Source organism: Rhinichthys klamathensis, unplaced genomic scaffold, assembly GCF_029890125.1.
Source record: "Rhinichthys klamathensis goyatoka isolate OS25496 unplaced genomic scaffold, OSU_Roscu_1.1 h1tg000787l_1, whole genome shotgun sequence".
NCBI lineage: Eukaryota > Metazoa > Chordata > Actinopteri > Cypriniformes > Leuciscidae > Rhinichthys > Rhinichthys klamathensis.
Window position 1 is genome coordinate 115,966 of NW_026607184.1, and position 144,179 is coordinate 260,144.

At 37.6% G+C, this 144,179-nt stretch overlaps 5 protein-coding genes and 3 long non-coding RNA genes across 9 annotated transcripts; 4 read left to right on the forward strand and 4 right to left on the reverse strand.

Annotated features, from left to right (window-relative positions):
• Positions 1-5,421: 5,421 nt before the first annotated feature.
• On the reverse strand, positions 5,422-7,492 carry insm1a (insulinoma-associated 1a). Its single transcript, XM_056243380.1, has one exon. It carries the CDS (start codon positions 6,689-6,691, stop codon positions 5,519-5,521), a length of 1,173 nt encoding a protein of 390 aa, XP_056099355.1. The 5' UTR covers positions 6,692-7,492; the 3' UTR covers positions 5,422-5,518.
• Positions 7,493-8,213: 721 nt separating this feature from the next.
• cfap61 (cilia and flagella associated protein 61) lies at positions 8,214-45,576 on the reverse strand. The gene is made up of 25 exons (XM_056243376.1): positions 45,429-45,576; positions 44,483-44,633; positions 44,316-44,392; positions 43,973-44,040; positions 43,754-43,871; positions 42,852-42,984; positions 41,842-42,051; positions 41,688-41,741; positions 41,427-41,536; positions 40,635-40,674; positions 39,606-39,745; positions 31,282-31,408; positions 31,119-31,196; positions 30,836-31,042; positions 30,062-30,190; positions 24,125-24,252; positions 20,394-20,486; positions 15,906-16,074; positions 14,784-14,958; positions 13,079-13,371; positions 11,909-12,236; positions 11,486-11,568; positions 10,753-10,958; positions 8,938-9,034; positions 8,214-8,501 (listed from the first exon to the last, which is right to left on the reverse strand). The coding sequence occupies exons 1-25, from the start codon at positions 45,569-45,571 to the stop codon at positions 8,304-8,306; spliced, it is 3,555 nt and encodes a 1,184-aa protein (XP_056099351.1). The 5' UTR covers positions 45,572-45,576; the 3' UTR covers positions 8,214-8,303.
• On the forward strand, positions 27,071-30,955 carry LOC130077941 (uncharacterized). The gene is made up of 3 exons (XR_008805855.1): positions 27,071-27,141; positions 27,275-27,517; positions 30,816-30,955. It is a non-coding gene; the product is annotated as an uncharacterized LOC130077941 (long non-coding RNA).
• A 400-nt stretch (positions 45,577-45,976) lies between the features above and the next one.
• Positions 45,977-57,456, forward strand: crnkl1 (crooked neck pre-mRNA splicing factor 1). The gene is made up of 14 exons (XM_056243377.1): positions 45,977-46,159; positions 46,318-46,470; positions 50,160-50,251; positions 50,333-50,491; positions 51,146-51,312; positions 52,355-52,533; positions 52,614-52,784; positions 53,096-53,287; positions 53,382-53,441; positions 55,057-55,137; positions 55,626-55,865; positions 56,477-56,578; positions 56,663-56,911; positions 56,994-57,456. Exons 1-14 carry the CDS (start codon positions 46,112-46,114, stop codon positions 57,375-57,377), a joined length of 2,277 nt encoding a protein of 758 aa, XP_056099352.1. The 5' UTR covers positions 45,977-46,111; the 3' UTR covers positions 57,378-57,456.
• Positions 57,457-58,553: 1,097 nt separating this feature from the next.
• Positions 58,554-61,992, reverse strand: naa20 (N-alpha-acetyltransferase 20, NatB catalytic subunit). Its single transcript, XM_056243375.1, has 6 exons — positions 61,891-61,992; positions 61,464-61,488; positions 61,245-61,335; positions 59,998-60,133; positions 59,694-59,839; positions 58,554-58,849 (listed from the first exon to the last, which is right to left on the reverse strand). Exons 1-6 carry the CDS (start codon positions 61,941-61,943, stop codon positions 58,764-58,766), a joined length of 537 nt encoding a protein of 178 aa, XP_056099350.1. The 5' UTR covers positions 61,944-61,992; the 3' UTR covers positions 58,554-58,763.
• A 594-nt stretch (positions 61,993-62,586) lies between these two features.
• On the forward strand, positions 62,587-95,092 carry cd109 (CD109 molecule). 2 transcript variants are annotated; one of them, XM_056243378.1, is made up of 33 exons: positions 62,587-62,715; positions 63,636-63,808; positions 64,028-64,056; positions 64,192-64,428; positions 68,602-68,727; positions 71,549-71,588; positions 71,666-71,747; positions 71,831-71,924; positions 72,002-72,137; positions 72,268-72,377; positions 75,952-76,227; positions 76,345-76,443; positions 76,509-76,571; positions 77,225-77,401; positions 78,308-78,460; positions 78,937-79,026; positions 79,131-79,200; positions 79,947-80,052; positions 80,476-80,590; positions 80,670-80,783; positions 81,445-81,663; positions 82,828-82,969; positions 83,082-83,258; positions 83,339-83,420; positions 84,327-84,555; positions 85,677-85,848; positions 86,094-86,284; positions 90,439-90,585; positions 91,210-91,275; positions 91,923-92,059; positions 92,992-93,148; positions 94,223-94,325; positions 94,438-95,092. In XM_056243378.1, exons 1-33 carry the CDS (start codon positions 62,645-62,647, stop codon positions 94,632-94,634), a joined length of 4,380 nt encoding a protein of 1,459 aa, XP_056099353.1. In that variant the 5' UTR covers positions 62,587-62,644; the 3' UTR covers positions 94,635-95,092. The 2 variants fall into 2 exon arrangements, with proteins under 2 accessions (XP_056099353.1, XP_056099354.1); XM_056243379.1 differs by having other exon boundaries at positions 79,950-80,052.
• An 8,164-nt stretch (positions 95,093-103,256) lies between these two features.
• LOC130077937 (uncharacterized) lies at positions 103,257-104,722 on the forward strand. The gene is made up of 3 exons (XR_008805854.1): positions 103,257-103,402; positions 104,344-104,367; positions 104,631-104,722. It is a non-coding gene; the product is annotated as an uncharacterized LOC130077937 (long non-coding RNA).
• A 29,954-nt stretch (positions 104,723-134,676) lies between these two features.
• LOC130077946 (uncharacterized) lies at positions 134,677-139,204 on the reverse strand. The gene is made up of 3 exons (XR_008805857.1): positions 139,055-139,204; positions 134,803-134,891; positions 134,677-134,727 (listed from the first exon to the last, which is right to left on the reverse strand). It is a non-coding gene; the product is annotated as an uncharacterized LOC130077946 (long non-coding RNA).
• Positions 139,205-144,179: the final 4,975 nt, after the last annotated feature.

Genomic DNA, 144,179 nt, shown 5'->3' on the forward strand with positions numbered 1-144,179 from the left:
CTTTTAGTCTGTTTATCCTTCTGTCCATCCTTCTGTCTATCTAGCTGTCCATCCATCCATCTGTTCATCCATCCATTCATCCATCCATCCTCTTTCTAGCCATCCGTTCATCCATCCATCCATCCATCCATCCATCCATCCATCCATCCATCCATCCATCCATCCATCCATCCATCCATCCATCCATCCATCCATCCATCCATCCATCCATCCATCCATCCATCCATCCTCTTTCTAGCCATCCGTTCATCCATCCATCCATCCATCCATCTGTCTATCTAGCTATCTATTCATCCATTTATCCATCCATTTATCCATCCATTTATCCCTCCATCCATCCATTTGTCTATCTAGCTATCTGTTCATCCATTTATCCCTCCATTTATCCCATTTATCTATCTATCCATCCATTCATCCTCTTTCTAGCCATCCGTTCGTCCATCCATCCATCCATCTGTCTATCTAGCTATCTATTCATCCATTTATCCATCCATTTATCCCTCCATCCATCCATCCATCCATCCATCCATCCATCCATTTGTCTATCTAGCTATCTGTTCATCCATTTATCCCTCCATTTATTCTTCCATTTATCCCATTTATCTATCTATCCATCCATCCATCCATCCTCTTTCTAGCCATCATCCATCCGTCCATCCCTCCGTCTATCTAGCTATCTGTTCATCCCTCCATCCATCCCTCCATCCATCCCTCCATCCATCCCTCCATCCACCCATCTATCCATCCGTCTGTCCGTCCGTCCGTCCGTCCATCCATCCATCCATCCATCCATCCATCCATCCATCCATCCATCCATCCTTTTTAAGAGTCTCTGAGCTACAGCACTGTGAATTAAACCTTTATCTGCATGTTGAATCGGATGGGAAGTTTAAATGCCATGCCTAAAAAAGCCTTCATTCTCTTTCACAGCCACACCATGCTGTGTATTTTCACCCTATACTGTAAGTTTTTGTTGCCTTTGTGTGTGTGTGTGTGTGTTAGTTCACGACAGCAACACCTGCCATACTGGAAAATGCCTTGAGGTTTGTGTGCTTTACTGTGAGCCTGAAAGTGCAAGTGTTTACTCTCCTCTCCGTGTCTTTGTGTGAGCGCAGGCCAGATAAGAGCCGCCACGCACCAGACACACGCTCAACCAGTGTTTACTTCTGAGGAGGACAAACAGACGAGTGTGACCTGCAGCAGGCAGGTGTGACCTCCACAAGACACGCTTACACACATGACACCGGCTCAGATGAACAGACACATTTCTTTTCATAATGACACATTGTTGTGACACACCAATCACAAACGCATGCATTAATGCTCTTTCATAGCTGAGGATGCTAATTGGTGATCTCAGTTATGTTTCAATGTCGAATCACTTCTGTACGCGTGGGAATAAAAAATAGAAGTTGAAGTTGACACACAATAACAGTATAGAGCTGTAAAGTGAATGTGGAAAGATATTTGCTCTTGTCACTGTTCACAGGTTTGGGGTTTTGGAAAGAAGTCTCTTCGGCTGCTTTTATTATATCACATATACAGTAAACAGTAATATTGTAAAATATTATTACAACCTAAATAGTTGTTTTCTATTGTTATATTTTGTAAAATGCAATTTATTCCTGTGATTAAAGCTGTATTTTCAGCATCATTACTCCCATCTTTAGTGTCACATGATCCTTCAGAAATCACTCTAATATGATGATTTGCTGCTCAAGAAACATTTTATTGATATTATTATTATTATTATTATAATCAATGTTGAAAAACATTGTGCTGCTGAATAGTTTTGTGGAAACAGTTTTTTCGGGGTTCTTTGATTAATAGAAAGTTCAAAAGAACAGCATTTATTTGAAATAGAAATATTTTGTAACATTATATTTACTATCACTTTTGATCAATTTAATGCATCCTTGCTGAATAAAATTAATTTATTTAAAAAAAATATTTAAAATGAATGACCCGAAACTTTTGAATTGTAGTGTAGCATATTCATATACCATAGAATCCATGTCCAATAATAAAAAACAAAAATAGTACCGGCATGCTAAATGTCCCCAAACAAACATGCTGGCACCACTGTAACATGTTCAAAACACCATCAGAACTACGGTACACATCCAAACGGAAAAAGAAAGATGGTACTACGCATGGTAGTTGTTGGTATTTTATTGTTAGTGAAGGAAGTGCAATTAATCGGTCTCATTCTCTCTCCCAGCATGCACCAGCTCGCTGGATCCGACCTCAGATGATGGAGACCAGCTGAAATGTGTCCAGTTAAATCATTAGGACACACACTACAGGCCAGTCATTCAGAGAGGCAAGTAAAGTCAACATCCAGCCCTCTCAATGATGCTGAACTAACGCTGATTGATCACTGCCGGTGTGTGTGTGCGTGTGTGTGATCGGTTTCAGCTGTAAATCATACCAGCTTGTTGTTTGCTGTATCTTCAGATGCCTTTACCTTGTTTTGTTCTGGTTTGTAAATGTCGGCCTCAGTGTGTGTGTGTGTGTGTGTGTGTGTGAAAAGGCTTTATCTGCTGTTATCTCCGCCGGCCCGCTCTGCAGCTGCTCTCCACCTGTCACTCACACAGGGAGTGGTGCTCGTGGTCTGAGCTGTGTGTGTGTGTGTGTGTGTGTGTGTGTGCGTGTGCGTGTGCATGCGCATACACGCGCGTTTGTGATTACAGGGTCGCAGAGGGTTGCATTCTGTAATAAAATACACTGATGGAATGCATGCAAACATTAATTAATACTGAAGATGAGTATCGCAGGTGAAATTTCAAGCAGTGATGTGATATATTTAATTTAAAGCAATTTTTACTGCATTTTTCTAATTCTTGTGATTAATATGATCATGCTACTAAAGAGACAGCATGGAATATTTGTACTTAACTTTTGTATAAATTTTTTTGTGCTGATTATATATATTCTGTATATATACTGTGTGTGTATATATATATATAAATAATATGTAATAATATAAACAATGCAATATAAAATGATATGTGGAGCAATTATATTTATTTGCAAAGATGATACTTATTTTACAGTATAAAAATAAATCCTTATCAGCTTTTTTTTGCTGTTTTCACTAACAGATTTTATACAAGATGTAAATGTAAACGAGATATAGGCCTACTATATAATTAACAGATTTTTGGTTGAATAGTGGACGAGAACATTTATCATAAATATCAGGCCGGGCCAAGCTGTCACTTGTGTGTTATGTGTACATTTTATACAGTTTATTAAGCAAATTCTTCTCCAATCTGTGTCAATTGACAGCATGTTCCTGTTGTGACAACTTGCCCCAGGATAAGGCTCAACATGTGATATCTGGAAAAGTCATTCATTGGAATACAAATGTGACAACTAGCCCCGGGCTCTCATATAACGTTATTTTTGTATGAATTGCTGTCAGATTTGTAAGGCTCTATTTCTCATCTGTGAGGTGAGGGGGTTTGTGTGTGTGTGTGTGAAGAGCTCATGACCTTTGGGAGGCGTCTGCATAACAGCAGTGTGTCTGAGTGCTGCATTGTGGGATTTGGTGTCTATGGTGAATTCTCTTTTCAGCATCTGCAGAAAGTCCCCTGCATGCCGACACCAAGCAAGGCTATTTTCTGTTTTCATTACAGTATTTTCAAAGAATTTCAACCATAATTTCCCTCCTTCCAACCAACCCAGAGACTCCCAGTCTAAATTATTTTAATATTTTCTCTGTATCACCATTTATTAACTTTCATTAGTACATTAACATTATTACTGTGCATTATACAGTGTTTAACTGATCATGAATTAAGTCAAATACTTACAAATCTATCATTTTAATGATTCAATTTACATTTTTTCTGATAAAAATATATGCTAGTATATTTTGGATAGTTTACAATTAACATAGAAATACTGTACCTGCTCACCATCGAGTTTTTCACCATTTTTATTCACCCTTTAGCTTTTTAAAGTATCATTTAAAAAGTTCCATTTAGTCTCCGTATGATGTCACGAATTCTATAGGAATTAGAAAAACGTTTCAAATAGTTTTAGATGAAGAATTGCATCAACAATATCTTTAATATAACTATTTCCTGTGGAAAAGTCCTTTAAAGTTTCTGTACAGACTTACTGCATTGATTTGAAGTAAAACATCTGACAATTTGAATCACCGTAGCTTTTTAACTGGCCATTTAAAAGTACAAATATTCCATTTGTTCTCCATATGATGTCATACATTCTACTGGAATTAGATTTGTTTTTGCTGATGATGGTTAATAATCAGTTGTGATGAGGATGTCATTAATCACGGACACAGAGTTGTTGTAGGTTGATGTGTTTTATTAAGTGCAGACGTATCTTGGTACAGAATCCAGTTGGACACATTTCATAAGATGATGATGATGATGATGTATTTCTCTGTGTTCACAGTGTCTGGGTTTCCACATGACAACACGCACGATTGCTGGAATGTCACATCAAAAGTGGATCCCATTTTGACTTTTTGGACTGTTTATTATTATTATTATTATTATTATTATTATTTTAAGCATTTTTTGGACAAATAGCAACTGCAGAAACACACAAGCGGCGAACATGAAAAACGCAAGAAATAAATTAATAAACGATTGTATCTAATGCAAGGTGAATTTCCGACTTTCAGCAGACGAGGATCGATCTTTAGATCAATAAATGAAACATTTGGCTGTCGAGACAAATTTAAAATCAATCACAAATGAATTAGGCGAGCAAATAATTTAAATAAAACATTTGAAATAAATAAATAATAATGATAAGATAAATAATCACACACATTTACACACACACAATAATAATAATAATAACAATATAAAAATTATTATCAGCAACTGCAATCACTCCAACATTTACATGATTAAGGCAGTTTTACAGCATGTCGAGATCTAACTCAAGGCATTTCTGGCTACACTAAAGGGAGAAACCCTTGCCTGTAGGTTGTTTTGAAAGCTACAGTCAAAGTCCACAGATTCACAAGCTCTATTAAAGCTAGAAACGATGGAGACGTATGTACAGCCTGTGAACTCAAGGCATGTTCTAGGATTCTTAGGTCTAAAAGCTAAAAGCACTTGTGCGGAGATCCTAGAAAAATAAGCACACAGTCTAACCTGTTGTACCTCCTCCAGATAAACTACCTTACACGGGTCAAAATCAAGGTTCTGCATTGACATCGATGCTTCCATGAGGAACTTTCAAATGTTCTTCACACTAGGAAAAAAAACAGGTTCCTTTTCTTTCTTTTTTTTTGTGGAACCAAAAATGGTGGTCGCTGCGAAAACCTCCTTTTGGAACCTTTGTTTTTAAGAGTGTAGATTTGAAGACAGCAGGATTGGCATCCAGGTGCTCATCCAGGGGGATTCTGTGGGTTAAGGCAGTGCTTCCCGACCCGTTTTGGACGTCTTCTTCCTCCTATAATCAAACAGTTGTGTCAGATCCTAAATGTGCGCTGTTGTGGGACTGGGAAGCACTGGTTTAAGGCACAGCTTCAGCAGGCTGGACGCACCGGCATCTGAAGCAGGATGACCTGCCTGTTCTCCGACGGGTGGCATTTGTTGATGTGTCTCGTAAGTCCCGGTGAGCTGTAAAACATGGCGGGACAGTATTTGCACGGGTACACCTGCGCCGAGTGCTGCAGACGGATGTGCCTCTCCTGGCTCAGTCTGCTCGGGAAGTTTTCCCCGCACACCGGGCACAGGTGGCACTCGGACGCGCTGAGATTCAGAGGCGCTTGGCTTTGGGGTTTATCGCACGCTTCGTGAAGCGCCGTCACGTGCTTTTTCAGGTACGCTTGCCGTTTGAACTTCTTCCCACAGTGCGGGCAATCATACAGACCGTCTTCCGATCCAGACTCGGAAAGTCCAGGACTAGGAGTGTCCCTGTCGCTGGAGGTCTCGTGCTCTTTTTCAGGCGCGGGCGTCTTATTGCTTTCCGGGTTCCCCGGTTTGGGTTTGTGCCACCGCCGGTGCGAGGCCAGGTTCGCCGGGCAGCTGAAGAGCTTGTCGCATTCGGGGCATCTGTACTCGATCCGGACGATCCTGGAGCACTTGTGTTGGGCCAGAGAGAAGGGATCAGCGTACGCCTCTCTACACAGCTGACACACGAACTCTCCGAGCGGCTTGTCTCCTCCTGCGCACTGGGATCTGGGCTTCTGCTCGAGTGGACCTTCTTTGATCTTCAAGCCCAGCACTGGAGAAGTGGTCATCTCGTCCTCAAACTGCAGTTTCCGCATAGCTTTGGCTTTCTTGGACGCGGCTTTGCCTTTGCGCTCTGTGTCTGGTGCGGGTCTTTTCGTGGTTGTTGTGGTGCCGGTTCGGTTGCTGTTGCTGGTGCCGATTTTAAGATCCACGGGCGCGAACGGTGCGAGATCGGAGCTGTTGGGCGCCGCCGGGAAGGACTCCGCTGAAATAGGCGAGCCGAGATTGAAGCGCCTTTCCAAACATGCCCTCTCGTGCTCTCTGCTCACGGGTCGGGTCGGGCTGTACATGGATCGGTAGACTGTCTCGGGGTTCCCGAACTGCACTGGTGATACCGGGCGGCGCGCGCACAGCGCGTCCTGCTGCGCGGCTGGAAACGCGCCTTGCTCATCCTCATCCGAGCGGACGCGGTAGGAAACAGGTGTCGCTTTCTTATTTCTCTTGACTAAAAATCCTCTGGGCATCTTCGTCAGCTGAAAGGCACTTCAGACGGGTTGAAATCAGAGGCACACCTGGTACTATATTTGGACGCGTGCGGTGATCTTTCCATCACGGAGGCATAGCAGCAGTCTTTTTAAGCAGGAATGATGACATTGTTCTCGCCCCTCGCTGCCTCGTCCAATCAGATGGAGCTGGAATCCCTATGGATTTGCAGATGGGAGGGTCTGCAGATTGCTCGGGCAGATGTACCTGAGGTTTATTATATTAGGATGCTTTAGGCACACGCTGGTTCCTCCTCTTTTCACGCTTTGATGCGTCCCGTCAATACGCACGTGCCCTGCCTTTGTCAGCATCCTTTAGGGCTCCTTCAATCTTAGAGCATCAGAATTTCAAATTAAAAAGGGGGGAAATGGCAACAAAGAAGTCGTGCAATGTCCAATTTTTAATAGGCCCATACTCGCGTTTGCAAAGCAGCGCGGTTTAACACAAATGTCTTGAAATCAGTTTGTGCGGCGAACGGGCTGCAAGGTGCATGCGTAATTTGTCTCGAAACTAATTAAATGTATAAATCAGACGCCTGCAGGCTTAGGACATGTGCGACAGTTGAATGCGGGACGTATTAATCACTCTTTGCGCGCATACATAATTCATAAAAGAGGCTCCTCTCGTTTGCATCACAAAAGACACGCTTGCGCGAGCTGCCGGGACAGACGCACATCATCCTTCTGTTCAAACGGACTCATTCCTGTCTCAGACTCACCCGTGCCATCATCAGCAGCAGCAGCAGCATCATTGTGCTCGTGCATGTGATGATGTCATTCCAATGCAACGGTCTCGTAACAGCGGAATTTCGCGTAATCTCCGGCGTTAGTGTATAGTTCCAGACTATAGCACATCTGTTGTATGTGATTTCATAACTCTTTGTGAGCGTTTAAGAGGAACATATTGCCTTTTTTAAATTTCCACATACAAGATTTTTTTGGGGGCCAGATGGTTTACTTGCCCAACTTAGACATGCACATTTGTTGCACCTGATATCTGATGTGCAAACCTTTTATTTTATGTTACTATTTCACTTGATTTAGAGAAACCTGTGTAGTTTTTTTTATTGCCTTTTAAAATTTGTATTTACTTCCACATTCAAGACCCAGCTTTTAGCTAAACACATTTGTTGCATCTGAAATAGTTTCATTTTATAATTTGTTTTTAACATCTGATCTGGTTGCATCACTACCCATACATGAACTATATGACGGTGAACTGTTGGATCATGCGCCTGTGATTTTCTGCCCCACATTCATTATCATACAGCTGCTGCTGCGCTCTCATTCTGCTGCTCTTATCTCTGCTGCCTTCAGATCTCCACTTCATATACAACCCAATACTGGATAGCACATACACCGAGTATTCAAACCAGCAAAGTCAGTTATTTTTAATGAATTGTCACTCAGTACACACCAAATATTTGCATTTGACAAAACCAGAAGCTTTATTTATTTGCTCAAGTTCTTTGACCCCAACCCCCCACAATGTGCTTCTCCCCCCCACCAACATATGGTGCAGCAAATGTAAAGAAATAAAGAAACAAAAGATAAAGTACTGAATAAATGCTCCTAAATGTAAAATGGATATTGATTAGAGCAGTCCCGGCCGGGCGTACATAGTCAGATGGTATCTGTTGTACCTCAGATAATCCAGAACACTCTTTCTCAGAGCAGAATAAGCCTCGCTTTTCTGAAACACCTCGCTGAGACCCGTCAGCTGATCGGACTCTGCTTTATCATCCACTATCTTCTGAAGAGCCTCTTGAATTGACACTGAACCACTCTCACCCTGTCAGGACAAAACACAATACAAGTCAATACATTGAAATATGCAAATCTTGTGTTCCTTCTAAAAAAACAACAACACATTTTTGGGTGACAAGTGAGATGTTCTTTCATTTTATCTTATAATCACGCTTTATGCACCTTTAGAAGATCCTGTGTAGTTTTCTCCCCACATTTATTTCCACATTCAAGACCCAACTTTTTGCAAGATGGTTTGCCAGACGTGGACAAACACATTTGTTATTCTGTAGTTTGTTTTATTTTTAACATCCGATCTGGTTGCCCACCAGAGCAGTGCATTAAAATGATTGGTGCATGACATGTACATGTGCCACCATGTTACGTAATTGCATTACCGTGTTTATCTGACATCAACAGATGTTTTGGAAAGAGGGTAAATGCTTTAAACATAGATGACATAGATGTACAGGGACACCGACCTCTAGTTTGGCCGAGTCCATGATTTGGCGCACCTCCTGTTCAAAGTCAGCAAAGCGGTCGTGATAAAGAGCCAAGCACCAGTTCTCTTTAAAATAACTGGGGAAAGAGGAAATAAAAAAGTCACTTTTGGATTTAAAGACTAGTTTGAGGTCAGTATGTTTTTTGATTTGAAAGAAATTAATACTTTTATTCAACAAGGATGAATTAAATGGATGAATTAAATTTAAAGTGACAGTAAAGACATTTATAATGTTAATAATATTAAATGCTGTTCTATGAAACTTTTTATTCATCAAAGAATACTAATAAAAAATAAGAAAATTTATATATGAAGCAGCACAGCTGTTTTCAACATTCATAATAATCAGAAATGTTTCTTGAGTAGCAAATCATCATATTAGAATGATTTCTGAAGGATCATGTGACACTGAAGACTGGAGTAATGATGCTGAAAATTCAGATTTGATCACAGAAATAAATTATGTTTTAAAATATATTCAGATATCAAACAGTTATTTTAAATTGTAATAATATCTCACAATATTTCTGTTTTTACTGTATTTTTAAATGCTGTAAATGCAGCCCTGGTGATCAGGAGACTGTTCAGAAACATAAAAAAATCTTAAACTTGTGAATGATAGTGTTGTTTACTCAAAAATTACTCGAAATTCTATCATTATGTCTGACTTGCTAGACATGGTGTTTTAATTATGCTTTTATGGGTTTTTGTCTTTTTAAAGCTTGACAGACATGGGCACTGTATAAATGAGATGGTCTGGAAAAGAGCTGCATAAAGATAATTGTTCCTTTTGCATTCAATGGAAAACAGCAGACAGGTGTGGAACGACATGAGGCTGAGTAAACAATTACAGAACTTTAATTTTTGGGTGAACTGTCGCTTTAACTCTGGATGTTCACAATGTTCATCTAATATCCTCCAAATAGCAGCACGGTTGATAAATGATGTTCATGATCGTCTTTAAGATCGGCCGTTCTCCGTAATGACATTGAGCGCCGACCACATTCAGTAACGACAAAAGACCAGTGAAGAATCCCATTTTAATAAGTGTGATCAGCACTGATGGGTGGGGGGCTTAACTATTGTCTTCTGGTGGTGTGGTGAAGCGGATTGCACACCTGCATAAACGGATTACTAATGCAGGACAAAGGCTCTGGTGGTGAAGGGTCAGTGGTGGGAACGTTTTGGAGCAGAGGTCACACTGTTGGAAATGAATCTTCATATAAAGTGTGACCAGATGAGGACAGATATGATCACGGGTTGGAGTGTCATAAATAATCCTGTGCATTAATTCAAGAGAATTAGTTGCTAGATTTGCTGTTTCGGTAATGAAATGAACAATCAAAACTGGTTCTAGGGTGAATCTAACAACATGTGTAGGTCAAATATCACCACAAAAAAGGGGGGAAACTATACACACACACACACACATATATATGTATAAATGAATATAATGCGCACTGAGAATAATATAAATTAACTTATCAGTAAAACATCCAGACCTATTACAAATTTGTAATTCAACTTTATACAAAATATTGTCCCCTTTTGTTTTTAGGGTGAAATTTGACTTTCTTGTTAGATTCCTTGTTTTTCCACCATGAATAAGATGAGTGTCATGTTAAATTGAAATTTTTAAGGGTTTTAAGAATGTTGTATTGGAGAATTTTCATTGGAGAATTTTGCTTCATTTGTAGATTTGAAATTAGTCTTTGATTTGAAAGCTGTACCTTGTCATTTAGGATCAGCCCTGATTTAGAATGTAACAGAAAAGATTTATGTGACAAGGCTGGACCTGTACATGTCATGGACCAAACCCTCGTGGTAGCGTGAGCAGAGGTGATTCAGCAGCAGCTGGTGTTTCCTGTAGAGACACAGGAGGTTGGAGACAGGAAGTGCATTCTTCGAGAGGCACGTGATGCTCTCCACAACATCATGCTGGCTGAGATGCAGATGAAAGTAGTTCCCCGTTTCAGTGCTGCCCGTCACCAAGTCACGACCCTGCAGGACAGATAATAAAGATCGATGTTTTTGCAACACATGTTCACACTTGTCATGTTTGGTGCGATTGCTCTGTTAGTGCGGTTCATTTGAAGAAGTATAAACACTGCCATCTGAACCCTGATGTACCAAACAAACAGACCGAGACGGTTCTAAACAAACGAACCGAGACCGCTGTAAAGATAGTGCGGTTTGACTGAAATATTAACACAACAGACCAAAGACATGTAAACAAACCAAAATCGGGACACGATGTCACAAGATGCGAGCCTAAAAAGGGTCATGGTTCAGTCCATCACAGTTCGGTACAGGATCAGAACCGTGTCTCCTCGCAGCAGATCTTCATTTGTGTGTGTGACGGAGGGATTCCTGCTGCTGTTTTGACTCCTTTACACATTTTATAAGCTCTTCATTTTTCGTTTTTGGTCTGGACCAAAGAGAACCGAACTACAAGTGTGAACACACGATTGTTCTCTGATATGAAGACAGACTAATATTTGATTTTGACCTGCAGAATTTAAACGTACTTTCTGAGCTGATGGAGTTTCGTGGCCTTTGGATGTCGGTTTTGCGACATGGAGATAATTGTAGCCGCCTGGTAATCTTCCCCCTGTGAATTTAGAGTATTTTTTACAAGTTATTCCTAATAACTCTTGTTTTTACAAACACAAAATTAATAGCATTTCCCCCCAGAACACCACAAATATGATTATAAAGCAGTTTATCTCATATCAGACACTGTGTTTCTGTGTAACAGATGGTCCATTATGCTATAATCACTTAGCCTGTGATTAGATTATGCAAATTAACTGTCAATAGTGTGGTGTCGGTCAGAATTAGATGAAGGGGGGGGGACGGGGACTGGGTGACACAACACATGCTAAACGTCTTAAACTCCTGCTTGAATGTACTGGGCTTGTGATTCAGAAATTCAGAAGGAGAATAGTGACCTTGGATCTTGGCCTGAGTGTAGAGAGCGATGAGCTGCTCCTCATCAGACGGGGGGTCGGCGGGACGCTCCAGGGTCGGGTCACATGAGGGCAGGAGAACAGATGCCAAACTCTGCCCCACCTCCTTGGAATTAAAGCAGGAATCGCTCCATTGGTCAGCATGGTAACGGCGGGAGTATTTGGTCAAAGGGCCAGCGGCGTATATGGAGGGGTCGTTGGTATGGAAGGTGGTATCTACCACCAAACGGCCATCGAACACTAAACACGCATCATTGATTGCCTTGAAGGCGTCGCAGTCGACAGTTTTACAAGAGAAGCTGAAGAACACCTGTAAAAAATTGAATGCAAGTGACAAACATGCAGCATTTAAAGTGTTTTCCACATCATGATGGACTAAACATCCCACAACCATTAAACGATGGACGCATGTCAACGGCTCATATCACGAAGAGCGCAAATGTCCTTGATCTTTTAAAATACTTTGAAGGTCTATGAAATAATTCTGTTCAAATCAAAATGTCCATTTTTGGGTGAAAGAATATTTTAAAGGCACAGCAGGAAGATAAAGGAAACGTTTAATAAAAATCAATTTAGTCTTAAAACTAAAATATGTACATATTTTGGGGTCAAGATTTTTTTTTTTTTTACTTTTATTCAGCAAGGATGCATTCAGTTGATCAAACGTGACAGTAAAAACATTTATAATGTTACAGATTTCTATTTCAAATAAATGCTGTTTTTAATTAACTTTTTATTCATCCCGGTTTCCTCAGAAATATGAAGCAGCAACATCAATAATAATCAGAAATGTTTCTTGAGCAGCAAATCAGCATATTATAATTATTTCTGGAGGATCGTGTGACACTGAAGACTGGAGTAATGATGCTGAAAATTCAGCTTTGATCACAGGAATAAATTACATTTTACAATATATTCAAATAGAAAACAATCACTTGAAATTGTGATAATCTCACACTCACAATATTACTGTTTTTACTGTATTTTTGATCAAATAAATGCTTTTTGGTGAGCAGAAGAGACTTCTTTTAAAAACATTTAAAAAAATCTTAAAAAAGCACCTCGCAGCTAAATTAATCATAAAAATAAAATGTGTGATACGACTCCTTTATACATGTGAACTGATGTTTAAGAATGTTTTCTGTTCCTAACCGCACACTCCAGTCGTAGGGTCGGACCATCAGTGGTGAAGGACGCCGATGTCACAGGATCTGTGTGTTGTCCATCGTTGAGTTGCTTCAACAGGCAGTCATGATGACCTTGGACTTCCTCCTTTTCCAGAGCCTGTTTCACTGCGTGATCCACTGAGCCATCATGGAAACAGGAAGATGTGTCGTCTTTGGGAGGATGGACTACATGAATCCGGCGGCCGCTGACACCGAGGCGCATGAGCATCTCCACACAGGTGAACACATCTATGGTGTTTCCATATACCACAGCATCGCCTGCGGACAGACACACGCAATTCCGTTTGGTGGTGCATCATTTACACACTTCACAGTTAAGAAAGCGGCCTTGATTTTACAACATAATTGTAAAAAGACACTAGACTTCCTCCACATCCACACCAAAGATAATTCATCAGGTTACATTCCCTCCAACAGAAAGATGGTTTACTTAACAGTAAAATAAACTTAAGGCCATTTACCCTCCACAAGGGGGAAGGGGAAGCAATTTATTACGGCCGTTTGGAGAGATAATATCAGTGGCAATGAAACAGAGAAGGGTCACTTAGCAACCTGGAGAAGGTCCCATTAGGTTTGAGGATAGGAAAGAAAGAAGGAAGAGAAGATGAAGGAAGTGATGTCCTTTCACTGCTGCATCTAAACAGTGTCAGAAACCCTCTTAGTGCTGGATTGATTTAATTGAGATCTTTTGTGAAGGAAGGCCTTTGATGTTAATATTAGAGTCCTCAAGTATGAAAACTAATCAGTCGGAGCTCACATAACAAAACGACACAGAGCGCACGTGCATGATCCTGTATAATGACAGATGATTGGTTTGTAAAATCATTTTATACACGAGTATTAGTTTGGCTGTGTTTAAACTAAAGCATCATATTGCTGTTACCATTATCAGAATAAAACATTCATGTAAATAATACTGAATGTGCATCAAAACATCCAATCACATTTGAGAGCCAGAATTGTCTGTTTTTTAAATGTGGCTTTGTCTTCTATACATCTCTTACACATGCAAGTCCTGTAGCTTCTGTCTGCAATGCCATATATATTGATGTAATGGTGGTCATTTACATATCATCTGTGTGGTGAATGAAGGCAGCGCTCAATGCCCTGTCCATGGTGCTGAACCACAGCCACATCGCACAACACTCAACCTCTGAGCACAGGGATGTTTTCAACCACACCAGGATTTCTGCCAAACCTATTATCAGCTCATTTCTGTTGACAACTTATTCGGAGCCAGACCCAGCGATGCCTCTCTGGTTGACCCAAATACAAATTCTCATGCCACTAAATTGATATCTTTCATATGCAGACGGTATAATTAGCATTCACTGATAATTGCGCTGCTTCCCGGATTATTAAAGGAGGCTGTAATTAGTAAATATAATAGGCTTAATCAGACAGATAGCGGTGGCTCATCTCGGCCCGTGCAGATTAATTCTTAGCTCACCCTGCTAATATTAATATTCCCCTGTAAATGGATGGAAGGAGATTAGATTTCACTCACGCTAATTAGCTACTTGTTATGCTCTGACAGTTGGATGCAGCTTTAGAATAACAGTGGCTTGGTAAATGAGATTATGCATGAGAGAGGTCTGCCATGTCACACTGATCTAGACTCGGCTCTAGAGCAGCTAATAAAAATCTTTTTAAATTTGCAATAAATGCACCTGTCAGTTCCACGAAGTTGTCCATGAGCCACTGGTGGAGGTTTGAGCAGTCGTGCTGGTCGTTGAGGGTGAAGAGGTTAGATGGAACGGGCCAAGTGGATCTGTGCCTGGGATGATGTGGGTTCAAACTGCTGGTGGTCTGGTCAATGACGTCGATACTGGTGAGATTGGGCATCTGAAGTGTCATTCGAAAAAATAAAGAAAATTTAAAAATCTCATATATATATATACACATCTATACAGGGCTTGACATGAACTTTTTTTTTACTCACCATCCACTATGGCTAGTGGTTTTCTAAAGTTACTAGCCGGTCAGCATTTGCACTGGCAACATTTTTGACATCGATACCATGGGGAAAAACTGCCATATAGATATTTTTAATATAATATGGTATCAGGTATATTAGGCTGCTGTCACTTTTAGACCTGGTGCAGGGATCCATTATACTGTTACATATGCGTTTCTTTCTCAATCTCAACTGTTTATGTTCACTTAAAACAATGACTGTGTTTGCGTGAATACTCACCAAGATCGGCATTTTGACATTATTTTGTGTGTGTTTGACTGATGAAGCGCAATAAGCAGTGAAAAAGAACTCAATTTAGTACTGAGAGGCGGCTTTATGTTCACGCACTTTGGGTGTGAGCACAAAGTCTGCGGGAATGAGTAAAATTATGCGCAATACGCGCAATCCCACGCTGAAATTCAAGCCCTGTAACACCAACAATATTCATCTGAAGCAAATGAAACGAGTGAGTGAGGGTATGTGTGTCAACTCGCTGTCCGAGAGATATAAACATAAATAATAAATAAATATTTATTGTATTTAAATGATCTACCTTTATTTAAAGTATTAAAAATGTATTTCAATTAATTGAATGTAATTAATTGATTATATATTTCCAGCTTCTCTCTGCAAATGTATTGTCAGACTCAAATACAGCCGCATCCACACAAGCTGATATTCTCATGTACTAATTATTGTGCTCGGCATGAATAACAAATTAGCATTGCATTAATTTGCAAACACTGAGCTAAGCTGGCACATAATACATATTTCATAATTCATAGTAACATCTTGGTTCATTTGAATTGTTAATGTTGTGTCGTGCGTCTCTGACCTGATACTGCAGGCCGGTGCAGAGGATCAGATAGTCATAGTTCACTCTACCATTTGCCATCAGCTCCACGTGTTTGTCCTCGCGGTCGATGGCCTTCATCTTACCCGTCACCACACTGATCCAGGAGCGCAAAGACAGCTGGGCTTGATCCTGATCGCTGTAGCAGTGACTGTAGAGGAACAGATCCTGCATCCGTGAAAAGAGCAGTCTTCAAGAGCGGCCAGAAGGACATCAGGAAACCTTTCAGTGTAACCGCTTTAGATTCTCAATGCTCAAGGCTAACTGACTCATTCACTGTTTCACGCTATAATTGAGATGCTGAGAATCAAGGTTTCATGTCTAAGCTCTTCCTCCAGAGCTCTGATACAGTGTGTCTTATCAGTTGTTTGGATCGGTGGATTGGATTAGATGTGCCAGTCATGCAGAACCACTAACAGAAGTGATGATAAACAGCCGCTCGCTGAAGCTCAGTTCCTGCTTTTCATCACGAGCACCAGGAAGTGAAGCCGCACTAATGCTGCAGATCTCAAAACAGTCAAATTTCAGGTAAGGCCTCTTGGTCAGAATCTCCTGAGAGACCAAAGCAGTTTTAAAGTAATACCTCACCCAATTTTATCTTGATTTATTCGTTCCAGCCAAGTAGTATTTGTTCCTCTTTGAAAGAAAAACATAAGATGTTCTGCCAAAAATGATGATAATGTTTCTAGTACAAATATCTAAACATTCTTTAGTCAAGATACACTTAAAGCTACACTGTGTAACTTTTTTAGTTTATTCTTAGCTAAAAACACTTAGTTCTTTAAAAAATATATGTGCTCATTAATGTATATTTACTTCGTTCAAGTAATAAAGTATTCTCGTGAGTGTATATGCCATTGAAAATACATACGGGTAAGGGGTTTTAATGTCGGTCGCATAGACAGTAAAAGAAATGGACACAGCGACCCCATAGACTTCAACGGAGAAAAGTGAAGTCAAATAGAAGCACTCACTTCCTGATTGCCAAGCGCACTGCGCATGCTCAAACTGAGCTTGAAGACGTAGATGTGACGTGAGCAACCTGACTGACAGTTGTACGTCTTCTAGTAGCGGTGCCAAGAGGAATCTGAATCATTCCCTTCTGAATCTTGCAGAGCCGGAGATGGTGAGTATTAGCTGTTCATGAGCTCGTAGCAGGAGCAACTTTATGACTCTCTATGGGCTTCTCCCTCGACTTTATGCCTCCACGTCCCCCGATTGCGCGTGAGCTTCTACATCTGTGTTTACGGTCATTTCTCTTCTATGCGACAGAGAGTCGCGTGTTATGACGCAATCGTTAGCCTATTTTTACAAAAACTGCTTCTATGGGGCCATAACGTAAGATACAAGGTAATGGAGCATTTTATACATTGTCGTGTTTCTTTAGGAATAAATAATGGACAAATGGAGTCTTTAAACGCCTTAGATGTAAAGTTATTCGCTGTCAAAGTGACGCAAAAATGAATGGGAGTCAATGGAATGCTAACAGCAGGTGAAGGCTTGTTAGCCAATGGCGGCGCCCGGGGAGACTTCAGTTTCCGGCTGGTGGATTACCCCGTTGGTCGGTCGCCATGTTGCCCCTCCATCTTGAAAGTACATTAGCCAAAGAGGGACATACCCGTTAATTCAAGCTTCGCCTACCTCTCCCTCGCACCTCCGTCACATCAACTGATCTCTACTCACGGAGAAAATGATATAGCCTACAATGTAAACTTTGTCTTACGCTAGTGATGTCGTACAACATACAGAATAACGATAGCACTGATAAAAGTTACTTTACTAAGATTAACTTGCATTCGTCTGGGAACCTGATAACTGATGTTAGCAATGAAATGGTAAAAAAATAACGAAAACATAAAACTATTATTCATTTTAAATAGATGTCATAACCTATATGTTACCTGACAAATTAAATTACTGCAAATTATAATAGTTTTCTAAAATAACCTCATCACTTGAAGGAACACTCATGGACGAGGTCGAACTGGAAGCCATGTTAATCTTGGACTACATTGGCCACCGTAGGAGTTAAAACGAAATCGGAATTGAGAGGAACAGAAACTAATATTCACTGGATGGTCATATACCTTTTCACCGCTAGATGGGGGTAAAAATCACACAGTGTAGCTTTAAGTAGTCCCATCCACACTACAGCGTTTTAGTTTAGAAACGGATAATTAAAACGAATACGATCTCCGTCCACACCAGCGTTTTAGCTGCGTATTAGAATTGATCTCCGTCCACATTAAAACGACTGAAAACGCGGATCACGTGACAATTCACCAACACTGGGCATGCGCGTGCCGGTGTAAACAGAACTTCATTGATAAAATTATCCCACCATGCTCTGGGTTAACCATAGACAGTATAAGAAATGGACAGAGCCATCTCATTGGAACTCAGTTGAGACAGTTGAAGCCCATTTTTAGCGATTTCTGAGCACTTCCGTTCCTGACGCGCAGACTCAAACCGACTCAAACCGACTCAAACTAAGCTTGATGACGTGAGCAACCTGTCTGACAGACGTTAATCTTCTAGTAGCTGTGCGTGAAAATTGCCAACGTTAATCTTGCAGAGACGGGGAACTTGAGCAAAGAGTTCTTTGGCGTGAGTGAGCAGGAGTAAGTATTCCGTTGCTTTTATGGACTCATTATCTATGGGCTTCTCCCTTGACGGGACGTCCCCCCGATTGCCTGCGAGCTTCTCCTCCTGTCTGTACGGTAATTTCTGTACAGCGCGACAGAGAGTCGAGTGGTTATGACGCAATCGTTAGCCTATTTTTACTAAATCTGTTTCTACGGGGCCATAATGTAACATAGAAGGAAATGGAGCCCTTTATACATTGTCGTGTTTCTTTAGAAATAAATAATGGACAAATGGAGTCTTTAAACGCCTCAGATGTAAAGTTATTCGCTGTCAAAGTGACGCCAAAATGAATGGGAGTCAATGGAAATGCTAACGCAAGTGAAGTTCTGCTACAACATGGCGGCACCCGGCCGGCTTCAACTTCCGGTCGATGGATTACCCCCTTGGGGTTAACCCCAAACCGACGTTCCATGTACGGTCAACGCCGCCGCTGCACACGGGAATTGTCACAGATCGCTCGAATAATAGCTTGACTCCGGCGCATGTAGGCAGTTATAGCGTTGTAAAATGGAGAATTTACTTGTACAACAGCTGCTAGCAAAGATAAACGCCATGACTGATGACACCCAATCATAGAGCCGAGCGTGAGCCTCTACTACGTCATCGTTTCTAAAGTCCTCCGTTTTGACACGTCTACACTAAAACGCCCTCCAGAGATTCAAAACGAAAAACGGATCGGCAGTGTTTCTAAACTCCTCCGTTTTGGGTCTCCGTTTTTGCCGTTTTAGTGTGGACGGGAGGTGCAAACGTAGCAAAAGGTCTCCGTTTTTAAACGAAAACGCAGTAGTGTGGACGGGGCCTTAGTCTTAAAGGTGTCATGAACTGGCTTTTTAAATTGTGTTATATTGTCGTCTGAGGTCAACTTATGACGTTCGCTTGGTTTTTACATTCAAAAACATCAAACTGAATAAGTAATAGGCTATTTTCTACCCTAGTTTCGAGTCAAGCTCAAAAACGCTCGGTTTTTATGGGCGTCTCGCATTGAAGACTTGGAAGTAAACGCCCACTGCTGTGAGTGGATAACAGTTTTGCATATTATAATGAGTTTCGTGTAATGCGCGAATCGGTGGGCGGGGCTAAACCGTCCGTGTTGAAGTAGACGTTGATCTTCTTCTGCGGGGGTGGTGTTTTATCCTCTTTGTCGTCATAGTTCCCCACTTTGAAAAACGAGTCGTTTGCTGAGCCTGGTGTCAATAAAAGCTTTTATTGGACTAACAAGGATGTTTTCAGTTCTGAAACTTACAGGATATTCTTATAATATGATGACCTCTTAGATGTTAAAAGCTCAAGGAAAATTTGATTTCTCAGTTCATCACCCCTTTAAGTGTTGTTTTCTGAATTTTTTTTCCAAAATTAATTAAGTTTATACCTAAGGCATAAATTAAAAAATGTTTTACACTGTATAAAAGTGTCATGAAAGCAGTCCAAAACTATAAATCTGCAAATTGCAGTCATCATTTTCAAACTTTCTGCATTTTGATCAGTCAACAAATACATTTTTGCAATTTTCCACTGACTTGAAAAACACTGACTTCTTTTATGGTACTTTTTTTTTTTTTTTTTTTTTTTAGAGCTATGAAATTCTGCCATCTTAACTGGTCTCCTAAGAAATTATTAATAATGTTTATAATTAACTGACTTTCTGGATTGCAATATTACAATATAAGTCAATGTTTCAAGTTTGGACTTCAATGAGGGAGCAGAACAGCTTTAATGCTTTAGCACTTCACATCTGTATGATAGAATGGAAATAACGCATCTCTCGTGGAGTGGAAATAAGCCGCTTGGAGTCTAAATGCCTCTCGTTTGTAATGCATCGCTCACCTTGTAGCCAGAAATCTCCTGTTATCATCAGAGCAGCGATCTGGAAGACCGTGAGTGGAGATGAGAGTGAGATTGTTGAATCGAAGATGAGGACTGGTCAAATACAAGCAGGAGAGAGAAATGTGTTACTGTAGACAAGTGAGAATCAAACACCTTTTTATCAACTTTCTGCATTTTGACATTATATAAATGAGTAACACTGATGTTCATACTCTTAATGGATTTCAGGTATAGAAAACGTGTCGGGCTATATTTGATTTGTCCTCTTTTGAAGAACAGACCCTGTGTAGAACAGATCTTGTCCATTTTGGATAATGAGGCTATTTTTGTCCAATTTTTTTTTCTTTTTTTTTTTCTGTCCAGAAATGAATACCATTGAATGAAGAGAGGACAGTGACGACGTCTGAACAAAAGCATGCGGGGTGTGTGAGGTTATTCTGCAAACACTCGACGGACAGATGCTGAAATCCCTTAATTTCCAGCGCAGCGCTGGCCTGCATTAAAGCGCTTTCTTCTCCAACCATCACAGTAAAAGCCTTTCCTTTTGTTTTGTCTATTTTCCCCCTCTTGTTTTGTTTCCTGTGTGTAGAGGTCTCCCCCCGTCACCCTCCTCCCGACCCCTCAGGAGTGTAAAAAGGTCTCTTGTCATGTAAATGACCTGTTTTGTATGTGCAAGAAAGACATGATCTCTATCAGTGGCGGGAGAGGAAATCAGGCTAGCGTGTGTAGAAAGAGGAGTGTGTGAGGCCTGCGGACCGTCACGATTGATCAGACGGGAAAGGCTGGACACACAGCCGCAGCGCTCGAAGCCATGCAGACAGACAGAGCTGCTACTGCCATCTTCAGATATCTGTCTTTCATTTGAGCTGAGGGTTCACTTAACTCCTTCCTGCATGTTTGATTTTTTGCACAAACATTCATATGCAAATGTTTCAGAGAAATGGACATTTTATAACAGCACCTCGAGCAGTGTACAAAATAGGGTTTAAAAGTCAAAGTCAATTTATCTATTTTTAACAAAGGGATTCATTCTATTATGCATTTATATATATATATATATATATATATATATATAGTTTATATAGGGTTAAAATAAAATAGTTAATACAATTTGGGACATGTCTAAAAATAATAAAATAATAAAGAATAAATTGATTTGTGTTTTATTATTATTAAATTGTTTAATTAATGTTTATTGCTAAAATAAGATTAACATTTAAAAATATGTATCTAAATATGTATAACGTTTAAAATATTTTAAAAAAATTTGAGGCATGCCTAAATACACTGAATACATTGTGATTTTTATTTAAGCCATAAACAATTAATTAAATTAATGCTTCATTAATGTTTATTGCTACAATAACATTAAAATAAAGTTTAAGACAATGTATACATTAAAATATTTAATTTGGGACATGTCTAAATACACTTAATAATATATAAAAATACAATACATTGATATTAAATTAATGCATATTGCTAAAATAACCTTAAAGTAATGTTAATTATTTTTTTTAAATAATTTAATGTTAATAATTTAATTTAAAATAAAAATTTAAAACATTTATACAAATATATGAAAATATTACTAATACAAATAAAATGAAAATAGGGCTGCACATTTAGCCTAAATGATATATTCAGTAGAAGTTAGCTAGTCTGGGACAATATGTTGTAGTTATTGATAAACATAATTTAAAGAAACATTTGTTTGATCATACAATTTTTCACACAATAAGTCTTTTTTGTTTGTTTTTAGCTTGAAAAATGCAGTACACACTACTGTTTGTGAAAAATGGAGAAAATTTGATTGTTTACTATAACTTTTTGACTATTAATATTAATATTCTTTCAGTAATAAATACTAAAATTATTTGAAGAACAGAATTTGTCCATCTTTTATATTAGAAAAGAGAAATCCAGAATGTGTGTCAATGTGAAATGTTAATCTTGTGTGTGTGTTTTCTCTCCACAGGCTGTTCTTGACCACCAGCTCACAGCGTTCTGGCCTTATCAGCAGCTGACAGGCCTCTATTGTGGCCAGTGTCTGACTGCTAAGTTTAGGGGCCAAGCAGGGGCCAAGCATCTTTATCGGTCCTCAATGGTCCCGCGTTTCACCCCATCCTCAGGGGTGATAAAGGACAAGTGAGCGAGCGTGAGGGGGGCCAATGGTTTTGGCTTGACAGATAAGCGCTGTCGGCCATGGCCTCCACATTCTCCATTAGTCAGGCGGCCTCTACAGGGGCTGACCGGCCATAAGTTTAGTGGACACTAACTGCCTCATTAGTCAAGTCATTAGCGACAGCAAACACCAATTGCAGCCTAGAGAACAGTGGCAGGGCTAATTAAAGGGCCAGCGCGTGACCTCCGCACACTGCCAGCTCTAGACAGCTGCGTGCCCGCAGTGCCTGCCAAAGCAGCAGGAGTTAACACACACACACACACACACACAACCGCAGAGCGACCCCTGGTTGCCAGGCAGTTATCAGCTTTCAGGAAACAAGAACAGCCTTAAATCACAGCTTTGTTTGGTCATGCGCTCTGCGAGAAGCTGCATCCAAACTCCTGACATCTCCTGATATCCTCTTGATAAAATGACATTCTGAAAAGTTAAAATCTTCAGAGACTAAACGTGTGTGTCTTGTGTACGCTAATGTTTAAAAGTTTAGAGGCCAGTACGATTTTTTCAAAAATAAATGAATACTTTTATTCTGCAAGGATGCATTAAATTGATCAAAAGTGACAGTAAAGACATTTATAATGATACAAAATATTTACATTTTTAAATAAATTAACTACTTTTGAACTTTCTATTTCTTGAGCAGCAAATCATCATATTAGAATGATTTCTGAAGGATCATGTGACACTGAAGACTGGAGTAATGATGCTGAAAATACAGCTTTGATCACAGGAATAAGTTACATATTACAATATATTCAAATAGAAAACAGTTCTTAAATTGTAATATTATTTCACAATGTTACTGTTTTTACTGTATTTAAATCACATAAATGCAGCCTTGGAAAGCAGAAGAGACATCTTTCAATAGAACATTTACAAATCTTAACAACCCCAAACTTTTGAATAGAAGTGTAGGCTACATCACATTTTCAAGAAAGACTTATTGGCACATTTGTTTCTAAATGAACTAAAGATGTGGTAATTTACGTTTTTTCTAAAGTGACATTTAAATAACTGGTCAAATATCTGCTTTCTCTCAATCTAGAATAACTTTTTTTTTTCTTTTTTTTTTTTACCAGAATGTGGACCTGATATTTGAGTCGAATTCTTTTCCGTCTTTCCCCTTGCAACCAACACTTGGTTGGGAATCATTGCTTAAAAATCTTTTAATAAAGATAATCAATATTTCATTTGAAGAAACTATAAAGGGCTGTTTTTCAAATTCAAAGAATTGTCTTTCTTTAGAACACAAAGAGATCTCTGTCCAGAGGCAGAAGGATCCAGAATACAGGTAATAATTGGCGTGTGTTGGGCTGAGTGTTATTATATAAAGCTATAAGCTCAGATTTCATGCAATCATTGTTTCGCTCAAATCCCTGAGGGCCACTCTCACTAATTATAACCACACTTGAGACGATGTTCCCCCACCCCCCAGGGAAAAAAAAACAACCGGTTTCTTCAAAAAGAAATCATAAATGCTATTTAGGGCTTCTTTACCTGTGTCGACCATTTGATTGAAGTAGCGTTTCAAGAACGGCATGCTTACCTGAATGTCAGTGCTTCAAGAAAAGCTAAACCTGTGTCGGATGCTCCCACTACCACGATTCTGGCATTGATGGTGACCTTCGGCTCCATGGTGAGTTTTCTGTTCGTGTGGTACAGGGCAAAATGAGCCTGCTAGGAACAAATGAGAAAACAATATCTTTAGTGTCATCTAACCTGTATAAATGCTCACCGGTGGCTAATTAGAATGGGCTTTTCAGTGGCTAATGCTGATATTGACACCTAGAGAGTGGGGCGGTCAATAACTAATATATATATATAAAGGGCAATTCAATTTAATTACAGCAAATGGGATGTTAATTAATAATTTAATTGGAATTATTAAATTGAACAAAAGGTATTTTCTTGTAGTCAGTCAAATGCTCTTATTCATTCTTCACAAAGCCAATTGGATGCATAACAAGGGTGCATTAAATTTATCAAACGTGACAGTAAAGTTTGAAAATATTTCAAATAGATGCTGTTCTTTTGAATCCTGAAAAATATAGGTATCCCACTTTCCACAAAAAATATGAAGCAGCACAACTGTTTTCAACATGGATAATAATCAGAAAGGTTTCTTGAGCAGAAAATCATATATTAGAATGATTTCTGAAGGATCATGTGACCCTGAAGACTGGAGTAATGATATATTGTAATATTTTTTCACATTCACGATATTGCTGCTTTTACTGTATTTTTAATCACATAAATGCAGCCTTGGTGAGCAGAAGAGACTAAAAATGAAACCTACACATTTGTTTTCCTAACACGCATAAGGATATGTAGCTAAAACAGCGGTTTATCATATTTGTGGTCATTTGAACTACCGGCTCAGCCGGGCCTTCTTTTGTTGAACCCTGGATAATCTCATAAGCCTTTGCTTGTCAATGCAGCGAAATGGTCGTGTGTTGCATTTCAGGTGTATGTTTGTCCTTTAACCAGTGAGTTAACAGCTAACAGCTAATCTTACTTAGCAGCTAACAGTAATTGCAGTGTTCCTAAAAGCACTGCTGATGTCCTACACACAGACTAGTCCATTTGGAAGGTTCTCCCTGCATGACAATAGTTTAATCAGCGCGAGAGCGACAGTGTGTTTCACTGAGCACTTATTAAGCTAAAAAGATACCAGCAAACAGGAAAAAGCATTGCATTAGCGAACACTATAACTCGTCTAAAATATTGAAATGTGCCGAGTTCCATTGAAAGAATGGAAACCCATTCTATAAAAAACAGTGCAGACCACTTCAATAGGCTCTGCACCTAATATGAAGCATTGAAATGGTCAATTCTTCGAGGAGATTTACAGAGAGGGACATGTTTGGCCGTCTCTGAATCAATTGAAAGCGAACAGCTGCCGTGTTCTCCTAATCATTCTCTCTCTACTTCTCTAATTGGCCCTTGAGCATGAATAATTTGAGGGATTTGTTCTGTGGTACACCTTATCTGATTTAACATGAAAGAATAGAGACGCGGTGGACTCTGGGAAGGGAGAGGCCCAAATTGTCATTGTAATTTAAGGAAACGTAGCTGATTACACGGCCATCAATGATTGGCTCTTCAAAGTCATTCATTAATTGCTGTAATCAATGGCAGGGACTCAAGGAGGTTTCAATTCTGGACATGTTGGGTCACTCGAAGACAAAAATCAGAAAACGCACAACAGGAATCATGTGCACGAAAATCACACAGATGTCATTTTTTTGGTGCCCTCTGAGAAGTTTTGAAAGTCATAAAGAATTTTACTACATTTTTTTTTTTAGAGATTTTGCTCCATATTGTCATGATCGCATCACACAGTTACAAATGTCCTGTTCCAGCACATCCCAAAGGTGCTCTATTCTATTGGATTGAGATCTGGTGACTGTGGAAGTCGTAAACAACATGAAAGCATGGATCATCCTGTCTTGTATCAGCAGTTCTGCTGGTGCTGTAATGCTGTAATGGGTGTTTCTTGACACAATTTGGGGCCCATTGTATCAATTGAGCATTGTTTAAACACCACAGTCGACCTGAGTATTGTTACTGACCATGTCCATCCTTTATGACCACAGAAGACCATCTACTGATGAGATTTGCAACTTTGTGTTGCTATCAATATGGAGCAAAATCTCTGAGGAATGTTTCCAGGACCTTGTTGAATCAATGACATGAAGAATTAAGGCAGTTCTGAAGGCAAAAGAGGGTCCAACCGGGTACTAGCAAGGTGTACCTAATAAAGTGGCCGGTGAGTGTGTGTGTGTATATATATATATATATATATATATATATATATATATATATATATATATATATATACTGTACTCTACTTTTAAAAATTTGGAGTTGTTCAGATTTTGTAATGTTTTTGAAAGAAGTCTCTTCTGCTCACCAAGGCATGCATTTATTTGATCAAAAAATACAGAAAAAACAGTTTTATTGTGAAATATTATTACAATTTAAACTTTTTTCTGTGTAATTGTATCTGTAGTGTAATTTATTTCTGTGATCAAAGCTGAATTTTCAGCATCATTACTCCAGTCTTCAGTGTCACATGATCCTTCAGAAATCATTCTAATATGCTGTTTTGATGCTTATTTTTTTTTTTTTTGTGGAAACGTGAAATCTCTGTCACTTTTGATTAATTAAATGTATTTTTGTTGAATTAAAGTATTAATTTTTTTTTTAAAAAGCTCTCACTAACCTAAACTTTTGAATACATATATTGATTTTGCTATCTATTTTTGTTCTATCTATTTTGGTCTTTTCTTTTTTATAATAAAAAAAAAAGAGATTAAAGACTAACATTTGAAAATCACCCACTGATATCAATAGAATGCTCAGCATTCAAAATTTCAATGACGATATTTGATGATTCATCATATTCAAACAAGTAAAATATGATATCATTGTAATAGTTTACATACTGAATTGTGATTGGTCTTTCTCTCTTGTACATCTTTAACCCATATACAGCAGCTGTAAAGATGGCACAGAAGATGTGTGGCAATCAATGGCAGACTGTGAAAGTGTTTGAAAACGGTCCGTATTTTTGTGATTCTGTTCATTTCTTCAAAACTACAAAAATGTTCTTAGATGGTGTTCATCTGCTCCTGATAATGATATGACAGTAACAGGATGTCAAACAGGAGCTGACCCTGTCCTCTCTGCTCAGGTAAAGCCAGCACAGGTGCGTCCGTATCAAACACTGGTGGATATGCAGGACTTCTACATGCAGACATAATGCCCTTCGTAACACAACACTCTATTGACGAAGACCGAACAGGTGCTTTAACTCTGATTAATTCATCTGAACCAGACGGAGGATTAACGCAGTCATTGCGCTCTTATCTGCAGGGCTGCCTGGACACCGGCGTTGCTGCGCTACCAAATGGAGCTTTCTAAAGTGGACTGAAGGGTGACAGCTTGTGTTTCTTTCTTGCTAATGCACTACACACACACACACACACTGCATATGACACAGCAGCTCAGTTCCAAAATCTTGTTGTCTACTCCATTTTGCTTCAGAACCCAGACTTTACATTGGCCTTGAGGTGGTGGCTGAATTGTTTGTAAAGCAAAAGTACACAAAAATAAACATACAACCTTATAAACATAAAACATCATAACACAATATCGTTATTAAATGTAAATCATTTTCGTATTTGTAATGTTTTTGAAAGAAGTCTCTTGCTCAATAAGGCTGCATATATTTGATTAAAAAAATATAAACAGTAGGCCTAATAACAATTTAAAATAACTGTTTTATATTTGAATATATTTTAAAATGTAATTTATTTGTGATGGCAAAGCTGATATTTCAGGAGCCAGAAATAAATTGAATTTTTAATAATAAATTGCTTTTATAATAAACATTTCATTAATGTTTACCATCTTGGATTGACTTCATAGCAGTGCATGCCGCGATTGGCTTTGTGAAGAATGAATAAGATGCGACTTTAGCATTTGACTGACTACAAGAAAATACCTTTTGTTCAGTTAATAATTGTTGTGACCTCTCAATAAGTAATAAGTGGGTCGTTCCTCTTTTACCTGTGAAAGCTGTCCCCTCCCTCCATCAGAGAAGCCTATCTCATGCTGAGAGGGGATGCATGTGTATATGTGTGATCTGGGTCAGCAGAGAAAAAGTCTTTCTCCTTGTGTTACATAAATAAACACAACGCATGGAACACAGTTCCTCTTGTCCGCCCTGTGATTTGAGTGCCGTCAGATGAAAAGCGTTACATAAACAAGTTGCACCTATGATTCCTTAAAATGGTGTCTACTTGGGGTTTGCAACCCACCAACAAGCTTTTTTTAGACTTGTGTTTGCGTTTCGCCAGTGGGATAGACAGCACCTCAAATTCTATTCATGCTCAACTGAGGTGTTTTATTGAAGAAAACTATGAAATAATGTGGGCTGAGTGTGCTTTTATAACACCTCATGATTAATTTAGCTCATTTAGATTGTATTGATGAAGAAACATTGTGTGAAGTGAAATCCCCCCTCTGGCGTGGGGTGTGTGGAATCTCACTCAGGAGTACACACACACACACACACACACACACACACACACACTCACAAGCACGTCTACAGCAGATGTTGGTTGTTCTGATGATGGCTGGATAAGAACGCTGCTGCTTTACCTGTTAGAAACCAGCGTAAACATTCACCGCCATCTGCCACCATCCATCCATCTGTTTCTTTACAACTAGATGTTCAATAACCTCAGGCAACAACGGCCCTGTGGTCTGCTTCACATGCGGCTAACGATTCTGATACACAAAACGCATAATGAGTGGAATAATGCAGACAGCTACAACGTTAATTATTGATAAACGTAAGTGTGAGAAACAAAGATGTCATGCTGTCCCTTGACAGTTTAGGGATGGAGAGTTAAAAGTGTGTCAAATTACAAGTGAGATCATGGCACATTCATTTACTGCACAGCACCCTCTTGTGGCACATCATTTCCTACTCAATGTGCATTGTTATTATTATTTGAAATATTGAGGGTTAGTGATTTAAACAAACCCCTAGCCCTAAGTAGTACAGTTCAGCATGTAACTATAGTCCAAAACTGGGGGCAATTGCATAAACACAGCCACTATGTTAAGACTGTGTCTTAAAGAGGGCCTATTATGCTTTTTTCCGTCTATCTTTCTTTTGTGTGTAATGTTGATGTTTGAGAATGAAAAAGTTCCAAAGCACAAAGTCAGCGGGAGTTATTCTCTATATCAGTGTCACTGTTTCTGAAAACCCTGAAACGCCTCCATTGTAGTCTTCAGCTTTTTCCCGGGAACCAACAAGTCACAATATTCCTCATTTAAATAATTCATGCAGAATAAAGGGGCGGGGCCTGGTGACATTACCAAATGCGCTTGAAGCGCTTGACCAATCACAACACAGTGGTCCAACCGACCAATCAGAGCACAGTGTGCTTTTCAGAAGGAGGGGCATAGAGACAGAAACTAAACAGAGCGTTACTGACAGACTGGGAAGAGAGGAGCTGCAACAATGGAGAATATGGGACAAATAATGTGTTTTTTGAACATTCAAGCATGAAAACCTAGTAGACCCCAAAAACAAAATCAAGACGTTGTAAAGGGGCATAATAGGACCTTTTTAAGAACTAATCTGACCAGTCAGTCTTACTTTTGACCAGTCAGTCTTACTTTTCGGATACAAAATTAGACGAATCTATGTTTTATGTAACTGACTTAAAAAAGTTATGACCAGTCTTAAAGACAAAAATTTGATGACCAACATGTCTATTAAATCTGCCACTGTTTGTGCTACATATATAGATACAAATACAACAGCCAAGCATTATGGTGGTGAGTTGCATGGAATAGTTTGAACTAGATGCTACCATTGTTTACATTGTTTCAGTATTTAATTGTCAAATTGCTTTAAATGCACAATTATGTTCATATTTCAGGAATCTGGTTTCGGTCTGACCTGTTGTTTGGTGATCTGCTGGGACGGCGCGTTGATACCCAGCTCTTCCAGCGGGTAGATTATCTGTCGTCTCGGGCTCACCGGCACCATGTAATTCAGCACTGTTGTCAGAGAGTGATAACTGACATTCTGAGTGCAAAGAAGGACAAATTAAGAATGTTTATGAGCAGATAACGTGGTATGAAAATGTTGCTGGTTTAAACTTTGAACCAAAAATAAAGACTTTTGATTGCAAACTTCTCAAACTCTAGAGCAAGGGTCCCAAATGTTTTTTTTTTGTCAGACGAACCCCTTAGACATGAAATATTTACTTGAAGTAAACTCTGAGATTTTAAGTTATTATTTCAGTAATAAAATAAGGCTTGTGGTTCTCTGATTTTGGTTAATGGTCACATGACATGCAAGTAAACAGATAAAATATTTAAGCTTTTTTCAATAAGTGTTTTATTTTATTTTATTTTAAAATAATTTATATATAGCACTGTTTTTATATAAGGTTTATTATTATTATTAGACATCAATTTATTATTGTTGCAAATTACAATTGTCCAGAGCAAAAGCAAAAAAAATCTATATTTGATAATAATTATAAAAACAATTTTATATGACACTACAAGTTACAACATTAATATACTATAACATTCAAACCCTCAAGGTTTATTTAGTTGCTTTTCATCAACACGCAAACTCCCATTTGGGAAACTTCTGCTCTAGAGGACACGCATGTGAGATTACTGTGGTATTTTTTTTACAGGAGAGAAATCTTTTGCCCACCTTATAGCTGTAATGGGGTGGATGGAGGAGGTAATAGAGGCAGGACTTGTGTGCCAAGCGCAGCACCTCCTTTAAGATATATTTAGTGTGTTGCTGGAAAACAAGGTTGAGGAGAAAGTGACACAGTCGACCGTGTTCCTCTCGCTGCTGATGGCTAAAGTACATGAACCTCTCGACGTCAAAGTTGGCTCGGATGAACTCAATGTCCTGAGAGAACGAAACACGTGGCAAACGATTGATGGTAAGAAACAGCAAACACCAAAACACGTCATTAAATATTTACCTCCTCATCTCTGATGATTATCAGACCAATAACTCGCCCCTCGACCTGCGCCACAAATGCCTGGAGAGCAGTTCCATCCTGAGAATGAGAGACAATGCTCAGACATCACAAACACAGCTCTGTCGACGGACTGAGGCAGTCTAGTGTGTGGTTGGTGGCAGACCTGGTCTTTTCGGGCCTGCAGGAACAGATCCAGATCTTCACTGATGGACTCCCGCTGGCTGAGACTCTCAGTCAAACTCTGGATTGCTGGGATATCTGATGACACTGCCACACGCACCTCCAACTTCCTGATGGACAGAAAAATATTACTCTGACACATGAATCCAAACAGCATGCCTGTCAGTATTTTGTAGAATACTTATTTTAGTAGCAATTTACAATAAGGTTCCATTTACATTAGTTAACATGAACTAACAATGAAAAAGTATTCTGAAGCATTCATTCATCTTACAGTATGTTAATTTTAACATTTACTAATACATTAACAAAATCAAAAGTTGTATCTGTAAATATTATCTAATGTACCCGTGTAAACATGAACTAACATAAACAGTTGTATTTTTATTAACTAACATTAAAAGATTAATAAAGATTAAATATATATATATATATATATATATATATATATATATTGCTCATTAACTAATCGGATTTTATTGTAAAATCATACCTTTATTTAGCATTATTTCTTTAAAATTAATGAATTAATTTCTTAATGAATGTAGAAATGTTGCCACGTGATTAAAAAACGACTGGCAAATATGTTAGAACACACAGAATAATTGATTTATCTTCAGTAGATTTATCTTCAGTAGATTCAAGCTTTTGAATCTGGTTTTATTCACCAACAAGGTCACAGTGTTGTTCTTTAAGTACATTATGGTGTAAGACTGGGAAACTGGTTGAAGCTGGAAATGAACATTTGGCCTTGTAAGAACTGGTTGGAGACACTGTCTTGACCACATGGTCTATTGAAACAAAGGAACTTGCTGAAATAGCATTCGACCTCCCCCTCACGCAGTCTCACCTGATTTACATTTCACCCAGTAACAGCTGAAACTCACATGAGAATATATATATGGTTTGATGTGAATGATTATCATTGAGCATTATGTTTGGTATCATTTGAAATGTCTCAGGAATGAGTGGTACAAATGTCTCATTCCCAAAGTATAAAACAAAAGGTAATAAGGTTTTTTAAGAGTTTAGGGATATCCGGCACACCAATGAATGTGGTCTCCTACTCCCAAGGTGTGAACTCAATGCTAATTTCCACTGTTAGCAAATGTTACCATGTAAATTTACTTCTGCCCCCAGTAAGTCTGGGGGGATGAACACAGTACATTTCCACTGTGAATACAGGTTTACATATGAAATGAGGTCTGGCTATTTAATGGAAGGCAGCAAGGGATCGTGGCTCTTTCTGTATCTCAGATAGCCCGTGAATGCTGAGTCGCCGAGACTCAGCATTCATGTATTTCATGTCGGGTAAAAGATTTTCCTCTTTGTTCTAGAACATTTGATGATTTGCATTGATTATCTTTCAATTGATTATGGAATTATTATAATACATTTACCTGACATAATAAATTGTTATATTTGATTATTCTAACAGACTTTGACTTTATTTTCATTGGAGTTAAAACGAATAGTCAAACATTAACGTCTACTTAATGATGCACAGATATCATTAAAACACTTTCATTCTATGGAGTCAGATGAAACGAGTTAATACATTTAAGACAAAAAGTATTGCATTTAATTATAAATCCCTCTGCCATTGGAAGAGACGGAACGCGCGTTGAGACCTTCACCGCTAATTTGAATGCCGGCATTGGATCAAATTAGCAGGCCTTACAAATTGGCGACCCCCGAGACGTGATCGCAACAGATGAATTCGCGAGCAACGTCTTTTCCAGCAAAGTATGGGGATTTTAAAATCAGCATGAGGTTTGAACATCTTCACTTTCTTCTGCCGCTGTGGTAAGTCATTTTCTTCTTCCTCTTGTGAAGTGTTGAGAAAAATGTTGTTTGCATTGTTATGGGTAGCTATAGGAAAGCCCTTTGTTTAGTCCAGAACTGAAATACGTGAGGACGTGATAAGCGGCAGCGCAGATGAAGAATGAAAACCCTTGTTAATAGATTAAAGATATCCTCGTTTGCCTAAGCAACAAAAAACGAAACCTAAAATCGGAATAACATCTTCCAAATGTTTTTCGTGTAACGTTACTTGATGAGGAGCTGTAAAACAGCCTAAAAGTTTTCAAATCAGCCGCATGTTTGTCGCCATTGTGGTATTGGCTTTGTTGAAACGAACTAGCAACACATGAAGAGAATCGGCAAACAACAGAAAGGAAAATCTAAGTTTGTAAACGGAGAAATCGGAGAACACGTGATTTTATAAATAAAAAGGCAGATCGATGCATTGTTTATAAAAAGCTAAATTTGGAAAAACAGGATGATATTATTTACAGGCTAAAATCGGATCTCAAGGCTAAGCTAAATGTTATTGTCCATGCTGCTTCCAAAACGAAGCTAAGCTAAATGCTAGTATTGCCCATGCTACTTAAAAAACGAAGCTAATGCTAAATGCTAAAGCCATGCTGCCTCCAAAACGAGGCTAGGCTAAATGCTAGTATTGCCCATGCTACTTAAAAACTAAGCTAAATGCTAAAGCCATGCTGCATTAAAAAAAACGCTTAACTCTTTGTGTGACCAGCCCACCGGTGGGCACAAAAGCCACATTGAATAATATTCTATACTAAACCTAAACTAATCTTGACAAACTCTATATTGCATTTGAAAGCTTCCACTTTAACACAGATGGGATTAAAAGGCAATAATGCAATAATTTGTATTTTCAAATTTGGAGTTGTGTTTTAAACATTGTAATGCACTCATAGAACACACTTTATAGTTGTTTTGTGCAACTATATGTGCACATAGGCTAATTGTGTAAGTTTATTCTTTAAACACAGGATTGCTTTACTGTTTGTGTATTTGGAACACTTAGGTAAAGGCTGTTGATGTTGTATTCTAGGCTATGTATCCTGTGTGAACTGAATTAAACGCGTGTGTCTCTATGCGGAATGTGGTTATAATGTGATTCACAATGAATTTGAGAGTCAGAAACCACGAACGCGCATCTCATTAATCCTGAAACAAAAAACCTTTTCATATTCAAAGCTTTAGAGAACGTAGACTTTACCTCTCCACTCTATGGGAGCTGTTTCGCATACCAAATTTGTAAATGGTTACGTTTGAATTAATTCTGAATGACTCTGAAAGACTGTTTTTTCCATAGATTATTGGATTCGTATATTTCCACATCTTTCGCGTCAGATTAGCGACGGCTAATATCCGATACCATTTTAAGTGTACTTGAATGAGGAGACGGGTAGTTTCCGTCTAGAATCAGCTAATGCTGTTTGATCTAGATTTGGGTACGTCTAAATACCTCTGTTCTAATTTAATGTTACTTTAGATAAGTGCACGCTACTAAAGTAAATTATTGAATTAAGTTCCTGAGGTGGCATTCAAGGGGGCTATGAATATGTCTTCGATTGTGTACGTGTGAATTACGGCAGATCCCAGATATTTAGCCAAAAATTACCTCTGAATTGGTTATTGGAACTGTCGGGAGTGTGCCGTGCGGCCTTGGGAGAAGGAACGCTGAGCGATATAGATTCCCTGATCTAATCGGATAAAACTAAATTAAGAGTTCAAAAGAATAATCAAACGTTAAAATGGACATTTAAAAAGACTAAATGAGAAGAAAAGGTATTTGAAACCTAGCAAACAGAAAGGAGAAACAGCGAATGTACAGCTTATGAGCCTTGAGCCAGAAAGCCTTTTCATATTCAAATGTAAACACATGTGAACGAGCAGAGACTCTTCAGAAGACCAGAAATAATATAATTTAATTTATATTCTTAAATATAATGTAATTGTATTATAACTCAAATTATAATATACATTATGTTGTAATCGCCAAGCAGGCATTAATTGGAGAAGTGTGACATTAATCCTTACAGTTCGATTTCGTTGACCTGCTATCCAGTGCCAAAAGGGCGGAGGTGTGTTTTAATTTTTTGCCTTTAAAAAACACTCCCAGAAGTGTGGCACAGGTAATAGCCAACTGATCAAGGAAGCAAATTTAGAAGGAGGGTATGAACTAAACATCAGACAGACCACAGCCTTGTAAAGGTAACTAGAGACCTGCACTAACCAAGCAACTTGAGGTAAAGCCAGAGAATGTTCCCAGCAGAACTGGGACCTTAATGCTGTGACACAGCAGACTGTGAAGGCTCGACTACAAGAGCAGCTTTAAGGTGTCGCACACTGCACTGAAACAACAGCAATAATTCAGACCTGGTCAATGAAACTCGGTTTCATGTGACAGCTGGAATTAAAATTGCAATGGACATGATAATGGAGCAAGCAAAAAAATCCCACATGTCTGAATTTGAAACTGTTGAAAACATCAGAATTAACTGTGGTTCTCTCTGCACTTGTTTCTGTCAGGTTACTTCTGCAATTCCTCAGGGGACGGATGCCAGGACGGCCGGACCTCACGATTTTTAGAACATAACCTGAGATTCGGGAGATGGGTGAAAAGACACTTCAAAGGCCATTTACATCTCACAATAGCACATCACTACATTAGCATGGCCTCCCAGTTTAGAACTGGAACTAAAATTTGCAACACAATTGCTATCCAGTCGATTCCACCCATCTCCTAGACATGAACACTGAACACACTCCTCCATCACTACACCCTCACAGCATCATCACCTGGAATAGATCAAGTCTATTCAGACTGAACACTACACATCATGAGAAGATAAAGATGACAGAGTCCAAAAGTGTCACTTCACTAAAGATCTATTGTCCATCTTCACACTAACAGATCCAGATAGCTTCACACACATAGGATGGGAATGAATGGCTACAGTCACAAATCAATGATGCAAAAACAAAATTAAAGCAGAGGCAGACCTGCTATTAAATTTAAGAATGTTTAAACTTTCTGATTGTTATTAGGGTGGTTGGAAGGTCAGAGGGCCCCTGATTTCTCAACAACCACTAATAACAGAAACATCATAACAAATAGATCTGAAGTGTGAGCTCTTCAAACAATTACAGAATTTACAATTCAACCCTGTCATTGACTGTGACTTAGCCAACAACACACACACACACACACACACACACACACACACACACACACACACACACACACACACACACACACACACACACACACACACACACACACACACACACACACACACACACACACACACACACACACACACACACACACACACTCTCTCTCTCTCTTTCTCTCACACAAACTATCACACTCACACACAGATGCACACACACACACACACACCCTCACACAAACACACAATCTCACACCTGTTACAAGGGATGAACAATCTCCATTCATGTTCCAAGTCACTTCTTAGATTTGCATAAGTGGCTTGCATTGGAAGATTCCTGAACAAACACTGATTCTTCATATTTTTTTCAATTTTGAATATTATTATTGTGATTACATGACTTCTTGATGCAAAGAATTTATTTGATTGTTTTGATTACACTGACCTCTTGCTGCATTTCCTTTGTATAATTCAGACCAAAAATATATATATATTTAAGAATTGGATATTTAAAGGCACACCGCGGAACTTTTGGCCACTAGTGGCGCTCGACCTGTAACTTTCACGTCTAGCGTCCCTAGAGGCCACAAGCTCCGCAGCACTGTCGCAAAAGTCAACCGGTCAGCCCATAGACAGTGGGTCAGCCTCCCGTGTCTTTAGATTGTGTGTGCTTGCAGTGTTTGAGGTGGGCAGCCTTGCCGCGCTCGATTCCCTTATAGCAGTCTGCTGAGAGAGAGCGAGCGGGGCGAGCCCCGTGGGGCTTAGTGCTGACATGTCTGTGAGTGAATGTGGGCGCGGGACGGCGGGCACATTTACTGCACTAAAAACACCGTCGGCCTGAGCTGACTGTAACTTATGTGTGTTGGGTTCGTTTTACAGAAACCGTGGGACATGTTGTGTGTAGTGTTTGTGGGCACTGAGTCGTGGGCACGTTCACTAACGTTACATTTAATGTACATTTGACATGAGTCGACTTTATGTGTGCGAGCCCTGCACTGTGGCGGGCTGTGTTTGTGTGTAGAAATGAACAATGGGCTGTGGGCATTTTATTACACTCATAACACCATCGGCTGTGGCCGGAATACCAGAAAATACTACACTACTTATATGATTTATCTGGGTCACCTTGGAAACGGCATTTGCGTGCAGGCAAGCGTCAGCATCGGTCGGGCACCCCTCCTCCTCCTGTAGCTCACGCCAGCGAGCGAACGCTGGACCAATGGTGATCCTCGTCCTGGCTTTTCATTTGTCACTATGCCTTTTTCTTTTAGTGTCCTCTGACAAAACCATTGCCTTCTTCCTTGTAGCTGTTGGTTCGGCCATGACGAAAACATAAAATATACAGACGGCAACGGCAATCAAACGCGAGTTGAGCACTCACGTCAGAATCTGAGGAAGTTGTGGGTGGTGGGGGAAGTGACGTATGCCGTAAAGCGGTCGAATTTTGTAGTTCTTTTTGTGCTCGGGTTCCTACCCGAAACCCGAAGTTACATAGTGCTAGGAAAAGCGATACAGACACCTTCAGGCTACGGCAGACGTGTCATTCAACCTATTGTAAGTCGATGTACCATCTCAATGGGTTTTGGTAATATATTATAAAGGTTGAAAAGTTCCACAGTGTGCCTTTAATATGAGACAAATGTACCATTCACACCTGCTGACAAGAACATGGTATTTGACATTGAACATGACATGATTTTGTTTTGTTGCATTATGCGTTTCTAAGGATTTCTTCGCGAGTTCAGGTTCATATGTGTTCAATCGTGAAGCGGACATTTAAGATGCTTTTCAGGTGTCTCACACAAGGCAGTGTGAAGCCAAGGAGAACACCTTCATCCACTGAGGTCTGTCCAGACAGCCGCACCGTTGGGAGGTGACAGGATTGGTCAAGAAGGGACAGATTATCGTTATGGGGAAGGTGCCAGGGAAGCGGAAGTTTCTCCATGAAGGAATGACACATCAACTGAACAAGTCAAAAGGTCCAGATTGACTCTATGAACTTTGCTCACATCACAGGATCACTGGCAGAAAGCCTGAACGCCTCATCCACCTGCTGGACTCATGCTACATACACCTGGTGAGAACAGGTGTTCTGCAGGTGAACACAGCCCTCTGAGCTTCTACAGATGCTGACATTGCAAAGACAATTTTGAGTTACATCTCAAGGATTACAACAAACGTCTTACCGCGTGACCCCGTAAGTTTTCATTCGAATTTGACCCACGGGGTCAAGGAGGGAACTGTAAGACTGGGAAACTGGTTGAAGCTGGAAATGAACATTTGGCCTTGTAAGAACTGGTTGGAGACACTGTCTTGACCACATGGTCTATTGAAACAAAGGAACTTGCTGAAATAGCATTCGACCTCCCCCTCACGCAGTCTCACCTGATTTACATTTCACCCAGTAACAGCTGAAACTCACATGAGAATATATATATGGTTTGATGTGAATGATTATCATTGAGCATTATGTTTGGTATCATTTGAAATGTCTCAGGAATGAGTGGTACAAATGTCTCATTCCCAAAGTATAAAACAAAAGGTAATAAGGTTTTTTAAGAGTTTAGGGATATCCGGCACACCAATGAATGTGGTCTCCTACTCCCAAGGTGTGAACTCAATGCTAATTTCCACTGTTAGCAAATGTTACCATGTAAATTTACTTCTGCCCCCAGTAAGTCTGGGGGGATGAACACAGTACATTTCCACTGTGAATACAGGTTTACATATGAAATGAGGTCTGGCTATTTAATGGAAGGCAGCAAGGGATCGTGGCTCTTTCTGTATCTCAGATAGCCCGTGAATGCTGAGTCGCCGAGACTCAGCATTCATGTATTTCATGTCGGGTAAAAGATTTTCCTCTTTGTTCTAGAACATTTGATGATTTGCATTGATTATCTTTCAATTGATTATGGAATTATTATAATACATTTACCTGACATAATAAATTGTTATATTTGATTATTCTAACAGACTTTGACTTTATTTTCATTGGAGTTAAAACGAATAGTCAAACATTAACGTCTACTTAATGATGCACAGATATCATTAAAACACTTTCATTCTATGGAGTCAGATGAAACGAGTTAATACATTTAAGACAAAAAGTATTGCATTTAATTATAAATCCCTCTGCCATTGGAAGAGACGGAACGCGCGTTGAGACCTTCACCGCTAATTTGAATGCCGGCATTGGATCAAATTAGCAGGCCTTACAATGGTTTCAACCATGCTTCAATTTACAATTCATTTCCAAGAAAAGGAACAATGGATGCTTCCTTTCCAGATTTCTTTAGACGATTGAGAGTGTGTGTACCTGAGCAGAGCCCACCAGTGACACAGGTAGAGTTCCTGCGGGAAGATGCTGGCGTCACGAGGGGCGACTCTGGCGAAGGACTGCAGCAGTGGGAAATCTGGAGTCAGTTTAGGCACTGAGATCACACAGAAGTCCCGATCCTGTGGAACACATGAACACCACTACAATTAATATCATATTTATTATGTTACATGTCAGATGTAAAAAATGTAAAGTACACATGGATGGACACATGGTTGTGTAGAAATGCAACTGGGTTTGACTTGGGTTTGAAGGGACTGTTCACTACCGTTCAAAAGTTTGTTCACTTTTTAATGTTTTTAAAGAAGTCTATTCTGCTCACCAAGGCTGTATCAAAAATACAGTAAAAACAGTAATATTATGCAATCTTATTACAATTTAAGAGAACTGTTTTCTATTATAATATATGTTAAAATGTAATTTATTCATTGCTACAGTCTTCAGTGTCACATGATCCTCCAGAAATCATTATAATATGCTGATTTATAATAACATATCTTATTATTATCAATGTTGAAAACAGTTGTGGTGCTTAATATTTTTGTGGAAACAATTTTTTTCAGCATTCTTTCATAAATGAATGAAATAGAAATTTATTTTGAAATAGAAGCATTTTGTAACTTTATAAATGTCACTTTTGTCCAATATAATGCATTCTAGCTGAATAAAATAATTGTTTCTTGACAAAAAAAATCTTATTGACCCCAAACTTTTTAAATATCATGTTGTCTTAAACCGGTATGGCTTTATCTTTCACAGTACTCAAAAGGAGATATTTGAAAGAATGTCACTCTGCTATTTTCCAGATATGACAAAAACTTAATATTCATAATAATCTATAATCTATGAACTACCTTTGGTACTTTTTGTAGGAAAAAAAAGTCATAGAGCAGCTGGAGCAACATAAGGGGGGAGTAAATGATGCCAATTTTAATTTTTGGGTGAATTAATACTTCAGTGTATTGAGTATTTGGGTGATTCCTTTAATGAGCTGATTTGTGTACTTACCGGAAAAAGTTTAAACAGGTACGGCAAGAAATCGGCTGATCTTTGAGGAAAGAAGACGACAACAGAAATGATCATTTATGAGCATCATCTGTCCCGTAAGAGCAATGAGAAAGGCTGCCATGTTGGGCACTAGAAAGCGAGTGTGGCCTAGTTGGTCCCGCTGTCACTTTAAGCATTCTACTCATTAATTACATGTTCATGCTCTGTGGGTGGGACAGGCCTCCATATTCCACAACAGCTGGCCAATAAGGTGGCACACAGACCAGCTCAGCAGGAGCCAAATAACACTCAGACTGATTTTTACAACAGCTCTTCACTGAAAGCCACTGGAGCTCGGCCAGACAGTTTTCATTTAACCAAATTTCATTTAACCAGTAGCTTAACTGATAACTGATAGCTTATATACTTTAGAGGAGCTATATTTTTTACACATTTATAGCTTTTCCCATTAAAGTCATGGTTTCTTGCACCAAAAGAAGTCATAATAGAGTTCTTCATGAAACCTGTCCACCCTCTCTATGACATCTTGAATTAAAATGGCTGTTCTGGTTGTTGCTAGAATGTTCTGGCAGGCTTTACAATGTTTTAAGTGGTTTTACACTGTAAAAAATAATATCTAAAGGTTGTAAATAAAACAAAGATTATTAGAGTAGGTTTTACAAGAAAATTCCATTTAAGCCTTCCTACCTCAAATTTTCAAGTTTAATTCATTGTGTTACTTACCATTTCTTTGTCATTATTTTTGGAATTTACTAGCATTCTAGACTCTGTACTAGTCTAAGACGTCCTTACCTCATTTCAAACTTCTTTTCCATGGTGAAGAGCTGGATGGAGAATGCATTAGGAGGCCCGTCTGGATTAGAGTCCACTGTGTCTTTGATGCTTGACTCAACATACTCTAGCTAGTTAGAAAAATCAATAGAGAGACAAAAATAGGCATTTTACACGAGATACTTGACATGAACCACATTTGTAGTGGTTCCTAAATATAGTAACCATAATTAAAATGCAAAAGAAGTGAGAAATGTCTCAAAGATGATGTTTAGCTCTGACCTGAGATATGCCAGTAGGCTCGTCTTTACTCTCTTTTTCTGCCATCAGTTCACCCTGTGAATTTCATTTAGATTAGTAAAGGAGCTGGAAATCCTACATAAATGATCCCTAGTGAGCACCATTAAACATGCTGAACGTGTCTTTTGAAACTCACTTGCACAGGTTCTTTGGCTTCAGAAGATTCCTGGGCATCAGTGACATGGTTTTCCTCCTCTAGTGGTTGCGATTCTTCTGGTGGTTCCTCTTGATGTGCTGAATTTGTCTTTCTCAGTCCTTCAAATGCTCCAAGTTCATAGCACTGATTGAGAAGCTTCAAATCCATTTGACCACTTACAGTGACAAAGCCTACGACAGCTCCTTCACTCTGTGTAAGAACACACACACACACACACAGGTAGTTAATAAACAGGTAGAATAATATTGCATTCTTTGTATTACAGTAAAAATGAGTTTTTTAATCATATGATAATCATTATTTGGGGTACAATAATGGTACTAAATAGGCTAATTTTTCTTAAAGAAACATATAATTCCTTTCTATTTATTTTTTATTTTTGGGGTTAAATATAACTTGGGCATGCTCCTGACAGATTTCATGAAATTCGCCCATATATAATTTAAAACTCTCATAAAAGACCTAGAAAAACAACACCTCTGTAATAATTTATGAATTTTCTCTGGAAAAACTGTTTTTTTTGTAATCCTCCTGGGCAATGTAGTACAGTTGTCCTGCTGAATAGATGGGACATTCAGACAAAAGGAAAAACTGCTACAGATGTCTGGACACAATATGTTCAGTGTGAGTATGTCTTGGCAGGGCATGAGCTCTCATCTGCCATATGTCGCATGAACACATGTCAGCATGCGCCGCAGGGGAGAGAGTGGGGCGATCTGTCGTCCTGTCATTCCTGAGAAAACACCAACTAACACAATTTCTGCCCCAGGTTTTTCAATAGATAGAAGCAAGAGGCATACAAAATTCTCTAGTTGCTCTCCATTTCGTTGTCTAAGAGAAAAACCTGATAGATTTTAAGTTAAAAAATAGGAAAAATGACCTTCTTCTTAAAACAAATGATCTGAGCTTTAATATCCACATTCATTGTTTAGCTCTAAAGATAAGCTCCCAATTGTAAAAAAAACAAAACAACAACGACCGTGACTAACTTCACAGACGACTGAATGGTTCTCCTCATCTTGAGCCTCGATGAGCTCAGACAGGAAGTACGGCCCGTGGGACTCCACCAGTGGCGTGATCTGCTCCGCAAATATGTGCATGATGTCATCGAGATCCTCTACTCTGGGGAATTTGAAGTTATTGCATCGGGAATTTAATTCATCGCTGTGCTGCAAATGTCCTATTTTGATAGAAACTGTGTGCAGCAGGACAAAAACAGTCTAGACGTGGATTATGATCGGCTTTACACTAGATGAAATACACAAATGTCTGAGTGAATTTCACAGAAACATGGCTATGTCATATTTCACCCCAAATACAAGTGAAGAAAAATAGAGAAATTATATTTTGCACAGAGAAAATGAATATTTTAGGACCATCACGATTTTTTCACGAATTGTGACATTATTTTTTATGTCAATTAAGCACATTCCCCCTATTATTGTACAGTTCATGGATGTTTTACTTTGTAGTTCTTTGTTATTTTCATTGTTCTTATTGAGGATTCTCATTAGTTTTGCATTAATACAAGACTATTGAAATATTTGTCACTAATACAGAAAACATTAACAATTTTAAATTTAACAAATTTAGCATAAATTTAGCATAACAGTACCATGATATTAAAACGCTTTACAATTAAAAAGATTACATATTTATAAATATAAATTGTAATTCAATATTTTAACATTTATTATATTAATTAAAAATCTAATAAAATACACATAATATATATATATATATATATAATATTAAATTAAAATGTATTTAAAAAATGTGCTTAATTCTTATGAACAAAATGTCACAATGCAGTGAAATATGACCCAGCCATGCTCTTCTCCATTTCCATGAGATTCACCAGTCCATGAGTGAGTGAGAAGTGTTTGTAAACCTGGCTCTGCGGATGTGAAGTCGAGGGCAGTGACTGTGTCGATGACAGACGTAGGCTGAATACTGAACTTCCTCCTTAACAGGAGTCAGGGGTTCAAAGATCTTCTCCAGTGCTGCCCCTGATATGAAAAGCATGACAGAAAACATGCCTTAACATATTGAACAATGTTACTGTCAATGCCAGCATACAAAACATATCCAAAGTGATATTAATTCTTACCAAGTGAGCCTCTGTAGGGAGTCAGAAGGCAGATGTATTCCAGCTCCACAATGGCATTGAAAACTGTTCTAGAAGTTGCATCGGAAGGAAATAAAAATCTTTGATCATGAAATTTAATATAACATGATTGAGTGGATACAGGAAGGCACAGTCAATACAATTTGTGCTGCCTAAGGTCATATTTACTCTAACTAAATAACAATAGACAAATCTGTCTGGTTTTATTAAGTGAAATATAAACCAATGAGCAGACTGTGTGTATTCATGTAAAAGGGCCGAACTGTAATTCTTATAGGTGAACTTCACAAAGCCTGTTCACCTTTACAAAGGAGTTTGCTTTTACCTCACTATCTCTTTAGCGCCCCCTATGGAGAAACCAGGCTGAGCCACAAAAAGACGCAGGAAAAGAGTGTTCATGGGCTGGAAAAAAGAGAAACAAGACTATCAGGGGGAGTTAAAAAAATCTATGTTAAATATTAATGGACACATTGGCATATTTGCTTTGCTTACAGTGAATTTCTGGCCATCTACATGATTCTGAAGTAAATTCTCCCAGCATGCCTGATCCACCAGCTCTTCAATGGGGTGATCTGAGAAAGATGCATGGGCGAGCACTACACTCTTAGTGGTGCTCAGGGTCACGGCTAAATTTGCTTTCTCACTGCAATGAGAAATGAAAACAAAAATATCCTTTATAATTGTCCAATTTACACTTTAAATATGGCACAGAAGTGCTTCTGAACTGGCAATCCGGTGTCTTTACACAGACTGTGGCATAAATGCATTTACACAGCAGTTTTAATAGTGTACATTAGTACTACAAAAGCTGAGGTGTGTCAGAGCAGGCATGATTAAGTCTGGCTTTTATGCAGCATTATGTCTTTACACAGAATTGTGAGCAAGCACAGAGCAGCCTTAAATCAGCTGTGTAAAGAAGCCTAAAGAAACAAGTCTGAGCAATAACCTACTTCTGATTTTGACTGTGACCTGAGAATGTTTATAACGTTTCCTGAGTTTATATAATCTATGGGTAAATATCACAATATCCAGCTCAGAAAATATCATATTTCACACCAAAATCAAATAGCGCATTTTACAATACAGATTGTTTCAAAGTAAATGTTCAGTAAAAAAACAGGAAAATAACGAACAATGATGCAAGCTTAATCAGATATAAGAAATATATAAATATATTATATAAATACATGTATATATAACAAAGTTTGTAAATATATAATACTGTATGTGTGTAATTATATATAACATATAGGTGCTGTCAAATGGATTAATCACGATTAATCACATCTAAAAGATGTTTGAGTTTATATAATATAGGTGTGTGACATATATATACGATATACATATGTATGTATATATATTGGATTCATTTAGATTATTATTATTTTTTTTTTACTTTTAACAAACTCATTTTAACTGACTGACTCTTAACACTTACAGAAGATGGATGACATTGAGTCTCCCAAACACAGCAACAGCTGCAGGCCTGATCAGACGATCGATCTCTTCAGCATCCGACCATTCTGTCCTCCTCACAGTCACACTTTCAGCTTGACCAGTGGATGAAGTGATGGTGCTCATTTTAAATCTAATACAATAAACAAATATGATTACATACAGACACAAACTATGTTGTAGCTGTAAAATTTATTTTATTTTCATGTCTACGCGACCAGTCAAACGTTTAGACACACACTGAATTGGATTATTTACGTATGTTTAGTTAGAGCTTCGTCACTCGTACACAATAAATAAGAAAAACAATGTTCATTCAGTTACATTGAAGAAAAGTGTCATATAAAGACAATATAAACAGACCGTTTGAGGATACTAAAAACCGGTGTTTTAAAAGCAGTAATTTGCATGTAATATTTCATCTGCAGTTCGCTAACATAGACTGTAAAAAATAGGTTCACTAACCGTTAGCAAGCGTCCTGTAACCATGGTGACGGGACTCCATGACGTAGCTGAAGTCAAAGGTTACAGCGCGCGTCACGACAGACGCGACTCGCGACACACGGCATTGAAACGTCGCTAATGCTTTAGCGGGTTATCGAAGTTTAAAAACGTAAATAAACACGTAAAGGTTCCTTATACCAAAGTGACAGGAGCGTAATAATCATGGCGTCCACCGCGGCGGGTAAACAGAGAATCCCGAAAGTGGCGAAGGTAACAAATAATGTTTTATGAGTTAGCATTAGCATGTAAACAACGTGAAGTTGTTGTGTTGTGTTCCTCTGTAAACAACTGCAATATTATATTTTGAGTTGTAATTAAACGTGTTAAACATTGTTTAATTGTGTATTTATTGTACGTTATGTGTTCAGGTGAAGAATAAAGCCCCTGCGGAGGTGCAAATCACCGCAGAGCAGCTGCTCAGAGAGGCGAAAGAGAGAGAGCTAGAGCTGCTGCCTCCTCCACCCAAACAGAAGATCACAGACAAGGAAGAGCTCAACGACTATAAACTGAGGAAGAGAAAGGTATGAGCGCCATATATCTGTATGATCACGACATTATTTGCAAAAATACATCATCATGGTATCAAAATATAGTACCATGGTGCCTGATGTATACCATAGTAGTGCTGTATGGTTATTATTAGCATGTACCATGATATATTAGCATATCAGGATATTGGCCAAAATATGGTATTACCATAGTACATATCCCGTTGTTATGGTATGTGCCCCCAAAACATATTGTTAGCAAGGGACATACAATAAAACTTGTTTTTAAACTATGTACGATGGCAACACAATGACATTACCATGGTACATGCCTGGAAAACAGGGTGTTGTCATGGTATTTGCCCCAAAAAGCATAGCATTAGCAAGGTGCATGGCATAAAACATGATATTGTTATGGTTCATGTTTTAAAAACATGAAATTTCTATGGTACATGTCCAGAAAACATGGTGTTGTCATGGTATGTGCCTCATAAACATAATATTAGCAAGGTGCATGCAATAAAACAAGGTTTTCTTTGCATGCACAATGGCAATACTATGACATTACCATATTGTACATGCCCAGAAAACATGGTTGTCATAGTATGTGCCTGACATGACATGTTCAGGAAAATATGGTATTACCATAGTACATGCAGGCCTCACAAAATTTCTAAATTGCTGGTAGCCCTTTTGGCAGGCACTATTCAGATTTTGGTAGCCTGAAATGAATTTTACTAGCCCAAATAAAAAGACAATTTTTAATGTAGAAAATTGGTTAGGAGTCAAAACATCAATCAAAAACTTTTTCAAAACACTAATATCAACAATCGAATATAAAAAAATCTAATTAGAATCATCAATACAAATATGCATCTGGTTCTAACTGACATGAAATTTGTGTGAACAGTATGGAACATGAATCAGTCTGTCAGATTTTGAATCGGAGATATCAACTGAAGTCACAAATGAGTAAACCCCACTCGATGTTGAAGGCATAGCGTCTCCGTCAGCTTTCTCCTCCTGTGCATCAGTCTCCACTTCTCTGCTCTTTTTTTTCTTGCTGGGGTTTTATGTTTCAGGTGTCTTGAACCTATTTCAGCAGAAAATACTGACACTGCCTTGTCAGGGCAAAAAGATTCAGTGTCAAAACACTGTCACCTTGTGGTAGGTCAGATTTATAGCAGCCATAAACGTGTTAATTTTCTGATTAAATAATTCACATATTGTAGTGTAGCAATACATAATAATAATACCAGACTTTTTTGAGGCAAGTAAATGGTGTAAAATCTAATTATTTTATGCTGTTTATATTGCAGAATATATGATGGTCAAGTCACCTTTACTTATGTAGCGCTTTTTACAATACAGATTTTTTTGTTTCAAAGCAGCTTTACAGTGATAGTGTGTTAGCACATGGATTCAAACATTCTGACACGCAAAGTAAAGCATTCATGTGAAAGTGGAGATTTAATTTTTATTGATCATGTGTTTCTCTTAAAACAGGCATTCATGAGAAATTTCGCTGCGGATAAAATCAGCATGATCAAAAACTTGCGCAGTCATATTTTTCCTTACAATAACTAGTCAATAATGTGAATAAAGGGAGGAATTTGATTACACTATTTCAGATAGCCCGTCGGGCAGGCCGGTTATGCATTTTGGTAGCCCGACTGGAAAACTCAATAGCCCCGGGACGTTGGGCTAGCGATTTTTGCAATCCCTGACATGTCCAGAAAACATTGTTTTGTCATGGTATATGCCTCTAAAAGCATATCATTAGCAGTGTACATGCAATAAAACATATTATCATGGTTTTAAAACATGACCTTACCATGGTACATGTCCAGAAAAATATGGTATTACTATAGTACATGTCCAAAACATGGTATTACCATATTACACGTCTACAAAACATTGTTTTGTCATGGCATATGCCTCAAAAAGCATAGCATTAGCAATGTACATGCAATAGAACATATTATTGTCATGATTGATAGTTTAAAAACATGACTTTACCATGGTACATGTCCAGAAAAATATGGTATTACCATATTGCATGTCCAAAAAAGGGTTTTGTCAATACCATCATAGTGTACAGGTCCTTCTAAAAAAATTAGCATATTGTGATAGTTCATTATTTTCCATAATGTAATGATAAAAATTAAACTTTCATATATTTTAGATTCATTGCACACCAACTGAAATATTTCAGGTCTTTTATTGTTTTAATACTGATGATTTTGGCATACAGCTCATGAAAACCCAAAATTCCTGTCTCAAAAAATTAGCATATTTCATCCGACCAATAAAATAAGTGTTTTTAATACAAAAAAAAGTCAACCTTCAAATAGTTATGTTCAGTTATGCACTCAATAGTCAATACTTGGTCGGGAATCCTTTTGCAGAAATGACTGCTTCAATGCGGCGTGGCATGGAGGCAATCAGCCTGTGGCACTGCTGAGGTGTTATGGAGGCCCAGGATGCTTCGATAGCGGCCTTAAGCTCATCCAGAGTGTTGGGTCTTGCGTCTCTCAACTTTCTCTTCACAATATGGGGTTCAGGTCAGGAGAGTTGGCAGGCCAATTGAGCACAGTAATACCATGGTCAGTAAACCATTTACCAGTGGTTTTGGCACTGTGTGCAGGTGCCAGGTCGTGCTGAAAAATGAAATCTTCATCTCCATAAAGCTTTTCAGCAGATGGAAGCATGAAGTGCTCCAAAATCTCCTGATAGCTAGCTGCATTGACCCTGCCCTTGATAAAACACAGTGCACCAACACCAGCAGCTGACATGGCACCCCAGACCATCACTGACTGTGGGTACTTGACACTGGACTTCAGGCATTTTGGCATTTTCTTTCTCCCCAGTCTTCCTCCAGACTCTGGCACCTTGATTTCCGAATGACATGCAAAACTGAGCAACAGTCCAGTGCTGCTTCTCTGTAGCCCAGGTCAGGCGCTTCTGCCGCTGTTTCTGGTTCAAAAGTGGCTTGACCTGGGGAATTCGGCACCTGTAGCCCATTTCCTGCACACGCCTGTGCACGGTGGCTCTGGATGTTTCTACTCCAGACTCAGTCCACTGCTTCCACAGGTCCCCCAAGGTCTGGAATCGGTCCTTCTCCACAATCTTCCTCAGGGTCCGGTCACCTCTTCTCGTTTTGCAGCGTTTTTTGCCACACTTTTTCCTTCCCACAGACTTCCCACTGAGGTGCCTTGATACAGCACTCTGGGAACAGCCTATTTGTTCAGAAATTTCTTTCTGCCTTACCCTCTTGCTTGAGGGTGTCAATGATGGCCTTCTGGACAGCAGTCAGGTCAGCAGTCTTACCCATGATTGTGGTTTTGAGTAATGAAACAGGCTGGGAGTTTTTAAAAGCCTCAGGAATCTTTTGCAGGTGTTTAGAGTTAATTAGTTGATTCAGATGATTAGGTTAATAGCTTGTTTAGAGACCCTTTTCATGATATGCTAATTTTTTGAGACAGGAATTTTGGGTTTTCATGAGCTGTATGCCAAAATCATCAGTATTAAAACAATAAAAGACCTGAAATATTTCAGTTGGTGTGCAATGAATCTAAAATATATGAAAGTTTAATTTTTATAATTACATTATGGAAAATAATGAACTTTATCACAATATGCTATTTTTTTGAGAAGGACTTGTGTATATATATATATAAACCAAAGAAATCAATAAAGTTCATTTTTTTCTCTCATCTCAGGCGTTTGAAGACAACATCAGGAAGAACAGAACTGTCATCAGCAACTGGATCAAGTACGCACAATGGGAGGAGAGCCTGCAAGAGGTCCAGAGGTGAGTTTCTGTTCAGCGCCTACTGATTGAATTGTGGACTGGAGGTGATTTCCTTAACTTTTTTCTTTTCATTGTTGTCAGAGCTCGCTCCATCTACGAGCGTGCGCTCGATGTGGATCACCGCAATATCACACTGTGGCTGAAGTATGCAGAGATGGAGATGAAGAACCGGCAGGTGAATCACTCTCGCAACATTTGGGACCGAGCCATCACCATCCTGCCCCGTGTGAATCAGTTCTGGTACGCTTTCTCCTCATGATTATATTAGGGTTGTCACGGTACCACAATTCCAGATTCTCAGTACTAATTTGGGTACCATAGCAAAAACTGTTGAAAAACTGAACTACTTGAAAATAAAAATATTAAATTATATTATTTTATTATTAATAATTATTTATAATGCTGGTAGCCTTGAAATATTTATAAATAAACATTGTTTATAAAAAGATCAAGTGAAAAATTAGTAATAGAATGGACAAGACAAACATACACATTTTTTAGAAAGTTTATTAGTTTGCATTTACTCTCTAAGATTGAATGCACATATCTGTTTTGACGTACAGTATCAGATTGTTTTGTCCCGTCTGCACAGCTGTGCTTATATCACTGTCAATCATTGCAGTTTTGGATTGAATCGCACATTTAAATACAGTTGTCAATCCAGAAACTTTGCAGTGTACATAGTTGCATGAAACGTGCTGTAAATAGAAAACTTTGATGCTCTTCACAGAGCGCTTACACGGATACACATGGAAGCGCTTGAAAGTATCGAATATACTCAGAAATCCTGGCATCACATTTTTAAAATCTCAGTAGCGATCTGTTAATATAGACAATAATGTATTCAGACAAAGATACTCTTTTTTTTTTTTTTTTTTTTTTTTGTGACACCAGGTACAAGTACACCTATATGGAGGAGATGCTGGGGAACGTTGCCGGCTGCAGGCAGGTGTTTGAGCGCTGGATGGAGTGGGAGCCGGAGGAACAGGCCTGGCATTCTTACATCAACTTTGAGCTGCGCTATAAGGAGGTGGACAAGGCCCGGAGCATCTATGAGAATTATATCCTTTCATTAATGATCTATTTTACTGAAATATTATACCCAACTTTATCTGGAATTCGGATACATGCAGTACATTCACGTTAAGCAATATATATATATATATATATATATATATATATATATATATATATATACTAAAAAGTAAATCCCAGTGGATTGATATATTTTCTTGCAAAATGTAACTATATTATCATCTATCTCTGTATAAAGTTGGATATGTAAGTTTGTCCAGCTTTATCCACATACATACATACATACATACAGTAATCTCATGTAGTGCAAATATACACTATATTCTATATAACATGCCTAAACTGTTTGATTGATTGTATCGTTACCAGGTTGTTTATACTAGATGTAGAATTGAGACTCATGATATTTAGAGACTCACTCATTCATATTTTTTGAAAGGGGTAGAGAAGCTGGTTTGGGTTTTGTGTAAGAATTTCTTGTGTAAAACATACACACATTTTAATAGAATGTACATTTAAAAAAAATTATATTAGACAACGTTTTTTTTTCCAGAAAATATATTAATAGACATTTTTGAAAAGGTTTCTCCTGGAATAATTTTAGAATTTCTATCATATATTAAATTGAAAGATCTATATAATTGTTATTATTACTATTGTTTTATATATGTATGTTTTTGTATATTGATTGTTTTTTAAGACAAAATTGTTAAATTATTGTAAACAATGTATTTAAATGATATTGTAATCATAATTAAAACAATTATTTTAAATACTGTTGATTTTGCCATGAATATAGCCATTGCTGCTGATATGGCGTTAAATCATAAATAAGATTGTCCAGTTCTAATCCGCTAAATGCGACTAAGTCATGAAGATATTATAGACAATAATATGAAAAAGCTGCTTTGAAACAGTGTGTATTTGTTAAAAGCACTATACAAAAACATTTTACTTGACTTGAAATATGTACAAATGAATACATTTAAATCATGTTTATTATATAATTTCTCATTTGAGATTGAATGGCTGTAAAGAATGTAGATACATTCCTTAACAGCAGAGCACTCGTGATGGTCCATCCTGAAGTGAAGAACTGGATCAAGTACGCTAACTTTGAAGATAAGCACGGCTACATCGCTCTCGGGAGGAAAGTGTTTGAGAGAGCCGTGGAGTTTTTTGGTGAGGATCACATCAGCGAGAGCCTCTACGTGGCTTTTGCCAGATTTGAGGAGAAGCAGAAAGAGGTATGACATCCTGTGTTCGTGTCATCCAATAAACAAGATGTTTCCTTTTCATGTGTGACCATTGGCTTTGTGTCTTTCAGTTTGAGAGAGTTCGCATCATCTATAAATACGCTTTGGACCGAATCCCCAAGCAACAGGCCCAGGAGCTGTTTAAGAACTACACCGTGTTTGAGAAGAGGTTTGGAGACAGGAGGGGAATCGAAGACGTGATCGTCAGCAAAAGGAGGTTTCAGTATGAAGAGGAAGTCAAGGTGGGTAAAGCATGATTGTATTTATTATTATTATTATTATATAATCACCTGGTCAAGACTCACATTTTAAGTGAATATCCAAATGCCCTGAAGTTATATATATGCCTCAGACTCTCCAGACAACTTCAGATCATCTTTGAGGGTTTTCTGAGTATTGTTAGAGTTTAATCTGTGGTGTTTCTGTCATTCTTTTTCGGATGGAAACTATTTGGTCTTTGCTAAACCAGTTAGTAGTTTTACACAAATGCAAAGCATCAGTTTCTTTCTTAATGACTCTGTGTTGCTTATTAACATAATTTCCTCCTGTATAGGCCAGCCCACATAATTATGATGCTTGGTTTGATTACCTGCGCCTGGTGGAGAGTGATGCCGATGCGGACACAGTTAGAGAAGTGTATGAGAGAGCGATAGCCAACATACCCCCCATCCAAGAGAAGAGACACTGGAGACGCTACATCTACCTGTGGATTAACTACGCTCTCTATGAGGAGCTGGAGGTCAAGGTATGATAGACAGCTGAAGTATTCAGCATTCAGTCGAGTCTTGTAATTACATGTATTACATCAAACTGCCTCAAAATATGTACGTTTTGTTTAGGACCCTGAGAGAACGAGGCAGGTGTACCAGGCATGTCTGGAGGTTATACCTCACAAAAAGGTGACTTATCGTCTTAATGGTTAAAACATTATTTTCACAACCATGTCATTTGCGGTGAAATAATCCTTAAACTTCATAACAATTATTTATTCTGCTCCCTTGTGGAGAATTTGCAACCATGTCAAGAGGTGTAAAAATGACAGTGTTGTGCTTGACTGCATTTTTTTCCTGTGAAAGGATTTTACATTCTGCTGTAGCTACAATGTCTAAGTTGAATTAGTAAATCGTCGCTGTCCGATGAAAACCACGTATGTCCATTTTGCCGATTTTGAGATTTTTCGACGGATAGAATGTCCAGGTTCATTTCCGTATACAGCATGCTTCACATTATCTAAATGACCAATGAAAAGTTGTGAAATCATGTCATCTGATTTTCACGTATATCCATTTGGTGTCAAAGCTGTCAATCACGCCGCGTATCTCCCACCCTATGGATGCATCTCGCCGGTCTCGTGAAGATTCGAAGCACTGCTACTTGGGCGCAGAGATATCACGCAACACCTGAAATAAAGCTTGCCACAAATAACGGGCGAAAGTAATGATTATGCATGAAACATTTGAATTGTTGATAAAGTTGACGATGCAGACTCGCCATCTTCGCAGTAGTGAACGAGCCTATAGAGAGAAATGCACACTTCATATGAAGTGCTTCTTTTTTATTAATCCAGGCAAATTTGTTGATGAAACATTGATTAAAATGAAGATACAATTTATACAAAACGAAATAAAATTTAAAGAAAGGCTTTCTACAAAACAAAACTTAGTAGATCAAAATCTGACCCATTCCAAATGTTTTCCGATATAGGCCTATTGGTCATCTTATGATCCTATCTTTTCATCTCATGCGGTTCCGTTTTCATATAATCAACATAGATGAAATAAAAAAAAAAAACATTATATTATTTAAACATAAATATGAAACGTATGTTTAAGTTTTTTAACTTATAAGCGTCACACCGCTCCGCTTTGCTCACATGCTAATAATCAAATAATACCCAGCGATCTTCGAATATTATTTTTGCTTGAAAATTTCGTTTTGTATAAATTGTATCTTCATTTTAATCAATGTTTTCATCAACAAATTTGCAAGCTTTATTTCAGGTGTTGCTTGATAGCCTATCTCTGCGCCCAAGTAGCAGTGCTTCGCCTGTGCTTCCCTATCATCTTTCCCTATCAGTCTAGCATTGCCATGTCAGTGTATTGATTCATTGTCCCTTCATAGTTTGCAAGAGAGATATAATAAACTGAGCGTATTAATAATCTGAGACGTAGGCTATTTAATAAACTGAGCGTAGCCTATTCATCTGTCAATATGAAACGCGACTGGGTCATTCTAATTAATGATCGGAAAAACGCGTATCGACCACCGTTACTGTAAAATATGCACGTATGTCCATTTAAACTCGATTTTGGTCAAATGTGGATTATATCATTACACTGGCAAGAATATGGTTACATTTAAAGTTGTCGTACCAAGTATGACAACGCTACGTTCAACTGCTTTTGAAATTACGTTTTTTTTTCACTTCCTGAAAAGTAACCGTTTTGGACATACGTGAGTTTCATCGGGCAGCGACGAAATAGTTTTCTAATTATACATGTTTTTTATTCTCAGTTTACATTTGCCAAGATTTGGCTCTTATATGGGCAGTTTGAAATCCGACAAAAGAACCTCCAGAATGCTAGACGAGGCCTGGTAAGTGTTTACTTTTATTCAGCAAGTACGCATGAAATTTATCAAAAGTATAATATTAGACAAGTTTTCTATTTCAAAAAAATGCTTTTCATAGAATCCTAAAAAAAATATTTAGCATATTCTCCACAAAAGTTTTAAGCATCACAACTGTTTTAAACATTGATAATAATCAGAAATGTTTCATGTGCAGAAAATCAGCATATTAGAATGATTCCTGAAGGATCATGTGACACTGAAGAAATTATGCTGAAAATTCAGATTTTATCACAGAAATAAATTACATTTCAAAGTATATTCACATGGAAAACATTTATTTTAAATACAATAATATTATTTCACAATATTACTGTTTTTTTTTGTATTTTTGATTAAATAAATACAGCCTTGGCGAGCAGAAGAAACTTCTTTTAAAAATGTTCTCCAAACTTTTGAATGGTTTAAGTTTATTATTAGGTAGTGTATATAACCTCTGACCTCTGTCCTATCAGGGCACATCCATTGGAAAATGTCCCAAAAACAAACTGTTTAAAGGCTACATTGAGCTGGAGCTACAGTTGAGGGAGTTTGACCGCTGCAGGAAGCTCTACGAGAAGTACCTGGAGTTCAGTCCAGAGAACTGCACCACCTGGATCAAGTTTTCTGAGCTGGAGACAATCCTGGGAGACACAGAACGGGCCAGAGCTATATTTGAACTGGCCATTGGACAACCACGATTGGACATGCCAGAGGTCAGAACGTCAAGTCATGTTAAAGTTTAAGGCCAATTTCCCATTTAATTTTGATCAAAGTCTGGTTCAGACCAGTATATAATACCATCCATTAGGCTTTTGAGGAACGTTTATTTTTTTCATGTTTCAATTATAATTTTAATTATTGTAATATGTTTTGAAACTACAGAGCTTTGATCATAAAACTAAGCAATTAAATATCATCTTACTAAGACGTATAATTGGGAAATATAGAGCAAAAACTGATATTTATGTGATTTTATCATGCAAGTAGTCTGTTATAAAGATCTCATTAATTTACAAGCTACCAGAATTGTATCTTTTTGGCCATAAAAATATCAGCAACTCCACCAAATTGCATATTTTGGCTTAGTTTGGACCTTTGAATAAAATTAAGATATGTTCTCCTCCAGTATGAGGCGAGCTCCATATTCTCACTATATCGTACTGTATGAGCCATAAAATCCTGATATATCAAATAGGGTACTCAACATAAAACACATGTTTTTTTTTTTTTAAACCTTTTTTGTATTTTTAAAGGTTCCATTAAAAAAACAATCTGGGGTTAAAGGTGATTCTGAACTGTTTCTGCTCTGTATTGTTCACGTCAGGTGCTGTGGAAGTCATACATCGACTTCGAGATCGAGCAAGAAGAATACGACAACACACGAGGACTGTACAAGAGACTGTTACAGCGGACTCAACATGTCAAAGTAAGCAATCAAAATTATGCCAACACAACATGCTCATTTTAAATAAATTACGACTCGTTTGATTCCAATCTCGTTGTATTCTAGGTCTGGATCAGTTATGCGCAGTTTGAGATGTCGATTGACAGCGACGACCGCATTCAGCGATGCAGACAAATCTACGAGGAGGCCAATAAGAGTATGCAGGGCTGTGAGGAGAAGGAGGAACGTCTGATGCTCCTGGAGTCCTGGAGAGACTATGAGGAGGAGTTTGGATCGATGGCCAACAAGGACAGAGTCCAGAAACTCCTGCCGGAGAAGGTGAAGAAGAGGAGGAAGATCACAGCGGAGGATGGGGTGAGTCTTTTCGTGTCAGTTTTGTGGGTGTTTTTTCTTGCATCGACTAGTCATGCCTAACACGATGTCATTGGTTTATTAGTCGGATGCAGGTTGGGAAGAATATTACGACTACATCTTCCCAGAGGATGCTGCCAATCAGCCCAACCTCAAACTGCTGGCCATGGCCAAGATGTGGAAGAAACAGCAGCAGGATGAGGAAGAGGAGGAGGAGGAAGAAGAAGAAGAACAACAGCAGGTTCCTCAAGGAAAGGAACCACAGGAGAGCTCAGAACCAGAAGAGGAGGAACCGGCGGCCCACAGAGAACAGAAGGAAAAGGAAAATGACGATCGTGATGATGATGACGAGAGTAGTAGTAGTAGTAGTAGTAGTAGTAGCAGCAGCAGTGACAGCGAGAGTGATGGGCACCACGAAGACGACAAAGAGAAGACTGAACAAACAAAGGCGGACGCAGAGAAACAGTGAACTGGTGTGGTTGGAACTTAACATATTATTTGACTCTTTGTCTCTTTTCTTTTGTAACAAAATAAAGGTGCGAACCAAACATTCTTGTGCCGATCATTGTTTTTATTGTTCGCTTTAAAGTCGTGAAATGAAAATTCACCTTATCTATTTTCTGAATGCATATTATAGATCTTATTGTACACAATCCATGGACGTTTCATTGTCAAGATGTCATAAATGGATCTTCCTGGGGGAAAAAGACACTGTTTTTCGAATATCTGTTGCACTTGGATGGACATCACAATACGGAAGATCTGTCGCTACTTCCGTTTCATCGTGACTGTAAAAATGGCATCCTCGAGCTTATTCGCAATCTTGCTATCCATGATAATGTGCGAAGTATTTTGCTTTGAATCTACTCTTAAATAACTAATACAATAAGAATGCAGAGGCAGAATCCTGTTTATTGAATTTATTTACTGCATTATGTACTGAAGCTGTGAATGACACGTTTACAGGATAAAGTTTATTATAATTTTTTTATGTCTAGTCTTCCTTTGTTTTAATTTGACTGCCTTTGCATTGTTACAGTAGCCTGGTTAAAACCAGACCATTCTCAGTTGTAACTGAGTTATGGTCTGGCAAAGCGTCATAGACAAATCATTTCCAGAGAGGCGTCACCAACGGACGTCGCGGATAGACCTAAACCCAATCAGAGCGATGAAGGAGATGACGTATGCAGAGCGGCCGAGTGTTGTTCTTTGCTCGGGTTTTAACAAAAAGGAAACGTTCAAATCGCTTAAAACAGACGCGATAGCTGATTCAAACGAGTGATTTTCGACGGCGGCATCCATCTTTGTAATGTAGGCTACAAAATCTGCTTCAAAATCCCAGCGCTGTCGTCATCGTGTAAAGCCCGCCCCAACGTTTCTGATTGGTGCCTCGATTTCGACGGATTGGAAATGGGATTGAATGAGCACTTTGCCAGACTAACTTTCAGAGCAAATCTAAATTTGCCGGAAGTTGTCTGGGTTTTCTCAGGCTGGTGTTACAGGGAAAATGAGAGCAATTTCAGTGGCATTCAAGAGGTAAAAATGTATAGTATATGACCCCGATTGTTAATGTTTTCAGTATGCTAATTACGTGTCAACCTGAACAAAAGTTTTATATTTTGTTTAATGAGACACATCAGCAAAGTTTTCACTTAAACATTTTTATTTCATGCAACTACAGTCCATTTCCAATGTCCTTTAGTTTCAGCTTTATAAACCCAATAGAAAACAACAATTCAAAGAATCCGTTCAAAGCAGTGACTCTCTGACATTTCAGATCGATATTGTGACACAAAAACCAAATGTCGGTTTTCCCAGTTGGATGTTGATCATTTCAGAGAGCCACTTATTAGTGTTATTCAATATCTTCTGGTCGGACAGGATGCGGAAGCGGAATTATGGATTTCTTCTCTGTGTCTCTGGATAAAGCCTTCCTCATATCTGTCAAAATGAAAGAAAAGTTCAAATCAGTATTTTACATAAACATGGGTTTCGCTTACAATTCTCGGTGAGTTATATTACACTGACTTGCCTTTTATTGTTTCCCTGGTGAAAAGACTTGATTGCTTAGTAAAGTTAACAAGCAGCACACATGTTGCAAGACAAGTTATGCGTTGTCCTTGAGTTCAATATTTAAGGTCATGGGTTTATTCAAATTTCTAACCTTAAATATGACCAACAATAAAAATGATGCGTGCCTTAGAAACTCCAATAATAACCTGTATGTGATCTACTGACATCAGACAATTGAAATTACCCGTAAGTCATGTTCACTACCGTTCAGAAGTTCAGGGTCGGTAATTTTTTTTTAAATTGTTTTTGAAAGAAGTCTCTTCTGCTCACCAAGCTGCATTTATTTGATCAAAAACACAGTAAAAAACTACTATTGTAGAAATATTATTATAATTTAAAATAAATGTTTGAATATATTTCAATTTTTTATTTTATTTCTGTGATCAAAGCTGAATTTTCAGCACCATTACTCCAGACTTCCTTCAGAAATCATTCTACTATGCTCAATTATTATTATTATTATCAATTCCGAAAACAGTTGTGCTGCTTTCTGTTGAAACCATGATCATTTTTTATTATTATTATTTGACAAATAGAAAGTTAATTTATTTGAAATAGAATATTTTGTAACATTACAAATGTCTTTACTGTCACTTTTGATCATTTGAATGCTTCCTTGCTGAATAAAAATATTAATTTCCTTAAAAAAAACAACTTACTGACCCCCAACTTTTGAACAGTAGCGCAATTAGCAAGCAAGTGAACATCTCACCATACGCATCTTCGTCAGGTTCACCGTTACTGGCAGAGTAATACTCTATAACCGTTCTGTACACGCTGTAGCCGAGCTGTTTGTACATATTCACAGCAACTTGGTTGGAAACCCGCACAAAGAGATCCACAAAGAATCCGCCCTTCCTAAATAGAGGAGAACCACAAAATAACTTGTTTAAAATCAGGACACAGATTTATTGTTATGTTACAGCTAATAAACAATATGATTTAGGTTTTTTACTGTTCTGCCTGCTTTTTATTTTCAACATGCATTATAGATGTGTTTGTGCAGTTGGTTGTACCTTTCTGAGATCTCCTCTAACATCTCCATAAGTTTAGCAGCCAGACCCAGTCGTCTGAACTCTGGGGCCACAGAGAGAGCCGTGACGTGCCCGTGCCACTCCTCTCTGGCCACGGACCCTTCTGCCTTCCCCATGACTACAGGACCATTCACATACAGGTTATATATACACACACTCCAATCTGACCGTTAAAGGGATAGTTCACTCAAAAATTAAAACTCTGTCATTAATTACTCGCCCTCATTCGTTCATCTTGGGAACGCATATGAAGATCTTTTTGATGAAATTCTGAAAGTTTTCTGTCCCTCCATTGACAGCTACGCAACTACCACTTTGACGCTTCATAAAGTTCATAAAGAGATTGTAAAACCAATCCATATGAATTGAGCAGTTTAGTCTAAATTTTCCGAAGAGACACGATCACTTTATATGATGAACAGATTGAATTTATGCTTTTATCCTCATTTAAACATTGATCAGCGAACATAAACAGAAGCTCAACTGAAGCTGCTTGACGTGCGAGAACTAAACTAATTGGTTCTTGCTGAAATTCAAACCTGCTGCGTAACAGAAAGCTCTCAGATTTCATCAAAAAGATCTTCATTTGTGTTCTGAAGATGAATGAAAGTCTTGCGGGTTTGGAACGACATGAGGGTGAGTAATTAAGGACAAAATTTTAATTTTTGGGTGAACTATCCCTTTAAAAGTAGACATGAAATCAAAATCGATCCTAGTTGCTGGTCTTATTGTGAACGATTCATCAGTGCATGTTTTTCCAAAAAAAAATGTTTGTCTTTGTAATTTTGGATCTAAAAGAAATGATACGCTTAAACTTAAACAACTTTCCTTTTCAGATGACATCATCAATCCCTCTTATTTTTCAGCCCCTCCCCTTTAACTCATTCTGGGATGTAACATACATAATTCACAATCTAATCTTGTTGCATATTTTGTTTCTCTTTTAGGAACAAGTCAGATTTAGAAAGAAAAATGGATAGCTTTCGTTAAAAGTGAAGTAAAACGTTGACTTGAGTTAGCAAAATTTCTGTCTGTTCCTCACTCAATGCTTTCAATGTATAGAAAAGAGCAGCATGAGCGTTCTTCTAAACATCTCTTTTTATATTCCACAGAAGAGAGAGACAGTCATACAGTTTTGGAATGACATGTGAGTAAATAATGTCTGAATGTTCACCCTTTAAATGTTCTCTCAACTAAAAAATGTTCAACTAAAAACACATTTGACTCACTGTAGCCCATCAGTTCCCCTCCTGGAGCCTCTGCCACTATGAAATACTCCGGCCAGTGAGCCAAATATTGAAGATAGAAGGGAATTCCATACTGTAACAATGAATAAAAGTTAAGAAGGAAAAAACTGAATAAAGAGGGGGAAATGAAAGGCTGATTAATCAAACAATATTTTGTTATTTATTTTGAGATAATCAGCTCGTAATTGTTTTAAAGGATACAGTTTCTGTCAAGGGGTCCAGATTACTGTGGGATACAAATACACAGTCAATATTAAAATAGTAATATTAATAAGTGAAACTCGGATATCAATAGATGTTATACAACAGGAACTTAATAATCAATATGATGCAGCATAGACTACTAACACAAAATAGCATGTTTTTGAACAGATTTCTTGTAAATAAGTTTAAGAAACATGCTACTTTCTGTTAGCAGACTGTGCTGCATAATCAATATGATGAATATGATCTTAATTACATTTAACAACTGTAACGTTACCATAGTACATGAAGCTGGTTATACCATGATATTGAATTTATGGTATCATAGTATTAACTACCTTCACTTTACGATGGTAACGCTACAGTACTTTTTTGAAATGGTAATCACCAGCGCTATTATATGATGTGTAAATAAATAACTCACATATTGTTGAATTTAAACAGATCATCGCACGTGAAAGCTCGTAATGTTGTCATTCTCCCGTGTGTGCAGGACGACGCTCCGACCTCTCACCTCTACGTCACACGTATGACGCTCCATTGTTTTTAAACAGCGACATCTGTCGGCATGAGGGAAAAATACACATGCACTTTATGTTCAATACATAGACTGTAAAAAAAGATTTATGTTCAGTACAACGCTTTTTTTTATTTACTCCACATTTCGTTGCTCTGTTAGTTCTTCACTGCAAAAGAACCAAAAATTATTACAAAAAATAAATATTTACAGAACAGTCTGTAAATTCTACTATTTAAATCAGTAATTTACAAAAAAAAAAAAGGTAATCAATTTGAATCCAACAGCCCGTTTCTGCTGAATTAACAAGGCCAAGCTGTTACTAAAATCTGTTTTGTACTTTTTACAAGGTTAGATCTATTATCTATTATTATATTTTTCTCTGTATATATGGGAATTTACTGTTAACCAATTAACACTTTTTTTACAGTTAAAATTACAATATAGGCTATATATATATATATAAAAAAATTTTTTTACAGTGTTCTCACACATGTTATGCAAGTCTTTGTATAGGTCCCTTCATTGTCCAGTGAATGGGCTGTTATTCCCTCGGGTGTGTAGGTGGAGTGATGAAGGATCAGGTGTTGGATCGCTCTATAAAAGCATCTGTAGTCTTAGTAGTTCAGTAAGTGCTTTCACTGGAGTGTCACACCTGCAAATGGAGTGGATTCAAGTCTTTGGAGTTCTGGAATGTTTACTATTCTGCAGTGGAACTCTAGTCACACCAAGGTTTGTCAAATTTCCAATTCTATTATGTTTGTACGAGTCATTTAAAAGGTGATTAAAATGGTTAAAAACTTCTGAAAAATGCATTACTTAAAATGACCACAGAATATAACTTTTGTATTGCTTTTGTGTTGATGATGAGTGATGAGCACATTTTTAGCAAATATGGAAAATCCTGATAGCAAAATAATCATTTTTATTATGCTCAATATTCAAAATCTGTTTCTTTTGTCTCTTGACAAGTTTCTGGATTTTTTCATGCTTCGTTATTTTAATACAGTGCCGTTCAAGTTTGAGGTCGGTAAGATTTTTTAAATGTTTTTGAAATAAGTCTCTTATTCTAACCAAGGCTGTCTTTATTTGATAAAAAATACAGTAAAAATAGTAATTTTGCGAAATATTATTACAATTTAAAATAACTTTTCTATTTAAATACATTTTAAAATGAAACAAGAAACATTTCTTATCAATGTTGAAAACTGCTTCATATTTTTGTGGAAACCATGATACATTTTTTCAGGATTCGTTGATGAATAGAAATTTCAAAAGAACAGCATTTAAAAAAAAAAACAGAAATCTTTTGTAGCGTTATAAAATTATTTACTGTCACTTTTGATCAATCGAATGCATCCTTGCTGAATAAAAGTATTAATTTTTTTAAACAAATTGTACAGAACTCAAATTTTTAAACGGTATAGTGAAAGATAGAAAAGTATAGCTGTTTAGAGTTTAATGTTTCTAATGTTAAGTTCTTTAAAAAAAAAAAAAGTATGTTATTTGTTATCTGCATCCAATTTCAGCCAATTCATGCTAATATTCAGAATTAAAAACTCTAATCATTGAGAGAAATATATAATATGGAATATTATAGTACAGATATATTATGTATCTCTATAATCCCATGAAAATAAGACATTTTTTAGTTTCAGCCCAGCAAAGAATCCCTCGTATCTCATATCCGTCTCTGAAGTTCTGCGCTGTGGCGTTCCCACCACAATATCAGTCAGCATTCTGTCAGAATATCCCATCAGAGTCACAGCTGAACTCATTCATGGAAACACCAGTGTGGCCCAAACACAGAGCACTGTCCCAGCAGGTAAAATATATAAATATAACATTTCTGAAGACACATAACAACATATATTCAGATGTATTAATTTAGTCTGAACTCTTTAAATTTACATTGAAAATCGCATTGTCAAACTCAAAAAGGCACATTTTTAGAATGACCTACAATATAAATATAATATTACATAATATACTACTCCACCCTGTTCAAACAAGTATTCGTGTCTGTTCTGCTTTGATTTGAAAGGCTCTACCAGACTACTGTCTCTTCCGCCTGTGAGTATCAGGACTGTAGTTTGATTAAATCTCCAAATAAAATAACTGAGTTGATTAAAAACCAGAAGGTTGCATGAGTAGCTGTTTGTCTGTGACCTACATTCAGAGTATATGTGTGTTATTTCCCCTCTTCAGGTCTTTTATGATGAATTGAGTTATTGGTATCCATATCAGCTTTACGTTAAGGGGTTTGTTGGAGCTGCTCAAGTGTTTTCAAACTCCACCGCGATGGTCTTCAGCCCCAAGTGCATGTCCATCTTTATCCAGACTGACAAGAACAATTACCAACCAGGGGAGACGGTGAAATTTCGGGTTGTATCAGTTACACACGATGGAAAGCCGTACAAGGGCCAGATCAACCTTTATATCAGGGTGGGTGTCTCAAGTGATTGGTGATGGTTATTTTAGCCCTATTTTGGCAGAATGTAAACAGATACATCAGCAGTGTCATCATAGTGATGGAAGAAACAACGCTTTTAGAAACTTTGAAAACATTGAACCAATTGCTTCACAAAATGATGACACATGCTGATCAGAACATGTGTGAATGCAGCGAAAGCTCAGCTTAAACATGCATCCAAAAAAACCCCCCAAAAACTTTTACAATCTAAATGCAATTGTATTATTAATGAAGGTGTAATCTATTGAATGCAATTAACAAATCATCTAATAAGGGCCCTCTTGGAATTGCTCCGTTTATTATACCATTATGTTATCATTACAAAGTGTCTTCATAATATGATATTTATAATAAATTGTATAGTGTTTTGTTTGTTTTATAGAGTGCTTAAAAAGACCAATAAGAGACTATTACATTTACTTTTACATTTAATCATTTAGCAGATGCTTTTATCCAAAGACTTACAAATGAGGAGAACAATAGAAGCAATCAAAGCAATAATAGGGCAACAATATGTAAGAGCTGTGTCTAGTCCCAGTTAGTCTAGCTAACACAGTACACGTAGCATGGTGTTTTTTTTGTTTTTTATTTTATTTTTTTAAATAGATATATAGAATGGTAAATGTTAGTATTAATGAGTCAAGTGTTGATGAAAAATATATTGAAAATGGCTAAGGCAATGGCTGAGTTAGGCAAAACCTTCCACCAGCAGGGAACAGTCAGGTGAAGGTCCGAGAAAGTGATTTTGTGCCTCTTTGAGATGATGGCACCACAATGTGCCTTTCACTTGCAGAATGCAAGCTTCTGGAGGGCACATAGGTGAGTTTAGATATTGGGGTGCAAAGCCAGTGGTTGTTCTATTGGCAAACATCAGCACCTTGAATTGGATGCGAGCGGCAATTGGCAACCAGTGCAAGTTTATGAAGAGAGGTGTGACGAGCGCTCTCTTCGGCTCCTTAAAGACCACTCTTGCTGCAGAGGTTTGACAGTGCATGTGGGATGGCCTGCAAAGAGAGCATTACAACAGTCCAGTCTGGATAAGAACAAGAGATTGGACAAGGAGTTGTGTTGCATGCTCCGATAGGAAGGGCCTAATCTTCCTAATGTTGTTTAAGGGAAATTTGCAGGAATGGGCAGTTCTTGCAATGTGGTCTGTGAAGTTTAACTGGTTATTGATCACAACTCCAAGGTTTCTGGCTGACCTTGATGGAGTTATGGTTGACAAATCTAGGTGAATGGAGAAGTTGTGATGAAGTGTTGGGTTGGCTGAGACCACAAGCAGTTTTGTCTCGGTTCTCGATTGAGTTGAAGGTGGTGGTCCTTCATCCAGCCAGAAATGTCTGTCAGGCAGGCTGAGATGCGAGTAGCTACTGTCAGATCATCTGGCTGGAATGAGAGGTAGAGTTGTGTGTCATCGGCTTAGCAATGATAGGAAAAAACATGTTTCTGAATGACAGATCCTAGTGATGGCATGTAGATGTAGAAGAGAAGTGGTCCAAGCACGGAGCCCTGATGCACACCAGTAGCTAGATGTTATGATGTTATTAAACCAGTTTTTTCCAGCCATGGTCAGACTGATGATTGAGGATATGGCAGAGGGAACAAATATGTCTGTCTCATTTTTATAAGATGACAAGTGTTATTTCCTTTTATATAGAGATGTTAGAAAGGGTAGTTTATGCCTGTGATGTGGTTATGTGTCTGTCTCTGTTAAACTCTGTTATCTCAGGACAGTGCAATACTCCTATATGGAGGTAATCATCTTTAATGTGTTTGTTTGTTGTAGGTTTATACTGTTCTTTGTTTTCTGTACCTTCTCAAAGTCTATTGCGTGTAGTTTTGTTAGTTCTTTTATGTTGACTTTTTAATGTTGACTCAATGAGCTTTGCTACAAAAATTCCTATATACTTGTACTAGCTGTACTGGTACAAATGGCAAATTAAAACTTCAACTTCAAGACTTGAACCATTGGAGTGCAGTTCCTAAATTGCCCTTCATCATGAGGGTTGACAGGAGAATCAATTGGTTAACTGTGTCGAAAGCAGCAGACAGATCTAGCAAGATGAGAACTGAGGCTTGAAAGCTGCTCTTGCCAGTCTCAGAGTTTTAATAACTGAGAGCAGGGCAGTCTCAGTTGAGTGTCCGCTGTTGAAACCATACTGATTGTTGTCCAGGATGTTCTGTAAGAAAGGCAGAGATTTGGTTGAACATGACTCATTCAAGTGTCTAAGCAATGCAGAGGCGGACAGAGTACAGAGCTTTGTTACTTGAGTAAAAGTACAGATACCCCTTGCTAAATTTTACTCAAGTAAAAGTACTACAGTCAGATGTCTACTTAAGTAAAAGTACTAAAGTACTTGTTTTTAAAAGTACTTGAGTATCAAGAGTACGAGAGTAGATTTTCTAAATATTGCATTAGTAATCTACTGCCACAGTGCTTACATTTATGCACAGAAACGTCCTACATGGAGTTATGAAAAATGTTAATGTTAATACCTTGGAGAATGTAAAAGGAATTGAAAGTAAAATCAAGTCATTTTCATCTTTTTACCATGTTGCTTTATTTAATTTAATTTAATTTTTGGGGGGTCCCATCTTTAAATGCTTTTAAAGCATTTTTTATGCCGCTTTCAGAGCGCTCACGTCCGTAACGGAGAACACGTCCATAACATTGTTTTTTCCTCATAAATGCAAACCCGAAAAATAAAATAAAACAAAATTAATATTTTATGTACTGTGGAGACTGAGCGCCAACCCTTCTTCATTCGCTGGGTAGTAGCCTACTTTGGTTTGCGCAGTGTAATTCACATAATCAGTAAAAATATATTTTGCCTCCTAAAGTTTTTTTTTTTAAGAAATCAGAAATCCCTCGTGGCTACGCCACTGCCACATTTGAACCTGACTGTGTTAAACACACCACATACTCAAGAACATCAAACCAAATGCTTGGCTTACATTAATGTGTAATATAAAATCTGACCATGGAGTTGACTTTGGCGGAAAGCTGAAAGTGATTGCTGATAGGCTGTCCCAATCAGTGGCACCTGCACAATCCAATCACGTTTGAGAGGGAAACAACAAATTGAAGGTTTCCGAGATTTTCCTTTTTTTTTACTCTGGTACTCACGGTTATGGATAGAAATGTATTGGAGTAAAGAGTACAATATTTGCCTCTCAAATGTACTTGAGTAAAGTCATGAGTACTCCCCAAAAATGATACTCGAGTAAAGTACAGATCCCTCAAAATTGTACTTAAATACTGTACTCAAGTAAATGCACTCCGTTACTGTCCGGCTCTGAAGCAATGTATGGAAAAGGGATACCAGTCTGTAGTTTTCTAGATTAAGAGTGGGTTTCTTAAGCAGTGGGGTTATCCAAACCTGCTGAAATGCTGTGGGAAAGGTACCAGTGTGAAGAGAGGTGTTGATGATGTGAGTAAGTGCAGGTCCAACTGAAGATGAGATGCCTTGAACGAGATGAGTGGGGATAGGATCAAGCGGTCAGGTATAGTTTGGAGGTTTGGAGACTTCTGCCTCCAAGAGCGGAGAGATGGAGGGGAGAATGTGTGTGTTTGTTTTAAGATGTGTGTGCCAGTTTGTGGTCTGAAAAATTGGCTGCTGATGGTTGTTTTTTTTATTTATGAAAAATGTGGCAAAGTCATCAGCTGTTAGGGTTGATGAAGGAGGGGGAGGAGAAGGACTAAGAAGAAAGGAAAAGGTTTTTGTAAAGCACGAGAGTCAGAAGAATTACATTTTCTATGTTATTTGTTTTACTACAACTCTTCCTTTTTATTATACAAATGTACCATTAAATGTCTACAAATTTATAAAATTGATCCAGGTGAAAACCATGTAGACACTGGATCATGTTCGCAGAGATAATCGCCTCCTAGCGGTGAACCACTAAAATTTCTAAACATTTCAAAACTCTTACGACGTAACAAACACTCGTTTATTGAAATCACTTGACGTTGGCAGTTTAATGCGTGCCACGAGTCACTGATTTGAAGAAAATTATTCGCAAAGGTTTCAAAGCATCATGAAGCAGTGTTTTGAATACACCCATCACTACGGTCTGGAGTAGGCTACTGAGGGATGGAGGGAACAAACCTTATTCCTTTGTTTTTGTGTTTTTAATGTGACCAGGATCCCAAGGGGAATATGATTCGACAGTGGCTGTCTGTGGACGGTGTTCTAGGTGTTGTTTCAAAAGAGCTGAAACTCTCTCAGAACCCACCGCTTGGCCCATGGAAAATTGTAGCAGGAATCCACGTGAGTTGCGTGCAAACTTGAGTGGAAAGTCACCACCTGGTGAACGACAGAACAGCTGAAAAAATCCCACTGAATTACCTTTAAGGAATGACCAGTTGCCTTAGCAACAACGTAAAGCCATATATTACCTTCGCATCGCAACACAACACACTAAAAACACTAAGAGCACCTTAGCAACTGCATAGCAACACTCTAAAACACTGAGAGCACCTTAGCAACTGCATAGCAACACTCTAAAAACCACTTGAAAAAACATAGAATTGTACTGTCAACCACCCACAACACCCTAAAACTGTGCTCAGTAAGTTTTGCGCAGACATTCATCATGCACACCCAGAAAATGCAAAAAGCTTTATTTTGATTTAGACTTAAAGGGTTAGTTCATCCCAAAAGTGAAAATTATCACATAATTTACTCCCCCCTCAAGCCATCCTAGGTATATATGACTTTCTTCTTTCAGCCCAACACAATCAGAGTTATATTAAAAAAATATTCTGGCTCTTCCAAGCTTTATAATGGCAGTGAAGGGTACCTTTGAGTTTGAAGCCCAAAACACATCCATCCATCATAAAAGTAATTCATACGACTTCAGTGGGTTAATAAAGGCCTTCTGAAGCGAAGCATACGTTTTTGTAGTTATTAAAGTTATTAAACGTAATTTCGGAGGAGTACGCCCATCTAATCTTCTAATTATTACCAAGGTATATATACAAAACAGCCTCTTACCTCTTCCCGTCGTTAGTTCTTTCAGCATCCCTCTTCCTCCCCTTCTCCTCCTTTTTGTAATTTTTTTTGCTTGTGTTAAAGGGGGGCAATCAGAGCTTGAATAGAATTTCCTCCCTGAGCCCCTTTATAGCAGACAGGAAGTCAAAAATGTTTACCACTTAGACAAAGATTATATGAGCACACAAACTCATGAATTATAACTTTATAAACTGTAATAACTAGCTTCAGGTAATGTCGATGCACGCGTTCACAATCAAGTCGAGTTCTAGTGTATGACATTAGTAGGAGTAGCGTAATCTTAGATGAGAGTGACAGTAATCTTAGTTGACACCTCTTGCGGTTCAAACTAATAGGGCTGGGCAACAAACTCAAGCTCATTTTTCTTATTTTTCTTTATTCATGCGTCGGGTCAGAGGTCACTCTTCCACCGGAACTAGACTCGCGTACGGCCGTTACCGAAAGCCAATCATTATAGTTTATAAAGTTATAAATATGGATATTTTTCTAACAAAAATGCAATGCTTTGCTTCAGAAGGGCTTTATTAACCCACTGAAGCCGTATGAATACTTTTAGGATGGATGGATGGGCTTTTTGGGGCTTCAAAATCTAATGTAGCATTCACTCCCATCATAAAGCTTGGAGACCTATAGGATATTTTTTAATATAACTCTGATTGTGTTTGGCTGGAAAAAGAATGGCAGTAAAAGAGTGTATAGGCCTACACCTATGGCTTGAGGTTGAGTAAATTATGGGATAATTTTCATTTATGGTTGAACTAACCCTTTAAAGGGATAGTTCACTTTGAAATTAATTTTTGGTATGTTTTAGCTTACCTCAAGGGCATCCAAGATGTAGGTGTCTTTGTTTCCGCAGTAGTTTCAATTTTGATATTTTTAGGTCAAACCGTTCTTGTCTGTCAGTCATATAATGCAGGTCTATGGTAACTTCCTCAAAGAGCATGCACAGATAAGTCCAAATTAAACATGATTTAATGACTCGTAAATGTAAGTACACATTGATGGCCTAAGACACGAAACGAGCTGTTCGTGTGAGAAAACGAACAGTATTTATATCGTTTTTACCTCTTGTAACCACAGCCACGTCCAAGTGATCTGAGGGCGCGGGCGCTTCTGTCTGTGCAAGCGCCGGAAAGCGCCGGAAGTGATCTCTCACGCGGTTGCGAAAAAAATTCAACGTTGTCTGTTGATATATCGAAATCGTCTTCCATTGCGATTTCCTGTATATCTAAATATGTTTAGATCTTCACAGTGAAAGGTAACACTTCCGAAATCTCTGTGTAAATAATGAGTGACGTACACGCGCGTGAGATCACTTCCGGCGCTTTCCGGCGCTTGCACAGACAGAAGCGCCCGCGCCCTCAGATCACTTGGACGTGGCTGTGGTTACAAGAGGTAAAAACGATATAAATACTGTTCGTTTTCTCACACGAACCGCTCGTTTCGTGTCTTAGGCCATCAGTGTGTACTTACATTTACGAGTCATTAAATCATGTTTAATTTGGACTTCTCTGTGTATGCTCTTTGAGGTGGTGACTATAGACCTGCATTATATGACTGACAGACAAGAACGGTTTGACCTAAAAATATCAAAATTGAAACTACTGCGGAAACAAAGACACCTACATCTTGGATGCCCTTGAGGTAAGCTAAAACATACCAAAAATTAATTTCAAAGTGAACTATCCCTTAAGGCCTGTCGACATCCATAACTATAAAGATAACTTAGTTCACACCAGCGGATATCGTTCTGTTTATTCTAAGCGTGTGCATGTCGGTCACTAAATGCTCCAGCTCAGGATTCTGATTGGCTGTAAAACATTTTTTTATCGTTCATCAGCTGGATAAAATCGTTTAGAAAGTGATCACAATATCGCTCGCTTCTCTGTGCCGTCGTTATAGTTGTGGTGTGAACTCTGCTAACGTTACTCTTCAATATTGAGAACGACTTTTAGAACGATATCTTTATCGTTATCTTTCTCGCCTTTGGTGTAAACGGGCCTTTAGTTCTATAACGTTATTGATTTAATTCCAGCTTTATTGCTCTTTTCTAAACACTGTTATTTTGGACACGCAGGATGTTATACAGGAGAGATCGTTCATTGTGGACTACTATGGTGAGATTTCACATATGATACTTATCGTTTATGATCAATGTTTTTTCCAGACATTAATCTTAAATATATGTTTACAGTGCTTCCTAGATTTGAGGTGAAGGTGAACGTCCCCTCCGTCCTGCATTATGAAGACACGCTGACAGGGACGGTCACAGCAAAGTGAGCGTTATTTTGTCCTGAACAATAGTTGTATTATTATTCATTAGAAACACACTAACAATACTTTTTCTTTTTTTTCTCAGATATTTTTATGGGAAGCCCGTCAGTGGGCTGATGTCTGTGACATATATTCATGTATTCAATGGCCTCGATAGACGTTACGAACACAGTGAAACGGTGAGTACAAAATTCAAATTCAATTTTGAAGTTTACGTTTGTTTAACTGTTAATCTGACTTGCTATTTCCGGTGTAGATTGACGGATCTGCTGATATCACATTTGATGCGTTATTGTACAAACTCACTTCAGATTACACATATTCATATTATGATGGATACGGGCCAAGTGAATATATCGACATTACCGTGAACGTCACAGAGGGCGTTACAGGTATGTCCCGTCCTGTTTACTTTAGATCCAGCTATCAAATAACTTTAACCAATCTGCATGCAAATTAATACATAACTGAAGATGTCCTTTCATATTTAATTTGAGCTGATTTTCATTTCTCTGCCTGTAGGTTTAACATGCAACAGTAGTGTAAGGGTTTCTATTGTGGATAATAAATATCATCTAGAGTTTCTGCAACATCCACAAATCATTAAACCCTCCATGACCTTCACTGCTCAGGTAAAGACAGACGAAAATTTATTAGCATTACATTTCGGTCCACAGGGTTCGTACAAGGTGCTTAAAGTGCTTGAAGTACTTGAATTTGACTTTTGAAATTTGAAATTTAAGTCCTGGAAAACCCTTGAAAACAGCCATATTTTTGAAGAGGTACTTGAAAAGTGCGTGAATTATACCGAGCTCATGTAGTTCTTAAAAATGCTACGATACCAATTACCGATAGGCCTACTAGGCAGCGTGTGTATAGTAACGCATAGCTGTGGTGCGCGAGCTGATCATCAGAGAAAACCGCGCGCGCAGTGGATTGAGCGCGCAGCAGCAGACACGCGAGCTGGTCGAGCACATCTCTTTAAACAGACATCAGTGGAAGGTTTGTAGTTTAGTCGGATGTCAATGGCAAATAAAATAAAACAAGCATGTAGCTACTAGCTTATTATTAACGTTAACTGACGAGAGACAGCGCAGTTCTGTTGAATGCTCTTGATTGCTAAATCGTTCACTCAGCACGTGTTATTTGGATGACAATTAAATCAAGTAAAGTAAAACATGACCTGTTACCTGATTTATGTATAACGAGTGATTCCCTACATTATTACTGGACGTTTGCAGTCAATAAGTTTCATGAACGCAAACATCCAAAGCGCGCACCCAGAAACCAGCGTTTCAGCGCGCGGATACTGAATTGAATTGTCTTTCACGTCTTGTGCTTGTGCGGAGGAATTCACACAAAATGATGTAAAAATGCCCATATTTGCGACTGCGAGTATCCTAGTAAACAAAGTCAGGTATATCAAGTGAACGTAGCCATGGGGTCCGTGCGTTCGGTCTTAAAGGGGCAGCACTTCAATAAACCCACTGCTGTTTTAATGTTAATCAAACAATGAATGGACAAATTACTCACTGCTCTTGACTAAATAGTCTACCCTTTTCAACTTTCAAAAGATCCATCTATATTTAATTTATCCAGTAATTTGTAGCCTTTCTTTGTTCTGTTGTATTTATTTGTAAGTTGATTATTCGTTTTATTTTGTTGCTGACTGCTTACCTTTTAATAATGTTTTAAATTCACATTAATTAGGCTGGCAGTTTTTATTGTATCAAAATTGGATTCAATAATTTATATTTCACTGGTGTCTAAACATTTGTACCACTGACCCAATTCTCAGCACTGACATTTCTGGAGCTGCTCTAGTCTAAATATGTGCTGTGCTATTCAATGAAATATAAAATATGATAGAGCAGTAGAATGTACAGTTACAAAAGCTCATACAATGCATTTTAGCAGGCTTATTTAAGCATGCAAATAATTGAAAGAAATATATATTTGATGAACAAATTAAGCCAACTAATATGATTATTACTAATAAATTTAAAAATTACAAATGCAGTGAAAATTCAGGGATCGGTTACAGTATCGGTATCCCGTTCTGCAAAAAGTGGTATCGGTCCATCCCTAATTCAAAATATTGTGATTTTTTTTTTTTGTTGTTGTTGAAAAAATACAATTGTTTCACGCTAAATCAACGCTGCAGCCCGTCTGAGATATAGAGCTATTTCTCATGGCTATGAGCATGATATTAAGTATATGATAAGTATATAATACAACTTTCTTTCTTCAGGTCAATCATATATATTAATATGGGGGGGATATCCTTTCAATGGTTAAGGCGATTTCCCATGCCTGACAGCGCTGGTCAATGGATTCACCTCTCTGAATTGAAACATCAATAAGTACAAATAATAATCAGGATATTGTTTGATAAGTGCCGATTGAAGTCCTTGAAATCCAAAAAAGTAGTGCTTGAAAAGTCCTTGAAAGTCCTGGAATTTCATTTGACAGAGTCTGTACGAACCCTGGGTCCATATTTTGAGTGAATTTTGGGTGAATTTGGTGAGTTGTTTGAACGTGTCCAGGACCAGGGGCCACTATGTTAAGACTGTGTCTAAATAACTAGTTTGACCAACTAGCAGTTAACCAATGGGTTTATGTAACTGACTTAAAAAAGTTAGGACCAGTCTTGAAGAAACAATTTAACTTTTAAGACTAGCCTAAGCAGTTTTTGTGACTGGCCACAGGTCATTTTTCACTCTAAAAATCAAAGAGAAAAATAAGAAATGATATTTTACATTAAAAAAAAACATTAAGCCTATTTTTAGAAACATTAAGATTTATTGTATTGTAAAATTATTTTCATGACAATTACCCTTAAGACATCTCTGTTTCATTACTGTGTAGATATTTTAATTATTACAATGCTTTTACTTTATTACACAAAATTAGCATAAATTAAAGGCAGTCCAAAAATATTACAATGATTTATAAATAATATAGAATAAATATATAAAATAGTTTTTATATAATTGTGTTTATAATTATTTTCACATTAATGACAATATTTAAATGATATATCATAATTCTTTTCATTAATGGCACTGGCAGTATTTAAATAAAATATAATTATTTCACATTAATGACAGCATTTAAATTATATACTGTATCATTGTTTTTTACATTAATCACAGCATTTAAATAAAATATTATTTTTCACATTAATGACAGCATTTAAATAAAATATAATTATATTCACATTAATGGCTGTATTTAAATAATAAATCATATAATATAATACCTGTTTTATTTATATATAATAAAGTTGTTGTGAAAATAATATCACAATGCAAAAATCTTAATGGTTCTAAAGAATATTCTTAATTTTCTTTAATTGTTTAATTGTCATTATGCAAAAAATTGGTAAATGATCTTTATGCAATCTTTATTTATTTGCTTAGTTAGAATTAGTTAAGCCCCTTTCACACAGCGTGTTGATCCCGGGAAATTGCCAGAACGCCTTCTGTGTGAACGCAAACACGACCCGGGATTGATGCCGGGATCGATGCCGGGTTGGGGACCTAGTAACATTGCCGGGATCAGTCCCGGTGTTGTGCCTAATTTCGACCCCCTGCCAAATTATTACCCCCCTCGTTGAAGTTAGTACCTGATTGCCTAATCCTAACCCCACCCCTAATCCTACCCCCTCCCCCACAACTAATCCTAAACCTACCAATGCTAGGGGGGTAATAATTTGGCGGGGGTCGAAATTCGGCACAACACCGGAACGCGCGCTGTGTGAACAAAAGCCGTAACCAATGCCGTGTCGTAATGATGACGCTGAAGTGAAAGCAGGGTAGTGAAACGGTACGTAATGCGCTAGTTTATGATCGAATCAGAGAAAAAAATGCACAAGCGTGGTTTCTCCAGAGAGAAATCGCAGCTCATAAGCAAACTATACACGCTGCTGAGACATTACATGTCACATCGATGTCACGTGTCTTTACGGGATTTTTACGGGTTGTGTGTGAACGCACTCTCGGATTCCGGAAAATCACTGGCAGTGTGAATGAACCAAAATCAAACGAACCCGGGTCAAATCCCGGGTCGCTTTATCCGTGTATTTTCCGGAATCTCTGTGTGAAAGGGGCTATAGTTAGTTAGTGAAATATGACCCAGGCATGACCAACAGGTTTTGTGAGATTCATTCTTTCAAACTTTTCAAATGTTTTTCTGTTTTCCCAGGTGAAGTTAACCAGCTATGACCAGCGGGCCCTGAGTGCTGAAGAACAGAGCAGAAGTGTGCAGCTGGCGGTGACCCAGCACAAGTTCAGCCCCTGGACGTGGATGTGGAACGAGAAGGAATCCCTGGTGCCTCGCATGATGAACAGCACGCCGACGTCAAGCTTCTCTCCCATGGACGATATTCCAGTCCAAGAGATCCAGCTTCCAGTTGCTGCTGATGGGGTGATGTCATTTCAGGTTCAGCTCTCTGACAGCGTTGCCACACTTGATATAGAGGTGCGAACACTTCATCCACATTTGTCATTGCCTCGATATGCGTTATGCATAGTAGAAGTATGTAAATTGGGATGCAGCCGAGCACTAAGCAGTGCTTCCTCCTGATGTTGGTTTCAGGCCCGGTTTGAAGACACAGTCCAGCGTCTTCAGCTCTACAAGAGTTATTCTTCACCCAGTAGATCCTACATACAGCTTCACAGAGACAGCGAGCCTCAGGTACTCAAGCTGTTTGTGTTATGTTTGTTTTCACTGAGTTTGCACTGACAGGGTGACTTTTGCAGGTCGGACAGCCGCTGTACTTGACTTTGGAGAGCAATTTCGACCTGACCAAATTCCACTACATTGTAAGTATTTTCTATAAGGGATAATCCATTTGATTTGGAAGCCCATTTCTGCCACATAAGAAAGAAAGTGCTTTGGTAAATCTTAATTTTGACATAGAAAGTCAAACTTTGACCTACTAAGACATAATTATGACATCATTTTTACTTTTTGATGACAAAAAAAGGGAAATTATGACAAAAAAAGTCATAATTATGAGATAAAAATTATGACATACTAAATAATAGTTTTGACTTTTGTCATTAATGACAAAATTGCTTTCGTAAATTTTAATTATGACATAAAATGTCAAAATTTTGACAAACAAAATCATAAATTTGACTGTCAAAAAGGGGAAATTATGAGAAGCAAATTCATAATTATGAGAAAAAAAAGTCAAAATTCTGAAATACTGAGTCATAATTATGAGATAAAATGTTGAAATGATTAAATTATAATCATAATTTCACAAATTTCACAATTTTGATTTAGTATGTCATAATTTCGACTTTTATGTCAAATTATTTAATGATATTAGTAATTCCATATTTCAAATGATGCTTTGTTATAAATCATTACATTTAAAAAACATGATTCTTTTTCACACGGGTATCCTGTTAATGATATCTGTAGTGAGTGATTTGGGCATTTGTGAGAACGAGCCTGTGTGTTGTAGGTGATGTCCCGTGGTCGGGTGGTGGATGCTGGAACGGTAGACTCCTCTTCCTTCAGTCTGAACACAGATCAGTCTTGGACTCCACTGGCTTGTGTGATGGTGTACTACACGCTTCCAGACGGAGAGATCGTCAATGATGCTCTACAAGTTACTTTCACACAAGTCCTAAGTAACACAGTAAGAGTTCAGGACAACAGAAACATCACGGCATTACATATCATAGTTTGGAAAAAAACTTTAGAAATGAGAGGGTGGATATTCATAAATGTGATTCATTTTATTCTTCAATTAATTAAATAGTCATTGTTTTAGGCTACTGCTGTATGTTATCTTTCCTACCTATAATGTAATGCCTATATTAATGTTAATATAATAAGTTACAGTAAGAAAATCAAATAACAAAAGATTTATGCTTAAAGCATTTCATACTCAATTCCTGATGGATTTTCTTGTTGAATATCCAAATTTAAGACAAAAAATTAACTACTGAGCTTGACGAAACCAGAACAGATAAAGATATATTATATATAATCTAAAGATATATAATATAAAATATTATGTCAGAAAGATAAAAAAATATTATATGAAGGACAAAATGCCATGAAGGGGTTAAACAGAAAGAATGTATTTCATATAAAATCTGAAATTTCAGTCAAATTTATTTTACTTAAATTATATTTTATTAATTTATTGAATTACATGTAACCCATTAATTGCAAGTGTGCAGAATATGGACATGCAAATATACTATTTTTCATACATTATGTATTATTTTCTGATGAAACATTTCACAATTAAATAATTTGTGAAATAATTGGACTAAGTTCAGTCTGCTTTTGCATGCTTTTAATTACAGAAATTATATTTCACATAATCAAGTGCAAACTGAATGTAATGTTTTTGGACTCTTCATTTAATGTTAGTTGCAATTAAATAAAAACGAATTTATATTAAATGCGGTTATTTGAATATTGAATTATTCTTGTTGAATATCCTTTTCCACTCTGAAATGTGTCACGTTAAAGAAGTAAAATGGGTTGCAATGTCATTATAATCATGAATTTGACTTGATCTAAACTGCAGGTATCTCTGAGCTGGAGTCAGGATCGCGCCGGGCCGGGAGAATCTGTATCTCTCTCCGTTTCCGTGTCCGAGCCTGGGTCTCTGGTGGGAATTCTGGTGGTGGACAAAGCAACAATGGACTCCAACAAAGACAATGGCATTACAGAGACGAAGGTAATATGGTCTACTAGAGATTATAGATCATTTACGCTCTCATAATAACATGAGACATCAACACTGGGGCAATATGGAGATCCATTGTTTTCAAACTCTCTCACCTGATGTCTTGTCTCGTTCAGTGTATTGAGGTTTAAAGTGTGGGAAATTAACTTTGGGATTTCACACGATTGTTAGTTCCCACAAAAAGATCTCAAGATAAGTAAAGCCGGTCATCCTATGTAACCAAATGCCAACACCACGCCCGAATTTCACTTGTCGACAAAAGGAAGAAACTGAGAGTAATTGTGTTTATCAGAACTAGGTGAACGGGTTTGATAATGCAGACACCATTGTGTAGTTCAGTTTGTTGTTCTGGATGTGATTTATAACAATAGCTGGTTTGTGATCAGCAAACACTGACTCCAGAGCAGCTTATCCTGATCTAAGATCAGCAAAATGATCTTTTGTGTGTGTGTGTGTGTGTTTTGCAGGTGCTTGAAGAATTTATGTCATATAGCGCAGAGATGACCCATACAGATTACAGCAGCATGAAAATGGGAGATCCGTATTCCATATTCATGGTAGATCAGACACATGAATGTCATATGATGTTTGATTGTTATCTCAGGAACAGAAATGTATCACTTTTCCACACATGGTTTATGGACACTGTTTCATTCTTCAGATGTGCGGTGTCACGGTTCTGACAGATGCCAGGCTGAATCAGGAGAAGAGTCAATTGTTCCCTGCGTTTCGTAAGTCTTAAAGCTAAACCTCCCCAAGCAACCCCTCAGAACACCCTAGCAACCACATAGTAACGCCCTGGCAACCACCTAAAACACAGTCACATCGACGAGATTTGCACCACTCACATTTTCTTAAGGCAAGACATATTGATCTCAATATGCACTCAAACATTTCTTAAGTTTTTCCAAGACCAAATTATGCTCTCTACATAAATATTTCAGCTCACTTGTTGCTCAAATCTAAGGGCACGAGCAGCAGACTATTGTACCAGTTGCAGGCGATTAAGGAATTTAGCTGGTAGGCCAATAAACAATGAGTTACAATAGCCCAGTCTAGAGGTTATGAAAGCTTGGATAACAGTTTCAGCATCTTTATGGTAAAGTGAAGGACTTATGCGAACAATATTGCGAAGGTGCAGAAACCAAGATTTAACAAGCTGGGAGATATGGTTCAAAACATAATTTAGAATCAAACAGTTCTCCCAGATTGGAAAGAATGAATTGGGTTGGTTAGGAAAATAAATTTGTGTATGAACATAAGGTCCATGATGTTTAATGATCTGGCCAAGAGGATATAAATTAGAAATAGTAGTGGACCAAGAACTGATCATTGAAACACACCACTTAAATGTGTATTTTGGATGTTTTCTTTCCACTAGTCTGCTCAAAATTGACCAGTGCCTGAAAAAACAATGGTTTGCCTGTAGTGTCTTCTGGTTCAATGGTTTTCTCACTAATGCTCATGGGTTCCACAGCAGGGGAGGGACTCTATGTGGATCAGATGGCTGATGTGGGTTTTCAAGAGCCTAGACAGCGAAAAGACTTTCCTGAAACCTGGATCTGGCTGGATGCTAATATGAGGTACGAGGAGAACTATGTCTGTCATCGAGCTGATTTTCACTAGGATAATACCTAACTGTATTAAAAAATTCTTTTTGAGCTATGATCAAGCAACTTCTGATCAATAGCTTTGATTGTTTACACTATACAATCACTTAAGAATGAAAAATCACATCATCTCTTTAATATCGTAATAATTTATTCTAGACAGCATTGCGACGAAATGGAGAGCAAATATTTTAACCCAAAAAAAAGAGCGCAGTACTATCAGTCATCCTGTAGAGTTTCAGAAGACAACAGAAGAAGTCTCTGTGCTCATATTTGCCCAGATACATTAATATCACAATAGGAATTCAAATGTTTCTCATCAAATTCTCCAAAGTTCCCACATTCATTTAATGCAAGCAACTGACTGATTTATGTCTGTTTTTCATTCTGTTGCAGTAATTCTGCCACGGCTTCCTTCCCGGTGACCGTGCCGGACAGCTTGACCTCTTGGGTGGCCTTTGCCATCGTGATGTCAGAGAATCTGGGTTTGGGCATCAGCGCTCCTGCAGAGGTGAGGCATCGTGTACAGTTTACCTATCGCTGAATATTAGTATGTATAACTGATTATTAAAAAGGAGAATGTTTCCCAGCTCACCGTGTTCAAAGATTTCTTCCTGTCACTGAATCTCCCGGCGTTCCTGATCCGTGGGGAACTGCTCCTGCTGGAAGTCAATTTATTTAACTATATGGATGAGGATTTGGAGGTGAGATTTGTGTTTGTAAAACAGTTAGTAACCCAGCTAACAGGGAATGTTCTCAGAACTTTGGCAATGTTCTCCCAAAGTAATGAAGAAACATTCTTCCAGTAACATTAAATAATGTTTGTTAATAGTTATCTGGTCTTTAATAATGTTTTTTAAAACTTTAGCACAAGATTTTTATTTTATAAATCATTAATGGAACGTTATTTCTTCTGAAACGTTTTTAGTTTACCATTCTTCTAACATTTTTTGAATGTCACTACTTGTTTTAGAATGTTCAGAGAAATTCTAAAATTAGAACATTCGTATAACCAAGAAAAACATTTAAAGAAACTGGACGTTTTGAATGTTCAGGGAACATTCAGAAATAACGTTTTCACAACTTAATGGGGACGTTAGTAAAATGTTCTTGGAACATATTTTTGTTAGCTGGGACTGTGCACGTGGAAAGTATTTGCTCAGTATTATTATTATTGTTGCTCAAGTTATTTGAACAAATCCCTGACTCACAATATTAAACTCTAGGGCACAGCTAAATGAAAGTAAAATAGCTTGCGAATGCGGTTTCATGTTGACTTTAACACAGGTTACTGTAGGCTTGTTCTGTTGTAAGTGAATTATAGTCTGCTGAAAACAGCTCTCTTCATGTCTTTGCCCTTCACAGGTGATGGTTGTTGTTGCAGAGAGTTTGGGGTTTGAATTTGTGTCACCAGACAATAGAGAATTTTCGATGAACAATGTGAGGAAAGTCTCAGTGTTGAGTCAGAACATTACGACGCTCCTGTTCCCCATCAGAGCCACAGTCCCGGGAGAGATTCCCATCTCTGTCAAAGCCACGTCCATCTACTCCTCAGACTGGGTCTACAAGACTGTTCTCGTCAAGGTGATTCATGCCAGCATGATATAAAAAAGGTCCTATTTTAAAGAAAAGTATGTTTGTTTTTAGGACCATTATTTATTTGTACATTATTTTCATTACAGTTAAGCCAATGTTGACATTCTTGAAATACTTTTGATGATTCTATATTTCTTAGAGCAAAGCAATATGTGTAATGCATTCAAGTTTTTATTTAAACAAATTGAAGACAGTACAACAATTTAGTTTTGAATTTTGACATTATTTTCTTGACAAATCCCGTAAATTGTATGTTTATCTCTGTAAATGTTATGAGGATGAGGAAGGATGAACCCAATAGCAGACAGTAGTCAAGGCAACACGATTTATTAAACAAATAACTTGGAAAACAAAGCCCACGAGGGGGCAAAACAAGACAGGACTATGTAGACTAACAAGACTGAGACAGATAACTATAGGGACACAAATAACCTTTACAGGCAATAGCGCAACAGGACTAAAACTCTTGACAAGATACTCACAGACTCTGACAAAGGTTTGACAAGGATTAACACTCAGGTAACAATCACAATGAACCGACAAAAGACAGCAGATACAAGAGGATTAAATAGGGAACACTAATGACGAGGACAGGTGAAACTGACTAGACAATAATCACAAGACGAGGATAACAAGGGGGCGGGGTAACGAGACGAGACAACACAAGCACATGGTCCAAATAACAGACCATGCGCTTGTACATAAAACATGGGTCTGCCATGATCCTGCCACAAGACCAGTGAAATCAAAGACAAGATGGCAGAATCATGACAGTAAAGCTGCTTTGAAACAATCTACATTGTTAAAAGCGCTATATAAATGAAGATGACTTGACTTGACAATTAAGCTAAATTTCTCCTCATATGGTTATGACTGTAATGCATCTGGACATTTTTAGCTGTTTTTCTCATTATTTTTGATGATTCTATATTTATTACAGCAAAGCAAAATCTGTAAAGCATTCATATTAAATTAAAGACAGTACAACAATTAATTTTTGCATTATTACATTTTTTTTATGATAAAAAAAAACAAAACATTATTTTTGAATATTCTATATTTAACAAACAACAAATGCTATCATAGTGTGTAGCAGCTGGGAAAGTGGAAAATCCTTCTAAACTCTTTTTGTGTTGAATGATTTCTCTCTAGCCAGAGGGACTGGAGCAGTCGTCAACTCAAACATTGTTTCTGGAGTTCCCCCTGAACCAGAACACGGTGTCTAGGACGATGGCCTTTAGTTTTCCTGCAGATGTGGTTTCTGACAGCCAGAGGGCCACTGTATCTGCTGTGGGTATGTGTCTTCACCCTGTGTTTCTATTGTAAGAGGTTTTCTGGCTGTTATCAGGCTTCTTTTGAGTGCAAACATCTTATCTGACCCTCTTCTATATGTGTCTATGTTGAAGGTGACATTCTGGGCCCATCCATTGGAAATCTGGACACTCTCATTGAAATGCCTTACGGTTGTGGTGAGCAGAACATGATCCATTTTGCTCCAAATATTTATGTTCTGGAGTATCTGAGAAATACCAAGCAAGCCGAGGAACAGACCAGGAGCAAGGCTATGAGCTACATGATGGAAGGTGAGTATTGTGAAATCTTAAAGTCCTGAGAAACACAGCAGAAGTCCTTGAGTTAACAAGTCTGTTCTGTTTGATTGCAGCTTATGAACGTGAGCTTTCCTACCAAAGGCTTGATGGCTCCTTCAGTGCTTTCGGAGACAGTGATTATTCTGGCAGCACATGGTATACATAAATAAATACAGCACAGCTTAAACTGTACCCTAAAAAAGTAGGGCCCTATCACACACCCGGCACAATGCGGCACCAGGCACAACGCAAGTGTTTTTTGCTAGTTTCAGCCCGACGCAGTTATCATTTTCACGTCCTGCGCCACGTTGTCTAAATAGCAAATGCATCTGTTCGCCCATGGACTGCTGGTCTGAAAACGAGGTGTGTTCATGCGCATTGTTGACGCGTTGCTATTTTGAGGCAACTGAAATAGACTGCGCAATATTTTTTTTGTTTGTTATTTAAAGGGTCCATTAGTAATTTGCGCCTATAGGCTGGTCCACAACGCACGTACACTCTGCTTATTACACACAGGGATGCGCAGCAGCACACAAACTAGCCAAATATTAAAAATAAAAGGATTACAATGTAAAAGATTAATATTGTGTTCATAAAGATATGGTGGAATCCGGCTTTTCCCATATGGTCTGCTCGTGTGCATTAACCTTGCGCACACACACAGCTTTAATCTCGCACATGAGCAGAACCGCCATGCGCCATGTAAATAGTGAATCCGCCATGGCGCGAGCGCAACTGGCTTTTAAAGGGAATGGGAGATGAGATTATGATTTGTGTAATGCACGTTACGCCCAAAGCACACCCATTACTCATTAAGAGAATAGGTTCAACCCTTTTAGACCATGCGCCCCGACCATTTTTCCCGTTGTTAAACTAGCAAAAGTGGATTCGGACACACCCTAAGTGCACTTGCGCCGTGCGCTTTAGACCATGCGCTTGGATCGTTAAAATAGGGCCCATAGTCTTTCTAGTTCAGTACTGACTTCAGAACCGATGGGTGAAAATTAAATCAAACACAAATCAAGTGTATGAGTGATTGGTGATTTGCTTTGTGATATTCAGGCTGTCAGCGTTCGTGCTCAGGTGTTTCCTCCAGGCTCAGGCCTTCATCTCCATTGACCCGGTGGTGATGCAGAGGACAGCATATTGGCTGTCTGTCCATCAGGACCCTGACGGGTCGTTCAGAGAGCCGGGTCAGGTCATTCACACAGAGCTCCAGGGCGGTCTAGATGGACCTGTGTCTCTCACAGCGTACGTCCTCATAGCACTTCTGGAGGACGCTGAATACAAGGTGAGTTCAGACAGGTAGATAAACATACAGACATATAGATAGATGTGGGCGGCAGTGGCTCAGTGGTTCATGTAGGTTGTCTACAAACCGGAAGGTTGGTGGTTCAATCCCCGGTTCCACCTGACCAAGTGTCGAGGTGTCCATGAGCAAGACACCTAACCCCGGCTGCTCCCGACGAGCTGGATGGCGCCTTGCATGGCTGACACCGCCATTGGTGTATGAGTGAGTGAATGGGTGAATGTGAGGCAATATGTAAAGCGCTTTGGTGGCCATTGGGTCTGTGAAAGCGGGTCTATATAAATGCAGTCCATTTACCATAGATAGAGAGATGTCTATCACAGACATATAGATGGATAGATATATTATCACAGACATACAGACATATAGATAGATAGATTATCACAGATAGATGGATAGATGGGCATATAGATAGATAGATTATCACAGATAGATGGATAGATGGGCATATAGATAGATAGATGGATAGATAGATCCAGCTCGTCAGCCATTGCTTTATTATAATGCAGCTACTTTTCTTGCATCATTGTGCACTTTTCTTGCATCATTGTGCACTTTACACTGCTGCTATGTAAGTACTTCGTTACCAATGTCTGCACATTTCTGTATGTAAATATTACCAGTTTAGCCTATATTACAGATTTATATTACTAGGAATTTTATCTTATTTATCTAAATTGTTAATTTATGTCTAGTATTTTATAATATTGCACTATTTTGGAGTGGACCCTATTTTATATTTCACTACAGGTTGTACTCTGTATAACTGTGTATGTGACAAATAAATCTTGAAACTGAAACTGATTATCACAGACATACAGACATATAGATAGATAGATGGATAGATGGACATATAGATAGATGGATAGATATATTATCACAGACATACAGACAGATATATAGATAGATTATCAAAGACAGATAGATGGATAGATGGATAGATGGATAGATAGATAGATAGATAGATAGATAGATAGATAGATAGATAGATAGATAGATAGATAGATAGATAGATAGATAGATAGATAGATAGATGGATAGATAGACAGATTGATTGATTGCAGACTATTGATTGATTGAAGACTGTTTGTGTCTCCTGGTAGAGTTCATATGAAGGCAGTGTGTCTTCTGCCTTGAGTTTCCTGAAGTCTCGACTGGCTCAGGGAATCTCCAGTAACTACAGCCTGTCTTTAGTCACCTATGCTCTGTCACTGGCCAACAGCACCAGCGCTCCATCTGCCCTCACCCAGCTGTTGAACAGAGCACTAGTTGTCGGTAAATATACCCTGCATATACTCTCTGAAGGGTGAAACTATTGCCTGTGGTAATCGACAGCATGCCACAAATGTGAAACATACACAACCCATAAGAAAATAACCGATAAGTTTCCTTTAATTTCACATAGTGTGGCGACCAGCTGTACTGTTATGGATAAGTGTTGTACCTGGCACAGTAAAATGTGTTAAACGTTAATGTGTTTATAATAGTTGGATGGTGACGCTGCATTCTGGGTCTTTCAGATGGAGTGCCAACTTGGAGATCTCCAGGCGACATCTTGTACAATTCCTGGCAGCCGCGTTCAGCCGACATCGAGATATCTGCATATGTACTGCTCTCCATGTACAGCCTGAAACTAATAGATGAAGGATTCAGTCTGATGAAGTGGCTCAGTCAGCAAAGAAACCATCTCGGGGGATACGGATCCACTCAGGTGTGTCAAACAGACGTTAAACTCATGAAAGACAATAGAAACTGTTTATATGGGACAGAATGACCGAACGTAGAACGCAATTTTAGGCTCCTGAAAGGAATGTCGACATTTTAGAAACACTGTGTTACAATGGAAGTGAAAGTGGACAATTTTTAAGATATAAAAGATTTAAAAGCAGAAATGTGTTGCTTATAAATTTATAAAAGCACTTACATTAGTTTTTCTCTGAAAACTCTTATTTGAACTTTAAACGGAAGAGATTCGTAAACATTTTTAATGCTAAAGTAATATTGAAATATTGTTTAATATCTATTGCTGTACTATTGAAACCGTGAGTATTTGAATGTTTGTGGATTCACTTATTCACCACTGTAAGAGCCTCAGGTTTTTGCTTTTTTTAAAGAAAAGGAGGGACAAGTGGAAATCACGCCACAAATGAACCTGGAAATATTCCTTTAAGAAAGTAAACAGGCTTTAACATCTATTGAGGTATTTATTAATGTCCCAGTGTTTATGATAACTCACATCTTTGATCTAACAAACCCATTGATTCAGGGAAATGAACTTATTGGCAGGCGAATGTTTCAATTAGAAATCAAGATGTGTGAGAGGCCATAGAGGTGAGATAAGAAAATTAACTCATGATAATAACCCGGATGTCTGGCTGCGAGGGGCCTGCGTTCTGTCAGGAACACTAACCTCAATGAGGACTAGCAGTTTCCGGGAATAGGCTTTGATAAAGCGCTGCAATCATGCTGAAGCCCCTTGCTTTGACACAACAACTTGAACCCAACAGGAGAACATCTGACTGCGCTTGCCAAGAGAGTCCTGGTGGTGTTTGTTTGAGCATGTAAAGATTAAAGAATGTGCGGCTGTTTTTGTGCTCTGCTCTGCACATGTGCGGTGTTATTTACCAGGTGGCAGGAGATTGAAAGCTAGGTTTCTGTGACACAGATGCACCTGAGGCCATGTTTATACCTGGTATTCGATCGGATCACAAGTGGATGAAGCTAAATACAGGGGTAAACGGGGTCTAAAACGGTTTGAGCTTGTCCACTTCTGACCACTTCCAGAGGTAGATGAAAACGCATTTGACCAGATTGCTTGCGTAATGTAAACGCTCGTGTGGTCGAATGTGTTCAAACAGCTACAAAAGACCGTCTACTCTCCTCTTACTGACCTGATGAGTAAACATTATGGGAAGCTCTCTAACTAGAAGGGATTTAAACTTTGTCGCCTAAAGACCCACGTTTGTTTGGAAGATAAAAAACACACCAAGCACAATGTTCTCTCTCCACTCCTGATGTCTAACACACACTCACAGCGTTCGGCTGGTCTTGAAACTGTCAGTGCAGAAAGCAAAGCTGATGCTCTCCGTGTGTTTTTCTGTTTTCTCCAGTCGTGTTCATATGTAAATTGCGTGAGCTTATTTCATCTATTAGATCGAAAGATCTGGAAAAGCCCATACATTCACCCACCCATAGACCCAGGGCCGGCGCTAGCCATTTGGGTGCCCTAAGCACAAATGCTTGGTGGTGCCCCCCCACCCCACTCACCCCCTCACCCACCCAAGGAATAACAACCATTCAGAATTTCTTAGGGGCTGTTTACACCTGGCCACTTCATGCGTTTTCTGTGATCGGATAGCTATCCGATCGTGAAAAGACCAGGTGTAAATGCCCTCTGAAACGCATTCGAGACGGATTTAAATCCGATCGCTCAAACCACTTCAGGAGGTGGTCTGGGCCGCATTCCAGATGAAACTGGACAAGTGTAAATGCATCTGGTTGTTGAAACCACATATGTAAATTTTACTCCTCCCAAAAATCCTAAAAAATAAACGTGTGAGAGCGTGTTATAGGCTATATGTCATGTTATAGTCAGATATGACGTCGCTACTGCAACACGCATTACCGCAGAGGAGCAGCTGAGCATCGATCTCTTCATCAAGCCAACGTGCAAACTATCGCAAATCAAAGTGAAAGTAAGTCGCAGACGCTTAACACACTAATCACCTTCATTAAAAGTAAAGAAACGAAATGATCTTACCAGGGCTGTTGCCGCTCTCTCTTATTGCGGTCTTTGATTTTGAAATTAGCTGATGATCAATAAAATGCAGCGCTTATCTGTTGCTTTCGGTGACGTGCACTCCATTAAATCTGCTTATAGCGCGGGAATTGAAGATCGGATTTATATCCGTTTTGCAAAAACACATTTATGTGACCAGGTGTAAATGGAATCGTTTTGATAAATCAGATAGCTATCCGATCTGAGAAAACGCATGAAGTGGCCAGGTGTAAACAGCCCCTGAAGCACAATATAATAATTCTGTACATAATTTGTAGGGCTGCGAAAAGATTAATCGCGATTAATCGCATCCAAAATAAAAGTTTGTGTCTACATGAATGATATATGTGTGTGTACTGTGTATAATTATTTTGTATATACACTACCGTTCAAAAGTTTGGGGTCGGTACGATTTTAAATACTTTTAAAAGAATTATCTTCTGCTAACCATGGCTGTGCTTATTTGATTAAAAATACAACAAAAATCAGTTATAGTATTAAATATTATTCCAGTGTAAATCAGCTGTTTTCTGTGTGAATATATAGTAAAGTGTAATTTATTCCTGTGATCAAAGCTGAATTTTCAGCATCACCAGTGTCAGTGTCTTCAGTGTCAAATGATCCTTCACAAATCAGTATAATATGAGGATTTGATGCTCAAGAAACATTTATTATTATTATCAATGTTGAAACAGTTGTTGGTCTGTCAGTTGTACAGTTTTTTTTTTTTTTTTTTGGATTCTTTGATGAATAGGAAGTTCAAAAGACTTTTGTAACATTATAAATGTCTTTACTGTCACTTTCAATCAAATTAACTATTCCTTGATAAATAAAAGTATTGATTTCTTTCCTCCAAAAAATAAAAATAAAATTCTCACTGACCCCAAACTTTTGAACGGTAGTGTATATAAATACACATTTGCATGTATGTATTTAAGAAATATTTGTTATTTATATATAAAATATTTAAATTTATATATAATATAAATTATATATATAAATATATACAGTATATACATGCAAATATTTCTTAAATATATACGTGCATATGTGTGTGTATTTATATATACAAAATAATTATACACAGTATACACACATATCATGTAGACACAAACTTTTATTTTGTATGCGATTAATCTTTTCCCAGCCCTAATAATTTGACAACTCTGTGAATATGAAAATATACAAACACTGAGATTGTGGTTTTTTTTTTTTTTCTAATTGCAGTTTCACCAACAGATGTCGCCCTTGGGCCTTGGCCTGTGAACCTCTTGAAAATGAACGCATTATCCGCATAAAACAACAACGAAAAAACGTATCTAAGCGGTCTTCCTTTTCTTCTCAAACAAACTAACTGCATCTTAAACAGCCCAAGTTTAAAAAATGTCTGGGGGAGAAAGCCCCGGACCCCCGTTAAAATAAAAGATTCAACATGCAGGGCTAAAAAAGCCACGGATCATTTCATTTGCACTACTGGTGACGCCCCCCTGGACATGCATACACGACGCAAGGGCGCCCGCGCTACAAAACTAACATTTTTATTTAAAACATTGTCTTACCTGCAAAGCGACGCGCGAGTATCATCCCGCTGTCTATTCTTTTTCCTTTTTTCGCCCCCGACTCTTGGTGCCTTTCACCTTTTTCTCGACTAATTTGGTCTAGGCCTATATTACTTTTGTATTGCTTTTGTATATTAACATGCTTTAGACATATTTTATTTGTTATTTATACTAGTAGCCTATTGTGATGATTTTTCACGACCCAGATTTTTTGGTGCCCCCCCAAGCACTTGGTGCCCTACGCGCAGCGCGTGATGTGCGTGTGCGGAGCGCCGGCCCTGCATAGACCCTCCTCGAAGAAATCAGGACAGAAGTGGATGAAAGTGGACAAAAGAGTAAAAGAGGTGTAAACAGGGCCTGAGAGATGAACACATCTGCCATTTACACATGAAATCAAAACGGAATCTATTTACTGTTTTAATACATGCTTATCCCATTTTTTCCCTTGTTGAATGCCGTTTTTGTTGTTTTGATCAGTTCTGAAGCTTTATTGTAATATCTGTGCTCTGTGTTTTTCTGTTTTGTCAGGATACGGTGATGGCGTTGCACGCACTGTCAGTCTACGCCACCATCAACAACGGCGAGTTCGTGGATCTCACCATCACAGTGAACGGAGCTGCCATGTTCAACATAGACAGATCCAATTACCTGCTGCAACAGAGCCAAGACCTTCCCGTACGTATAATACACAGATCTAGATCTGTGCTGACACCAACGACCATTCAAAAGATTTTTTTTCAAAGAAATAAATACTTTTATTCAGCAAGGATGCATTCAATTCAAAAGTGACGGTAAAGACATTTAATGTTACAAAAGATTTCCGTTTCAAATAAATGCTTTTGAACTTTCTATTTATCAAAGAATCTTGAAAAAAGTTATCATGGTTTGACAAGATTGTTAATTATCAAAAATGTTTCTTGAGTAGCAAATCAGCATATTAGACTGATTTCTGAAGGATCATGTGACACTGAAGACTGGAGTAATGATGCTGAAAATTCAGCTTTGATCACAGGAATAAATTACATTTCAAAATATATTCAAATAGAACACAATTATTTTAAATTCTTATAATATTTCACAATATGACTGTTTTTGCTGTATTTCGATCAAATACATAGTGAGTAAAAGAGACTTCTTTTAAAAAACATTAAAAAATCTTACCGACCCCAACAGTAGTGTATAACTCACAAGTATTTCAAAGTTATTCAAAGTGCAAATAACTAGCAAACTGTTTGCAACCTAAGTAATTTGTCAAGATCTGCTAAGCGAAGCATGCTAATGTTTGTTTTGCCTCTGCAGATTGATGCAAGTGAGGGGATTGACATTGAAGTGGTGGCAGAGGGTAAAGGCATTGCTCTGTTTCAGGTATGTCTAAACTCGTAGTTAACATCTGCCAGTACATTGTGATCAAAACAGACGTCATGCACAGCAGATGCAGTATGTGCGAAACAGACCTCAATTACTGTATATATACATTTATAATGCCTTTTAATACGGAAACTTCTGTTAGCACACTAAAACCCTGGTTGAGAATTTGGTCTGGTACAAAAACAAATATTATAGCTACAAAACAGCAAAAGGTACAACAAGTGGACCGTCCTGACATTTTAGCAGGATCAAGCTATCACCTCATAACAGCAGGTTATGAAGGTTCAGCAGCTGTGCATAATAACTGAAATTCCCATAAAGATAAAAAGAGACGTAATGGCTTTCTCAGTCCAGTGTGTAATTATACCTATGACTGCTGGCCATGGAGCACGTAAAGGGGTCCAGGCGCTGACGCTGAGACACCAACAACATCTTGAGCTGCTTTGAGAAGCAGTGAAACAGTAAAACAGTGTCCAGAACTCTGTTCTGCAGAAGATTCACGAAAGCAGAATTGACCTGATGTTTGTTCATTTGTGTTTCAGACGTGAATGATTGAGGAGAGATGTGCTGTTACATTACGAAGCGATACAATGGGAAAACAACTCCCAAAGACTTTAAACATTCATTTTCTCTTACTGTTTCAGCTTACTGTGTTCTACAACGTGATGAACCTGAGAAGGTCTCTCAGACGGCGTGATATACACACAGATGAGGCCTTTTATTTGTATATAGACGTAATGGACAATGAGGAGTTTCGTGTAAACCTTCACATATGTTTCAGGTGAGCGGTTGGACTGAACACACACGCACGGCTCGCTTTTTGCCAAAATGATTTCATCAGCACCAAAAAAATGTGATTAAAAAGTCAACAAAACAATAGGGATTACTCAAATACTCATTGACTTTGGAAACATCACACGTTTATTGAATTTTTTTTCTTTTTAACAGTGCGTTCCTTTGAACTTAAACTCAGCTGAAAAATCGAATAAAAAATGGATAAAATATGTAACAAAATTTTATATATATGCACATGTGTTTGTGTACATTTAAATAATAATTATTGTTTAATCTCGATTGTTTTCAGAATTCCAGAATCGTAAATCATAAAATTAAAATTCAATTAATTGCCCAGCCCGACAAAACAATGTACAACAAGTATTTGCATTTGAACTTCAATTAAAAAGTGTAGTTGCATTACATAACAAAATATCAAAACATATATGTGTTAAAACTATAAAATATCAAAACATTCCCTTAGGGGACAATAAACTGAAACTGAACTGAACTGATATGGCATTTATTTATATAAAAAGTTGATTTATTTAAAAAGGGACACTGCACATTAATAAACATTGAAATACATATACAATTTTTACCTAATTTTATTAGGAAGAAAAGATAAAAACATGCAGCTCAATTAAAACACAAATAAGTAGCACATTTACCAATAAGATAATAAAAATATAATATTAGAGGAAAACAAAAGCAATTCATCAAAAAGAGCCATCAATAATCATAATATACAATGCCAGGTTTATTAGACAACTAGCAATATTGCATTATATATTCTATATCTAATGCAAATCATAAAATTCTAAAGTATTTATGTCCAAATACTTTTTTGGGGCTGCATGCTGTAGATATTTATGGAATCATTCAATCAAATTTGAGAAGAAATCTGTCTGAAAGCATAATTTTGTCCATTTCTTTAAGGCTGAGGGAAGGCCTGGGCCTGAGTCAGACGGGTATGGCCATACTGGACGTGGGTTTGCTCACGGGCTTCAGTTTGGCCCCAGAGGGTGTCCAGATAGATGATATAGTCAGAAGAATAGAGACGCCTTCAGGACGAGTTATACTTTACTTAGACACGGTGAGTTAGCAACTTAATTACTTAAGGCTGGCCCACATTAAAAGATTTTAAAAATCCTATCAGATTTTCTAATTGTGAGAGATAAAAAAAAATAGTTTTAACAGTTCCTATAGTGTTGGAGTGCCACGATCTGACCAATACACCACACACTAAAAGATTATATTCACAAACAACCAGCGTCCCGGACGCCTGTGAACACGGGAAATCTCACAATATCTCTCCTGGTCAAACGTGACTTTAGAGTAAACAAACATGGCGGACGACGGGCAAGAAGAAATGGCGATAATAGTGTTTGGATTGCTTTTTATAGAAAATTCACGCAAAAAAAACAAAACACAGTTTGGATGAAGTCGTGGAGACGGTGTGAACATGGACTTTACATTTTACAGCACGAGCTGGAGGGGAGTCTTCCGTCAACTCGCTTTCTGACTGGATATCTACAGAAAATCTACAGAGCGAAAAATATACAGAGGTCGTGCGCATTTTTCCTGGGGTTCTCCCATCACAACAGGATTTCTGATACTAAATAAATATTAAATTACCATTTTAATTTTATATTTAACATGTTGGATATTTACGATTTGAGATCAGTGCGGCCCTTCCGAGCAGATTCAGTCACTCTTAACACACCTCACATCAGAAAATCTGATAAAATAATATGTAAAACCATCAAGATTATCTGGACTTTAATTGGAAGGGGAGAATTGGACCCAAAAATCTTGTAGTGTGGGCCAGCCTGTACTTATATTCATACAATGTTTCATTATAAGGGTGCTAAGTCTGCAAGCAAAAATAACTTAGAAGCTTATTTTCCCTATGAAATGAATTAAGTTTATTTTTCTGACCGCATTGGCAGATTTAGTTTGCTTGTTTTAAGCAAAAACTCAATTTTGATAATTTTTTCAGTAAAGAAGACTTATTATCTCCTGTCATTTTGCTTCTCAAGTAATTGTATCTTGATTTAAGAATGTTTTGCGGTGTGTTTTTGTTCTTATGATGGTTTACTTGGTTATTTGTTTGTGTGCATTATGCATCGGATGGTTCGTGGCTTTATCATCTTTCCTCTAATCACAGGTGACCATATTCGAAAAGTGCATTGAAATATCCACCATAATGGATTTTAAAGTGGCCAATGTCCAAGATGCTGTGACGATGATCTACGACTACTATGAGCCGCGTAAGACTCTTTAAATAATTGCTCCAAACAATCTTATTCATGGTCCTTCAAATGATGTTCTGTTCCCAGTATGTGTTTCAAGTTCCTTGTTTCATTCTCTTATCCTCTGCAGAACGGAGGACAGTGCGGTCCTACACATCTGAGATTAGACAGCACATGTCTGTGTGTTCGCTGTGTGGGTCGGATTGTTCCCAGTGTGGGGCTCAAGACATCAGGGTGACTGATGGGACGCCCTCCATCAGCCAACATCCACTTCTGGCTCTAAGCTTGACCACAGCGCTCGTCATCCTCCTGTCCGTCTACAACTAATCAGTGTATTCCTTACATCGCAACCATTATAATCAATAACACTCTACTACAAGCAAAGTTTATGTGTAAATTATTTCAGACAGTTCTGTAAATGTGTGGGGTTTTTTTGTATGAAAATTTTACGGATTTAATTTAGTGCCACAATGAATGATTTTAAAAACAGTTTAGACAGAACTTGTTTCTTTAAATGACATTTCATTACTGACAACTTAATGAAAAATAAGTGATTAATTAATTAATTATGAGTGAATAAGGGATGCTTTTGTTTTTAGATTTTTCCATTTTTTGTTTTTAATTTTGAGCATAATTGAAATGGTAATTCAGGGTCAGGTGCAAAACTGATCAATGAACTTTTTAAATGTGAACACTGAGTCTTAAATTCATTGTCACCATTATAATAGTCCACAAATGTGCACCATGTTGTAAATTACCACAATTACAAATTTCCCAGTGTTAAATGTGTTCATGTCTTTTTTTTATCTTGTATGTTGAAACTTCTTTAACTCATAAGTTGGACATCTTTTTTTTTTAAAGTTTTGACTTCTACCAGACTAACGCAGCAGCATCACCTAAAAAACTAAATATCAGAGGCTAAATGGCTATTTCAGTCACATGTTTTACATAATTTTACCTGGTGTACTTTGTTTTTTCTTAACAATTATAAGTGATGGAAATGATTAATTTAGCTGCTCTGTGTACAATATGTTTGTTGTATCATAAGTGCAGCAATTCACCAACATGAAACAGCATACATTTTGCAAATGTTAAAGTGTGAATCCATCATGCAAGATTACACCGAGAACGATAAACACACTGATGGCTGATTTCTTAGTTTTGTGTTTTCAGTTATGTGGTTAGCATGCTAAGCTAGCCTTTTTTTATTGTGCGGCTTAACAAACCCATCAACACAACATTGTACACATACTGTATAGACACTATAAAATCAATATACACAATGTGACGTCATATCTTTGCTGAAATACTCAGCTTATTAGGTAATGTGCTGGTCTCCCAGCCTGACCATCAGACGAGACTCTTCTGAATCCACCCAATCAGACCAGTTAACCCAGTTGGGAGACTAGCTAACCACCTTAGATTTGTGTAAGCTGTCTTTCCCCCAGCATTGCCACAATATTAATGCAAAGGAATTACAATTTGCCTAACTGATTCTGGGCTTGTTTAGTGATGAATGTCTTTGGCCCAAGAGTTGAAAACGAGACAAATGTGCTCCATAGTCAGACCCAATCAAACACAACACCGCAATTCAAGATGGCAAAACCACAGACTTAGTTGATCTTATCACGAGAGCAGAAGCAATTGTAGGGACCCTGTATGAGTGTTTACGACAAAGTATCGCAATGAACCCAAGATGTGTTTGGATTCCCCTTGTGAAAAAGAAGTGTGCTTAATTGTATTGAAAGCGTACTTTTTGTGTGCTTAAACTAATAAAAGTATACTTTTTGAAAAGTGTACTTGCAGATAATATAATATAATTAAAATTAAAGACCACTTAAGTGTACTTAAAGGGAATACACTTTAATGACAATATTTATTAACTCACTTAAGTGCACTTTTTACAAATGCACTTTGTAATAATATCTAATTAAGTTTAACTTAAAGTAAGTACACTTTCATCACAATATTTATAAACACACTTAAGTGCACTTTTAAAAATGCACTTTGTAATAATATGTAATTAATTATAACTTAAAGTAAGTACACTTTCATGACAATATTTCTAAACACACTTAAGTGTACTTTTTAAAAATGCACTTTGTAATAATGTCTAATTAAGTTTTACTTAAAGAAAGTACACTTTCATGATCATATTTGTAAACACACTTAAGTGCACTTTTTACAAATGCACTTTGTAATAATATCTAATTAAGCTTAACTTAAAGTACACTTTCATCACAATATTTCTAAACACACTTAAGTGCATGTTTTAAAACAATCACTTTTTAATTGTGTCTACTTAAGTTTTACTTAAACATACATTTTAAATAATTATGATTTATAGTGTTTTAAATTTATTAAAGTTACAAGTTATTAAATGAAATTTATTTTGATGTATTGACTAATATACTAAATAAAATAATAATTTTAATGGAAAACATGGAAAGTAATTCACTTTAATTTCAACTCAAGTGTGTTGTCCAAAAATAATTTGTTCATGTATTTTAAATGTGTTTAGTCTATAATATATACTGTGTGCATTAATATTGAACAAAAATATTGACTTTTAGTTAGGTGAAAGAGTAAAGTTTTGTGAACTTACAAAGTCTAACAACACAATGAGTTAGAACAAATTCAACTTAAACAGAAAAAACTGAAATAAAAATATACTCGATACGAACATGGTGTTTAATGCGCATGCGCCAGAAATACTACGTCATGATGACGCAGTACTTCACTAGAGTTTGAAAAATGCGCTGTTATGTTTCTGTAATGGCGGTGCATGAGGAAACTGAAGCTTCCCAAACAAGAAGAGAACAAAAGAAGAGAACAAAAGGAGCGCCACGTTTGGCTGTTTGCAGATGAGATGTTATACTGCAAATAATCAGTCAAGTAAGTATATCTTGATGCTTTCTTTATTGAAATTTTTTCACCGCAGTTGATATTGCGATTAAAGTAACAACAGGTAACTTTTCAGCCTTCATAATATATTTCCAAGTCTCTTGTGATGGTACATCGACTTACAATAGGTTGAATGACACGTCTGCCATAGCCTGACGGGGTCTGTAGCGTTTTTAATCGTACTTTTAAACTTCGGGTTTCGGGTAGTAACCGGCGAACAAAGAGAACTACAAAATTCGACTGCTTTGCGGCATATACGTCACTTCCACCCCCACTTCCTTAAAATCGGACTTGCGAGCCAAATGTTATAGTCATGGCCGAAGCAGCACAGAAAAACAAGACAGCAAAGGTTTTATCGGAGCAAAGCAAAAAGAGAAAAAGAGAGTGATCGCGTTAAAGGCAGAACGAGGATCAACATTGCAGAGCTGCCAACTCTCACGCATTGGCCGTGAGACACCCGCATTTAATTGGTTTCACACGCTCACACGCCACACGCCACACCCCCGGTTTCTCACGCTAAATTGTCAACCCGGTCGGTCAGATGCCTGAAAGATGAGTTTATCTATAGATCTCTACCTGTTGAGCCACTCGTGATCGACAAGTTATACCGCAAATTAGTTCAAATCTCCCGGAATCTAGAGCGAGCTCGCACGCGAGAAAGAGACTGTGCTCCAACGCGCGCGGACGGCAGAGAGAGAAAGCGAGCGAGAGACCTTGCGTGTGCAGGGAGCATCGAACCCCCCATCGAAAAAAGAATGCCTCTCTCTAACCTCTCTAATTCGCTAGAGTAGTAGCGAATTATCAATCTGGTAGCTAGTAAACGATATTCTAGTTTTTGATGGTTAGCTATCGCTAGTATTCTCGTTCTGATTTGAACTTTGCAATCGATGAAATTCAAATAGCAAATGTTTGACCTAAAAAGTGTAGTCTACTCAACATGTACAAAGAAAGGAGGAAGATTATTAATAAAATCATTTTTTAGGATACCTAACATGTCTGTGATATTTGTTTATTTGTCTTGCCTCAAGCTATAATGCAAATCGATTTGTAAAATTTGCAGATTCATTTATGGTAGCTTGATATTATAATATTGACGATATATGGTTATTATCAACCACTCAAACATTGCATAGAAGTATCATATAGATTCAGTAAAACGGTAACCAATAGACTAGGCTACTATAATGACGCTGGCTTGTAAACGTGAGCATCGCGATCATTTGTCGTTATAAAAAAAAATAAAACGCATGAAATTATATTCATATGACATGCTGAAATATATGCCACTGTACCTGGGATGAAGACATTTCACACGCCATGCAAGCAGAACACCTGCATGTGACCTCCTCCTTCAGTGTTCAGGGCTATCATGGTTGTCAACAAATGCACGTGCATGTAGGATGACAGTTTACGACAGTAGTAGAGGACAATACTGTTTCCCAACTGTAGGGGGAGCCCGAGAGCAAAAAACGACCTGTTGTTACTTTAAGAGTGCTTTTTAATCGCAGATAGTAACGTTATACGCAATAGATTCGGGAGGTAAATTAATCATGTTTCCAATAATTTATCTATGATTGCATTCAAATAATGTCTTACATCGAAATGTGCTCGGGTGTGTGGGCGTGTTCGAGGAATTTGTCTACTGAAATGTGTTTTTTTTTAAATATATTTATTCATTTATTTATTTTTACTAAACCGACTTTTTAAATAATTTTAAACAAACTAAATGAGTATGACTTAAAGTTAAATTTGCATGCTGAATGCTGATCCAATATTGTAACTCTCGAAGACATTTATATATTAATCAATCTTAACCACATAATGTTACATACATATTTAATATATCACCCACCTCTAGAAATAAAGCTTGTAACGTTATGTATTTAATTTCGTTTTGCATTTGAAGAGTGAGTTGTTCAGTTACTATTTGTTTTGGAATATGTAATATTTTTGTGCTTATCTGGATTAAACATTCATTTTGCAGGATCAGTTCACATTTGTTATTGGAGATACAGGGCAAGCGGTGTGGAATCACAGACCTGTATTGATGAGGTGATGTTACAAGATTTATTATGAATTTTTGCCCAGCCAGCACACCTCTATCAAGCTAAAACACTGCTATCAAGTCCCTAACTATCCCTATAGCTTTTAATGCTTTGAATCTTTTCCATTTGCAAGTAATACATTCCCACCTGTGCATTTACATATGCCCCTATAATCATCATATATTTTACCTATAATCATCATATATTTTACAGGTAACAAACCAAATGAAGAAGGCTGCCGCATTACTGTGTCAACCGTGGTAAATACAGGAACATCCTTCATGAAGATACTAAGATGCAAGCTTAAAATTCAAGATTACCTTTCTCAATTTGCATGGGTCTTGGGTTTGCATGGGTCATTGTTTGTGTAATTGATAAAGTTATGTTTAATTCCTTTTAAAGTAGCAAAATAAATGTTCTCTATTTTTAATGACTTTAAGCCCAGTGTCAGTGAAGATGGTGTGGTCAGTGCAATCATGGTGTTTGTGGGAAATAGAGGAACCTTGCCCAGCTTTCTACTTCGGTGTGACCCTGATGAGGTAATTCATCACATCAACAGTTAGCAGTCAAAAGTTTACGTACACCTTGCAGAATAAACTGCTTCATCAGGGTAGTACTAAATAAAAAGACAACATATACATTTTTGTGTTCCCTCTTATTGCTAAAATAAAGACTAAAATACTGCAAGGTGTATATCAACTTTAACGGGAAAATATCTATCACTTTCATTCATTTGAGCCAAATATAATAATGGACTGTATATGTTTTATAAACAATTGTTTTCCTTCACTTTTTTTTCCCTCAAGGTATTTTTTCTGACTTTCCTGCCTCTTCGGAACAAATCCATTCACATTTACTTTGGAGAGCACCGGGACATTGACATAAACAGCACTTTCCAACTACTTCAAAAGATTTGGTGACAAATGATTTTGGTTTTCTTGTTTTTGTGCCTTTAGATTTCTTCAGTTTTAGTTTTTTGTTTTTAGACAAACTTGAAAAGGTTTAAGAGCTAAAATTAACAAGGTTCGGTAACACTTTAATTAGGTCTCATTTGTTAATATTAGTTTATGTATTAGCCAACATGATCTAAAAATGTGCATGTTTTTACAGTATTTATGAATCTTTGTTAATATTAGTTAATTAAAATATAGTTTGTTAAAGTTAGTTAATACAATTTATAGTCATTGTTCATGCGAGTTCACAGTGCATTATAATTTTAATACACAACTTTTGAATATAATAATGCATTATTAAATGTTTAAATTAACATTAACTAAGACTAATAAATGCTTGAAGTATTATTCATTTTTAGTTCATGTTAACTGAAGGAGTTAACTAATAATACCTTTTTGTAAAGCATTACCCGTTTGAATCTTAGTGTTCACATTTTGCAGTATAACGTCACATCACATTTTGTTTGTATTAATTCATGGGTTGTGTGTTTGATGTACTGTGTGTTTGCTTCTAAAATTATGTTTGTACTGGTAATCCCTAGGTTATGGGGACCAAATTACCCCAAAAGTATAGTCATACCAGTAAATTACATGGAAAGAATCTTATAAATCATACAGAATGATGTTTTCTGAAAATGTAAAAACACAAAAATGTTTTCTGTGATGATAGGTTTAGGTACCTTTGTATGAGGGAGAAAATGATTGTGCATATAAGCATCATTGCCCTCCAGACTCTTTCTAAATTAGAGTTAAAGGGATAGTTCACTTTAAAATGATAATTCTGTCATCATATACTCACCCTCAACTTACACTTAAGTGATCTTATGAATCACTGACAACTCTTAAATAACTGGTTTGTAAATAATGCTATACTTAATTTAGAAATTATTAATTGATCATTAACAAAGTATGAAAATATAATTATTAAACACATTATAGATATGCTTATAAATCAAGAAAAAGCATTTATAGCTGTATTTATAAACTTCTTATTAATGTCTATTAATGCTTTATAAATGATGAATTAACTGTTAACTCATGCTTAACTAATGATTAATAGTGTGCAGTTATTATAAAGTGTTACCTTTCTTTCTTCTGCTGAACACAAAGGAAGATATTTTGAAGAATGTCAGTAACCAAACAGTTAACTGGTCCCATTGACTTCAATAGTAGGAAACATAATACCATGGAAGTCAATGGGACCAGTTAACTATTTGGTTACTGACATTTTTCAAAATATCTTCGTTGTGTTCAGCAGAAGAAAAATTCATACAGGTTTGAAACAACTTGAGGGTGAGTATATAATGACAGAATGTCTCAAAGTGAACTATCCCTTTAAAGTGTTGTAACTGTTTATGTATTGTGTTTCTTGGGTTTTTTCTTGTGCACCAACAGAAAGGTTTTTATGTATTTATTTTAGAGATTGTTTTGTCAGTAAATGTAGAGGGTTTTAAATTGAATTTATGTTGATTGTAGCTAGGTTAAGACTTTTTTTTGTCCAAATTTGAAAATATTTGCAACTTTTTTTATTACAAATGTATTTAATTATATAATAGTGTACATGTATATTACATTAAAGTATATTTTAGTTCACATTAATTGCTTGTCAGTATATTTGGAAGTACACTTTTACCATATTTCAAAGTTCATATACAAATGTATTAAAATCCCACTTAATTTGTTCCAAAAAATCACTCTTAATATCAACTAATAGCATTTAATTTGAGCTTAATCTGTGATACATTTGAAATCAATTACATATAATATGCAATAAGTTTGTCGAAAACATTACACTTAATTCACATTTAAGTGTATTGTTAACTGACATTAAAGTACATTTTAGTTTACATTAATTGCTTGTCAGTGCATTGTGTAGTGCACTTTAAATACATTTTAAATAGACTAGAAGCAATTATGAAAGTAAATATAAAGTTGTATTAAAGTCCCACTTAAGTGGTACCAAAAAATCACTCTTAATGACAACTTATTGCATTTTATTTGAACTTAATATGTGATATATTTGAAATCAATTACACTTAATGTGCATTCAATGCGGCGAAAACATTGCATTTAATTCACACTTAAGTGTATTGTTAACTGACATTATAGTATATTTTAAATCACATTAATTGCGTGTCATTATATTGTGTAGTGCACTTTAAATATATTTTAAATACACTCGAAGCAATTATGAAAGTAAATATAAAGTTGTATTAAAGTACCAATTAAGTTGTACCAAAAAATCACTCTTAATGACAACTTATTGCATTTTATTTGAACTTAATATATGATATATTTTAAATTAATTATACTTAATGTGCATTCAGTGTGGCCAAAAAATTGCATTTAATTCACACTTAAGTGTATACCTTTAAAGTATATTATTTGTGTAATAAGTACACTTTATAAAAGTACACTAAAGTGCACTTTTTTTTCACAAGGGTCATTAGAGATCCATGAGTCTGTTTTTACTGAGCACGAGAGGTTTAATCTCTTCGTTTCTCCATTTTCAAACGATTGAGCCGTACGGGACGTTTTTCCAGGCACCTCATTAGTGTGGCCCACATGGAGAGCTTTATCTAACAGGAAACGCATCATAACGCGGTTCCATCCTGACCCGCAGGCCTGCGTTTCCTTTTGAAGTCCAAATCCTCCACCTTCACACTGACAGTGTGATTTACGCATGCAAACAACGGATTACTGATTCAGTGTAAACACATGCATGCTGTGGTGTAAGAGGAACTTATCTCTGTGTCACGATTTTCTATATTTAAGCCCAGTCTGTGTTTCAAAATGTATATCAGTCGGTTTGATCTACTTGACATTATGTGTGAGCAGTTATATACTGACAAATAGTTTCTGTAATACTGTAATGATAATTTTTGTAGTTGTCAAATAAATAAATGCACAAAATTAAACTTACTAAAACAGATGCTATTTAAATAACATTTTTTTATTTAATTTATTAACGTCACTTTATCTGATATAACTGCAACGTTCAGTTCAGTTTGGTTTCTGTTTTGTTTTCATGGACTTTTAAGCCCCATTTACACCTGGTATTAAAATGCGATCTGTATCCAGATAAGTTATCCGGATAATAAGTGTTCTGATCTTACCTTTGCATTTACACCTTGTATTTTTAAGTCGTTCTCGTTATCCACATTGAGTTCGGATCTCTGTCCTCCCTGGCTGCGTTTACACTTGCCATTAACATGCGATCACCGTGATCCGATGAAGCAGATCGGATCATTAGCCAATCAGGACATGGTGCGTTTATATTTGTTCACATTAAGCAGCCTCTGTATCTGGATAACCGGATTTCTCGGATTTCTGTTTCTGCATAATATTTAAATCAGGTCTGTGGCACAACACCAGATTGAGAGTAAAGATGATACAAATTAAACAACATCCCAATTGCTTTCACTCACTCACTTTACTTTCATATGCAATCTAATTAGATCAAATTATATTTTTTGAAAGAAGGAATACTTCCAGAGTTGATCTTATAAAAATAACTGGGTTGATCATGTTAAACAAGTCACATCATCGATCATCTGGGTTTAAGGTTGCGTGCAATGACTATATTGACAGAAATGGGAGATTGATAAACATGCTAAAACAATAAAAACCTTCAACATTTAAAACATTAAAAAATTCCGATTCCGATTATTCCTCTGGCAAGTGCAGCTCTTCATTAAGATCTCATGACTGACTGTGAGTGTACAGGGCAGGCGATCGCCTCGTTCAGATAATGTTGCACAATTAAAATAAAAAATGACACACATAAATAAAATGTTTTAAAGATTGACATTTATTGTTCAAATAAGTTTCATTTCGTGTCTAAACTGCGTCTGGCCATTACTTTCTGACAGTCACGCGGGGAGACTGGGCGGGGATTTAAATTACGTTCACCTGTGAATGCAGACACGATGGCTGGATTGCGTTTACATTACACTGAGATCCGATCACAATGCATCCTCGACTACCTCCGAACCGGGACACGCTGATCGGATAACATTCCGATCAGAAGTGCGTTTACACTTGTCTTTTCAATGTGTATGTGGACAACATCCAGATACAGGTCGCATGTTAATGCCAAGTGTAAACGCAGCCAGAGTGACACCTGCGCGTGAGCACTGAGGTGGCGGGAAATCAGCTGTAGTTTGTCAACATGGCAGGTGTAGGATCGTTAGAGATGCTATTACTGTACCGCCTGTTTCTACTTTTTCTCTGTCGCGGTAGGGGTCATTTTCAACGTTTTTCTATTAGGAGCAAACAGAAAAGACGACAGGCCCTGTTTGCAGCTGTTGTTTTTGCGGCTACTGTGAATGCTGCGACAGTGAACCCGTCTCTGTAGATGTTTAGCTTAACGTTACTTCTGAAGGGTGTGGTTTTCGCGGGCAGAGGATGACGTTTGGCAGGTACGAATGCCATCACGTCGTACGGATTGCGTTTACACCTAGTAAAGATCCGAACACAATGCGAGCCAGACTACCTCCAGATGTGGTCAGGCAGATCCCATCACAACGTATTTACACCTTGCATTAACATGCGTTTTTTATTATCCGGATAACTTATCTGGATACAGATCGCATTTTAATACCAGGTGTAAATGGGGGTCTTAACTTTGTTTCCTGTTTTTCTTTTTTGTGTCCATGGAATGGAATGGTTTAGAATGGTTTAATTGGTTGGCATAGCGACTCATTGTTTGATTGATTTGATTCACCTGATTCACCTCATTTAGCCCTTTAGTTAGTTCTCTGCCTCGTTCTCGTCTGTTTAAGCCTAGTTCACACTACAGGATTATAAGCCCGATTTAAGCCCGATTTGCAAATCGTTGAGCTCGCCGACAGGTCAGGGTGTTATCGCGTGCAAATCGCAGGGGATTAGCGGACGATGGACGCTCGCCAATCTGTTAGTATGAAAGAGCCAACAACGCATCAAAGACGCTCGCTGACGCCTCGCAGACGCGTCGCCGAGCCCAGAAAAATATCTAGCATGCTAGATATCCAGAGCTGTCGCCCGACTCAACCTCAGTGATGTCATGAGCTACAGCCAATCAGAGCAAGGCATGGGTTGCTCCAATCAGAGCAAGGCATGGGTCTTCGTCTTCTTCGCTGGGTATTAGCGCGCGTGCTGTTTCGCGTCATTTCCGGCTCGTTTTATCGCGTGATTTTTTGTGACAAAACGTGGTTTGTAGACAAGATAGAATTGTTGGGTGACAGAGTTGTTGTCATCTCGTGTAGTGCGTTACCTCCTGTTGCGGATCAATCACGTTGTGTCGTGTGGTGTGAACTAGCTCAACAACTTGAACACTCCTGATTTCACAGAGAGCAAGTCATGTGTGAACCGCACAGTTCAGCCCGACGTTTTAAAATCATGTAGTGTGAACTAGGCTTTAGTTGTCTGTTATTCTCCTGCTGGTTTTGATGTGCTCCGGCTTTTTTTTTTTTTGCCAAGTATTATTAATGAACATGACTGCTGTGTTTACTGTAGATCCTGCCACACGACTGACCAAAGTGCTATACAGAGGTTCAAAAGGAAGAAACAGGGTAAACAAACAGCACAGCTAAAACACAGTTAAAACAGTTAATTAACAATTACAATAATAAAATAAAAATAAATAAAAAATGTATTATAAGCCATGGAAAACAAGTGCGTTTTTAGTAGAGACTTAGAAGTGGTCAAAGAAGGGGCTATCTTAATTTCTAAAGGCAGATTGTTCCACAACCGTGGCCCAACCATAGAAAACGCTTGATCCCCTCTACGTTTGAGTCTGGACTGTGGGATTAATAGAAGGTTCTGGTCACTGGATCTCAAACTTCTAGAAGGATTATATGGTTGCAGCAATTCAGATAAATAGATGCGGGCTAGATCACGTAGAAGATTTATAAACAAAATAAAAGGATTTTAAAATCAATTCTGAATTTAATAGGCAGCCAATGAAGGGTCCTCAGAATTGGGGTGATATGGGCGCTTTTACGTCTATTAAGAAGGAATCTTGCAGCAGCATTTTGAACTAGTTGAAGACGAGCAATTTGAGACTTTGACTTCCCGCAGTAAAGTGAATTGCAGTAGTCTAAACGTGAGGTAATAAAAGCATGAACAGCCATCTCTAGAGTTTTATGTTTTAGGAAAGGTTTGACTTTAGACAACAGAAGAAGTTGATAAAAACTAGAGCCTATTACATAGGAAATGTGTTTGTCAAGGTTTAAAGAGTCATCTAGCAGAACGCGCAGATTCCGCACACGTGAAGATCTAAACGAATAGAGATCGTTCCTTCGAGGACCACCTTAGCCGTGAGTTTTTAGATCTGGCTCAACTGCCTATGCACATTTTATTATGTCAGATTCAACACCTTGACTAAGGCCAAGCTGTCTGGGGTTGGTCCTCGAGAGAGTTTTGCAGAATATGTAGAGTAGGTGTTGGTGCAATGTGGTTCCCCTCTCACCATCTGCATCGCAGAGGAAGACAATGCCAGTTCTGCAACAGACCCAGAGACCAGCCAGTCTTCAGCCACGTCCCCTACGGACCTTGAGACAGAGCCCACCACAGATTTAGAGCCTGAGCCTGCCATGAAACCAGTGCCAGAGCCAACGCCCAAGGTCATTTTCATTCCGGAGCCTGAACCAATAACAGAGTCTGACCAGGTGCGTGAGCCGGCACCCAAGTGTCTATCATTGAAGGCATTTTAGTGGAGTATGACGGCATGAAATGGAGCCTCACAAATACTCCCGCCGCTGAGGATGTGTTGTGCCCGGTCCCCATAAAATGGTATGATAAAGTGGATTACGTCATATCTCAAGGTCTCCAGTCTCAAGTCTCCTTCATTGCCTCTGGTCCTGCCCAGCCTCCCACTCCCTCCTCTTTTGACAACGCCATTCAGTTCCTCGCCCCACCTCCTTTGGTGGCTCCGGCCAGCTCCTAGGATCAGCCTTGGGCTTTCCAGGCTCCAGCTCCACCTTGGTGTGTTGATCCCATGGCTCCACCTCGGCCCGTTGACCAGTCGGCTCCTCGCTCCCTCTGCTCCACCTGGGACCGTCATCTGCCTCAGTCCTCCAGCACCTCGGCTCCACCGCGGCCGCTCGTCACCATGGCTCTGCCTTGGCCTCCTGGTCCTTCGATGTCACCCGGAGTTTTGTCAGGGTCTCATTTTTCCTGACCACATCTCTGTTGGTCGGGTTTCTGGCTCCTCCCTTCATCAGTTTCGCCGGGGGCCTTCATCCTGGTGGCCCTTTGCTGGGTCGCTCTCTGGCTCCTCCCTCCGTTGGCTCCACTTTGGTGTCTCCCTCTGCCGGCTCCTCCAGGGTCGGTTCTGTCTCTGGTTCCTTGTCCACCTCCATAGCCCCGTCTATCCTCTGACAGACATTTACGGAGCGAGAACACGTCTTTTGCGTGGGGGGAGTTATGTAACAAAAATAAGCTTGATGTTCTTTACCCAAAATAGAAACACTTTTATTTGCTGTAAAATATAACCGTAATGTTCAGTTCATTTTGGATTCTGTTTCGATTTCATGGACTTTTAGTTGGTAACTTCCTGTGTTTCCTTTTTGTTTCATTGGTTTGCGACTCGTTGTTTGATTTGATTCACCTGTTCTTTGTTTATCCCTTTAGTTACTCTGTGTATTTATAGCCCTTAGTTTGAGTCATTCTTTGTCCATTCTCATGTTTATTTGGCTGTTATTCTCCTACGTCTATAATCTAGTCTTGTTCCTTACAGTTTTTCTGAGACTCATGTTTACTGTTTGCTTACACATAGTAATCTCTGCACATTAAACCTTATCTCTGCACACTTTACCTTTAAATTAAGTGATGTTACTGCATGTGTAAACAAATACAACCTGAGAAAACATAAAAGAATTCTTACTGACCCGAAAACTTTGAACTTTGAATAATTACGATTCAATGTTTTTGAATTAAGTCTAAGTAAAGTTGTGAAATATTATTACAATTTAAGATGTGTTTTCTATTCGAATATATTGTAAAATGTCATTTATTCCTGTGATCAAAGCTGAATTTCTGCATCATTACTCCAGTCTTGTGTCACATGATCCTTCAGAAATCATTTTAATATGCTGATTTAATGCTTAAGAAACATTTCCTATTATCAATGTTGAAAACAGTTGTGCTGCTTCATATTTTTGTTTAATCTGCAACTGCAATACACTAGCATTCAAATACATTTTATTAAACAGTGAAAAATCTAATAAAATATCTATCTATCTATCTATCTATCTATCTATCTATCTATCTATCTATCTATCTATCTATCTATCTATCTATCTATCTATCTATCTATCTATCTATCATTTTGTCCAATCTATCTATACACTCACCGGCCACTTTATTAGGTACCCCATGCTAGTAACGGGTTGGACCCCCTTTTGCCTTCAGAACTGCCTCAATTCTTCGTGGCATAGATTCAACAAGGTGCTGGAAGCATTCCTCAGGGAGTTTGGTCCATATTGACATGATGGCATCACACAGTTGCCGCAGATTTGTCGGCTGCACATCCATGATGCGAATCTCCCGTTCCACCACATCCCAAAGATGCTCTATTGGGTTGAGATCTGGTGACTGTGGAGGCCATTTTAGTACAGTGAACTCATTGTCATGTTCAAGAAACCAATTTGAAATGATTAGAGCTTTGTGACATGGTGGAAGTAGCCATCAGAGGATGGGTACATGGTGGCCATAAAGGGATGGACATGGTTAGAAACAATGCTCAGGTAGGCCGTGGCATTTAAACGATGCCCAATTGGCACTAAGGGGCCTAAAGTGTGCCAGGAAAACATCCCCCACACCATTACACCACCACCACCAGCCTGCACAGTGGTAACAAGGCATGATGGTTCCATGTTCTCATTCTGTTTACGCCAAATTCTGACTCTAACATCTGAATGTCTCAACAGAAATCGAGACTCATCAGACCAGGCAACATTTTTCCAGTCTTCAACTGTTCAATTTTGGTGAGCTCTTGCAAATTGTAGCCTCTTTTTCCTATTTGTAGTGGAGATGAGTGGTACCCGGTGGAGTCTTCTGCTGTTGTAGCCCATCCGCCTCAAGGTTGTGCGTGTTGTGGCTTCACAAATGCTTTGCTGCATACCTCGGTTGTAACGAGTGGTTATTTCAGTCACTGTTGCCCTTCTATCAGCTCGAACCAGTCTGGCCATTCTCCTCTGACCTCTGGCATCAACAAGGCATTTCCGCCCACAGAACTGCCGCTCACTGGATGTTTTTTCTTTTTCGGACCATTCTCTGTAAACCCTAGAGATGGTTGTGCGTGAAAATCCCAGTAGATTAGCAGTTTCTGAAATACTCAGACCAGCCTTTCTGTCACCAACAATCATGCCACGTTCAAAGTCACTCAAATCACCTTTCTTCCCCATACTGATGCTCGGTTTGAACTGCAGGAGATTGTCTTGACCATGTCTACATGCCTAAATGCACTGAGTTGCCGCCATGTGATTGGCTGCTTAGAAATTAAGTGTTAACGAGCAGTTGGACAGGTGTACCTAATAAAGTGGCCAGTGAGTGTATATCTATCTATCATTTTGTCCTATCTATCTATCTATCTATCTATCTATCTATCTATCTATCTATCTATCTATCTATCTATCTATCTATCTATCATTTTGTCCTATCTATCATTTTGTCCTATCTATCTATCTATCTATCTATCTATCTATCTATCTATCTATCTATCTATCTATCTATCTATCTATCTATCTATCTATCTATCTATCTATCTATCTATCTATCTATCTATCTATCTATCTATCATTTTGTCTTATATAGCCTAATGAATAATTCAGGAAGTATTGTTAAGGATTTCCACTCATTTCCCATAATCGAATCCAGCATTGCTACTCCCTCATTCCCACTGTGTTTTCCAAATGAATAAACGTCAAATGATTTCACATTACATCAAGTTTTACTTTAGCTCATTGTAACTCTAAACGGAAGTGTATTAATCCACAGGGGCAGCGGCGTGGGGGTGATGAAAGAGGAGCGTTCAACACTTCCTCACCAGCGGCTCAGAGGAAATGATTCAACAACGGCCTGTATATCCACTTAATTCTGACATTATAGATGCGAACAGAGTCAGCCTAAGTGGATTTAGGTTCCCACTAGGTGGCAGACATGGCTAAGCAATGCTAGACATGGTTAGCTTGGAGCGTCTGGAATTGAACAAGCCTCATTTGAATAAGCTTAAAAGGTTTGTTCACCCCAAAATGAAAAATGTTGACATTACTTACTCACTCTCATGTTGTTCCAAAGCTGTATGCGTTTCTTTCTTCTGTTGAACACACAATAGATACTTTAAAGAAGGTGACCAGACGTCCCAGTTTTCCGGGGACTGTCCCGGTTTTTGGTGTTCTGTCTCCTGAAATGTCCAAGTTTTACCGCTCGTTCAAAACAACCCGCAAATACATTGCAAAAAAGCCCATACTACTGGCTGGTTATGGCAAGTACACCTGGTGCTTCTCGGCTATGGAGTAGTATGAAGCTGCAGACTCGGAGACCTGCATCTACAGTCCCCCTGCACCCAGAGTCAGGCCCGTCGGAACCATAGACAGTAAAAGAAATGGACACAGCGACCCCATAGACTTCAACGGAGAAAAGTAAAGTCAAATAGAAGCACTCACTTCCTGATTGCCAAGCGCACTGCGCATGCTCAAACTGAGCTTGAAGACGTAGATGTGACGTGAGCAACCTGACTGACAGTTGTACGTCTTCTAGTAGCGGTGCCAAGAGGAATCTGAATCATTCCCTTCTGAATCTTGCAGAGCCGGAGATCGTGAGTATTAGCTGTTCATGAGCTCGCAGCAGGAGCAACTTTATGACTCTCTATGAGCTTCTCCCTTGACTTTATGCCTCCACGTCCCCCCGATTGCGCGTGAGCTTCTACATCTGTGTTTACGGTCATTTCTCTTCTATGCGACAGAGAGTCGCATGTTATGACGCAATCGTTAGCCTATTTTTACAAAAACTGCTTCTACGGGGCGACAACGTAAGATACAAGGTAATGGAGCATTTTATACATTGTCGTGTTTCTTTAGAAATAAATAATGGACAAATGGAGTCTTTAAACGTCTCAAATGTAAAGTTATTCGCTGTCAAAGTGACGCAAAAATGAATGGGAGTCAATGGAATGCTAACAGCAGGTGAAGGCTTGTTAGCCAATGGCGGCGCCCGGGGAGACTTCAGTTTCCGGCTGATGGATTACCCCCTTGGAACAGGACAGGCAAACCAAGCAATTGCTTGGGGCCCCGAGCTGGACTGGGGCCCCAAGACAACGACTGTTTAAGAATAAAATGCAACGACAAACTGTGAGCGCCCCTTTGATAGTCAATGCAGTAAAGTGCAATGACACAGTTATCGGAATCCCCCTCAAGGGGGCCCTCTCAGTAGTCGCTGACAGCAGCCAGCCAACCACGCGATCTCTGCTACCGGCAAAATACAAACCTCCTCGGGAGTTATCATGAAGCGGAATTATGCTTCAGGAAGCCAGAAAAGAAAGGAAGAGAAGGTTAAGAAAAATACCAGATAGTGGTAAAGTAATAAATTACACTGCATAAAAATAGCTCTACTTGTCTTGTACAAATGGTGTAATTTTGCAGCAGGTAACTAAAACCAGACCATTCTCAGTTGTAACTGATTTAGGGTCTGGCAAAGCTTCATAGACAAATCATTTCCAAAGGGGCGTCACCAACGGACGTAGCTCAAATGCATCTGGGCGCAATAGGCTTTATGCCCAGCTGCACTACTTCCTGAACTTCAGCCAGCTCCTTGTTTCCTGTCTGACATTATTGGACAAACTGATTAACCCAGGTGTGTCTGGTATTTGTTACTGGTCAGTGGTCAGGCACACCTGGATTAATCAGTTTGTCCAATAATGTCAGACAGGAAACAAGGAGCTGGCTGAAGTTCAGGAAGTAGTGCAGCTGTGCATAAAGCCTATTGGATAGACCTAAAACCAATCAGAGCGATGAAGAAGATGACGTATGCAGAGCGACGTTGGTTCGTCTGAACAACTTGCTGACACTGATTAGCTACTTGCTCTACGTTTATTTAAAATTAACAGCAAGACAACTGGAAGTGAATGTGCTTTCCATTAAATAAATCACACACCATAAACAAAACCTTAATAAAAAAAACTTTGCAATTTAGACGCGCAAACTGGGTGCCGGTGCTGTGAGAAGTACATGCTCGGGCAGATTCGGCTTGAAGTCGTTCATCCTCGGATGCTGCGCCGAGCGCGCTGTTACAAAAAACCTGTGCACACAGGCAAGCGAAATGGGGTCTTGCCGGTCTTGCGGACCGAACGCGTCATTTTTGCCCCGCGCACCTTCGCGCTCGTGCAGACGAGTCGAGTTAAACAAGGCTGAAAGCCTTGTTTATACTCAACGCGTCCGCAAGAGCGCGAAGGTGCGCACGGCAAAATGACGTAATTGCGGTGTGGGCGGTCGTGCGCGTTGGGTGCGCAAGACCCCATTTCGCCGATATATCCAGCTGCAGACCCGCGGCACCACCAGTTTCAGAACCCCAGTGCCAGAACCCCAGCGCCAGAACCGGAAGTGAGGGAGGGGCGGAATTATTTACAATGACACAAGCATGGTTATTTTTGCAAGTATTTAAAAATATTTAAAATTGTTGCACCTTTTAAATAATATTTAGGGTATGTTTTTATTACACAGTGAGTCACTGCTCGTTGTATGAACTATAACTGGTATGTGACAAATTAAGAGCAAGACAGCGCTCGTGTTGTTTGAAGACGTGAGAGTGCGCGCGCGCGGCCAAGGCTCTCTCTCTCTCTCTCTCTGCTCGGAGTGGGTCTTTAAGCGCCCTGTCATGCGCAGCAGTCATTCTATTCTACATCACTCACCGATCAAAATAGGCTTTGGCGGGACAAAAATTTGCTTTGGCGGCCGCCAAAAAGCGGACGATCTGACGGGTTTTAGAAGATTTAATACAACCTGAAACTAAAAAACAGACCCGACTTCTATTTACCCAGACCTGCAGCCACACCTGGCGTGTAAAGAGACAATCGTCTATTTGGGACTCGGCTATTATTTGAAGTACGGTACATTTTTATGGTTTCTTTTAAAACAATGCCGGATTTTCTCTCTCTTTTTAGATTTTTGACATTATTTTACATAAAGAAAAATGCATGCTGCACATGTTCTTGTGAAATAAAGTATATTTTATATAAAATGACCATAAGTTTCAAGCATTATTTTTCACCATCATGATCAGGAAGTAACTCTCATAATACAATGAAATGGATAACTATATAGAATTATATTACACAAAATCAATGTTTTAAAATGCTTATTGTACTATACCTTAATGTATCATTATAATACGTATAATGACGTTTCGTGTGTAATAATGCCGTTTTGTGTCTAAGCAAATTACGCTCCAAAACGTTAGGTGGCGTTACTCGGTTTAGAACGTAAGCTCCGCCCCTCACTTCCGGTCCTGGCGCTGGTGTTAGAACGTAAGCTCTGCCCCTTACTTCCGGTTCTGGCGCTGGGGTTCTGAAACTGGTGGTGCTGCGGGTCTGCAGCTGGATACTATTGAGAGTTCTGGCCGCTGGAAGTTTTTCAATGAAGTACTCCCGGTTATTTTCCGGTGCCACAAAACTGTGCGTTTTTACGTGAAAAAAATATTTGCGTTTCAAAGCTTGATTAATTTACCACACAAAAAACACGCCGGTCAAAATTCACACCAGTAGTAATACCATACACCACCTGTCAAAATGATTGATTGACAGGTGGGCGTGGCTATCCTTTGATCTTCCCCCACCCCTTCCGGTTCCTCCCCTTCCTGTCCCGCCCCTTCCGGTTCCTCCCCTTCCTGTTACCTTTGACCTAGTTCCGCCCCTTCCGGTTACCTTTGACCTAGTTCCGCCCCTTCCTGTTAAACTTTCTGTCAAAATGATGGATGATGACAGTTTGTTTAATCGTTTGAAGTTAGTTTGAGATGTATTGGCCTTTGATGTTACAGTTACAAAGTGATGTGATAGTTATTTTTTCAGCGCATCCCCTCGCTATGCCTAAGCTTATCATAGCAGGTGTGTGTGTGTGTGTGAGAAAGTGATAAGAAAAAACTGTAAAAGTTTATCAGTCACAAGTATTCTGTTCTTTAAAAGAATATAAAATAAAATCTCACACAAAAAGTTTAAATAAAATGAAGCCACAAAAAAATTGCAAACAGTTAAAAATGTATGAATGACCTTGCACTGTCTCAAAAAACATAGGGAGCGTGTGTGTGTGTGTGTGTGTGTGTGTGTGTGTGTGTGTGTGTGTGTCAAAGCAGGAATTCCCCTCCCTCCGCATTGCTGGAAGTTTTATCTCACACAGAAGTTGAAAAAGCATGTTGTTCATTTAAATTTAAATGAAATGGTTATAAAATTTACATTTAGTCATTCGCAAATATTTGACACTGACTCAAGTTGAAAAACCAGGCTGTTCAATTAAAAGTATATAAATTAAACAAAAATAAAATCATCTTCCATGGTTGAAAAAACCCCACAAGTGTTTTCCCTTGAAGTCTTTTCTCTCTGTCACACCAGCGTGTGGCTGGGCTGGTCTCTGTTTTTGTGACACGTTCCTGAGCACATTGAGAAATATCTTACACAACAGTTGAAAAGTACGGAGCCCGGGAAGTCACCTGTTGGAAAAAAAAAAACAATTTGTGGCGACGGTTTTGCAATCCGTCCGCTCAGTTTATAAACCGTACTCACGAATTCTCAATCTGTTCCCTCGGTTTAACAAATCGTGCTCACGGATTAATAAACCGTACCCACGAGTTCCTAATCCGCGCTCTCAGATTTGTAAACCGTGCCTTCAGTTTTTGCAATCTGTACCTACAAATTCATAAACCGTGCCCACGCTTTCGCAATCCGTTCCCACGGGTTTGTAAACTGTACTCACGGATTTGTGTCCTCTCCCCCAGTCTGTGCCAACCAGGCCTTCTGCGGGATGCATTTAGGCCTATTATGTTTAAACTTAATTCTTTTGATGGATAATTTCTTGAATTTTCTAAAAAACGACATTTACTTGTATCTTTAAAGTCCATTTTTTTAGGAGGAAAAAGCTCAGTATAATAGAATAAGCAAAAAAAGACTTCATATATAAAAATAAATATAACACAAGGTTAGGTTATATAAAAATAAAACATTCATAAATTATTTTATGATTAAAATATTACTGTCTTCAGTGAACTCATTTATAGTTATAAACGCAAATGATAATAATATTATTAGCCTGCATAGGCCTACATATTTAGAAGGCGCTTTTATCCAAAAAGGAACACAGCAATTAATCAAATGTCAGTCATAATACAGGTTTGACAATAATAATACAGGGCTAAGATTATCACAAATAAACACAAGATTTTGAGCATATCCAAGTGTGTGTGGGAGTGTGGAGCGCGCACTGCATGGCACGGGGGCGCGCGCGTGAACACTTGCATTTTCTTATCAACAGTGGAAACAACTTTTACTCTATCATTTCTGGTCATACAGAAAAGAATAATACATAATTCGCAACTACTTTTATTTGTCCAAACTCACATTACAAGAAAATGTAATACCCCTTTATTAAACATTTAAAATATTCACAAATTAATATGGGGGAAAAATCGATTTTACTGGTTTTCTAAGGCCAAATTAGAACCTGGAAATGATATTTTTCCCGCAGTGCTGAATGAGAAGAGCCATGTCTCTGGAACCATACAGAGAGATGGTTTATAGGCTAATGCTAATAAATGTGTCTGAAAAAATAACGAGGCATTTTAATTGTTCGTTTAAAAGTGAACATTTCAAGCTTTATATAGGTAGGCTATGCCATATTTTGTTTCAGTTCATTTAGTTCATTCTTATGAGACGCGCTCCAGTTCACGGAGATCATGAAAGCGCGCCTGATTGTTTTATTTTAGAAAAGCACAACGTTTTCTTGTGAGTTTGGACAAATAAAAGTAGTTGCAAATGATGTATTATTCTTTTCTGTATGACCAGAAATGATAGATTTCCACTGTTGATAGGAAAATGCAAGTGTTCGCGCTGGCGCCTCCGTGCATAGTGCGCGCTCCACACTCCCACACACACTTGGATATGCGTCAAAATCTTGTGTTTATTTGTGATAATCTTAGCCCTGTATTATTATTATTGTCAAACCTGTATTTTGACTGACATATGACGAATTGCTTTGTTCCTTTTTTGGTAAAGCGCCTTCTAAACATGTAGCCTAAATGTAATAGTAATAATATTATTATCATTTGCGTTTATAACTATAAATGAGTTCACTGAAGACAGTAAAATTTTAATCATAAAATAATTTATGAATGTTTTATTTTTATATAACCTAACCTTGTGTTATATTTCTTTTTTATATGTGAAGTATTTGTTTGCTTATTCTATTATACTGAGCTTTTTCCTCCTAAACAAATGGACTTAAAAGATACAAGTAGGCTAACCTAAATTCAAGAAATCATCCATTAAAAGAATTAAGTTTAAACATAATAAATGCATCCCGCAGAAGGCCTGGTTGGCACAGACTGGGGGAGAGGACACAAATCCGTGAATACAGTTTACAAACCCGTGGGAACGGATTGCGAAAGCGTGGGCACGGTTTATGAATTTGTGGGTACAGATTGCAAAAACTGAAGGCACGGTTTACAAATCTGAGAGCGCGGATTAGGAACTCGTGGGTACGGTTTATTAATCCGTGAGCACGATTTGTTAAACCGAGGGAACAGATTGAGAATTCGTGAGTACGGTTTATAAACTGAGCGGACGGATTGCAAAACCGTCGCCACGGATTGTTTTTTGTTTTCCAACAGGTGACTTCCCGGGCTCCGTAGTAAAGCATTCTGTTCCTTTAAAAGTGTATAAATTAAAATATATCATATATAAAATAAATAGTTTACTAATTTAACTAAAGTTGAAAAGCATGTTGTTCATTTAAAATCTTACTAAATTACTGAAGTTGAAAAGCATTCTGTTTATTTAAAAATAAAAATTTTACAAATTTACTGTAGCAATTATGTTAGATAAAAATAAAATCATCTTACATTTTTACCAGGGTTGAAGTAGCTCCTAGCACATAGATGTCCATATTGACCATTTAAAGTTGAAAAGAACCCCCAGATTATTTCTCTCTTTCTCACACCAGCGTTTGACAGTCAGAGGGGTGTGTTCAGTGATCAGAATGAGACTGTGAATGTTTTGCTAAATTTATTTTCATAGTGTATAAGCATTAAAAGTTTGAAATAGACCTTTTTAAAAATATGATTTTAATTAAATTCATAAAAACCAATATGCTATATCGATGGTCTCTGGCGAAAACTTGACTATATTTTTTTATTTATCAGGCTGCATGTAAAGAACTTTGAAATTTGTGGCTCTCACAACTTATCACACACATTATGTGAAATGTTTAATAATTCCTCAAGTAGTATCTGTGAGAAAATCCTCACATAGGCCTATCTGTAATGAGAGAGCCGCATTGATAGCCTGCTTATAAGCTCCTTCCGATCCCCAGCACATCTTCAGAGAAATACGTTACTTTACAATAATGTTAGCTTCAGGATATAGGGTGACAGAGCAGATGAGCCTCTGTGCATCATGTAATGTTAGTCTGCTAAAGCCTTTCCAGAGCCAAAGTTTTGTTCGTAATAAATTTATTTCAAAGCATAATCGTAAAAGTTTAAATATGATCTTTTAAAAATGAAAAGATTGTTTAAATTAAATCTTTATAGTTTTAATACATTCGTATCTTTTACAAGATTACTGTAATGAGTTTGTTTAATGGCGACCTAAAGTATAATTGTTATTAATATAGCCATAATGATTTTTGAACTGTAACAGTATATTCTACCCCGTACACCTAAACACGACCATCACAGAAAACTGCATTTTTACATTGTTTTTTACATACTGTTTTGCACTAAGTTGGTTCCATAAAATCAAATAAAGTATATAACTCAATGTATAATGACAAATTTATTCAAACTATTTAACCTTAGTTTTAGCTAAATTAATATAGCCTATATAAAAATTATATATATAAATATAAAATATAAAAACTCCTTACATTTTCATAGAACTGAAGAAGTAGTAGAAACTAACAATTAGTTTTAGATTTTCATAAACAAAAACCCACCCAGATCCTTCAGGGATAAACTACAGGGTGAGATGAAGCTTCACACCCTCACAGAGACGAGAGGAGTGACAGTCCAGATGAGCCTCTGGGGTCACAATGCCCCAGCATATGCAATGCTAGTCTGCTTTTCAGAGGTTTATTCATATTAAACTCGTTTAAAAGCATAATCTTAAAAGTTTAAATTAGATCTTTTAAAATTAAAAGACTGTTTAAGTCAAATCTTTAAAGTTTTATTAAAACCGTATCTTCTATTTATCTTACAAGCTATTCAACTTCTCTACTTCTGTATGATATAAATGATTTGCATAAATTTAACCTAAGGAAGGTATTATTTTTACTAAACATCGTTTGTTCAAAAATAAAATCAAAAATGTTATAAATCAAGAACTGTGCTTTGGAGTCTTAGATCTCATTTCAAATAGTTTTTTTTTGTACATGTTTAAACATGTTGTCAAAGTTTGTCACAATGTTTTTGTTTTAAAAGAAATCCCAGGACTCTACATTGCTCTTATTTAGATTAAGTTGTATCATTTAGAAAATCACCACACATTTTCAGCGACGCAATGTGCCTCTGTGCTCCATGACGCAGCATAAGTTTGTCTTGAGCGAATATTTAATTTTACTCGTCTTAATTCAAAGCATGTTCTTACTTTTTCTGCGGTAGCTACGACCTATTGTACGTATAATATATATCATATTTACTTTTCTTGCATCTCTCAAACTATCCTTATTCATTGTGGAAGCACACAGGGTGAAACCCTTCACTGAGAATATACTATCGGTTATCTACTCAAAATATATGTAGAAGTTTAAAATGTTAGCATTTGTTGATGCGACAGGCCACATGAACAGACTTTGGGGAGAGCTGATGATACTATAGCAGGAAACATGCCCCTTTGACCTCCTCCATTTTTGTAGGCTTTTTGTTAAATACCCCATAGCTTAGTCCTTAAAAGGTACGCTGTGTAGGAATTTCCCCATCTAGCGGTGAAATTGTATTTTGCATTCAAACGCATAGTGCTCTCTAGCGCTTCGCTTTTTCAAATGCATGTTGCAACTATGGTAACCGCTATGTGCCAAGAAGCTACGACATGTCGTCCAATTGCGCTTCATCGAGTTTAACTATACACGTTCTACCGTTATGTTGCCTATATAATGAATTACACAACCACGGAATGAAAAAGGTTGTAATTTAGACCATAACACTGACTTAACTGTCGACGAGAAAGCAGGACTTCAGTGTCCCTTTCAAAGTCTTTCTCCTTCATTAGCTCTATCCACCTGGGAAAAGCTATCCCGATATTTACCGTCGTTTTGAATTTGCCGGACACGTTTCACTTTAAATTAATTTTTTAAGCTTTATCATGGCTACGAGGATTGCATTATGAAGTGCCGTGCAATCTTTCAAATTTGCCGGGGGAGTGACAAGCGCCTCTGACTGACCTTCTTGTGTCCGTTTCAGATGGTTTCAGTCAGCCGGCTCTAAACGAAAACGTGTTGTAGAAACGCGTTGAGGTAGCCTAGTGCTTTTTGTCCCTCTCCGCTATTATAGTTTTTCAAGATGGCGGAACGACATGAAGGGCTCCATGGACTTACCTGTCAGAACATTGGCAGAGCTAATTTTACACCAATGAGGTCATATTTATGAATAAAGCCATTGAGCTATAAAAATACTTTTAAAATGTATTTAATTCCCCTTAAAACCAAAGATTAAGTTTAATGACACAACGGTCCACCCAAAATCAAATACTTTATACGATTTGTATTACACTTTTCAAAGGGTAATCTTACTTTAAAGTTTGAACAAAAATGTAAAAGCGCTTCTTCATTTTTGCCGTGTTCTGACACAATGTCATTAATTGGTACTTTTTTCCTTTAAACTTCTTTTAAAATATACTTTTCTTATTTATACAAAGGTTCAATTTCAATTCATTTCCTAGCAAGTATAAAGTAAAAAATATGATATATGATATGTCTGATGCAAAGTTTTTTGCAAAAGAAATATGTGCCGCAAAACACCAAACAGTTCAACTCAGACGTAGACTAAAAATTCCCTTGGCTAGAAAAAATCTTTACAAAAGATCGTTTCTTCCTATGGCAGTGATTATCTTACATCGTACAGTGTTTTAATTGAAACAATAGAGCAACTGTTTAACTATATTATTTTTTGTATTTGTGTTGTTGATATGTGATGTGTCTTATGGTACAATGTCAAAGAAAAATTTCCACTCTGTGAAAACAGACTGGACAATAAAGTTCAATCAATCAATCAAACGTAAGGTGGTTTTTCAGATTTTCCGGCAAAAATCAAATACTGTATTGTCCTTTTCAAAGATTAATCTAGCTTATAAAGTTAGAATAAAAAACCAAACATATACCTGTTGTGTTCTGACACAAGGCCATTAGCTGATTCTTTTTTCTTTTATAAATTTACTGTCTACAAATATCAGCCTGATAAATATGTACTTAATACACGATTAAACAAGATAATCATGCTACCAAATACGTCTGACACACTGTTTTTAAGAAAAAGCAGTGTTTTAAAATGCAACTAAACCAGATGATTTTTCTTTTGACAAACCTACAGAAATGCCTGTTGATTAGCCTACTAAGTTTCAGGCATAGCTCAACCATGCAATGTTTGAGAAAGCTAATATTGGTGTAATCTTTGCTCGGTCTCACCCACAAACGCAAAACTTTGTGTTGGGTGATTCGGGCATAGCTTTTTACTAAAAGAAAAAATTATGGAAGTCATTATCAAACTATTTTATTTATTAATATTAGGGTTTCGTGCTGATTTAAAGTTTTTGTTATTAACTAATACCTTTATTTTTTTTACATCCAGCACAAATTTTTTCAAAAATTGTTCTCTGACCCCAAATAAACAGATAATGGAATGTTCACAAGCTACAGTTAGATATTATTCTGCTTAGTATGTGTGTAAATAGTTGTGCTTAAATGTTTGGATGTATTTTTACACGCCAACATATTTTGTCACACCGTAGTGATGCAAAGTTTCACACTCTTGTAAAGACTATGGTCTAACTGTAAAACATAATCTTTATACATGAATTCAAAAGACCAAATCACTAAGAAAAGCACCGTTTATAATAATACATACACAAAAGTTCACAAATTATGGTTTTATTACTATTACTATTCAGATACCAGACGACACTGGTTCACATTTTGAATGTGTGTCTGTTTTAGGTGTGACTTTTCTTTGAGAGCCGTCAACATTCATTGTTTATAGGAATAAATGACCATTCATTTCCCCCAGATTAATTAGTGTTTGTACTCTGATGTATTTCTGTTTGACTAAATTGCAACTTTCCCTCTATCTACGATGTGGCATCACACAAAGTATTAACATGCTGTTAATATAAGCAAGTATTACTTGAGTTACTTACTTATAAGTAACTATTAACACGAAAAGCAAGTACATGCTATTTTACACGTAAACTATTCCAACAGAATCACATATGACTATTGCACTGAGAGAGGCGTATTCATTAAGACTGTTAAACAAAGTTCGGTGTTTAAAATTAAAATTGCACAAAAGTAAATGCTAGTGATCAACTTGCTAAAACGTACATACAACATGAGCCATACAGAAAAGCGATTCGTGAGCAGTTTTGAAAGTTTGTAATTGACATCATGTTTCTTTTTGTACAGTTTCAAAAACTATAGTCTACGAACGTGGTCAAACATAGGAATTTATGAAAAACATGAACAGATATTTCTACATGAGATATTTATTTTAGAACATCTTTCAGCTATGTCTACGAAACATCGACATGAAAGATGAGTATTCTGTTTTTCTGTTACCTATAAATTTAAACCTATTATACTTCAAACTCGTCTACCTATTGCCCATTTCACAGCACAGTCATAGATACATCGTTATGTTGTGTATGTCGCTAAACAACGGTTAAGCTAATGAATTACCGTTGAAAGGCGGGATGATTCATTTTTTTTAATCCATCTACACCGATACTTTGACACAAGAGTTTTAGGCAGGGGTCTTTTAGGAAAACAGACGTTGTGTTTTATGTCTTAATAATCGTTCTTCTTTTTATGAAAAGTACGCAGTTTTGTGGCCTCATCATCAAAAATGTTTTAACATATTGTAAATATCAATTGTTATATAAATTATATGTGAAACACGCTCAGTCGCATTAGAGTCGGATTCTTGTTTATATTGAACATTGTTATTGAACCGCTAGTGTTCTTAAATTGTTTACCACGGTTTAATTTTTAACAACACTATCGTAACACTTTTCGTATTTTGTACGATGTTTTCTTTACACCCATGGATATCCGTTTCCTACGGTTAGCTGTAATGTTAGTGAACTCTAGGCCTTCTCTTTTTTCATATACGACAGTATTTGCATGAATTGGCTTGATTTAATAAAATGATGGTTTAAACCACAGTGTAATTTTATACCATCCTAGTTTTTAAATATCTCTTAAATTTTATATTTTAACCCTTTATGCGAATGCGAATATAGAATACTGCACAAGGATCTCTGAAATATTTTTTTCGTGTAAAACATCTATGTAGGTCATAGATCTATCTATGTTTTTAAAAATACAAATACATCTTTCTCTAAGTGACCCTCAAAATCTGGGGATAGCTTCCGTGTGGCTATGATGATTGATCAGAAAATTACTTTCCTCGCTTTGTTTGAAGAAACACTTTAATCAGCTGGTGCTTGATAATTATTAAACAACCCTCAATTCGGTAATGACGTGTTTTACGCGATATTGATATCGCGTTTTAATTTAAACTCAATGCGTTAAAGTTCTATAACTGAACTTAGTATTTGGTAAAGTTAACTTAAAGCCTTGCTTTCTAAATGCTTTTTACAGAACTTGTTGCAAACAATTCATCCCCCCTTTTTAACCTCTTAATCTTTAATGAAAATATCATTACTGGATCAAGAGAAAATATTTGTCTTTGTCAGGAAAACAATGTTTCCTACATTTAGCCGTGATGCTAGCAAACTCTTGGTTTTCTCGGCATCTCTTTGCTTGTATACAACACTTGATATGCATTCATTTAAATAGTATATTATCCTAGTTTATTACTATAATTAATATTTTGGGGCGGTAAGTGGACATCGAATGTGGAGCGAGGGTCTTTGAAATATTTTAAATGCAATTTAGATGTAAAGTTTTAATGAGATCGGACATGACTATAAAATAAATAATTTTTAAGTAATTTATTCATAAGTCATTTTTTTATTTCAACATTATACTTTTGAGTATACAATCATATATATTGAAGTAGTGAAGAAAATGACAGACCGGCATTACATCCTGTGCATAATGTAAACAATAACGACATTTACAGGTGATCCAGCCACAATATAAAGTCGCGGCACGCAATCATGTTTTGCTCCAGGGCATAGCTGACCATATATTCAACTATTTCATCAATATCTGTTTTAACATTTTTTGACAACAGTGACACACAGAGATCTGTTACAAACGTACACATACAAAGTAGGTCGTCGACTTCGAATTCCTCACGAGATTCAAGCATCACATCCAGAACTTTTCTGAGGATTACGCCGATCGGTTCTTTGGCGTTTAAAAACATGGGCGTAACATCTGTCCAGGATCCAACCAAGCCTCTTATGACATCCATTTCTTTTTTGAGATTTTTCACACGTTTGGTATCCCTAGCACAATCGTTATTCTCATCAAACGCAGCCTCGATGATCCTGTGCATCAAGCTAACCATCGGGCCTCTAAAATGATCTTTAAACATGGAGTCTAGCGTAGCTCTTAAACGACACTCTTTCCCCGTGTCGCACTCACACGCCGGATGACGCAGTGTCCCCGCTACGCCAGAACTCAACAGGGAGTCGCTCTCCATCAGCTTTTGCGTCGCCATTTCTGAAGTTTTCAGATTTTTCTGTCCCCTATTCGATGGTGAAAGATTCTGTTAGTTCCTGGAATCTCGTGGAAGTCCTTACAGCACAATCGTACAGGCCTTGTGCGTTAACAAAGTTTTTGGTTTAGAAGTGTGAGTCGAAAAAAGTGTAGTTTGCGTCTGACAAACAAGAAGGTTGAAGCGGGGTTTTGACAGTCCATGTAACAACCAGACAATGTTCCTTCGACTTTTGATCAATGTTGCAGTAGCACAGCAGTCCGCGACTATTAGAGCTAGAGCCAGGGGTTGTGTGCGATAACTCAGGCTGGGCTCTGTGTAGAGTTTATCAGGACAACTGATAGTGCTCAGCCCACCCCCGTAGGAGGAGTTGTATAGGGGTGTCATCGTCATGACGTCGTAAACCGCTACGTAGGATTAAAGCCTCATTGAATCATAAGTAAAGTCATGGAGAAGTTATGCATATGCCGCCAGAGAGATGTCCACTTACCGCCCCAAAATATTAATTATAGTAATAAACTAGGATAATATACTATTTAAATGAATGCATATCAAGTGTTGTATACAAGCAAAGAGATGCCGAGAAAACCAAGAGTTTGCTAGCATCACGGCTAAATGTAGGAAACATTGTTTTCCTGACAAAGACAAATATTTTCTCTTGATCCAGTAATGATATTTTCATTAAAGATTAAGAGGTTAAAAAGGGGGGATGAATTGTTTGCAACAAGTTCTGTAAAAAGCATTTAGAAAGCAAGGCTTTAAGTTAACTTTACCAAATACTAAGTTCAGTTATAGAACTTTAACGCATTGAGTTTAAATTAAAACGCGATATCAATATCGCGTAAAACACGTCATTACCGAATTGAGGGTTGTTTAATAATTATCAAGCACCAGCTGATTAAAGTGTTTCTTCAAACAAAGCGAGGAAAGTAATTTTCTGATCAATCATCATAGCCACACGGAAGCTATCCCCAGATTTTGAGGGTCACTTAGAGAAAGATGTATTTGTATTTTTAAAAACATAGATAGATCTATGACCTACATAGATGTTTTACACGAAAAAAATATTTCAGAGATCCTTGTGCAGTATTCTATATTCGCATTCGCATAAAGGGTTAAAATATAAAATTTAAGAGATATTTAAAAACTAGGATGGTATAAAATTACACTGTGGTTTAAACCATCATTTTATTAAATCAAGCCAATTCATGCAAATACTGTCGTATATGAAAAAAGAGAAGGCCTAGAGTTCACTAACATTACAGCTAACCGTAGGAAACGGATATCCATGGGTGTAAAGAAAACATCGTACAAAATACGAAAAGTGTTACGATAGTGTTGTTAAAAATTAAACCGTGGTAAACAATTTAAGAACACTAGCGGTTCAATAACAATGTTCAATATAAACAAGAATCCGACTCTAATGCGACTGAGCGTGTTTCACATATAATTTATATAACAATTGATATTTACAATATGTTAAAACATTTTTGATGATGAGGCCACAAAACTGCGTACTTTTCATAAAAAGAAGAACGATTATTAAGACATAAAACACAACGTCTGTTTTCCTAAAAGACCCCTGCCTAAAACTCTTGTGTCAAAGTATCGGTGTAGATGGATTAAAAAAAATGAATCATCCCGCCTTTCAACGGTAATTCATTAGCTTAACCGTTGTTTAGCGACATACACAACATAACGATGTATCTATGACTGTGCTGTGAAATGGGCAATAGGTAGACGAGTTTGAAGTATAATAGGTTTAAATTTATAGGTAACAGAAAAACAGAATACTCATCTTTCATGTCGATGTTTCGTAGACATAGCTGAAAGATGTTCTAAAATAAATATCTCATGTAGAAATATCTGTTCATGTTTTTCATAAATTCCTATGTTTGACCACGTTCGTAGACTATAGTTTTTGAAACTGTACAAAAAGAAACATGATGTCAATTACAAACTTTCAAAACTGCTCACGAATCGCTTTTCTGTATGGCTCATGTTGTATGTACGTTTTAGCAAGTTGATCACTAGCATTTACTTTTGTGCAATTTTAATTTTAAACACCGAACTTTGTTTAACAGTCTTAATGAATACGCCTCTCTCAGTGCAATAGTCATATGTGATTCTGTTGGAATAGTTTACGTGTAAAACAGCATGTACTTGCTTTTCGTGTTAATAGTTACTTATAAGTAAGTAACTCAAGTAATACTTGCTTATATTAACAGCATGTTAATACTTTGTGTGATGCCACATCGTAGATAGAGGGAAAGTTGCAATTTAGTCAAACAGAAATACATCAGAGTACAAACACTAATTAATCTGGGGGAAATGAATGGTCATTTATTCCTATAAACAATGAATGTTGACGGCTCTCAAAGAAAAGTCACACCTAAAACAGACACACATTCAAAATGTGAACCAGTGTCGTCTGGTATCTGAATAGTAATAGTAATAAAACCATAATTTGTGAACTTTTGTGTATGTATTATTATAAACGGTGCTTTTCTTAGTGATTTGGTCTTTTGAATTCATGTATAAAGATTATGTTTTACAGTTAGACCATAGTCTTTACAAGAGTGTGAAACTTTGCATCACTACGGTGTGACAAAATATGTTGGCGTGTAAAAATACATCCAAACATTTAAGCACAACTATTTACACACATACTAAGCAGAATAATATCTAACTGTAGCTTGTGAACATTCCATTATCTGTTTATTTGGGGTCAGAGAACAATTTTTGAAAAAATTTGTGCTGGATGTAAAAAAAATAAAGGTATTAGTTAATAACAAAAACTTTAAATCAGCACGAAACCCTAATATTAATAAATAAAATAGTTTGATAATGACTTCCATAATATTTTCTTTTAGTAAAAAGCTATGCCCGAATCACCCAACACAAAGTTTTGCGTTTGTGGGTGAGACCGAGCAAAGATTACACCAATATTAGCTTTCTCAAACATTGCATGGTTGAGCTATGCCTGAAACTTAGTAGGCTAATCAACAGGCATTTCTGTAGGTTTGTCAAAAGAAAAATCATCTGGTTTAGTTGCATTTTAAAACACTGCTTTTTCTTAAAAACATTGTGTCAGACGTATTTGGTAGCATGATTATCTTGTTTAATCGTGTATTAAGTACATATTTATCAGGCTGATATTTGTAGACAGTAAATTTATAAAAGAAAAAAGAATCAGCTAATGGCCTTGTGTCAGAACACAACAGGTATATGTTTGGTTTTTTATTCTAACTTTATAAGCTAGATTAATCTTTGAAAAGGACAATACAGTATTTGATTTTTGCCGGAAAATCTGAAAAACCACCTTACGTTTGATTGATTGATTGAACTTTATTGTCCAGTCTGTTTTCACAGAGTGGAAATTTTTCTTTGACATTGTACCATAAGACACATCACATATCAACAACACAAATACAAAAAATAATATAGTTAAACAGTTGCTCTATTGTTTCAATTAAAACACTGTACGATGTAAGATAATCACTGCCATAGGAAGAAACGATCTTTTGTAAAGATTTTTTCTAGCCAAGGGAATTTTTAGTCTACGTCTGAGTTGAACTGTTTGGTGTTTTGCGGCACATATTTCTTTTGCAAAAAACTTTGCATCAGACATATCATATATCATATTTTTTACTTTATACTTGCTAGGAAATGAATTGAAATTGAACCTTTGTATAAATAAGAAAAGTATATTTTAAAAGAAGTTTAAAGGAAAAAAGTACCAATTAATGACATTGTGTCAGAACACGGCAAAAATGAAGAAGCGCTTTTACATTTTTGTTCAAACTTTAAAGTAAGATTACCCTTTGAAAAGTGTAATACAAATCGTATAAAGTATTTGATTTTGGGTGGACCGTTGTGTCATTAAACTTAATCTTTGGTTTTAAGGGGAATTAAATACATTTTAAAAGTATTTTTATAGCTCAATGGCTTTATTCATAAATATGACCTCATTGGTGTAAAATTAGCTCTGCCAATGTTCTGACGGGTAAGTCCATGGAGCCCTTCATGTCGTTCCGCCATCTTGAAAAACTATAATAGCGGAGAGGGACAAAAAGCACTAGGCTACCTCAACGCGTTTCTACAACACGTTTTCGTTTAGAGCCGGCTGACTGAAACCATCTGAAACGGACACAAGAAGGTCAGTCAGAGGCGCTTGTCACTCCCCCGGCAAATTTGAAAGATTGCACGGCACTTCATAATGCAATCCTCGTAGCCATGATAAAGCTTAAAAAATTAATTTAAAGTGAAACGTGTCCGGCAAATTCAAAACGACGGTAAATATCGGGATAGCTTTTCCCAGGTGGATAGAGCTAATGAAGGAGAAAGACTTTGAAAGGGACACTGAAGTCCTGCTTTCTCGTCGACAGTTAAGTCAGTGTTATGGTCTAAATTACAACCTTTTTCATTCCGTGGTTGTGTAATTCATTATATAGGCAACATAACGGTAGAACGTGTATAGTTAAACTCGATGAAGCGCAATTGGACGACATGTCGTAGCTTCTTGGCACATAGCGGTTACCATAGTTGCAACATGCATTTGAAAAAGCGAAGCGCTAGAGAGCACTATGCGTTTGAATGCAAAATACAATTTCACCGCTAGATGGGGAAATTCCTACACAGCGTACCTTTTAAGGACTAAGCTATGGGGTATTTAACAAAAAGCCTACAAAAATGGAGGAGGTCAAAGGGGCATGTTTCCTGCTATAGTATCATCAGCTCTCCCCAAAGTCTGTTCATGTGGCCTGTCGCATCAACAAATGCTAACATTTTAAACTTCTACATATATTTTGAGTAGATAACCGATAGTATATTCTCAGTGAAGGGTTTCACCCTGTGTGCTTCCACAATGAATAAGGATAGTTTGAGAGATGCAAGAAAAGTAAATATGATATATATTATACGTACAATAGGTCGTAGCTACCGCAGAAAAAGTAAGAACATGCTTTGAATTAAGACGAGTAAAATTAAATATTCGCTCAAGACAAACTTATGCTGCGTCATGGAGCACAGAGGCACATTGCGTCGCTGAAAATGTGTGGTGATTTTCTAAATGATACAACTTAATCTAAATAAGAGCAATGTAGAGTCCTGGGATTTCTTTTAAAACAAAAACATTGTGACAAACTTTGACAACATGTTTAAACATGTACAAAAAAAAACTATTTGAAATGAGATCTAAGACTCCAAAGCACAGTTCTTGATTTATAACATTTTTGATTTTATTTTTGAACAAACGATGTTTAGTAAAAATAATACCTTCCTTAGGTTAAATTTATGCAAATCATTTATATCATACAGAAGTAGAGAAGTTGAATAGCTTGTAAGATAAATAGAAGATACGGTTTTAATAAAACTTTAAAGATTTGACTTAAACAGTCTTTTAATTTTAAAAGATCTAATTTAAACTTTTAAGATTATGCTTTTAAACGAGTTTAATATGAATAAACCTCTGAAAAGCAGACTAGCATTGCATATGCTGGGGCATTGTGACCCCAGAGGCTCATCTGGACTGTCACTCCTCTCGTCTCTGTGAGGGTGTGAAGCTTCATCTCACCCTGTAGTTTATCCCTGAAGGATCTGGGTGGGTTTTTGTTTATGACATCTAAAACTAATTGTTAGTTTCTACTACTTCTTCAGTTCTATGAAAATGTAAGGAGTTTTTATATTTTATATTTATATATATAATTTTTATATAGGCTATATTAATTTAGCTAAAACTAAGGTTAAATAGTTTGAATAAATTTGTCATTATACATTGAGTTATATACTTTATTTGATTTTATGGAACCAACTTAGTGCAAAACAGTATGTAAAAAACAATGTAAAAATGCAGTTTTCTGTGATGGTCGTGTTTAGGTGTACGGGGTAGAATATACTGTTACAGTTCAAAAATCATTATGGCTATATTAATAACAATTATACTTTAGGTCGCCATTAAACAAACTCATTACAGTAATCTTGTGAAAGATACGAATGTATTAAAACTATAAAGATTTAATTTAAACAATCTTTTCATTTTTAAAAGATCATGTTTAAACTTTTACGATTATGCTTTGAAATAAATTTAGTACGAACAAAACTTTGGCTCTGGAAAGGCTTTAGCAGACTAACATTACATGATGCACAGAGGCTCATCTGCTCTGTCACCCTATATCCTAAAGCTAACATTATTGTAAAGTAACGTATTTCTCTGAAGATGTGCTGGGGATCGGAAGGAGCTTATAAGCATGCTATCAATGCAGCATTCTCATTACAGATAGGCCTATGTGAGGATTTTCTCACAGATACTACTTGAGGAATTATTAAACATTTCACATAATGTGTGTGATAAGTTGTGAGAGCCACAAATTTCAAAGTTCTTTACATGCAGCCTGATAAATAAAAAAATATAGTCAAGTTTTCGCCAGAGACCATCGATATAGCATATTGGTTTTTATGAATTTAATTAAAATCATATTTTTAAAAAGGTCTATTTCAAACTTTTAATGCTTATACACTATGAAAATAAATTTAGCAAAACATTCACAGTCTCATTCTGATCACTGAACACACCCCTCTGACTGTCAAACGCTGGTGTGAGAAAGAGAGAAATAATCTGGGGGTTCTTTTCAACTTTAAATGGTCAATATGGACATCTATGTGCTAGGAGCTACTTCAACCCTGGTAAAAATGTAAGATGATTTTATTTTTATCTAACATAATTGCTACAGTAAATTTGTAAATTTTTTATTTTTAAATAAACAGAATGCTTTTCAACTTCAGTAATTTAGTAAGATTTTAAATGAACAACATGCTTTTCAACTTTAGTTAAATTAGTAAACTATTTATTTTATATATGATATATTTTAATTTATACACTTTTAAAGGAACAGAATGCTTTTCAACTGTTGTGTAAGATATTTCTCAATGTGCTCAGGAACGTGTCACAAAAACAGATACCAGCCCAGCCACACGCTGGTGTGACAGAGAGAAAAGACTTCAAGGGAAAACACTTGTGGGTTTTTTTCAACCATGGAAGATGATTTTATTTTTGTTTAATTTATATACTTTTAATTGAACAGCATGGTTTTTCAACTTGAGTCAGTGTCAAATATTTGCGAATGACTAAATGTAAATTTTATAACCATTTCATTTAAATTTAAATGAACAACATGCTTTTTCAACTTCTGTGTGAGATAAAACTTCCAGCAATGTGGAGGGAGGGGAATTCCTGCTTTGACACACACACACACACACACACGCACACACACACACACACACACGCTCCCTATGTTTTTTGAGACAGTGCAAGGTCATTCATACATTTTTAACTGTTTGCAATTTTTTTGTGGCTTCATTTTATTTAAACTTTTTGTGTGAGATTTTATTTTATATTCTTTTAAAGAACAGAATACTTGTGACTGATAAACTTTTACAGTTTTTTCTTATCACTTTCTCTCACACACACACACACACACCTGCTATGATAAGCTTAGGCATAGCGAGGGGATGCGCTGAAAAAATAACTATCACATCACTTTGTAACTGTAACATCAAAGGCCAATACATCTCAAACTAACTTCAAACGATTAAACAAACTGTCATCATCCATCATTTTGACAGAAAGTTTAACAGGAAGGGGCGGAACTAGGTCAAAGGTAACCGGAAGGGGCGGAACTAGGTCAAAGGTAACAGGAAGGGGAGGAACCGGAAGGGGCGGGGGAATAATCAAAGGATAGCCACGCCCACCTGTCAATCAATCATTTTGACAGGTGGTGTATGGTATTACTACTCATACCTCAGTTTTAATCGGCACTATTTTCTATCCATTTCTATCAATCCGCGCTGCTGTCAACGTCAACAGTGCGCACATTCAGATCAGCTGTTCCATAGTGTTTACACAATCGATTGACAACGACGTAAAAAGTATTAAATTAACAATGGTGCGAACTTGTAAATTCCCAGGCTGTGACCACAAGGATGTGCCGGGATCAAAGTTCAGATTCCATCGTTTTCCTGTTTCGAATATAACTGAGACAGCTTAATTAACGAGCATAATCTCCATCTGCTGTTAGTCGACCTCACCAGCAGGGGGTGCAAGCGCGTGTTGTTGATTTGGCTGGTTGCCATCGGCAACTCTGCGGGAGCTAAAATATCCTAAATAAAGGATTTTCGTGTGTGTAGCAATAGTATCCAGCTGCAGACCCGCAGCACCACCAGTTTCAGAACCCCAGCGCCAGAACCGGAAGTAAGGGGCGGAGCTTAGGTTCTAACACCAGCGCCAGGACCGGAAGTGAGGGGCGGAGCTTACGTTCTAAACCGAGTAACGCCACCTAACGTTTTGGTGCGTGATTTGCTTAGACACGAAACTTTATTTTTACACACGAAACGTCATACTTTATACGTATTATAATGATACATTAAAGTATAGTACAATAAGCATTTTAAAACATTGATTTTGTGTAATATAATTCTATATAGTTTAGGGATGTGCACGAATATTCGAATTTTCGAATATTCGATCTGTAATTATTATTCGAAAAATAAAATACTATTCGAATTTTACTACGTTGCTTTGCTGGCCGTAAATGCAGTGAATCCATGATAAATCCCAAGCACTAACTCGCAGTTATAATTACATGCACAGGGTGGCGCTGTGGAGTGTGTTAACAAGTTGTGTGTATTTGATCACATAATGTTGTCGTCTGCCTCGCGAAGTTTGGAATTACTTGAAAATGATCTTAATAAATGGAATCACTTTTGATCAAATTAATTAATTAATCTGAGTTATAATATCATCACCACAATGAGAAATCACATGAAATCCAAAAAGTCGAATGAGGAAAGATAGCTGTCCATCACTGCATCACGACTGCAGGTAAGTGCAGCTGGACCCCGCGTGATCCGAAATGATAATTTATCTTATAGCAAAATGATTTTGAGACATATACTTCCTTTAAGTTTCGTTGAGGGAGACAGGTTTAAGAACAGAAAACGCAAAGTGCTGTTAGAAACTTAGAACACCGTTATCTTTGTGTCTCTGAAGCGTCTGTCAGCAAAGCGCCTTTTCTCACTCGAGCATAAATTGCTGGCGGCGCCCCTGCATGTGGATATTGTTTTTCTCAATATAAACGTGAAACAATATAAACACGATAATCATATGCTGACTCGAGTGTGTGTGTACGTTCTGTACGATATCTGGCGCAATCTGCTTTATTAGGCGTTTTTTCCCCGTTCGCGCTGCTTGAGCATGCTTTTATTAATGCTTTTGTTTTTTATATTTTTTGTTTAGACATAGGCCTACTGTTTAATGTTTTCAACTAAAAGAAAACTTTAACATATATTGTAAGCTTGTTGTGTATATTGCCTATTTGTAAGCTTGTTCAGAAATGGTGACAAAAACGTAAAAAAAAAAAAAAAAAAAAAAAAATAACGTCTTTTTCGTTAAACGTCATTTAAATAAACGAATATTCGAATTTTATGAGCCCGAATATGCGAATGCAATATTTGTGAAAAATGCCCATCCCTAATATAGTTATCCTTTCATGAGTGTTACTTCCTGATCATGATGGTAAAAAATAACCCTGCTGAAAAAAACAATAGAAACCATTACAGAATTCCTAATGGTTTCCACTACAAAACCATTACAAACCACCAGCCGTTAACCATTAAAACCATTACCAAGTGGAGTCCATTACGTCGTGTGTTTTGGGCCATATTCCATTAGGATTTATTGGTTTTAAGGGTTTCCATTACAAATTTGTATTGGGTCTGTATTTTAATGGTTTCCATTACAGTTTTGTATTGGTTCTGATGGTTTCATTACAAATTTGTATTGGTCTTGAATTGCACATATTTAATGGTTTCCATTACAGTTTTGTATTGGTTCTGATGGTTTCAATACACATTTCTATTGGTCTTGATTTGCACATATTTAATGGTTTCCATTACAGTTTTGTATTGGTTCTGATGGTTTCAATACAAATTTCTATTGGTCTTGATTTGCACATATTTAATGGTTTCCATTACAGTTTTGTATTGGTTCTGATGGTTTCATTACAAATTTGTATTGGTCTTGATTTGCACATATTTAATGGTTTCCATTACAGTTTTGTATTGGTTAAGATTTGTAGGTTTAATGCTTTTAGCTGTTAATAATTAGGACATTAATTACAGATTTTAATAAATTAATTTGAATTATAACTACTATTATACACAATTGATATAAACTTCACACCAACTTTTCAATAGCTTACAGCTCAGGTTTTGTTTTGCAAAGAATGAAGAACTTGCACCTGAAATAAAAATTATAGTATTAAGACCTGCTTTTTTACTCAACCCAGCTGGAAATAAACATCTGACACAAAACATTAATATTACATTTTTATTATTTGATTAATTTATTCTTTTACATTGTGTGGCTTCACTTGGGCTGACTGATTAGACCTGCAAAAAGAAGGAGAATTCATTAGGACAATGTACCTCTTAAACCACATTACCAGTACATAAGATTATCCATACATTATATATTTAAATATATTCATCCAACATGTTTGGGCATACTTTGATACCCATTTTTCTGTGGGTATCATGACTCCATGTCCTAGATCCTGAAAAAAACAAAAAAAACATTAATATGTAGAATAAGACCATTTTAGCTAATTAAAAAGTAGAGGTCGACCATTACATTGGTTTTACTGATTACTTGGCACCAATAGGTAGCAGTCATGCTTGGCAGAGTTACTTTAAAAAATGTATTCTGTTAGTTACAAATTACTTTAAAAAAAAAGTATTCAGTAACATAATCCAACTACCACAATATGAAAGTAATGTAATCTGGTTACTTTTGGATTACTAAAAAGGTCACGCATATATAAATAGTCAAGCAAGAAGAAATATTATATATAAAAAAAAATGCTTTTATTTATTAAGAATTTGGTCCAGTGAACAATATTTTGCAAAATATTAACTATTTAAGAAAATGTCATATAGCTGTAAGTAACTATGTTGTAGCTAAATGCTCAGTTATGAAACCAGAATTTACACAACAGAAATGTTTCTTCAACAGGAACCGAACTGCACTGACACCCTGCACATAAAATTGCAGCTGTTGTGAACTTTATTCTTCTAAAGTTTAGAACTCAGAAGAAAAAACCAGGAGAATTTTGGGATATCTTTCAGCAGGATTCTTTATTGAGAACACATTTACATTTACACTACCGTTCAAAAGTTTGGGGTCGGTATGATTTTAAATACTTTTAAAAGAATTCTCTTCTGCTAACCATGGCCGCTGTGATGGTACCACGAGCCGTCGCTCATTGATCGATCGTAGGCTTCTGGGAGGGATGTAGACTTGTAGTAGTGAGTGGAAGTAGGAGGGAGCTGAACCTGTGGTCAATCTGTAAGCAAGCGTCAAAGCCTTGAACTTGATGCGAGCAGCGAGTGGTAGCCAGTGCAGAGAGATGAATAGAGGAGTGACGTGGGCCCTTTTGGGCTCGTTGAAGACAAGACGAGCTGCAGCATTCTGGATCATTTGTAGAGGTTTAGTTGCACATGATGGAAGTCCAGCCAGAAGAGCATTGCAGTAATCAAGCCTAGAAATGACCAGGGCCTGGACGAGAAGTTGTGTTGCATGCTCAGTTAGGAAAGGCCTGATCTTACTGATGTTGTGCATAGCAAACCTGCATGATCGAGCTGTCTTTGTAATGTGGTCTGTGAAGGTCAGCTGATCATCAAAGATTACTCCAAGATTTCTGACCGACCTTGATGGGGTGATTGAAGAAGAATCTAGCTGGATAGTGAGGTCGTGCTGTAGAGACTGATTGGCAGGGAGGACGAGAAGCTCAGTCTTTGCCAGGTTGAGCTGCAGGTGATGTTCCTTCATCCATGCCGAGATGTCCGCCAGACAGCTTGAGATCCGTACAGCTACTGTGGGATCATCTGGTTGAAATGAGAGGTAGAGCTGGGTGTCATCAGCATAGCAATGGTAAGAGAAACCATGTGCCTGTATGATTAGGGTTGGGTATCGTTTGGGTTTTATCCGATACCAGTACCTACTCGGTATTTTTTAAACGGTTCCGGTGCTTAAACGGTTCTTAAATCGGTACTTAAGAAAATGAAACCGCACACACTTTATCAAAAAATAATACCCTTTAATTTACAGGGCCAAACTGGACACAATATTAACTTAAATCTTTAAACCATATAATTACAAGTAGCATATGGTAATAATAAAACCAATATAAAATAAAAATTAATATTTACATAATATCAAATGAAACAATATTGTATCAAACAATGTAATAATACTGGAGATTAATAGAGATTACTAGCAGGCAGAGCTGCCAACTCTCACGCATTGACCGTGAGACTCACGCAAATGACCCTTTTCACACAGAAAAATCGCGGACAAAGAGGACACTGACACCGACAGACAAGACAGAGAAGGTTACTTTTGATATGGAACAAATCCACAGCTGTCAGATTCTGTCAATATTTTTACGAGATTCACACAATAAATAACGTTTTGGCTCTTTGAAATGTGACAGATCGCTGTAGCGCGTCAGTTCAAACGGCACGTGATACGGCAGCCTACAAATCCACTGCTTCTTAGCTACGCAGCGTTGAGTAAACCTATGAAAGAGAACATCTCTGGTTACTGGTGTAACATATCTCTCAAAAGGGAACGGGACGCCGCCAAGCTCCTCGCGCTGCCGACCAGCTTCCTTTTTCGGCAGAGAAATCAGAGGAGCAGATGGCGCGCGCGCGCCAACATATGACGACGTAAGTGCGTCGATGCGGCGCCCGCGCCATCAGCCAATGAATTGGCTTGATTCTATATGGGATTCAGACTATCGGCACACCCAGAGGGCGTTCTGACACGTAATTTTACACGTGAAATGCAGCCAAACCTTGCGAGAAAGAGCGCGCATGCGAGGAAGAGGAAACTGTGCTCCAAACTGTGTAGCACACGCACGGCGGAGAGGGAGAGAGCGAGAGACCTTGTGTGTGTGTGTGTGTGCATAATGAAGTTAGGCACCGAAATCAGGCACCGAAATTTTCGTTCTTATTCGGTCTGGTTACTACCGTTTACGTCGGAACCGGTTCCCTATTGGCACCGAGTTTCGGTACCCAACCCTATGTATGATGGGTCCCAGTGATGTGGTGTAAATGGAGAAGAGGAGCGGTCCGAGAACTGAACCCTGAGGAACCCCTGTGGTCAGTTGATGTGCTTTGGATATCTCACATCTCCATGCGACCTTGAAGGACCTACCTGTGAGATAGGACTCAAACCAGTTGAGGGAGGTTCCAGTGATGCCCAGTGATGAGAGGGCGGTCAAGAGGATCTGATGATTCACAGTGTCGAAGGCAGCAGACAGGTCCAGTAGAATGAGAACTGATGATTTGGAAGCAGCTTTTGCGATCCGCAGGGCTTCCGTGACTGACAGCAATGCAGTCTCAGTTGAATGTCCTTTCTTGAAGCCAGATTGGTTGACATCCAGCTGGTTGTTCAGAGACAGGAAGGATGATACTTGGTTAAAAGCAACTCGTTCAAGTGTTTTCGCAATGACTGGTAGGAGAGAGACAGGTCTGTAGTTCTCTAGAAGTTATGTTTTCTAGAGAACTACAGCTGTTGATGCTGTGGTTCGTCCAAAATCTCTCTAATGTAAGTTTACATGGTATCTTATAGGCATTCGGTGGGCAGGAAGGGGCTGACCTTACAAAACCTTAGGGAAGACCACTACATCTAAAGACAATAGAGGCCATTACCCCTAATTGAGATAATGGTACCCCCCCCCCAAATGCCCAAAAATGCTGGAAAAGTGGGCAGAGCCTAGTGGAGAGGGGGCATGCATCTGAGACGTATCTCTCTGTAGGCAAGGGCATGGTTAGCTGGTACCCTCTGACGTCAGAGGGTACCACAACATCCAATAGGAAAATTCAACTGCAGTAGCCACTGTTCAACCTGAAGAGGGCAGCACTAAGACGTTTTTACACCATATTTTGTAAAATTGAAAAACTTTAAACTAGGGATGTCCCGATCCGATCACGCGATCGGAAATCGGGCCCGATCACGTGGTTTCAGACTCGATCGGAATCGGACGTTACCTCCCGATCAGGACTCGGATATATGTAAATTAGCCGTGTAACGGTACATGTATTCGTAATTATTGAACCGTTTCGGTACGAGCTGCTTCCGGTTCGGTACACATACAAACCGAACGATTCCTAGGACCATTTTTTCTGCAGACAAAATCCGCGCTGGCACGATCACCACAACGTTGCGCAACATCAAATGGCAAACGTAATGAAAGCGGAATGAAACTGCGCTACTCATCATATTGTGCTTAACGGACCATTTATCAGTTCGGACCAGCAACATCTGTGCAGCGCGAGATCAAGTGACACTGTGCTAAGAGATCCAGTGAAGAAAACATTTGAATTCGCCACTGAAGTAATAACATTGCTGCGAGATCTAGTGAGTTCGCATCAGAGACTATTCAAATTTCTAATTTTCTAATTGTCAAATAGAGCTATTTAATCATTTGGTGAAATAGTTTTTATTGAAATATTGCACTATATATATCAGAAAAAATTAAATATTGCAATATCAGTTTATTTCAATATCGTGCAGGTCTTTTACCGTGGGTCATTTTTAACCTTTAATATTACCTTATAATAATAAAACAAGTAAAATCATCACTGTAAATAACACATAATGTACCTGCTTCTTTTAAACAGTGTCACTTAAGCATGGAAACACTGAACTCACCTTTATGATTGCTGAATCTGCCCTGGAGCTCATCTGTGTCTTTCTCCTGAAGTGTAAACTGCATGTCCTCCTCCAGATCTTGATCTTCTCCTTCACTGACTCACTTCAGCCATCATCTCATGTGTCTGCTGTCATAGAAAAATGCCCTCAATAATCCTGACCATTGCATTTCTTTTGACATATTATTCAACAAGCTTAAACTTAAAGGAGTCATAATGTGCAATTTTCACTTTTCCATGAGAATCAATGTATGTTATGATTGACTAACGATTATACATTGGCCGGGATGCCGATATTCAAAAGTGAAGCGTTTGTTTACCCCAGGGTTCTTAAACTAGCCAACGTGCACGCGCACTCAAATACGAGATTTCAATTTCTCCCCCGACTTGACGTCAAGACGGGGCCGGATATACCATATATGGACACCGCAGAGGAGGCCCGCCCTGCCCCTCTCCCCATCATTTTCAGTCAAGAAAGATGCAGAAACGTAGTGCACACGTGAGTTGCTCTGTGGTTGACTGTCATAATCCACATTCTAATGTTTTTTCTTTACCCAAAACTGACCAAACTACAAGGGACAAGTGGATGAAATTTATTTTCAATGATGCTGTTCCAACAACCATCTCAACTTGCTCAACGTTAGGTGTCTGCGCTAAACATTTCACAAAAGAATCTTTTACAAATTTGGGGCAATATCAGGCGAAGTTGGCATCGAAGCTACGTTTGGAAAAAGGTGCCATTCCAACAATCAGGGACTTGCCTGAATTTGAAACGGTAAGACTGTGTTTTTATTACTATATTTTGTGTAAATAGCAGCTAACTACTAATGCGGTTAATGTATGTGATGTAAACACGGGGAATGGACTCTACGAATGCTAGCCACATCTTTCCACTTTAAACAGACTAGAAAATGATACAGCTATTATTTAATATAATCGTATACAATATAACAATGACAACATATCATTGTATTGATTTTTTTATATAATAGATAAGGATAGATACATTTAAAAAACAGTCAAGAATTAATAAACATAAAGAAAAACATAACGTTACATGTCTGCAGATGAAAATTATTAAATATCTAAAAAACCACAACGTCAAAAAAGGCAAAAACAACACATTATAGCAAACGTTAATCTCTATAACCACTGTAAGCTGAAAATAAAGTAGACTACATCTCCGTTAATGTAATCTACATTAAATTAAAGCTAAACTTATGTGGGAGAAAATAGCAAAAAAACGTTTTAGCTCGTTACTGATGTTAATGTATGTCTCAGTCAAAAAAATTGTCTTTACCATTCAGAGACATGTTGATGTAGACGTCCTTCAATTGACTGTTGTTCCTCTTCCGTTTCCAGCTCTGGTTCAGAGTCTGGCTCAAACATATACGGTTGAATCCCGTAGGTCGCGGCCAGGTCGGGTTCATTAACAACTTGCGCCATGATCTCTTTTTGGAATGATATGCTGAAGTTACCTGCGGTGTCAAGCCCCCTCCTTCCTGCCACCAATCAACGCGCCCCTCATTTGCATTATTAAAATGACCGTCCACGACAGCCAAAACCTCGCATCAGATCTCGCGAGACAATAATGCATTCAGAAATAAGGGTCAAACGAGCTCTCTGTTTATTTTTTTCCAATTTTTCTTTTTTAGAAGGGCATGAAATGACTATAATAGAGCGTGGGTATCAAAGTTAATACTACATTATGACTCCTTTAAGACATAAACTGTGTTTAAGTGAATACTCTCCAAGCTCCAAGGAATATATCGTAAATTAAATTCGGGAGAACAGACCACAAATGTGCAGCATATGTTGTCCTTTTTCATACTCTTACAGCAGATTACAAAGGGGAAAAAAGAAAAGAAAAGGATCACGAGGAAAAGAAAGCAGCGACTGAAAAGAGCTCTTGCCATAGATATTCTTGTTATAACATGTCATGTTAAAATACCAAGTATAACATTATTCTTATGATGTCTGAAAATAAATCATGAAGGAAAATTGAGACAATATATTTAATAAATAGTGCGTGTAATTTCTTCAGTACCGTCAGCAGAACTGATAACGTCCAAGCTTATCGATACTGCGGTCTTCCATAATTTGGCCCCAGGACCCATTTAATACCGGGTTTCAGTACCCATGCCTACATATGGGTGTGTTCATATGGATGAAATCCTGTTGTGTTCGGTCTCTTGATTTGTGATAGTGGCAGCTATTGTGAAACTCACCTTCTTCATGTACTGAGTGTAGATGGGATCAAGGTCTTGTCTTGAAGAATCACAGGGCCAAGCGCTGGGGATTATGTCTCATCTGATAACAAGAGCATAGCGATAAGTTTAAGAACTCTAATGGTATCTTTACCCCCTGATATTGCATTGGGGATATAAATTCAAAAAAAAAAAAAAAGAATTTATATTACATAATTCTTGAGATAATGTATTGTGAAATAAATGCATATTAAATTAGTATCATGATTAATCAATAATTCACCCTTTGTTGTAGAGGTTTTTTTTCTGATGCTCCTGAAATCACTTTTTTTATCACTATTTGTAAGTGACGTCACTGATTAACAGTATGTGCATTCTATTAGATTAAATAAATTAGCATACTAACAATCACCCATTGACAAATTACCAGCAAAACAAAACTATCAAAAATTTTGATCTACACAAAGATGTGGTTAAAACCCCAAATTTTCATAAACAAAAGCTCCAGTTAGCCTTAACTTAACATAAATTGGGCCTAACTGGGCCGGTTGAGATGCTAACGGACTTTTTTGAAGACACAAAACCATTTCTATAAAGTAAATGTTCAACAGAAGCGTGTCAATTACACGTAATAAAGGTGTCAGGGACGTTTGTATGTATTATTTGTGTGAATTTGTTGACTAAACTCACCTGAAAGCAGTGAAAACAACAGCGAGAGACGCGAGATTTGCTGTTTGTCAGTTGATGACGTTTCTTCCCCGTTTCCATCTGCTCTCGCGCAGCGCGCTCGCTCCAGTGTTTGAATGCGACTCGAATGTTCACGCGCACGCGCATTAAAACACTTAAAAGTCACGCAGCACTTAAATAAACATCTAGAATTAAAATATATAACATCATTTAAAATACCATTAATATTAAATCATGAATTTTAAACTCATTGTGTAATTCTATGACCCATTCATGTGCAAAATGCCAGAACCCAGTTTATATGCCAGGTTTTGTTACAATACTAATAATTGCGTTATATTATATAACTAAATGGCAAAAAAAAAAAAAATCTGGGTTCCAATAATTATCTATCTATCTATCTATCTATCTATATATATATATATATATATATATATATATATATATATGATGTTCATCAGCTTGGCCAGGCTGGGAGACCAACTAAAACCAGCCAACCAGCTTAGGTTGGTTTTAGCTGGATTTTTCAGCAGGGAGGCCAGGGGCATGTTCAAGATCACAACGGTGCGCAACGTTTTGCTACGGTTTCCAGGTTGAACGTCATGTTTCCTGGAAACGGCGTGCACCGGTGTGCAACGGGGTTTGAGATGCGTTTTCTCTTGTTTGGTGGGCGTGTCAGAACTGCAGTCCAATCAGCAGCAACATGTATATAAAGCACACGGTATTAAAGAGAACTCGCACAATGGAAGTAATTTACAAATGTGTTCGATACGCAACAACTAAGGATAGCAGAAGACATGTTTGTCATAAGTATTATTGTAAAAATATAGGATATCAACATAATGATGTAGTTGTTTATATTTTTAGCTTCATTGCAAGTGTGTGACATTTGGTATAGAAATAAAGAATGCATGTAAAGTGCTTTTCCTAAAAATTAGAAAGAAAATACAGGGTATTAATAAAACATTATGAACAACAAGAATGTGAGGCGATGTGTTTTAGTCTTTATTAGGTAAGATGTGCTTCCATTTCAGTTTCCACAAATCCCTTCACTCGATTGGGATGTTCTCTTGTGTTCTGGGCGGCAAGTGCAGTAACTGTAACATCGGGCATATTTTGTAGTATTAAACATATTTATACCGACTTCATCAGGCTCCGAAAATTCTTCACAAAGAACACAAAAAGCCTTCTCAGCTGCCGTAGTTGCAACTCTTGCGGCATCACAACAGTGGTTCAACGCATCACCGTTTCTGTTTAAAAAACGTTCTGCAACGTTTTGTCGGCGCTGAACGCAGCCCAGGTGTTGATGTTGACGAGGAAGAGCCAAACAGCCAATGTAACGGGTAACGTGAGGCTATCAAGCTTATTATCCAGTAGGATTGGCCCGATTATTTGAATAAATTTGACTATTAAAAAAGAAAAAGAAAAACTTTAGTAGCCTACATAGGGCGGAGGTGATCCAGCAAAGTCTGACATACTTATTGAAGAATAACTTTTGATTTTTAATAGACAAATAAATAAATAAATAAATAAAAACCCAGAGAAAAGGAGAAGAATTCTCATCGGATATCAAAATAAAAGTCTTCACACAACATATACCTGTTAAATAAAAGTATTACAGTGAAACAGGTGAGACAGTGGTCATAAGTTTCATATTTCTTTGTCATTTTATTTTTTGTAGAGCCTATTTTTAAAAGGTTATTTAAAAACTTTAAGAAAAGCATTTTGAATAGCTTGTGACATATTGTGTACTGTTGTTAAACAGTAGCCTAGTGTTCAAACAAAGATACATTTAAATATTATAAAATACATTATTTATGACATTATCCTATATATATATATATATATATATATATATATATATATATATATATATATATATATAACTAGAACCTACGTGAATATGTGTATGAGCAGACCTACACACAACCATACCTTAAACAGAGATGTTGCTTTTTTAAAGGCATGCAGTGGAACAGAGTCAGAGTCTGAGAGAGACCATAGGACAGGCAGCATGAAGCAGAACACTACTGATCCCCTGTCAGTGATTGACCTACAGTCTGACATGGACACTGCTTTGACTGCCACAGGAACTACCACAAAAGCTTAGGCCATGCTAATGATTATGAGCCATGCAGCAAAGCATAAAATAACTGGTTGCCAGTTACATGATTTACTGCAGTTGATCAATAAATTGTTTGGGCAAGAGGTTGTACCTCGATCCAAGTATCT

Bases quoted from the DNA above. Each gene is read 5' to 3' on its own strand.
- insm1a (XM_056243380.1), bottom strand. From the start codon at position 6,691: ATGCCCAGAGGATTTTTAGTCAAGAGAAATAAGAAAGCGACACCTGTT.
- cfap61 (XM_056243376.1), bottom strand. From the start codon at position 45,571: ATGAGCACCATCACTTCATCCACTGGTCAAGCTGAAAGTGTGACTGTG. The intron at 43,872-43,972 runs GTAAGAATTAAT...TTTTCATATCAG, and splicing joins TCCCTACAGAGGCTCACTTG to GGGCAGCACTGGAGAAGATC. The intron at 41,742-41,841 runs GTGAGTTTCAAA...TGAAATTCACAG, and splicing joins AAGCCAAAGAACCTGTGCAA to GGTGAACTGATGGCAGAAAA.
- crnkl1 (XM_056243377.1), top strand. From the start codon at position 46,112: ATGGCGTCCACCGCGGCGGGTAAACAGAGAATCCCGAAAGTGGCGAAG. The intron at 53,442-55,056 runs GTGACTTATCGT...TTTTATTCTCAG, and splicing joins AGGTTATACCTCACAAAAAG to TTTACATTTGCCAAGATTTG. The intron at 56,579-56,662 runs GTAAGCAATCAA...GTTGTATTCTAG, and splicing joins AGCGGACTCAACATGTCAAA to GTCTGGATCAGTTATGCGCA.
- naa20 (XM_056243375.1), bottom strand. From the start codon at position 61,943: ATGACAACATTACGAGCTTTCACGTGCGATGATCTGTTTAAATTCAAC. The intron at 61,489-61,890 runs GTGAGTTATTTA...TGTATCCCACAG, and splicing joins CTGTTTAAATTCAACAATAT to TAATCTGGACCCCTTGACAG. The intron at 61,336-61,463 runs GTATCCTTTAAA...TCATTGTTACAG, and splicing joins TGGACCCCTTGACAGAAACT to TATGGAATTCCCTTCTATCT.
- cd109 (XM_056243378.1), top strand. From the start codon at position 62,645: ATGGAGTGGATTCAAGTCTTTGGAGTTCTGGAATGTTTACTATTCTGC. The intron at 78,461-78,936 runs GTAATATGGTCT...TGTGTTTTGCAG, and splicing joins ATGGCATTACAGAGACGAAG to GTGCTTGAAGAATTTATGTC. The intron at 83,259-83,338 runs GTGAGTATTGTG...GTTTGATTGCAG, and splicing joins TATGAGCTACATGATGGAAG to CTTATGAACGTGAGCTTTCC.